General features: G+C 52.9%; 2 protein-coding genes and 1 pseudogene across 2 annotated transcripts; all 3 read left to right on the top strand.

Annotated features, from left to right (window-relative positions):
• Positions 1 to 23,281: 23,281 nt before the first annotated feature.
• Positions 23,282 to 25,159, top strand: LOC130018363 (cyclin-dependent kinase 4-like; annotated as a pseudogene).
• A 2,859-nt stretch (positions 25,160 to 28,018) lies between these two features.
• On the top strand, positions 28,019 to 89,563 carry MARCHF6 (membrane associated ring-CH-type finger 6). Its single transcript, XM_056109048.1, has 26 exons — positions 28,019 to 28,123; positions 42,062 to 42,158; positions 44,403 to 44,476; positions 45,900 to 46,043; positions 51,095 to 51,167; positions 53,460 to 53,628; positions 55,608 to 55,797; positions 58,128 to 58,189; positions 59,729 to 59,761; positions 62,248 to 62,299; positions 65,596 to 65,654; positions 67,621 to 67,701; positions 67,947 to 68,015; positions 68,201 to 68,275; positions 69,030 to 69,164; positions 71,875 to 71,994; positions 72,368 to 72,468; positions 73,246 to 73,383; positions 74,758 to 74,962; positions 76,849 to 76,918; positions 79,240 to 79,421; positions 82,236 to 82,370; positions 83,232 to 83,321; positions 86,302 to 86,434; positions 87,456 to 87,591; positions 89,180 to 89,563. The coding sequence occupies exons 1-26, from the start codon at positions 28,105 to 28,107 to the stop codon at positions 89,268 to 89,270; spliced, it is 2,733 nt and encodes a 910-aa protein (XP_055965023.1). The 5' UTR covers positions 28,019 to 28,104; the 3' UTR covers positions 89,271 to 89,563.
• A 9,524-nt stretch (positions 89,564 to 99,087) lies between these two features.
• Positions 99,088 to 108,875, top strand: ROPN1L (rhophilin associated tail protein 1 like). The gene is made up of 5 exons (XM_056109050.1): positions 99,088 to 99,236; positions 102,980 to 103,103; positions 104,379 to 104,540; positions 106,475 to 106,650; positions 108,809 to 108,875. The coding sequence occupies exons 1-5, from the start codon at positions 99,106 to 99,108 to the stop codon at positions 108,873 to 108,875; spliced, it is 660 nt and encodes a 219-aa protein (XP_055965025.1). The 5' UTR covers positions 99,088 to 99,105.
• Positions 108,876 to 140,652: the final 31,777 nt, after the last annotated feature.

Raw genomic sequence — 140,652 nt, 5'->3', positions numbered from 1 at the left:
ACCTCAGTTGTCATGTACCTATCTTGGTTTGGGGGCCACGTCCAGCGTTGTTTGGGGCTACTCCAAGCTCCGTGCTCGGGGGCCGCTGCCAGCCGTGGAATCAGGCCTGCATAGCCCATGCTCAGGGCCTTGAACGCTTCCCGCCCAACCCCCCCACCCCGCAGTTATTTTTCAATGGGTGACATTTTCTCTTTCGGCGTTCTCTCATCAAACTGAACTCACAGACTTCCTGGAACCTCTGTTTCCTTTCTTCCGAAGGTGAAAGCGCTTGCCGCTGTGGAAGGTGTGGAAGCGTCTCGTGTTCCAGGATGGATCTGTCTACGGTCTATATTTATAGAGCAGGACTCCCTGCTCTCAGCAGTATCCGTTAGCTACTCGTCTGTTCTCTCCTGTGGCATCACAGACATCGTTAAAGTTGGGCTCAGAGAGCCAGCCGGCAGGGGGGCACCTGCCTCAAGTCTGGCTGACTTGGCTGTGGCTGACCCCAGCATCGCATAAGGCACCCCAAGCACCACCAGGAGTGATTCCTGAGCACAGAGCCAGGGGTAAGCCCTGAGCATTGCCAGGTGTAGACTGAAAATAAAACAACAACAACAACAAAAAAAAACAAATAAACAAACTTCTCTCAAGTCTCAGGGCTGGGAGCAATAGTAGATATATATTTTTTAATTTAATTATTTTTTTTTATCGAATCACTATGAGACATAGTTACAAAGTTTTCGTGTTTGAGCTTTGGTCATACAATGATCAAACATCCATCCCTTCACCGGTGTACATTTTCCACCACCAAAGTTCCCAATATCCCCCCACCCCCATCCCAACCCTTCCCCTGCCTGTGCGGTAGACAATTTCCACAATATTCTCTCTGTCTACTTTGATTACATTCAATATTTCGATACCAGTCCCACCATTATTTGTTTTTTTTTTTATTTTAATGAATCATCGTGAGATACATTTACAGACTTACAGACTTTCATGATTTTGTTTCAGTCAAAAAATGTTCAAGTACCCACCCCTCCACCAGTGCTCATTCCCCAACCCCAATGTTCCCAGTATCCCTCCCCCCACCCCATCCCTTCCCACCTCCGCCTCTGTGGCGGGCACAGTTCCTCTTACTCTCTCCTTTTGGGTGTTACCCACCATTATTATTTGGAATTTTCCCGACACCACTCAAACCTGCCAAAAAGGCAATTTATTTTGTATTGCTTTCTATGAATAGCATAGAATGTCATGCAGCCATAATTGCTGCCACCGCTCCTGAAGTTCTGAAATTTTATTAATTAGGGTGTGGAGAGATCTCTGCAGCGAGCTGCTCGTTTCCGAGATTCTTTTGTGTGTCTCTGGATCATGGCCATTAAAGGGCTTAAGTAGTAGCTGGAAGCAGTTGGTGGGCATCATCTCAGAGTCCCATGGGGCAGGGGGAGGAGCGGGACTGACCCATCCCCCATCTCGTGAGGTCTGGCGTTTGCCGTTAGTGCTCCCACATCCCTGGGCTTCTCATTGGGTTCTGGAAGATGGCAGCTACCGGGATCCCTAGGGGGCAGGCGGAGGGACAGCACCTGTTCCCATCGCAACAGTATACTCTAATCTCAAATTCTCACCACTCTGCCAAAATCCTGCAGCGGGGAAAGTGCTCTGGCCTGAGGGGGGAGCAAGCACATTTCTGGGGTCACTGTCAGACTGGCCCCCTCTCTGCAGTGTCTGGTGCCCCAGAGGGTGAAACTGAACTCTCCATTTTTTGAGAGGTCTGCCCCCAAGGTGGTGCCATGTCAGGTGGGCTGGTGTAGGGAGAAGCGGCCAGCCACCTTTCAAAGGACACCGACCACGCTCTGTGGGCAAGAGGGATGAGGGCCACCAGCACCGGCCTCACTATTGTCACAATGGCCTTTGTTTACTGTGCTTAAGGGTTGCCTAAGGCCATGACACTGGTGGGGGGCGGGGGTGAAGCAGACGGCCCACCTGAACTATAACTATTAGTGATATTGCACTTTTGTTTGTTTGGTTTGGGTTTTTAGGGCACACCTGGCGGTGCTCAGGGCTTACTCCCGCTCTGCACTCAGGGATCAGTCCTGGCACCGTTCATGGGGCCAGACAGGGTGCCGGAGATTGAATCGGGCAGTCGCATGCAAGGTCAGTGCCCTACCTGATGGACATTCACTCTGGCCCCACAAGGAACGGTATTGCAACTCAGTGCCTAGATTAAGAAAAATAAAATCAAAAAGGAAAAACAGTCATTTAAGGCTCAGACAAACTTTCTCATTCAATGAGACACTGGTTCTTAACCTAAATGGGCTAAAATAAGGCTCCAAGTACATGTTGGACCAGACATTTCAATTCAGTCTCTGTTGTGGATCATTTTTGTTTTAAAATGATCTGAAGCCACTTATGGATGAGTCAGAGAAATCTGACCCTGCGGTTTTGATGGGGATTTTAACCAGCAGCTAAGAGAAGAGAACGAGCTCCATCAGCTATTTTTAAACGCGCTATAATTATCTAATTGTGTGTCAACTCCCGGAGGGTTCCTGGTGTCTAAACATTCACAGCGTTGTAGAATTATGAATGGAAGCCGCTCCCCGGGTACCAGGGGCAGACCTGCACGGGTCCTGAGTTGCTGTGCAAGACCGGGATGACCCGTGAGTGTCTCTCAGCCTTGCCCTGCATCCTCACCCACTGCGAAATGGTCACTGTGTCTCAGGAGTGATGCTCAGGGCCAAGCAGCTCTCTGACCAGCTCTGCACAATAAACTCACATGCCCTGGGGAGAAAGTGCCCCGCCAAAGGGTCAATTGCCACACGCCGGTGAGTCACCCTCACCCTTGCCACCTGCCCTTTCTCTGCTTCAAATCTTCACACTGGTCATCTTCCCTGACCTTGGACTTGCCCCCCAGGGACCCACCACTCGAGGTGTTGGGTGTTGAGTAGTAATGTGGTCCGCATGAAACAATACTTTTTATTTTCTTTTTGGGTCACACCCGACAATGCACAGAAGCTACTCCTGGTTCTGCTCCTGGCAGTGCTCAGGGGACCATATGGGATGTTGGGAATCGAACCCAGGTTGGCTGCGTGCAAGGCAAACGCCCTACCCACAGTGCTATCTCTCCAGCCCCATGAAACAACACTATTAACAATATCATCCATCACAGTGCTTATTTTTTTTTGAGTATTCATATTTTTTTAATTAATTAATTTATTTATTGAATCACCATGGGAAAGGTTACAAAGCTTTCAGGTTTAGGTCTCAGTCATGCAAATATCAAGCACATTTCCCTTTACCAAAACTTATTTTTTCCCATGAAGAACCCCAATAAAACCCCACCCCCCACCCCTCCCAGTCCCTGTGGGGCAGATGAATTCTAGTTAACACTCTATCTGCTTTGATTAGATTCATCGTTTCAATAAAAGATTCACCACTATTATTTAGAGTTTACCCCCCCCCACCCCACCCCCCCCGAATCAGACATGCTGACAAAGCATTGTGAAGTGACTTGCTTTCTACAGCTGGGTTCAAGAATTAAATGTTGGTTTTGGATTTCTGCTATTTTACTTATTGACCCTGGAAGTATTTCTACTGAAAGTCAGATAGTTAAGAAATTGGTTTCTGTGCTCTGGAGTCGTGGCTGTGCTGGAGAGCCGCTCGCGGGGGGCAACCGGTGGCCTCGGTAGGGCGTGAAGGGCGGACCGAAACGCCCCCCTTCCCATGAGGTTTTAGTCGCCCCCACATACCCGGCTCATACCTGCTGTCCACAAGGCTCCCATGCGGTCGCCATCTTTCTTTCCAGAGAGGAGAAGGCGACTGGGGCAACACCCTTTCCCCTCTGGACAGACCTGATGGCCTGGATTAACGCATAGTCCGTTCACTTTTCTGCTCCAAGCTGCCGGGTTCTGCATTAAGTCCTTGTGCTTCTGGGGCCGTGGCCGTGCTGGAGAGCCGCTCGCGGGGGGCAACTGGTGACCTCGGTAGGGCGTGAAGGACGGACCGGAACGCCCCCCTTCCCATGAGGTTTTAGTTTCCCCCACACCCCCGGCTCATACCTGCTGTCCACAAGGCTCCCATGCGGTCGCCATCTTTCTTTCCAGAGAGGAGAAGGCGACTGGGGCAACACCCTTTCCCCTCCGGACAGACCTGATGGCCTGGATTAACGCATAGTCCTTTCACTTTTCTGCTCCAAGCTGCTGGGTTCTGCATTAAGTCCTTGTGCTTCTGGGGCCCTGGCCGTGCTGGAGAGCCGCTCGCGGGGGGCAACTGACCTCGGTAGGGCGTGAAGGACGGAAGTGCTTATTTTTTTTTAATAGGAGGAAAAAAATGTCACCTGAAGCTCAGGAAAACTATTTGCATGAGGATATGGGCACGTAAAATCTGGCGACCCCACGCTACCCCCGCATGTGTTCAAACTCAGCCCTCCGATCACATGGTTTTTTCTTCCGGAAGGGAGCAATATGATGCCCACCTTAGCCATGACCATGACCGGATTCCGAGCCAGGCTGTTTCACTCGGGGTGCCCAGAGGGGGGCGGGTGAGAGCCCTCCCGGTTCCAAGGGACCCAGCCCCAAAGCAGAAAAACTCCAGAACCCAACCTCTGCCACACTCAGGGCGGGTCCCCACGCGCTCAGACCTACCCTCACGTATAAGTGGTGGGTCCCTGGGGGGTAAGTCCAAGGTCAGGGAAGATGACCAGTGTGAAGATTTGAAGCAGAGAAAGGGCAGGTGGCAATGACACGTAGTCGCGATGACACATCATAAGACACTCCCTACCCATCTTTCTCAAGTACCACACCACATTTGATAGGGTTCAAATAGTAAGCAACCAATCATAGAGGGAAATATATATATATATGCATATATACATATTTTCAGATATATATACAAAAAATCACATCACTCAACCTTTCTTTTTTCTTTTTGGGTCACACCCGGCGATGCTCAGGGGTTACTCCTGGCTCATGCACTCAGGAATTGCTCCTGGCGGTGCTCAGGGGACCATATGGGGTGCTGGGAATCAAACCTGTGTTGGCCATGTTGGCTGCATGCAAGGCAAACGCCCTACCCACGGTGCTATCGCTCCAGCCCCACACCTCTCAACCTTTAACAACATGTTAGTGATATCCTAATGAATGTTTTAATGGCCCCTGCCAAAATAGAACAATCTTCACACTGTTTCCTCTAGGGATACTTTTTTGTAACATTTTCAGAGTTTTTTTTATAAAAGACAATACAAGATATATTACTTTGGTTGTGTTTTGGGACAGGGATTGGGGCTTGGAATAGAAAATCCCAAATTTGGTGGCGAGAAGTTGTAATGGTGGTGGGATTGGTGTGTGAATATTAAATGTAATCAAATATTATGAACTGGCTGGAGCGATAGCATAACGGGTAGGGCATTTGTTTGCCTTGCACATGGCCGACCCGGGTTCAATTCCTCCGTCCCTCTCAGAGAGCCTGACAAGCTCCCTGTGGTGTATTCAATATGTCAAAAACAGTAACAAGTCTCACAATGGAGAAGTTACTGGTGCCTGCTCCAGCAAATCGATGAACAACAGGAGGACAGTGCTAGTGTTTTTTAATTTAAAAAAATTAAAAAATTAAAAAAAAAAACACCTCAGTCCTCGGCCCAAGTTTTCTGCTTCTTCCTGGTTTGGGGACTGTTTCCGGCTCTGGTCCGTGGGTCAGGGCAGTTCAGACCCCACCTAAGACAGAAAGCAGAGTATTGGTGCTAGAGAAGGGCTTGGTACACCTGGGGAGTGAAGCCGGCAGAGAGGCAGGCAGTTCTGGAAAGCTCCAGGTTCTTCCAGAACAGGGGAAGAGGGGGAGACAGAGGCAGGGGGAGAGAAGGAAGTGGGAGGGCGGGGCCTGGAGGTGAGAGAGTGACCCCCTGCAGCTCCATTGAAGGGCCTCAACTATCAGCCTGAGAAGGCCGGGCGCCTTGTGCAGGGTTTGGATGAATGGATAGGAGTGCGGAGTGACCACTGAAGAGGTCTGCTTCCAGAATAGGCAGCCCACCAGGGCAGCACACACAGAACAGAGGCTCCATCCCAGACCCCAAAACACACCTCTAGGAGCCCTGGGATTCCCGCTGGTGTCACCTTCTCACTGGGGCTTGTCCCGGGCGTCAGCCCAGGTGGGCGCTGGGTGTTGTATAGGTCACTGCTGCTCCTCTCCCTCCCTGGAGAAAATGACCAACACACCAGGGCAGGGGCTGGCGGGGCGCGGCTCCCTCTCTCTGTATCTCCCACCTTCTCCGGTGGAAACCCCTCCGCCCCCTCCTCCCTCTGCACCAGGGCCCACTCCTGTGCCCCTGCTCCATCCTGATGCTGGACTCCGGGGGTCCGGGCATGAACTGACCACCCTGCACAGCCCCAAGTCCCGGCACAGTGTCAGGACTCAAATTCAGGCTCCCTAGCATGGCTCTGAAGCTAGGCCTCAGTTTACCCTTCTAAGCCCCTCTCTCCCTGCCTCCCCTCTCTTCTCTGCAGCACTCACTCACCCGCCTTGCTCTGCTCTTCCTTCTGCCAAGTCTCGGGGAGGTGCAGGCAAATATTGTTTCAGCTGCGCTGACCCGCGTCTCGCTGACCCCCGTCCCGCCGGCGGATTCCTGCGAGAGTTGCTACAGCCGGCTGAGTTGTCAGGGGTAAGAGCTGGAGCAGGAATGTCAATGTCGGTCTCCTCTGTCACCAGAGGGGAGTCTCCTGAGACTAGTCCCCCCCCCCCCCCCAATATCAGGACCTTTCCGGGCTATTCTTTCAGCTCCGAAGGCTCAGCCAGCCCTGCCAGGCCTTTCATGCTCCTCAATGCCTTCGCTTTGTTTTCCTTGCTTGCTTTGGGGGTGCAGCCAGAGTAAATGCAGGACTTACTCCTGGGGTGCTCGGAGGACCAGCTGCAGAGGCCAAGATCAAACCAGAGCTTGTGATGTGCAAGGCAAGCACTCAACCCTACCTCTCAGCCCCTCCATTGATTTTTGAACTGCCTCCCCTCTTCTGAAGGGGAAAAAAAAGCTATCCTTGGTTATGTGAAGGTTCCTTGCAGTATTTCCTTGCACTCTGCACCACACAGCAACCAGTTCTGCTTGCGGGAACAGAGCCAAGAGAACTAGAGCCACAGGCCGGGACAGAAATGGGCACGCGTGAAGATTCATAGGGTGCGATAGCCCCCCAGGGCTGACACCCCAGCGTCCACCTGGGGATAGCAGGAACCAGGAAGGGAGCCGGCACGGCACCAGGGAAGGCAGTGGGTAGTCCCCAGGAGTGAAGGAAAGAGAGGATGGAGGATGGTCACCCGTCCACGCCGCGCTCCTGGGGACGCACCATCAGAGCTTCCGGCCGAAGATCATGTCTTGCTTTTGTTCGTGTGTCCTTTGCTTTGAGCTACTCCAGAGGTTTCCAGGGCTGCTCCCTCGCGTGGTGTTCAGGGTCACTCCCGGCACGCAGAGCAGGCACACCGACCCTCTTGTCCTCTGGCCCAGCAGATCACGGCCGACGGGGCTCCCCTGACCCGAATTGCCCAGACAGTCCCATGGGCAGAAAGGACCTTCCGTCCCGGGTTGTGGGGGCTGAGGGGGGCAGGTGGTGACAGGGACGGGACAGAGTGGCTTTGAGGGAGAGTACAGGGCTGTGAGATGGACCGTGGTGGAGGCAGTGGCCTCCCTGGGAATGTCCAAGTCCACAGAGAGTCAGCTAAGGTGTGTGTGTTGGGGGGGGGGGTGAGTTCCACTTAGGAAGGGGGACCCGAGGGGGCCACAGCCCCAGATGCCTGCAACAAGGACGCTGCCACCAGGACGCTGCCGCCCTGACCCACGCCCACACATGCCCAGAGCACTTCTGGTCTGAGGGTCAGAAAAGCACCTTGGAAGCAGCTTTGGGCCCCTGTCACCCAACTGGGCTTGGGGCTGACCCCCAGCTCTGTGCTCAGGGCTTGCTCCCGGCTCTGTGCTCAGGGCTCGCTCCCAGCTCTGTGCTCAGGTCTTGCTCCTGGCTCTGTGCTCAGGGTCACTCCCAGTTCTGTCCTCGGAGTTCACTCCAGGCTCTGTGCTCGAGGTTCATTCTCGGCTCTGTGCTCAGAGCTCACTCCCGGCTCCGTCCTTGGGACTCACTCCTGGCTCTGTGCTCAGGGCTCGCTCCCAGCTCTGTGCTCAGGTCTTGCTCCTGGCTCTGTGCTCAGGGTCACTCCCAGTTCTGTCCTCGGAGCTCACTCCAGGCTGTGTGCTCGAGGCTCATTCCTGGCTCTGTACTCAGAGCTCACTCCCGGCTCCGTCCTTGGGACTCACTTCCGGCTCTGTGCTCAGGGCTCGCTCTAGGCTCTGCTCAGGGATCAGTCTTGGATCTGTGCTCAGGACTAACTCCTGGCTCTGGGTTCAGGCTCACTTTTAGCTCTTTGCTCCGGGCTCCCTCCTGGTGGTGCTGGGTTGGGGTTGGGGGCCCACATGTGGTGTCGGGATAAAACTGAGTAGGGCCAGCACCCGCCCAGTGTGCCATCTCTCCAGCCCTTTCCCGTTCCCTTTTCTGAAGCCTCCGTTTCCCCGTTTCCTTTGCCCCATGTCCGGGTGGCCAGGAGGGAGGGCAAGCGGGCGCAAGTGAGCTGGGGATCCTGGGATCCGTTGCTGCCCAGGGCAGGGGTCGGGGTGTCCCAACACTGACCCTAGTGGTGTCTGCCCTGGGAGCATCCTCAATCTCCCGCACCTGGAGGTTGCTCCGTTCCCCTCCTGGGTCTGGTCCCTCGCAGGGAGCCGGGTGCCCGCCCAGCGCCATGGGGACCCAGAGGAGTGGGTGGACCCCAAGAGCTGCGAGCTCCAGGTGCCAAGGGAGGGGATGCCAGCACAGGGTGCCCACTCAACTGGGTTTGTCCTGACTTGTCAGCAAACCAAGGGGTGCGGTCCCCCAGGGTTGGCAGAAGCTTGCACTGAGCCAGGGCCCAGAGCCGACAGACGACAGGGCAGAGAGGAGGCAGGACCCCAAAAAGCACTGGGCTCCCGGGGCTGACCATGGAGGGGACACAGGGGTCTTATGGGAGGGCAGCAGTGAGATAGAGTCCGTCTCGGTAGAGCCAGAAGTGTGTGGAGAGACCCGGAAGCGTGTGGAGAGACCCGGAAGGCTGCAGTCTCTCTGCTTGGACAACACCGTGTCCCCAGCACCCGCCAGCTGGGCAGGGAAGGGGCATAGTTCTGCTGGGACCCTGGAGCCCTGCCTTTGGGGGTCTCCAGGGGTCACTCAGGCCTTGCTCCCTGTGGAGGGAGCTTCTGGGGCGGGTCAGAGAGGGACTCAGTCCTCTGAGTTTCTGATGACGGAAAAACTGGGCGCTGGCATTTATTAGTGCTGTAACAATATTGGGACAAACAGATACTGGTCACAGAATGCCCCTCCAAAGCCACCACCACCAATCCCCAGGCAAAAGTGAAATTAGGGGGAAAAAAACCCCCAAAAAATAAGCCACCATCCAGATTGCATGTCCTTCTCTTCCGGAAGGGAGCATAACATGACACTGGCCTTAGCCATGTCACTGGACCCCACACCAGGCTGTTTCACTCGGGGCGGGCGGTGAGGCACCTTCCTGCCACAAGGGCCCCAGCCCTGGCAGCTGGAAACCTCCAGAACTCAAACGCCGCCACGCTCACACCTGCTCTACACATGCTCGGGCTGAGCATCATCCCCCACAAGTGAATCTACCTCTGGACTCTTCATACCACACACCTTACTCCAAGAGTACTGCATCACACTTGATGGGGTTCAAAGTAGGAGGCAACCAACCTTCGAGGGAAATATTGTATTATTTCAGTTCTGCTATGGGGCAGGGATTGGGGTACAGGATGGAAACACCCGAAATACGGTGGTGGGAAGGTGTAACGGTGGTGGGGTTGGTGTTTGAATATTAAATGTGATCAAATATTGTGAACCACTTTATAAAATAAAAAAATTTTAAAAAAAGAAAAATACAAAAGTGTACCCTTGAGGCCCTCCCGTTGATCGTCCATTTGCTCGAGCAGGCCCAGTAACGTCTCCATTGGAGACTTTGTTGTTACTGTGTCTGGCATATCGAATACTCTCGGTAGCTTGCCCGGCTCTCCGAGAGGGGCGGAGGAATCGAACTCGGGTTGACCATGTTGGCCGCTTGTAAGGCAAACGCCCTACCACTGTGCTATCGCTCCAGCCCTTGAGGAAGGCAGCTAGGTGGAGGGAGGCTTTGGCTGGCAGCAACGCACCCTGGGGTCTCCTAGGGGCCACCAGCTGGGCGTCTGGGTGGGGCCCCCAAACCAACACCAATTGCAAATGAATGAGTGAATTGGGGATTGTGGGAGGAGGGGAGTCTCAGAAAGGGACCCCCGACCTGGTCTGCTAGCCAGGCTGCCCCTCCTAGAGGGACTGTCCCCACAGCCAAGTGTGGGACAGGACACAGCTCTGGCCTGCACACGAGGTCACAGCTAAGGCCTCCATGTGATGTGGCGATTTGGGGAGATGCTCACCTTGCATCCATCCAGGGCAAAGCCTCGGAGGTGAGACTCCCGTTCACTAAAACTGCTGCCCAAGGGGTAGGCAGGTGGGGGCCCAGCGCTGTCCCGTAGCCGGTACCATCCCCCCAGGGTGCGCCCCAACTTCCAGCCACGCACACAGTTACCTGGACATAGGAACATGGGAAATCGTTGCTGCCATCCGTGTCCCCCAGTTGAACATGCCAAGCCAGAGCCGGACTTGTATGTTTGGGGCCACATCAAGCAGGGAGGAGGACAAAAGAAACAGCTCCAAGGGCCCCCCTACACAAAATGTGGGGTGATTTGAATTATAACTTCTTGTTGTATCCTAAGCATAATCTAAAGTAGGATTCCAGGGGCTGGAGTTGATAGCACAGCGGGTAGAGCGTTTGCCTTGCACGTGGCCAGCCTGGGTTCGATCCGCAGCATCCCATATGGTTCCCCAAGCACCACCAAGAGTAATTCCTCAGTGCAGAACCAGGAGTAACCTCTGTGCATCGCCGGGTGTGACCCAAGAAGCAAAATAAATGAATAAATAAATAAATAAATAAAGTAGGATTCCAGGGGTTTGTACTCAAATTACGGAACTGAGAAAGTAAATCAATGGGGGGGCGGGGGGTGGGGGGGGAGGAAAAGCTCTTTCCCGTGGAAGATTATCAAGGGAATGAACAAACGCTGCTTGGAAGCCCGTAGTAGTCCCCCGTAGGTCTGGGGAAACTGTTGGTGATGCTAAGGCAGTGAGTGACGGCCGGGGAAGAGGCGCAGGGATAGGGCACGTGTCTTCCACATGTCAGACTCTGGATTTGGTCCCAAGCTCCTCTGACGCTTCCTGGAAGGGTCCCTGTGGTACAACCAGCACCCCTCCCCCCCCCCCCCACACACACCACAAAGATGGTGAGTTTGGAAAAAAAAAAACAGGAGGTGTCTGCTGTATCCATCTCTCTCCCCAAGGATGCTGAGAAGAGGGAAATAGTGACTTCACAGTGGAGAAAACCAGCAACTTTGTAACCCAGCTAGTATCAGGAACAGGCTGGGGTATGGGGCAGTGGGAGGCTGCGATGTTTTGTGACTATGAGCCCCAAGTTCAGTCCCCAGCACCAAAAGCAAACAAGACGTTCCCAGCTAAGTTTCTCAGACGGGCCCTATCTCTGACGGAGCTGAGAGAAGGCTCAGAGTCACTTCCACACGGCTCCTGCCCAAACATTTAAACTGACTCTTCAGTTGTAATAAATAATTGCTCCTTAAGAAGAGGAAGACGGAGAGGGATAGATATAGAAAGATTGCATTCATCTGGGGAACATAAAGTAACAAAATAGGAGACTAACACCCAAGAATGGCCAAGATAAGTACCAGGAGGTTTACTCCATGGCTTGGAGGCCAGCCACACATGCTAGGGGAAAAGGCAGCTCAGATAGAGAAGGGAGCACCAAATAAAGGGTATTGGGAGGATCCTCCCAGGATGGGAGAAGCATGCTGAAAGTAGACTATAGACCGAATATGATTGCCACTCAATGCCTCTTTTGCAAACCACAACACCCAAAAGGAGAGAGAGAACAAAAGGGTATGCCCTGCCACAGAGGCAGAGTGGGATGGGGGGTGGGGTGGGGGTGGGAGAGGGATACTGGGATCCGTGGTGGTGGGAAATGGGCACTGGTGAAGGGATGGGTACTTAATCATTGTATAATTGAAACCCAAGCACAAAATTTGTAAGTCTACAACTGTACCTCTTGGTTTGTCACTAATAAAAATTTAAAAAAAAAAACAAAGAAGAGGATGACGGGGCCTGGAGTGAGAGCACAGCGGGCAGGGTGGGCATTTGCCTTGAATGCGGCCAACCTGGGTTTGATTCCCTGCATTCCATGCTAGGGTCCCCCGAGCATCACCAGGAATAATTCCTGAGTGTATGAGCCAGAATAACTGCTGTGCAACGCTGGATGTGACCCAAAAGGAAAGGGAAGGGGAGGGGAGGGGAGTGTAGGAAAGGGAAAGGGGAAGGAAAGGGAGAAAGAGAGAAAGAGAGAGAGAGAGAAAGAAAGAAAGAAAGAAAGAAAGAAAGAAAGAAAGAAAGGGAGAAAGGGAGAGAAAAAAGAAGGTAGGAAAGAAAGAAAGGGAGAGAGAGGGGGAGGGAGGGAGGGAGGGAAGGAAAGAAAGAAAGAAAGAAAGAAAGAAAGAAAGAAAGAAAGAAAGAAAGAAAGAAGCAGGAGCGATAGCACAGTGGGTAGGGTGTCTGCCTTGCACACGGCCAACCTGGGTTCGATTCCCAGCATCCCATATGGTCCTCTGAGCACTGCCAGGAGTAATTCCTGAGTGCAGAGCTAGGAGTAACCCCTGTGCATCGCCGGGTGTAACCCAAAAAGCAAAAAAAAAAAAAAAAGATGACAGACACCTGACAACTGACTGCAGTGAGCGTGGACTGTGATGGATCAAGGTCCATGTGCTCCTTCACCATGAGGGACCTTAGTCACACTGTAACACGGCAGGACCTCGTGGGCATGATTTGAATGGAAAAAAAGGGGCCTCAGAAGGAGAGGTATTATGGGATTCACTTTGTTTCATTTTGTTTGGGTCACACGCAGAGGTGCTCAGGGCTTTCTCCTGGTTCTGCTCTCAGGAATTCCTGGTGGGGATGGGGGGACCATGTGAGGTGCCGAGGATCAACCCTGGGTTGACTGTGTGCCAGGCACTGTCCTTCCTGCTGTGCTACCACTCAGGCCCCTCTGATTTGTTTTTTGAGGAACCTATAAGGAGCAAACTCAGAAAGAGAAAGTATACAACAGCTTCAGGAACTGTGCGCGGGCAGGAGGAGTCATGATGACGGCTGCATCTGTGTCTGGTGCAGAGAGAGAGTGCAAAGCTCAGGCAGCTTACTCACCTGGGTTTGCTCTGAGCCCCAGCACTTTTTGGCTCCCCTAACCATGGAGCACCAAGCACTGAGCACCATGGGGGACTGGGCGCTCAAGCACAGAACTGCCAGAAGTGACCCCAAACCAAAACTAAGAAATGAAGACCAAGAAAACAATCTGAGGTGATAAAAATGTGCTGGAAATGGAGAGTGGCTACTATAGGCAAAATATTCGTGCGTCGACCCTCACCCCCAAATTCATCTGTTGAAATGTAATCCCCAGCATGATGGCATTGAGAGGTATTGGGAGGTGACTCGGTCTGGGGTGAAGCTCTTATTCATGGGGGGCATAGAAGCCCCTTAATGAAAAGATACCCCCATATATCTAGGCATAACTTTGTGCCCCTGAAATATATAATTAAGGTAAGGTAAGGTAAAAGCCCTCCCGTTGCTCGTCGATTTGCTCGAGCGGGCCCAGTAACGTCTCCATTGGAGACTTTGTTGTTACTGTGTCTGGCATATCCAATACTCTCGGTAGCTTGCCGGGCTCTCCGAGAGGGGCGGAGGAATCGAACTCGGGTCGGCCATGTTGGCCGCTTGTAAGGCGAACGCCCTACCCGCTGTGCTATCGCTCCATATATATATATATATATATATATGTATATATATATATATATATATATATGTGTGTGTGTAAAGGCCCTCCCGTTGATCATCAATTTGCTTGAGCGGGCCCAGTAACGTCTCCATTGGAGACTTTGTTGTTACTGTGTCTGACATATCCAGTACGTCACGGGGAGCTTGCCAGGCTCTGCCGTGCAGGCGAGATACTCTTGGTAGCTTGCCGGGCTCTCCGAGAGGGGCGGAGGAATCGAACTCGGGCCGGTCATGTTGGCCGCTTGTAAGGCGAACGCCCTACCACTGTGCTATCGCTCCAGCCCACCCAGGGACGGAGGTGCATATAAAGTAAAGCAGAAGTAAATCAGCAACATTTTAAGGAAAGAGAAAATAATGGTGTATCTAATAGAAAAAAAATTAGTGAAGCCAGGTAGTTTTCACTGAGTAAAAAGTTGCTTGGTCACATGCTTGCTGAGATCCTGGTCGAGGTAAACTAGCAAATAAACCGTGCGTTGGGCCAGGCCCAAAAAAAAAAAAAAGTTGCTTGGGGGAAAATATGTGTTGGAGAGAGAACACAGACAACTCCAGAGTGGAAATAAGCGAACAAGGTAACAGAGACAAGCGAGATCTGTGTTCAAAGGAGAACACGGGCCTTGGGAACAAGCCCTAACTAGGAAAGTTGAATATATTAAGCATCACAGAATCTCATAATGCTGCCTCACCCTTCTGCCTTGGGAGGGTGCATCAAGAATTCAGTTGTCCACCAGCCAGGAGGGGACCAGGCCAGGCACTGCCCCTGCAGGCTCCCTGAATTCAGACTTTGAGCCATGGCACCTGTGAGACTGCTTTTCTGTTAGAGGGCTCCCAAGGTCTTTTTGTTTTAGCAACCCAGGTGCCCCAAGACAGCAGTTTGGGTTACAAGGCATTGTCAACGGCTCATAAGCTTAAAAATGGTCAGCATGGGAGAGGCCAGAGTGATAGTATAATGGGTCGGGCATTTGCCTCACACTCGGCTGACCCCGGTTCAATCCCCGGCATTCCATGTGGTCCCCCAAGCACCACCAGGAGTGATTCGTGATTCCTGAGAGAGAGCCAGGAGGAATCCCTGAGTATCATCACTGGGTGTGACCCAAGAAAGCAAAAAAAAAAAAAAAAGGGTGAGCACAGGGGCCAGAGAGATAGTACAGTGGGTAGGGTGCTTGTGGACACTCATGTTTCCGTCCTGCATGCTAAGCACAGAGCCAAGAATAAGCCTTGAGCACCGCCAGGTGTGGCCCAAACTGCCCCCTCCATGTCCAAAATGATCAATCTAATGTAAACACATTGTACCACAAAAAAAAAAAATTGTTAACTTTGTATCCCAGTACCAAAGTGGTAAATGATCAACAACATTTGCATATGATCTGTGTTGGTGTGACCAAGTTCATTTCTTCATTTTGATGTGTGCACTGTGGCTATGTGACATAAGGAAGGTCTCATATTGTGAGTGTGTGTCCTTTCATTGTTTGTTTTTGGCTAGGGTTTTTTTTTTGGTTTGTGTGTTTTGGGGCCACACCCGGCGAGACTCAGGGGTTACTCTTGGCTCAGCACTCAGGAATTATTCTCAGCAGTGTTTGGGGGGGCCATACGGATGTCAGAGAGTACCCACTGTACTATCTCTCCAGCGTGTATGTTCTTTTTTTAAAAACAAGAAACATGAACCGGAGACAGAGTACAGGCATCACTTACCTCGCACATTTTCAGCCCGGGTTCCATCCCTAGCACCACGTACAGTACCTGAGTACCAAGCCAAGAATAAGCCCTGAGCACCACGGGATGTGCTCCAAAATCTAATGATGAGGATATGATGCTGATAAATACATATACAGAAAAGCGTTTAGGGGCAAAGAGGCATCATGTCTGCAGTGTATTCTCAGCCTAGGAAGATTTGTTAACTCAGGCAAGCCAGGAAGAACGGCAAAGGTCAGGCGAGAAGCCAGGAAGCAGATGACATTCAAAGTTCTGACCGTTCTGTTGCTGAGGTGGGAGGGGGCGGTGTGTGCCAGCCGCATCGCCTGCAGTGACCGCACAGGAAATGAATGAAACAAGTCCAAAGCAAGGGGTAGCGCTGTCAGATCCCATTCAAAGGCAGACTAAAGGGAGGGGATGAAAGTCCCACCCATGTCCCTGGGCAGGTGGCATTATTGATCAACTCGGAAGGTTAGCAGGGAATTCCCTGCGCTTCTGGAAATAGTTCTGGACCTGGATGCTAGTTACAATGATCAAGATGTACACCTGACCTTTGTGCCCTTTTGCTGTACATAGTGTTTCGGAAGATTCCCACCGCCCTCCAGCCCCCAGCGCTGGCTTCCTCTAGAGCTGTGAGATCCTGTCTTGGTAAACAAGATATTCAGGCAGTCAATGGAGATGCGATTTACGTCTCTGTTTCGTTGCTAAGCAGCACAACCTAAAACGAACATTCCAGTGACTGGCGCTGAGCCAAGGAGTCTGGGTACAGGGACAGTCCTTAGCCCAGTCCCTTCCTTTATTTCTCCCCGGGGAGGAGAGGTGTTGCGGGTTGGAGGGTGTGGGCGGGAGAAGGTGGGGTGGGCGCTGCGCTGCTCCATCCTGGCGTGGGCCGGCTGCTGCATCCGTTGCCATGGTAACCGCTTCTCAGTCCTGTGGGTGCCCGCGGAGAGAGTGGGGGCTCACCTGCGGATGAGTCACTGTAGAAAAAAAGGTTGAGGCTTGTCGCCCTGGGTCATCGCTGCGGAGATGGGGCAGATTTGACGCTGGATCGGGCCACCTTCTAATAGTAAGGCGGGGTTCGATGGGGCGGGGCGCCACCGGCAAGACCTAGACGGGCCAGTTATAACTGAAGCCTTTTTCCTTCTTTTTAATTTGATTTTTTTTTTTCACTTTAGAGGCCACATCCGTCGATGCTCAGGGCTTACTCCTGGCTCTGCACGACCCTCTGGGACGCGGGGACTGGACTCCGGTCGGCCGTGAGCGCGGCCAACACCCTCCCCGCTGCATTGTCGCTCGGACCCCGGTCACTGTGGCTGTTAAAGGGATTCCTTTTCCTTGCACGAGGCTGTGGGGACCACGGGCACCAAGCCGGAGCCCCCAAGCGAGCCGCGCCCCCTGCGCGCTCACCAACAAAAGGCGCCGCGCGCCCGGGTGATGGGCGACAGTGCAGAGTTGGCTGTGCCCGGTTGGTCGGGAATTGGGACTGACTGCGGCCGCGGGCGTGGCTTGGCTCTCGGCTCCCAGCCCGCGGCTACTGGGTCAGAGTTCTGTCCTCAGTCTGGCCTTGGTCCCGTCGCAGACGCAATTCTCTGCCTGGCACGCGGCGCACACCCAGAAGCTGGTGCGTGGGGACTGTGGTGTGCGTGTGGGCTCAGGCGGAGGTGGGGGCCCCGCCCGGTGCAGGCAGCTAGGTGAAAGGGCTGCGGTGCATGCGGACGCCCCTGGCGCCATCCCTAGACCCTCACAGCCCCCCAGCAACTGCTGGGCCAACTCAGCACTGGCCACATATCGCCTAAAAACGTCTTAGCCACACACACACACACACACACACACACACACACACACACACACTTGCAGTGAAGTAGCTGATACCCAGAAGTTTATTTCCTGGAGATGGACCCAGGGTTGACCATGGGCGGGAGCCTCTATCTACCTCATTGGATGAGTGATTGGAAAATGGAGGTCGCATTTATACCCTAAAACTACATTCCACAGTGTCAAGATCATGCAAGGTTAACTCCAGTTTTACTTCTGTTTACGACGAGGTATGGTTTACAGACATACATCAGGAAGGCTTAACTTTATCTCCAGCCGGACCTCAGACAGGAGCCAGTTGTCTCTTTCTGTCACTCAGGATCAGGGCATGCTTTCTGCAGTAAGGGACCCTGCGTTGTAGATCTCAGGGTGTGTGAGGGATTCCCCCAGGGTATGTTAGGGATTTACCCACCAGCACGGATGATTATTCTTATAGGGCCCGACTCTTACTAAGGCTTTAACCCTTCCTGGGACCAAGAGGATGTGGATGATGTTTTCTTTTCTTTTTCTTTTTTTTTTTTCTTCTTGGGTGGTCACACCTGATGATGCACAGGGGTTACTCTTGTCTCTTGTCTCTGCACTCAGGAATTACTCCTGGTGATACACAGGTGACCATATGGGATGCTGGGAATCGAACTCGGGTCGGCCACATGCAAGGCAAACAAACACCCTACCTTGCTGTGCTATCGCTTCTGCCCCAGATGATGTTTTCTTAAACTACATAGTATAATAGCAGATTGTAACAAATAACTTACATAACAGTGGGAATGTGGCACTCAGAAATAGGGGGTACAGGGCTTCCTGAGCACCACACAGAGACATCTGTCAGCCGGGATGTCCTGGTTACTACCTGCAACCCATAGACTCTCCAGGGTTGTTGAAAGTTTTGATTAGAGCTTCTGAAAGACTGATCAAACTTTTAAATAAAACCTATTGTTTACAGGGGCTGGAGAGATTGTCCAGCTGGTAGGGCTCTTGCTTTGCATGAAACCAACAGGCTATGACCCCAGCACTCTGGACGGTCCCCTGAGCCTGCAAGGAATGATCCCTGAGTGCAGAGTCAGAAGCCCTGAGCACTTCCAGATGTGGCCCCCAAACAAAACAAAACAAAAAATTATTTGGATCAGGGTCAATATTTGGTTGATGTACATAAGTGTTGGAAATCTGGACGCAGCATCCTCGGCTAAGGGCAGCGAGCAAACGGCATCGAACAAGAGCAGAAACAGCACAAACAAGCACCCACATAGCTTTTTGATCCATCCTCAGCACCTCGGGGCGGAGATGAGGATGGGCCATACTGGGAGGTGGAGGTCCTCTGCAGATTCTGTACCCTGCGTGAGAAAAGAGCGGTCCCCAGAAAGAAATGGGGGATCTGGCTCCAGGAGATGTGGGCTGGAGAATTTTCTCAACAAAAATAGTATTTGGGGCTGTGGTGATGGCTCAAAGGGCAGGTGCACATGCTTTGTATGCCAGAGTCCTAGGTTCAAAACCGGGCACTGCATTGATTCCCCACTCCCAAACCCAAGGGGTGTCCCCCCCCCCCCCCAGCACCACCAATGGCACAGGGCCCGCAAACAAGACAAATGTAACAAGTGTATGCTCATACACTTTAATGTCGGTGGTCCAAAGGAAGATTTTTTTTCTTGTGCCCCGCCTCCCTCAAAATAAAGATTTAAAGCTTAGACATCCAAGTTAGAGTTCAAAGTGAGAGCTAAGCAGTTAGAGCGGTAATCATCACCCCAGGAGCTTGTAAAACAAAGATCCCTTCCTTGTAAAACTAGGCTCTAACCCTGATTCCAGGCAACCTGCTTTGAGGACAGAACTAGGTCTCAGACCAGTCCAACCTGCTTATCGCGAGGGTGTAACAGCGTAATCCTCGGGATAGGAACGCCATCGTGTTAGAGAACAGAAGGAGAGAAATCCTGTCTCAGATGCACTGAGACAGGATATTTTTTATGGCATATTTTTTATTCCAAAAATAAAGGAGGGGGAGATGTCAGACAATCCCAACAGGGCCCTTTGGGTTCTGTGTGTCTAAAACAAAGTCTCTGAGGATGAGAATCCCTTTAGAGTAGCAGGACAATGCCAGGCTAGAAAAAAGAGCAGGTGGAAATTCTTATTTCCAGACCCCAGCCCCAGGAAGCTTTCCCTGTGCAGCACGGGGGATTTGTTGAGGTCACAGCCGAAGTCTCTGGGTCTAGTAAATCTCGCTTGTGCCCCAAGCAGTGGACAGTGGGTCTGTGTGAGTTTCCTTTAGCTGCTTAACAGAAAATGGTGTACTGCAGACATAACCTGATGGGTATGGCTTTGTGAGCAGTCTAAGACGAAGAGCAGACAGAACTATGAGGCTGGGGTAGTGACGCAGCAGGTGGGCACTTAGCTGGAACACAGCTGACCTAGAACCCCCTAATACCTTCCTCCGAGCCTGCCAGGAGCAATACATGATCCCTGAGTGCAGAGCCAGGAGTAAGCTCTAAGTACTGCTGGGTGTGGCCCCCTCCAAACAAGGTAAAGGTAAAAGGTAAAGGCCCTCCCGTTGATCGTCGATTTGCTCGAGCGGGTCCAGTAACGTCTCCATTGGAGACTTTGTTGTTACTGTGTCTGGCATATCGAATACTCTCGGTAGCTTGCCGGGCTCTCCGAGAGGGGCGGAGGAATCGAACTCGGGTCGGCCATGTTGGCCGCTTGTAAGGCGAATGCCCTACCTGCTGTGCTATCGCTCCAGCCCAAAAATCAAACAAAAAAGACTAGACAGGGCTAGATTTCCAACGTCCTGGGAGACTCCAGCTTCTGCTAGACCATGACTGTTGGCTGCTGGTAGACCATGACCATTGGTTCCATGGCTCCGGTCTCTGTTTCTGGTTTGTGTGGCCTCCTCCGTGGGTCTCAAATATTCTTCTGCCTCTCCTTCCTTCCTTCCTTCCTTCCTTCCTTCCTTCCTTCTTTCTCTCTCTCTCTCTCTTTCTTTCTTTCTTTCTTTCTTGTCATAGGCTGGATTAATAGCACACTGGGTAGGGCATTTGCCTTGCATGCGGCCAACCCGGGTTTGATTCTTCCATCCCTCTCGGAGAGCCCGACAAGCTATCGAGAGTATCCTGCCTGCACGGCAGAGCCTGGCAAGCTCCCCGTGGCATATTTGATAAGCCAAAAACAGTAACAACAAGTCTCACAATGGAGACGTTACTGGTACCCGCTTGAGCAAATCGATGAACAACGGAAAGACAGTGCAGTGCAGTGCAGATTTTTGGTCACACCCAGTGGTGCTCAGGGGTGGCTCCTGGCTCTGCACCAGGAATTACTCCTGGTGATGCACTGGTGGACCATATGGGATGCCGGGGGTTGAACCCAAGTTGGCTGTGTGTAAGGCAAATGCCCCACCCATTGTACTATCACTCCGGCCCCTCTGCCTCTCCTTCAGAAGGATCTCTGTCACTGGATTTACAGTATTTTTGCTAGTTTGGGAGCTATGTCTGGTGGTGCCAGACTTACTCCTGATTCTGCTCAGGGATCGCTCTTGGGTTTGCTTGGGTACCATATGGGATGCCGGGAATCAAAGCCACTGTCCTATGTTGGGACGGTGCTGGGGATTAAACAGAGGTTGGTCTCAGGACAGAGACTTAACCCCTGCACCTTCTCCCAGTCCTTCCACTTCACAATTCTTAACATAATTGTATTTGTAAAGGCCATTGTTCCAACCAGGAGACAGCCACAGGCTCTGGGTATAAGGAGACACACAGGGGCTGGAGCGATAGCACAATGGGTACACCATTTGCCTTGCACATGGCTGATCCGGATTCGATTCCCAGCATCTCATACGGTCCCCCAAGCACCACCAGGAGTAATTCTTGAGTGCAGAGCCAGGAGCAACCCCGGTGCATTGCCAGGTGTGACCCCAAAAGAAAAAGAAACAAGAACACACACAAATCGTGCACTCTTGAGACAAACTCATCCACCTTCCAAACAAGAGCATCGAGGACTTCCCTGTTCATTTCTGAAAAGGTGGATCAATGACCACAGAGTTGGTCTGGACCCGAACCTGGAGCTCACCTGGGCCAGCCTCATGTCTGTCCTCAGAGATGCCTGATCTGAGGGATGCAGCCTGGGGAACCCCAGAGAGCGGCAGGGAACCCTGGCCAGAGGACCTTCTGGAGACTGCAGGTTCCCCAGCTGACCTCAGAGCTTGCCAACTCTCCAGGTGACTTGCTAGTCCCAGGGCTTGGCTCAGGAGCTGGTATGGCATGGAATTTTGCAGATTGGTTGAGGGACCAGGAGCGGGAGAGAGAGCCTCTTGGAGAAGGACATGTGGACCTCACTGGATCAAATAACCTTGATTTCTTTTTTTCTGGTTTTGGTGCCATGAAAGCCAGGATCTATTCCTGGCTTCGCACTCACGAGTCCCTTCTGACTTCTGGCACTGCTCAGGGGTTCATCGGAGATGCCGGGGATGGATCAGTCAGGGGGAAACCAAGTGCCCCCCACACTGTACTATCTTCCTCTTATAGGTACTCCAGGCATCTGAGATTTTTTTTCTGGGTCACACCCGGCGATGCACAGGGGTTACTCCTGGCTCTGCACTCAGGAACTACTCCTGGTGGTGCTCAGGGACCATATGGGATGCTGGGAATCGAACCTGGGTCGACCACGTGCAAGGCAAACACCCTACCCACTGTGCTACAGCTCTAGTCCCTCTCCAGGCATTTGAATAGACGAAAAGCATCCCGAGATCCTGCCTGCTGTGCTCTACAGCTCCCAGGGCACCAGGCCTCACTTGGGAAAGCTAGCCTGCTGGAAAGGAGCGCTGGCGGGCACGCGTTGCCCCAGGCTCCCCAGGTTGGCAGGAAGAGTGAGTGTCAGATAGGGCCCTGGGTCTGACTTTATTTGCACTCCCACAGGGGGTGCCACTGGGTGCCAGGCCTGGGCACCTGGCGCTGCAGGGCATCTGCTTCCAGCCTCTGCTCTTCCTTCAACTCAGAAGCCAAGTGACCTTCACCACGGGACTATTTGACTTGCGAAACCGGCAGCAGAGAACACTGAGTTCTCCCCAGGCCCGCAGCAGGGAGCTCGACTCGCTCCCACAGGTACGTGTCTGCCCTGTGAGCCCCTGGAGAAAGGGAAGATTTAACAAGAATGTTTAGGTGGTGGCAAACGATGAATCAGGGAGTTTTGAAATTTGGAGACCTGACGTTGAACATATCTAGCTTTAAATCTGGTTCCTCTTTTACATGCAATGTCAAAGCTGGCTATCAGCTGTGAGTCAGCATCTCCGTCTGTGAAATGGGTATACTATTAACTTCCCAGGATTGCTCTGAGGCTCGCTGGAAATAAAAGGGAGTCTGGTTAACTATTATTATTGTTATTGTTTAAATATGAGACATGCATTCTCTCACATATCCTTTAACTCACTTTATTGCCTCTGGAAACCTAATATTACCTCAGCATTCTCACGGCATAGTGGACACACACATACACACACACATGTGCACACACATGCAACGTATGTATGGTCTCATGTTTCTTCAGATTAGTGGAATCTCTTTTTTTCTAGAGATAAATTCTGTACCAATTTTAACATTAGTTTGTTTCCTCGATTAAAAGTGTGGCATAGAGTTTCCGCGCACCTCTCTGGCAGCTGGTCACATGGTGAGGGTGGGGGCAAGGGGGGCCTCTCTAGCCTGCGGCCTGTGTGTCTATGGTCAGGCCCGCAGAGTCCAGCTGCCTCGGACACTGCCTGAGTATATGACATAGCGGCAACCTGGTCCTGGGCACTGATAACGGGAAGCCCCCGCAGCTCCAGACTCCGGGTGGGGATTTCTTCTGATCTGGGGATGGTTACCTCTCGATATGAACCAGTGGCTGAGATTGGTGTCGGTGCCTATGGGATGTATAAGGCCTGGGGTCCCCACAGTGGCCACTTTGTGGCTCTTAAAAGTGTGAGAGTACCCCACGGGATGGGGGTGGAGCCTGCTCTTTCCTTCCCATCCCAATGAGACTCCAAGTCGCCGCCCACGAATGACCTCTCTGGCTCCTGATCAAGCTGCTTAACGGCCATGATCCCAGAGACTCAGAAACAAATCTCGAAACCCAGTGGCTTTTGGCAGAAATGCATTCAGACCCCGCAGTATTACTGTCGCTGGGCCACCCAAGGGGGGAAAAGGGTGTTGTTTCTCTGCCTGCTCCCCCTACACGGCTTGGTGGCTGCCATCCTCCAGAGACCACTGGGCAGTCAGGTTTGGGCTCTCAGTGACGAGACACGCGGGGCCTCATGGGATGTGGTTGGTTCCTCCCTGTCCCAACCACACCCTGAGTTGCCACCCATGAACGGCCTTTCTGGCTCCTGATCAAGCTGCTTAACGGCCATGATCCCAGAGACTCAGGAACATATCTCGGAATCCAGCAGGTTTTGGCAGAAATCCCTCCAGATTTAATTGTTAGAATTTTGGAATTTCAAAATCACGCAGCCACTACTGCAGCCACGTAACACCATGTTATTCATAACCAGCATTAGAAAACAAATTGTCTAGTGTTGCCATTTCAGCAGATCTGAGTGTTGAGGTAAAATCCCAAATAATAATGGTGGGTCTGGTGTCAAAATATTGAATGTGATCAAAGTAGAGAGAAAGAGTAATGTGGAAATCATCTGCCCCACAGGTAGGGGGAGGGTGTGGGATTGGGGTATACTGGAGTTTTTGGTGGTGGAGAATGGGCACTGGTGAAGGTAGGGGTGTTTCATTGTATGACCGAGACTTAGACCCAAAAGCTTTGTAACTGCTCTCACAGTGACTCAATAAATAAAATTATAAAAAATGAAAAAAAAAAAGTAAGGTGGAGTTCCTGCCCAATTCAATCAGCTAAGCTAGTGGCTGAATAAATAGCAGTACTCCTACATTAAAAAAAAAAGTGTGAGGGTCCCCAATGGAGAAGGTGCTGGAGGGGGCCTGCCCATCAGCACCATCCGGGTGGTGGCACTGCTGAGGCGGCTGGAGGCTTTTGAGCATCCCAATGTTGTCCGGTGATGATGGATGTCTGTGCCACTGCCCGGACTGACCGGGAGACCAAAGTGACCCTGGTATTTGAGCATGTGGACCAAGACCAGAGAACTTATCTGGATAAGGCTCCCCGCCACCACCAGGTTTGCCAATGGAGACCATCAAGGATCTGATGTGCCAGTTTCTGAGAGGCCTGGATTTTCTTCATGCCAACTGCACCGTTCATCGAGACCTGAAGTCAGAGAACATTCTGGTGACAAGTAAAGGAACAGTCAAGCTGGCTGACTTTGGCCTGGCGAGAATCTGTCGCAACCGGACGGCATTCACTCCTGTGGTCGTTACACTCTGGTACCACACTCCAGAAGTTCTTCTGCAGTCTGCGTATGCAACACCCGTGGACATGTGGAGTGCTGGCTGTATCTTCGCCGAGATGTTTCGTCGATAGCCTCTCTTCTATGGCAACTCTGAAGCTGGCCAGTTAGGCAAAATCTTTGACCTGATAGCGCTGCCCCCAGAAGAAGACTGCCTCGAGATGTGTCTCTATCCCAAGGAGCCTTTTCTCCCAGAGGGCCCTGCCCAGTGCAGTCGGTGGTACCTGAGATGGAAGGTCTGGAGCACAGCTGCTGCTGGGATGCTTTTAACCCACACAAGCGGATCTCTGCCTTCCGAGCCCTGCAGCACTCTTACCTACAAAATGGAGACGGTAACCTAGAGTGAGCAGAGGAGAGACAGGACCAGAAGCTGTCATTCCCCTTCCTTTGGATCTGAGAGGAGAACCTCTCACTGCGGCCATCTGCCTAAGCTGAGGCTGTGGAATTCCATCACCAACTTTTTCACCAGCTTTTTTTACAGAGAATATTTTGCTGCCTTAATGACATTTCCCACCACTCTTCTTTTAGAGGTGTATCCTTCTGCCCTCTCTTTCCTTTAGATCAGGGGTTGTGCCTTGTTTTCCCTTTTCCTACCTGATATTGGGGTCCTGGGTCATTGGTTAAAAAAATAAAATAAAAAAAAATAAAAAAAGTATTGCATAGGTGGGGCTGGAGCAATAGCACAGCGGGGAGGGTGTTTGCCTTGTTCGCGGCCAATCCGGGTTCGATTCCCAGCATCCCGTATGGTCCCCTGAGCACCGCCAGGAGTAATTCCTGAGTGCATGAGCCAGAAGTAACCCCTGTGCACCGCCGGGTGTGACCCAAGAAGAAAAAAAAAAGTGACAAATTACTGGGCTGAGTGCAGGTGGGAAGAGTGGGTCCAATCCCCAGCACTACGTGTTCCACCAAGCACCATCAGGTGTGGTACTCAAGCAAAAAAGTGTGGCGAATGAAAATATTTCTGTGTGATACTGGTATCCATTCAGAAGTACCAGAAAATAATGGTAATTCTCATTGTAAAGGGCTTGCATCGCTTTGTGGAAATATTTTGTGGAGATGCTGACTTTTAACGCACACAAGCGAATTGTCACTTCACATGGAATTGTCCTCGTTCTTTCAGATTCTAGCTTTTTTTTTTTTTTGATACAATCATTTGAGTCAGGAACTGGTTAACTGGGAATTTTCACTTGAGACTGGAGATCAGCCTAACAGAATGCCAGAATGCCTAACAGAATGCCAGCATGCGTGGGAAGGTGTGACCTTGAGCACTATGGCACCTCACCTACAGGCAAGAGAGGAAGCTGCTCTGACAGCCTGAGGCCCATGCATAGAGAGGAGAGAGCTGAGGGTGGAGGCAGAGCGGGGACTTCAGTCTAGCAGTTCCCCAGGCTCGCGGCTCCATTAACAGCACGTACCTTGCTTTCCAACCAATTGGTTTCCTAAGCAGGGCCACTGAGAGGTCTGACTTAGGTCTCAAAAGAACAATGTGAAGATCATTCACGTTTCAGGGACTCAATAAAAGTTGGTTTATTACATCCAACTTCCAAAGGTAGAAAGAAAAAGGTTGGGGCAGTTCTAGAAGTCCCCTTAGAGCATCGAAAAGGTAGAAAGAAGCAGAAGGAACAAAGAGAGCCTGTGTCTGGTGCTGCTGAGAGGGGCTTGGGGGTGGGCTGGGGGAGCGGCAGCTCTTTTTTTTTTCCAATAAAAGATGCACCATTATTACTTAGAGTTTACCCCCCACCCTCAAATCAGACCTGCTGAAAAAGCATTGTGAAATGATTTGCTTTCAGTGGCAGCTCTTGGGGGGGGGGGGCAGGAAGGGGATGGAGAATGAACCTCCTTCAAATTCAATTTCTTGGGAGAGTATAACATCAACCTAATTAAGGGGTGGGCTAAATAAAGGCCATTCTCAAGGCCGGCCCTTGAAGTCAGCCAGTCTCCGGCCCAAGGATTTCAATTCTTTCAAGCCTTGGGTAACACTGACCAAACCTTACCTCCTGTGGCATCAGTCAAATCAGTGAGGTTTAGGCTCCTCGGCCACTTTCCTCGGGGGGCGTTTCATTCTCAGTTTTGATTGGTGAGGCTTTGGGGAGGGGTCTACCCCTAAGGTTCACCAACCCATTTTGGCAAGACTTTTACACGGGGACTTAAAAAAAAAATCCTTTTAATGGGATCAGAGCCATCTTGGCTGTTATTCAAGCACTTATTTCTAAGGTGCTGGGCATTCTAAAGTACAGAGAGCCAAGCCAAGGGTTATGTTGAGGACAGGCAGTGTCCAGAAGGGAAGAGCCGGCCAGTCCCCACGCTTAAGCAATTCAGCAACAAATTACAATGTGTCCATCACCTTCCAACGTGCCTTCTGACATGTCTCCGCTTGCTCTGGGTTTGTTTTGTTTTCTTGGTTGTAAGCAACACAGAATTATGACTCGGTTTATCAGGCGCATCTGAATCGACTTCCTTCGGGAGGAAGTTCCAACCCCCACCCCGGGCGTTTGGTGGAAGCGATCCGCAGTGCTCCCTTCCACCGCACTGTCGCCCCGGAGGAATCCTGGTGACGCGGTTGGTGTGCCTTGTGTCATTCGTTCAGCGCATCATTTTTTCCCCCCAATCCTTTCTCTGGATACCTGCGTGAGAACTGTCCGGAGAGGCGTCCAGAAGGCGCACTCCCGGGCGCAATCCGCGCTCCCACCCCATCCAGCCAATTTGCAGTTTCCAGCTCGCATCCGACGCCCGGAATACGAGGGCGGGGTCTGAGCGTGGCGGTCGGTCGGTCCCTCGGGGTCCCAGGAGGCGCAGCAGGACGAAGCCGAAGGGGGTCCCCGGGTGCCGCCCCCCTGCGCCCTCCCGCGGGGCGCAGCCCGCACGTCGTCCCCGCCGCGCTCCCGCTCCCCTGCGCGCGCTCGTTCCCAGCCGCGCTCCCGCCGCGCGCACCCGCTCCCCGCGCGCGCTCCCGTCCCGCCGCCGCTCGCGCTCGCCGCTCCCGCGCGCGCGCTCCCGCTCCCCGCCCCGCGGCCCCTCGCGCACGCCGCCGCCGCCGCGGCCCCGCCGGAAGTGCCGCCCTGTCGCCGCGGCCCCGCCCCTTCCGGCGCGCGCCCCGCCCAGGCCCCTCCCCCGCCGCCGCTCTGTCAGCCGCTCCCGCTCCCCGCCGCCGCCCGCCGCCCGCCCGCCCGCCCGCACCTGAGCTCACGCACCTGCCGCGGCCGCCGCCCGCCGCGCCCCCCCCCGGCCCGGCCCGCAGGCCCCGGCCCGGCCGCGGCCCCTCGCGGCTGCGTCACCGCCGCCCCCCCCAACATGGACACCGCCGAGGAAGGTGAGCGGCGCCCGCGCCCGGCCCGCGGCCTCGGCCCCTGCCCGCCGCCCGCCCGGGCCGCCGGCCGTTGGCCCCCGCGGGCCCGGCGCCGAAGGTCACCCGCCGCGCCCCCGCCCTGCCCGCCGTGCCCGCCGCGCGCGCCCGGAGCGGGGGCCGGGCGCGGGGTGCGGGGCGCGGGGTCCGGGTTCCGGGGAGCGGGGCCCAGGCGCGGGGCGCAGGGAGCGGGGCCTGGGGCCCACGGCTGGGCCCGGGCTGCGGGAGCAGGCCCCGGGGTGCGGGGCGCGGGGGTCCAGCTGCCTGCCCGCCCCCCATCCCCCCGCGCACCCCCGCGCCTCCCCCACCTCCCGCCCAAACTGCTTTCCCGACTTCAGGGCTTGGGCGGCGAGGGGACCTACGCGGGCGGCGGCGGCGGCCGGCCCGGTCCCCCCTCCCGGGCCCGGGCGGGAAGAGGGTCGCGCGACGCGGCCGCGGGGGACGGGGCGCTGGCGCCTTCTTTTGTTTGGGTGGCGGGCGGCGGCGTGTGGGGGCGCGCGCCCGCCTTTGGGGCTTCCCCCCGCCGCGCGGTGGGCCGGCGGTGTCTGCCGGGACCCCCGGGAAGGTGGCAGGTGGGCCGCGTGGTCTGGGTCCGGCGTCGGCCCTGGCAGGTCCCCGGGGAGGGGGTGGCGCGGGGTGGGCCCCCGCGGGGAGCACTTTGCTGCGGGGCCCGCCGAAGGGGCTCCACCTGCACCTTCGTGGACTCCATCCCGGCCTCTTTGGAGGAGGGGGCGGGCACCACCGGGGTTCTCGGGGGAACTCAGGTCTCTAACTCCCCCGAGCTGGGCCAAACCTGGCCCGGGGTCTCGGGAGCTGCAGAGGGCCGGGCAGCGCCCCCCTTGGAGTCCCGGGGGCTCGAGGAGGGGGTGGGGTGCTGTCGGAGCGGTTCCCAGGGATCCACACCCTGGTGGCAGCTTGGGCTGCGGGCGCCGTGGACCCGAGGCCCGCACCCCGCAGGCCCGTGCGCCCTGATTCCAGCCCACGCGGTGGTTTAGGGGAGCGTGCTGGTCGCGGCCTGTGGGGGACTGGGGCGCTGCCTGGCCCCGCCGAGCTGGACCCGGGAGAAACGTTCCCCGGTCTTCCAGCGCGTAACCCTTCTCCCTCGCAAAGTTACCGTCGGGGATAAAGGAAACATAGTTGCCAGTGCGAGCGGCCCCTGCTCCCGCGAGTAACGCGCACCCGGGGCTGGCGCGTGGCGGGGTCTGGCCCGGCAGCGCACCTGGCGCGTTCTAGGCGCGGCGTGCTGGAAGGGGCATCACTGCCCGCAGTCACGAGAAGCAGATGCTTCCCTGACCACAGGGCCCAGCCGCAGCAGGCAGCGAGGCACGGTTCGCCGAGGTCTGGCGGGCTCCGTGATGAGTGTAGATGGTTTACAGTAGACACCCAGTAGCCCTCGCTGAAGCAACTTAGCCCTGTCATGTCTTTTACTGGGTAATGATTGATTTGCCGAGACTTTGTTTTGCATCAGGTGTTTATGAAATGATTAGTCAGGAAATGAAAGTGAATTTTTAAGGCTTCTCATACTTTTTTTTTTTTGGTAAAATTCAGCGTTAGAAGTGGTCTGAAGTTTTCAAGATTGTCTTGGGAAAATCCTGGAAGGAAAGAGGTTTTCCTATAGAATGAAGATGCCAGAATTTTGGGGAACGTTTATGTACTCAGTTACTAACTGTATTTTGGAGCTACACCAGGCTGTGCTCAGGGATCACTCCTGGTTCTGTGCTCAGGGATCCCAGGAATGAGCCCTGCTTGGCCGAGCAAGCCCAAGATCCTCCCGGCTGCACTATGGCTGAGAGACCTCTTACTAAGACAGTTATTAAAGGCCCCACTCCCTTTCTCTCCCCTTCTTTCTTCCTCTCCCAGCTCATTGCTCGGGACTTGCTCTGAGGATCAAACCTGGAGTTTCTCCTTGCAAAGAATGTGCTCCAGGGGTTTGAGCTGCCTCCTGAGCCCCAAGTGCTGATTTATTGGGAAAAAAATGCGATTGGTGTTTCATCTGATTGCGAAAGAGATAGTTTTTATGTAGGATGCATGGAAAATATGGCTAAACAAAATTAAAACCAAACTTTAGTCATGTACTGTTGTTAAAAGCACAGTGATGGTTACTTTCCTATTTTTAAAAATATTTATCTGAATAGATTAAGAATGTCACTAAAATACCATCAGGCAAACTGAGTGTGTTTTAAAATAGCATGTTGCTATAAAGTACCTCTATTTTAAAAATAGCATCTTGCTTTTCTCTAATGGTACCATATATGATTTTTTAATACAGTTTTCAGTATTTTTAATTGATAGTAAACAGTACAGTAAACAGTTGCTGGAAAATTGCTTATCTGCCAGATGGATGTTGGCTTTTCATATTGTTTCTTATATTGTAAAGCTTTATGGGGTGGGGAGGAGTGATGGGGAAGGGACCTCTGTGAGAGAGCCCTCGTCACTGGAGGCGGATGAGCTGAGAGGCGGTAGAGGTACTGTGATGCGTATGGGTGACAGTATGGTAAACCACTGTGCCTGTCAGTGACGGTTTAGTAAACCACTGTGCTTCATAGGAAAAAGAAAAAAAGAAAAACCTGCCTGCTGTAGTGGTAGGCTGCCGGGGCAGAGACTGGGAACACTGGTGGGAGAAGTGGACATTGGTGAAGGGATCGGCGTCGGAACATTGAACACCTGAAACTCAGTCATGAATAGCTATGATTTATGGTGATCCAATTTTTTTTTTTAAATAAAGCTCTAAATTACTCAGTGCATTAACTGTGTGTGTATGTGTGTGTGTGTGTGTGTGTGTGTGTGTGTGTGTGTGTGTGTGAAATTAACAGATGTATAATCCATCCTCAATACAGAGGATGGATGAGTAATTTTGGTGAGGGGAGGGTCCACACTCAGCATTGCTTAGGAACTGCTGCCTTGCTCAGGGACTGTGTGGTGCCAGGGATTGCCCCCGCGGCCCCCACCTGCAGGGCACATGCTCCATCCCGAGAATCATTCTTTCTGGTTTTTTGTTTGTTTGGTGGTTTGTGTGGGTGCGCGTAAGTTTTATAAGCTGTGGGCCATCAGATTTTTAAACTCCAAAACTAGAGGAGACCTTAGATGTGCAGCGTCTTCATTTTAGAGTTTTGGAGTCTGCTCCTGCAGTGCAGTGTTCAGTTTCAGGAAGAAGAGTATTCCCTGCGCGAGGATATTATATGACATTAAAAAGGAAAGGCACTGCACTGTTGGGGCAGATGTGCAGACAAATATTGATGCAGGGAAGATGGATCATCAGGACACGGAACGCTCGCACAGTGCAGGGCCTTCAGGCCGCTGACGAGAGCTGGGCTTTCTCCTTTTCCCAGCTGACTCAGTGGCTGCTCAGACTAGCAGAGCCTAATGCAAAACCTTATTAGTTCTTTTTATGTAATGCTAAAGCAATTGTTCTTGATCTGAATATGAAACATTCGTTGAGAAAATATGACATTGAAGTATATTGCAATTGTTCATGGCAGAAACCCAAGGTGACATGAATTTGTCAGAACAAAACTCGTCCCTGTTTTTATAGACTCACATGGTCTTTCATCTGTGCTCCCAGACATGTCTGGCTCATTCTTCCTCAGATCAGCTTTCAGCGCTGGCAGCTCCTGGCCGGGCATCCATGCACTTACTTGACAAATGTTTATTGAGCACCTGTTACAAGCCAGATGCTATTTTATGCACTTGGGTGAGGCAGGACTAAAAAAGTAGACAAAAATCCTTTTCTTAGCGCTTACATTTTTTGTTTTTGGCTTGTGGAAAAGGGAGGGCAGAGAATAAACGTGGTGCATAAGTGTCACGCAGAAGTAGTAAATCAGGAGGGAATAAGGAGTGCCGGAGCCTGAGGACAGGGTGGGAGTTTTAAACGTGGCCGATAGGAGGCCTCCAGGGAAGGAGCGGGGCAGTGGGCTGGACTTGCAGGGCCCTGTGGGCAGAGGCAGGGCCAGTGCGGAGTCTCCTAAGAAGGCAGTATGCCAGGAAAGCTGAAGAAATTACCAGGAGGGTCGGGAAACGGTACAGCGGGTAAGGCACTTGCCTCCCCTGCGGCTGGCCGGGGTCGCTCCCTGGCATCCCACATGGACCCCTGAGTGCAGAGCCAGGACTAAATCCCGAGCCCCACTAGATGTGACCCCGAAAGAAAAAGCCAGAAATCCAGTAGGCCATTGATGCGACAGTAGAGCGGATGGGCTAGGCGAGGAGCAGGGACCGTGAGACAGACACGATCCTTTGGGCAGTCGGGAGTGTGGAGGCGCGTAGGTGTGGGGGCCTCGCTCTTGGGACCTGACTGGGACGAGGCTTTGGCAGAGTGCCATCAACAGTATTTTCTTGCCATGCTTTCGCCAGCTCACTCACGGAATATCTCTTTCCTGATCTAAAATTCAGCATTCTGGAAGCTGGAATCTGACAGCCCACCAGCCATTATCTGCTGGTGATCTAGGTCGGGTATCTGGGCAGGGGTAGGGACAATAGCGAGCGAATAAAGATGGCAAGGCTGGGGAGACAGCACCGAGGGCTGAAGCGTAGGCTCGGCCTGCACAGCCTCTGAGCTTGCTTCTCAGCCCTGCTGGGCGCCAGGAAGCCCGGCAGCACTGCAGGAGGGCTGGCGCACCCAGCCAGCAGCCCCCCAGGAGGGGCCCGGAATCCTTAAGCACTGTGACAGACGATCGTGCCAGAGGTACACAATTTGTGGTTACAAAACAGAACTAAGACCTGGGCTTGTAGCGTAGCGCGTACGGTTGAATGACATCGTATCATTCATTTGGGAGTGCTAAGATCTTTGACGTTCTCACCACAAGAATAAAAGTTGTGAACGGGAGAGATAATGTAGTCTTGGTGGTTTTATTTTGGGGCCACACCCAGTGGTGCCAAGGGGTTGCTGAGGTTAGTCGAGGCTCTGCTCTTAGGAATCACTCCTGGCCATTCTCAGGGGCTGGAAGTGGAACCTGGGTGGGCCGGGTGCAGGGCAGGCGGGAGATGGTACGATCTTAGGTGCCGGTCTTGTATGTGGGTCAGCCCAGTCTCGGTCCCCGGCATCGCTCAAGGTCCCTGAGCACTGCCAGGGATGACTCCTAGACACTCCCCCTCCCTCCACTCCCGGAAGAGATTGTAACTGTGTGGTGATGGGTTTCATCTGATTCACTGTGATCATTTCACTACGTACATAAATTGGTAGTAAATCATGGTAACTAGACTTGAGACTAATGTTACCTGTCAGTGTTTCCTTTAAAAGCGGCATGGCCGGCCTGTCCATGCATAGTGTCTGCTGTCTTGCCTGAGAGTCTGCCTGTAGGGGACACTGCCGGTGGGTGATGCTGTTTGAGTTCTACTCACTCAGTAATACTTGCAGTGTATTCCATGTAGGATGGAGAGAACATATCCTTCACATATAAAATGTATGTTGTATGTGCGGGGGCACAGACCCCTCCCTCTCCTGGCTGTTCTTGGCCTGGTCTGGTCCCTGAGCACTGCCAGGGAGCACTCCTGAGCTTGTGCCCAGTGGTACTCAGGCTGCCAGGTGCTTGTGGCGGGCCATGCCAGGGATTGACTCAGAGTCTCCCACATACACCATGCGTGCTCTCTCTTGAACTATTTCCCTGGTGCCTGGGAAGACCCCCAAGGAACAGCCTCACTCTGATAGTCCAGAATGTTGTTGCAGTGGGCTGGGCGGGATGTGTATATCGGAGTGGAAAATAGCGCGTGGGGATGGAAAGACCGAGGAAGAAGAAACAGGTCAGGGTCAGCTACTTAGTGACCAGGCAGGATGGGAAGCAAAGCTTCAGGATCTCTGTTGGTGTCTCATCAACAGTGAATGGGGGAAGATGAATTCAGTTTGGTACTCCTTGAGAGAGCACTGCAGACTGGGAGCTTAAGCAACAAAGCAGATGTTCTGTCAGGCCTCTGAGACCACGGTGTGGGCAGGACGTATTTCTGGGAGGTTCGCCTTCTCAGCCTGCGGGTTGTTGTTGTCTTGTCTTCACTTGCCGTTTTTCTCTGCGTGTCTGTGAGCGGATTGCCATGCTGAACCAGATTCCCACAGTCACCTCATTTTTAACTCAGTGACCTGTTTATTATTTGTTTTTTTGGGACATACCTGGCTGTGCTCAGGACTTATTCCTGGCCCTGTGTTTGGGAATCACTCCTGTAGGGCCCCGGGATCATACCTGGTGCCAGGTGGGCCCCCCGTGCAAGGCGAGTGCTTCCGTTCTCTGGCTCGTGTAGTTTGGCTACACCTGACATTGCTCAGGGCTTATTCCTGGCTTGGTGCTTGAGGGTTCCTGGGGGGAGAACCATGTGGTGCTGGGGATTGAACCCCAGTCCCTGCACACAAAGCATGTGTTCCAGTCCTTTGAGCATTCTCTCCATGAGCTTTGAAAAAATCTTATCTCCAAAGACCATGTTGTCATTTTGAGAACTTTAACGTTCGGGTTTGGGTGTGGCCAGAGTCCCTGAGTTCCATCTCTGTCACTGCATACCTCTCCTCACCTCACTCTGCCAAGTGTGGCCCCGGGGACCCCAGTATTCTCGGCCCCACAGCCTCCAGCAGCCCCCAGCAGTGGGGCTGGGCTGAGCATGAATCGCCAGCCCCGTATCAGTTTCTGGTATTTCAGGGCGGGCCCAGCCTCCCTCCTGCAGCTGCTGGGACTCCAGGGAGAGGCCCCAGCTACTGCTAGCGCTTCTAGACGTGGCTGCAAATAAAAATAGAAAAATAAACGTTAAGGACCAAAGTGACTTTTGTTATGTGTTTACTGTATTAAAAGTGAAAACAGCTTTAAACTCAGTACGTGGTAATAAAAATAATTTTATGACAAGTGTATTTTGGAAGACAAACTACGAAGAGTATTTCTGGGCATTTAGAAATTGAAGACTCATCTCTGCCTCAGTAGTTATTGTTTCCCTGTGTTTTGGTTAGAGTATATGAATATGGGCCTCCCAAAGTTTCAAAAGGGACTTGTCTTTTCCAAGAATTTTGTAGTTCTTTTTGTGCTTTTCCGAGAATTTTATCGTTCTTTTTGTTTGTTTTCGGGGGGTTGGCACAGCCAGATGTTCTCAGGACTGATTCTTGGCTCTGCGCTCAGGGATCACTCTGAGCATGGCTTGGCTGACCGTCTGGGGTGCTGGCATCGAATTTGGGCTGGCCACCTGCTGTACTGTTTTGGTCCCTACCCTTTTTAAGTATTTAAAATAGAAACCCATGTGGCCTCTGAACATATTCTTTCATTTATTTGGGACTGGGGGCCACATCTAGCGGTGCTCAGGGCTGTTCCTGGGTTTGTGCTCGAGTCACTCCTGGGGGTGCTGAGGGGACCACTAGTGGTCCTGGAGACTGAAGTGGGACCCGCTAGGAGCAGGCACTTTGCTCCCCCATATTTCTCTCGCTGTGATCTTCGCCCTTTCATCCATTAGGGTTCTTCAACAGAACTTACTATGCATGGCAAAAAGGCTTTTTGGGAAGAGGGGTACACCTAGATGCTCAGGGGTTACTCCTAGCTCTGTGCTCAGGAGTAGAATCCCATTTGGTCCCCTGGCAATTCTCTGGGACCCTGTGGGATGCTCAGGAATCACGCGTGGCAGTCCTCTGCGGACGAGATGGGAATGCCAGGGATCAGGCCTGGGTCGGCAGTGTGCAAGGCATATGCTTTGCCCGCTTGCTATATCTGCAGCCCCCGTGGTAAAAAAAAAGTTTTATATCACAAAACGCATCAATCTTTGCATATGTTTTGAAGTTCTATTTTATAAAATTTCAAGTATTCATAAACAAGAACAATATAGTCAACCAGAGTATGAATTCAGTAGGTAGAAGTGTGTGGCCAGTAACTCTTTTTTTCCATTGCTACCTTTGTTGTCTTGTTGCTTGACTCATATTTTCAGAGGGAACCTCTAAAAATACAACCACAGTGTGACTATCGTAGTATGTATTGGCTTTGTTCTCTGGTTTTTATAATGGCTGTCAGTAACTCTGCCTGTGAGTTTGATGATTTGCTCTTCGGTGTTTCTTTGTAGTTCCTTCTGCTTTAGGATATCGCCTACTAGATGTGTGATTATGTTAACCGTCTTAAAGTCCCTGAAACATTTCTGTGGCTATGCTTTATTAATAGGTTTGAGAGGTTTTTTTGATTTACAGGTTGCCTGTTTTCCACTTTGATACAGTTTTTGTTTTGTTTTATTCTTGTGCCAGATCACTGGTGCTCAGGACTTACTCCTGACTCTGCACAGGGATCATGGCTGGCAGTGCCTGGGGGACCCTACGGGGTGCGGGGGTGTTGAGCCTGCAGTGTGCAAGGCAAGTGCAGTCCCCAGAGTGTGCTGTCGCTTTGGCTCCATTTAAGTGCGACTTTAATAACCACGTAGGAAGGTTTCTTGGCAGGGGCGAGGACGCTGGCTCAGTGGTAGAGGCCTGGCATGACTGAAACCTGGAACCCCAAAACCAAAACCAACCCCCCCCCCCAGACAACAAGGGCTGGGGGCAGAGAGACTGTGCAGGTGGGTAAGGTACTTGCCTGGAGTGTGGCTCAGTCCTGGTTCCACCCCTGCTACTGCAGATGGTCTCCTGAGCACTGTCGGGATGACCTCTGAGCACGGAGGGTGTGACCCAGAGTCGCAGCGAGCAAACCAGAAATGGTGCAGGAAAGGTTTCCATGGTCTGCAAGGGATGAGAAGAGAGAAGTCTCTGCCAGTGGCAGGTCTGCAGGTGCAGGGAGCCACCGACCGCCCACTGTGCTGGGCCTGTGTGCAGGGCGGGCACCGTCTGCAGGCGTGGGAGGGCCGGACGGAGGACACTGCGTTCCCGAAGGAGTTGAATGTTCTTTTCCCATCGTCTTTTTTCTTTTTGTCTTTTGATGGGGGCAGGCGTGGGGCCTAGAGATTAGCAGTACGGACGCTGCAGGTGGCTCGCCCCAGGCCTCAGCACCCTCTCTGCTCACAGAGGAGCTGTGGGCGCCAGTGCAGTGACCTTCATCTCTTGTGGTCCTCCCTGGTCGGGCTTCAGGCACATTGTTCCCACACCAGCCTCACCACCAGGCCTTTTTCTTTTTGCATTGGACACACAGAGCGCGCGCGCACACACACGCACATCACACCACACACACACACACACGCACATTTTTTTTCCTGCCAGAAAGGTCAAGGTCAAGTATGCAGTCCTATGCGTGCTCTCTCTGTCTCTCCCTCTCTCTCTCTTTATACGTATAGATAGATAGATAAATAGATGTAGATATATGGGTTTCTTTGGGGGTGTTTTTTCTCTTGCTTTTTTGTCAGACCTGGTGGTAGTCAGGGCTCATTTGTGGCTCTGCATTCATGGATCTCTGCTGGCAGGCTTAGGGGGGACCATATGGCGTGTTGAAGATCGAACCTAGGTTGGCGACGTGCAAAGCAAACACCCTACCCTGTGCTATCACTCTGGCCCTAAGTGCTAAATTTTTTAAAATAAAAATCCCAAGCAACCAAAGGAGTTGCTCCTTTTGGAAGAAGGTTTGGCAGCAGTATCATACCATCCTACTGAAGATCTTATTTTAAAATACACATTATTGGAGAGAAACTGGAGACACTGGTGCTGGGAAGTGTACATTGGTGGAGGGATGGGTGTTGGGACACTGTCTGGTTGAAACTTAATCATGAACAGCTTTGTAAGGCTCTACCTCACAGTGATTCAATAATTCCACTGCCCACTGTCCTCCCATTGTTCATCGATTTGCTCGAGTGGACCCAGTAACGTCTCCATCGTGAGACTTGTTACTGTGTTTGGCATATCGAATACGTCATGGGTAGCTTGCCAGGCTTTGCCGTGCAGACGAGATAGTCTTGGAAGCTTGCTGGGTTCTCCGAGAGGGGCGGAGGAATTGAACCTGGCTCAGTCGGGTTGGCCGTGTGCAAGGCAGACACCCTACCGCTGTGCTATCGAAAATCTTAAAAAGTTCATAAAAATAGATTGTTTTAAAATAGTAGATGCTCTTGGGAGCCATGTGGACAGCAGGTATGAGCCGGGAGTGTGGGGGCGACTAAAACCTCATGGGAAGGGGGGCGTTCCGGTCCGTCCTTCACGCCCTACCGAGGTCACCAATTGCCCCCCATGAGCGGCTCTCCAGCACGGCCACAGCCCCAGAAGCACAAGGGCTTAATGCAGAACCCAGCAGCTTAGAGCAGAAAAGTGAAAGGACTATGCGTTAATCCAGGCAATCATTTCTGCCCAGAGGGGAAAGGGTGTTGCTCCCTTCCGCCCTCCTCCCTCTGGAAAGAAAGATGGCGGCCACATGGGAGCCTTGTGGACAGCAGGTATGAGCCGGGGGTGTGGGGGCGACTAAAACCTCATGGGAAGGGGGGCGTTCTGGTCCGTCCTTCACGCCCTACCGAGGTCACCAGTTGCCCCCCGCGAGCGGCTCTCCAGCACGGCCACGGCCCCAGAAGCACAAGGACTTAATGCAGAACCCAGCAGCTTGGAGCAGAAAAGTGAACGGACTATGCATTGATCCAGGCCATCAAGTCTGCCGGAGGGGAAAGGGTGTTGCCCCATTCGCCCTCTCCTCTCTGGAAAGAAAGATGGCGGCCACATGGGAGCCTTGTGGACAGCAGGTATGAGCCGGGAGTGTGGGGGCGACTAAAACCTCATGGGAAGGGGGGCGTTTCGGTCCGCCCTTCACGCCCTACCGAGGCCACCGGTTGCCCCCCGCGAGCGGCTCTCCAGCACGGCCAGGACTCCAGAACACAGAAACCAATTTCTTAACTATCTGACTTTCAGTAGAAATACTTCCAGGGTCAATAGGTAAAATAGCAGAAATCCAAAACCAACATTTAATTCTTGAACCCAGCCGTAGAAAGCAAATCACTTCACAATGCTTTTTCAGCATGTCTGATTGGGGGGGGGGGGGTAAACTCTAAATAATAGTGGTGAATCTTTTATTGAAACAATGAATCTAATCAAAGCAGATAGAGTGTTAACTAGAATTCATCTGCCTCACAGGGACGGGGAGGGGTGGGGGTGGGGTTTTATTGGGGTTCTTCATGGTAAAAAATAAGTATTGGTAAAGGGAAATGTGTTTGATATTTGCATGACTGAGACATAAACCTGAAAGCTTTGTAACCTTTCCCACAGTGATTCAATAAATAAATTAAAAAAAAAATAGTAGATGCTCTGTGAGAACTAAACACCTATAACTTATAGTTTAATAATAATTTAAAAAAGTTGGAAATTGATAGCATTCAGCTAAATGTTTATAGCACCCGTTTCCCTAGATTAGGAGAATTCCAGAAATTATGGTGTGTATGCGTTCTGCCTCCAAGGAAGGATTTTTTTTTCCTATCAGCGCTCATCATTTTTAAAAATTGCTTTTCACTATTTTTTTTAATTAAGGTGCCATGAGTTTAAAAGTTACTCTTAGTTGAGTTTTGGGTATTTTGCGTTCCAGCATCAGTCCCGCCACCAGTGTCACCTTTCCCCACCGAAGATGCTGTTTTAAACTTCTCCCTACTCAGTCTCAGAGCAGGGACTTCTTTTACATAATTTTTTTTGGGGTCCCACCTGGGCTGACACCTGGCTGTGCACAGGGATCACTCCTGGCGGGGCTCAGGGGACCATCAGCGCCCTGCTCTGTTTGTGTGCGCTTTGCTCGTGCCTTCTGTGGAGAGGGGTGCCCTTCCCGTTCCTCCACCAGCCTCCAGACCATCTGATGCCCGTGGAGAGAGATGGGAAGAAGTGATGCGGGGGGGGGGGGGGGGGGGGAGGGGGCGGCGGGAGGGGGGAGGTGCCCTCCAGCTAGTCACAGCTGCATCCAGACCCGGGTCCCGACCATTGTGCGTGCCTGGGTAACTTACCCAGTTGGTCCCCTGCCGCAGGCTGGCAATGTGTGCCCCCAGGCTCCCCTGCACCATGCGCCATCGCACCATCTTGGCGATGCAGTAATGTCCGTGGTATGGCCCCAGAGAGCAGCATCCTGCAGGTGACCGTTTCCTGGATGCAGCCCCCTGCTGTGTCCACGCATAGTCACTGCCACATAGACCCCCTCCCTGGGTGCGCCCATCGGTCCTTAAGGTCCTTAAGGCGCTTCCACCCTGGCTCCCACCAACCCGGGAAGCCCCACAGGGCGCTTCCCTCCTCACCCCCAGAACAGACGTCCCTAGGAGCCTGTGGACATCACAGCCGATGAGAGCCCCCGCCTGGCCCGGTCTCTGCCTGGGGTGTGTTTCTGGCTCTGTTGAGTGTCTCTGGGCTGGTGTGTGCGGTCAGAGAAAGTTGAGACTCACACCGGGCAGACGCTGCCAGGATACTGCTGCTGGGAGTCACGGAATGGAATCAGGGTTCTGTTTTGTTTGATCTGGAACTTTGCAGAGAGGTGATTAGACGGGTGGAGGGCGGGCCTGAACTCACCAGCTCTAGCTTTGCCAAGGATGTTTTCGTTCATCAAGGCTGAAGGTGAGGGCGGGTCTGAATTGGCCTACGAACCTGAGTTCATCCATCCAGATCACGCTGGAAGAGATTCAGTGTGTCTGTGACTGACCCTGGCGATGCTGCCCACAGTAACTTTCCCGGCCAGTGGCTGGCGAGGCTGGCCCTGTGCACAGCTGAGGATCTGCTGTGCTGTCGTGTCGTCCGCTCCCCCCGCCCCGCGCACAGGGTGGCACGTGGAGAGCTTGGCCGTGGGTGGATCGCTGTCGGTCCGCCCAGAGCCGGGGGACACCAGCAGTGTGTGCCGTCTGCCTGAGTGCAGGCTGTGTGCTCACTTTGCAGAGCTGGCCGCAGGCTGTTAGGCCCGGGGGGTGGCAGGGCCCAGTGGCGCTCGTTTCCCCATCAGGGGGCTCACAGAGGGAGCAGAAGCCCGGGTGAGGCCCTGCCCGTGTGCTGTGTGCTGCAGAGAAGCCGCCTCTCCAGGCTCCCTGGGGCAGGGCAGCCTTAGAGAAGGGCCAAGCGGGGAAGGAGCGCAGGAGTGGCCCCCACAGAGGCAGATCAGGGCCATGCCTGGTGGGAAGTGTGCGCCGCCGGAGGGACTGGTGATGGACATCGTGTGTCCAAACCCGGTCGGGAACAGCTTTGTATTGATTCCTAACTGCTAGCTCAGTGGTTTGATTTAAAAGGACAGAAAGGAACGCGTGATGGCTCGTTGTCATTCCTCTTGTTTGGTTGGTCCCTGGGCCGCGCCAGGGGCAGTGTCCAACCCCGCCTGGCCATGCTCTGGGCACGCTGCTGCCCCCTGGTGGCGGACCTCAGCGTGCTGGGCCCGGTCCTGCTGCTGCCGCTGGTCCTGGGGCCTGGGCTCTCTGCACCGCTGGCTCCTTCCTCTGGGCCCTCAGGGGTGTCTGTGCCCGCCCACTGTTACCTGCCCACCATTCCCGTGCTTGTCTCTACTTAGCATTTGTTACGGGAGAGCAGTTCTCAAGGACCGTTTCAGCTTTATTCACAGATCTCTCTATGGAGAACAATTGATCTCTTTTTTATATCAGCATTTAAAATTTTCAGATGTCAGTTCTCTGCCTTTTGGAGGTTTGGGCCATGCCATCGAGCTGCTCCCAGGCCCCACCCGCACCGCAGGCTTTGGGCTCCCCGGCCTCCTTCCAGCCCTCATGGTAGACTTCATTTATTTATTCATTTATACAGTTTTTCTTTTTGGGTCACAGCTGGCGACGCTCAGGGGTTACTCCTGCCTCTGCATTCACTCCTGGTGGTGCTCGGGGCACTGTATGGGACGCCGGGGATCGAACCTGGGTCAGCCACATGCAAGGCAAACACTCTCCCCGCTGTTCTATGGCCCCGGTATCTTCCAATAGATTTTAGCATCATCCAGATCATTTGTTTTAGTTCTCGGCCTTAATATTTATCAACGACATATTCTAATGTAACGTAGTATTTTACTTTTTGCTGGTCTGTATTTTTAAAAACAATCAAAAATAATTCCATTTATCTCTTGTTCACAGATATATGTAGGGTATGTCGGTCAGAAGGAACCCCCGAGAAACCTCTCTACCATCCATGTGTATGTACTGGCAGTATTAAGTTCATTCATCAAGAATGGTGAGTCACCTTTTAGAAGTTCTGTCTGCTTGGGGGCCATACCCCGGGGTGCTTGGGGTTTTGCTCCTGGCTCTGACCCAGGGATCACTGCTGGGGGAACAGGGGGACCACATGTGGTGCTGGGGATTGAACCTGGGTGGGCTGCGTGCGAGGCAGGAGAACCGCGTGCTGTATTATTGCTCTGACCCCCCCCCCCCCCCCCCCCCCCCGGTTATGTTTGGGCTTCAGTTCCACCATGTTATTGGAAAGGAGATTATGCCAACGAACTTTTTTCACAGTTTCTGCAAGTCTTTAATTGTAAAAATTTGGAAATTAAATTCCTCGTATCTGTCATTTGTCATGTTTGTGTGTTGTCTTCAGGGTGTGTGTCTGCACCCCATCCCAGGTGTTACTGTCATCAGGGAGGGCGTGTTCTGGTCATCCAGAGTGCTAGGCTTTCCCAGATTTGTCAATTTAGTTTCCGTAATGCTTTGTGCCGGGTACTGCTCGGGTCTTTTACTCATCTTTTGTGTATCTTTATTTTGGTGCTGCACCCACTGATGCCAGGGCTCACTTCTGTCAGTCAGTGTTGGGCACCAGATGGGGTGGTCAGGGCAAAGCCACACTCGGGCACATACCCTGCCTGCTGGGCTGGCCCTGGCCCCTGCTGTGTCCATCTTAACACACTTAGTCCTTGCTCCCTAACTGCGAGGTGGGTGCTGCTGCTGAGGGCCCGAAGCATAGGAAGGTCCAGTGACGTGTCCTAGGTGACCCAGCGGCCACTCTGACAGAGACAGCATTGAGACCTCGCCGCCACCTGGTAGGAATCTCAGACAAATAGTAGGAACTCTGCTGGTGTTTGGGAATTCTTTCAGATTGGAAAAGTTACAATTTATGTTAGATCTTTTTTTTTTATTTCTGCTTTTTGGGTCACACCCGGCGATGCACGGGAGTTACTCCTGGTTCATGCACTCAGGAATCACTCCTGGCGGTGCTTGGGGGACCATGTGGGATGCTGGGAATCGAACCTGGGTCCGCTGCATACAAGGCAAACGCCCTACCCGCTGTGCTATGGCTCCAGCCCTATGTTGGATCTTTTTATTTTTTTTTTTTTTATTTATTTTTTTTTTATAATTTATTTATTTATTGAATCACTGTGGGAAAAGTTACAGAGCTTTCGGGTTTAGGTCTCAGTCATGTAGATACCGAACACATTTCCCTTTACCAATACTCATTTTTAACCCCGAACCCCAATAGACCCCCACCTCCCACCCCTCCCAATTCTTATGAGGCAGATGAGTTCTAGTTAATACTCTATCTACTTTGACTAGATAGATTATTTCGATAGAAGATGCACAATTATTGTTTAGAGTTTACGACCCCCCCCCCCCAATCAGACATGCTGAAACAGCGTTGTGAAATGATTTGCTTTCTACAACTTGGTTTAAGAATAAAATGATGTCGCGCGGCCGCGACAGCGGCCGCGCGGTTTTGAATTTCTGCTATTTTACTTATTGACCCTGGAAGAATTTCTATTAAAAGTTAGCTAGTTAAGAGATTGATTTCTGTGCCCTGGAGTCGTGGCCGTGCCGGAGAGCCGCTCGTGGGGGGCAGCTGGCGACCTCGGTGGGGCGTGGGGGACGGCCCACAAAGCCCCCCTTCCCATGAGGTCCCCGCCGCTTCCCCGAGCCCGGCTCAAACCCGCTTTCCACAAGGCTCCCGTGCGGCCGCCATCTTTCTTTCCAGAGAGGAGCGGGCGGGCCGGTCAACGCCCTTCCCCCTCTGGGCAGGCTTGGTGGCGCGGATCAACACAAGTCCATTTGCTTTTCTGCTCCAAGCGGCTGGTTCTCTGTGCTAAGTCCTTGTGCCTCCGGGGCCGTGGCCGTGCCGGAGAGCCGCTCGTGGGGGGCAGCTGGCGACCTCGGTGGGGCGTGGGGGACGGCCCACAAAGCCCCCCTTCCCATGAGGTCCCCGCCGCTTCCCCGAGCCCGGCTCAAACCCGCTTTCCACAAGGCTCCCGTGCGGCCGCCATCTTTCTTTCCAGAGAGGAGCGGGCTGGATCTTTTTAATGGTAGATACATATTGTTTTTATTTTTATCTGTACGACAGATGAAGGAATCGGCTGTAAGAAAGTAAGAAGTTGAAATTGTTAAAATTGTGAATGCCCTATGACATAGATGGGCTTCATAAGAGCATTTGATGTTAGTGAAGCCTTACGGTTTTTTGTCATAAACAGTGTGTTTATTAATGTGTTTGTAATTGCAGCTTAGTTCAATGGCTGAAACATAGTCGAAAAGAATACTGTGAATTATGCAAGCACAGATTCGCTTTCACACCAAGTAAGTTCTTCAGAAGCCTTTTAGATTCTACTTTTGAATTCTAGCTGGTTGCATAAATTGCTTTAAAATAGCTATTTTCAACGTGATTTGACTTGGATGATAATAGAAAATACTGTCAAAACATTGAGAACATATTTGGGGAGTGGGGCTGCCATGCTGTGCTCAGGAAGTCCCGCCCCCTACCAGCCCCCAACCCCAGCCCTCAGTAGGTGATGTGCTGTTGGGTCATCGCTCCAGCCCGTGGTACCGGAGATGCTGGGACACCCGGGTGCTGGTGGCAGCCCCAGGAGTCGGCCTGCTGACTGGGGGTCAGCATGCCGCAGACAGGACCCTGTCCTTGGCACTCTCCCCGGGTCCTGCGAAACTTTTTTTTTTAACTGCACAGGTCAGCGTACCTGCATGTGTGCTCCAGAGGGGGAAAAAGCAATTTATGAGTTCCTTTTTTTTTTTTTGGTGTCACACCCTGTGGTGCTTGGGGACTTCTCTGACTTTCTGCCGAGGAGTCCCTGCAGGGGTGCCTGGGGTTCCCGGTGTATAAATAATAAACATTGGCCACGTTTGAGGCCGGGGCTTTCCCGAGGCGTGCGCTCCCCAGCCTGTGTTCCCGAGAGCCGGCCTCCCTGGGGAGGCCGCATTCTCCCTGCGCGCAGCTCCGTGGTGCTCACTTGGTTCACTTCAAAGGGAATAAACATGGTTTAAAATAGTATGGTCACAGCCCTTTTTGTTCACGTGTTTATGTATTTTTTAATTGAATCGCTGAGATAGCCCCCCCCAAAGCCGTTCATGGTCGGCCTTCAGTCACAGTGTCCCCGACCGGCCTTCCTTCTGAGTACTGGTCTCAGCACCAGGGTCACAACCCTTTTGAAAAGTTTATTGAACCATTACCTCTTGTAGAGGGATGGCGGTCTAGATTGGTTTTATGCTAAAATGACCAGAAGCGGGACAGCTGTTGAGCGTCAGGGCTGCCTGCTCCCTTCCGGAATGCTCTGCTGCAGGTGTCTGCCTTCCGAGTGCCACGGGAGATGCGTGTTTTGGGGAGATCAGTTCCCCGTAGCGTGCCGTCAGCCTCCCCTGGCGCTTCACCTGGTCCTTTCTATTAGGGGAATCAGAAAGTCAAGAGTAGTTCTCCATGAAATTCGTGGCTCTGAGTGAAGGGTGAATCTATTGAATCTAATGAGGATTGAAGCTTTTTCTGTTTAAAAGTCCTTTTTCTGGGTTGTCCACCTTTCATATGTGATTTGCTCTCAGATACTTTTGGGTAAACTGGACTCGGGTAAGGGATTTGTCCTCTTATAAGGAGAGTGTATTTTACGAACAGCACAAACATCGAAAATGAAGCTAGCAGTAAATGCCAATTTCTTATTCATGAACTAAGATAACGAAGAGTCTTAGGAAATGATCTGCACTTCTGTTTCTCTCCTAGTTTATTCCCCAGATATGCCTTCACGGCTTCCAATCCAAGACATATTTGCTGGACTGGTCACAAGTATTGGCACTGCCATCCGGTATTGGTTCCATTACACGCTTGTGGCCTTTGCGTGGTTGGGAGTTGTTCCTCTTACAGCATGTGAGTATCCTGTGTTCAGAGTCACACATTGCATGGTCACTCGGGCATACGGGTGGTGCTGCCTTAAAAATACCATCCCTGTTTTATTTGAACGATAATAGTTCATTATTTACTGGGGGTTGAACCTGTAAGTAAGCCCCATTTGTGCCTGTGTGGTACCACCGAGCCACACGCCCTGTCTTTGGGGCATTTAATCATCTGGGGCCGTACGGGATGTAGCGGGTGACAGCCTTGCTGAGAGAATCCACGTGAAGTCAGAACTTGTTTTCTTCTGGGGCCACACCTGGCAGTGAGTGCGGGGATCACACCTGGTGGGGCCCTGGGGGACGTTTATGGGCTTGGGGTCCTGCCTGGGCTGGCGACGTGTCAGGCGGTGCCCTGCCTGCCGCCCTCCCCCTCTGGCCCTTACGAGTTATTTTGAACAGTTTGAATGCGAGTGCAGGGGAAAAACAGTTCACAGAGGCTGCCAGTGAAAGTGGTGAAAAAATTGAAAAAGCAAAATCAAGCCGTAATTGGATGAAACTTTGATCTCATTTTGTTCGCTCTGTTAGAGCTGTCGGGGATTGCAGAAGACATACTCACTTGCTGGTGTAACTTCCCATCTTTCAGCTACCCTTGAAGAGAAGCGTGAAATGACTGGGGGGCGGGGCGGGGGAGGGGGGCTTTGGGCTTTAGAAGACACTCCGGCTCAATGACTTTTCCGTCAATCCTTGTGGGGGTGGGGGGGGGGGGCTTTGTTGTTACAGACATGGCCCGAGTAGGTAGTGCCAGAGTATACAGCTGGGATTTGGGGTTTTGTTTTTGTTTTGGTTTTAAGGTGGTAGATGGGAGTTGTCTTTTGGATCACACCTGGCAGTGCTTAGGGGCTATTCCCGGCACAGTGCTCCCAGCCGCCCTTGGTAGCACTTAGGCACCATGTGGTGCTGGGGATTAAACCTGCGGTTCCAGCCTGTAAACGTGCGTGTCAGCCTTTGGCGCGCTCTCCCTGGCCGAGGAGGATTTTTGTGTTCTCTTGGCGCATCTGGTGGTGCTGACTGCAGAGTGCTCGGGGATCACTCCTTTTGGTGCTCAGGGAACCGTCGGTGCTGCCGATGGTTGAATCTGGCGTTGGCCATGTGCAGGGCAAGCCTGGTGCCCGCTGTGCCCTCTTTCTGGTCCTCACACCCAGAGTTTGTCTCCTTAAAATGGAGTGAGGGCAGATGGGGCGACAGCCCACAGGCCTGACGCCTGTTTCCGTCCCGCCCTGTCATTGCCGCCTGCCATGGAGGGCCTTGGACCAAGCAGACGGAAAGAAAAATAGAACTCGATCTTTCATGATGATGACTGATTGAGAAGCGGCACATCACCGTGGAAGAGCTGTTGGAGAGGGAATCCCTCGAGCTAGAAGCTGGAACAGGGGATTCTCTCAGGGCACGGCTGAAGGGGTGGAGTGCAGGGCTGAGGGCTCAGGCAGGGGGAGGGGAGGAAGGACAGAGAGCGCTGGAGACCCTGCCCGGGTCCAGTCCCGGGTTCAGTCCCGGCACTTTAAGAAAACAAAGAGGAGAGAGAACGAGAATCAAGACTTAACTCTCCATTAACACTTAGCACTCTAGTTTTCCAGAGCTTAGTAGGCTGGTATATGGTTGTTAAAACTCCAGGTTCTAAAGAGATGAAAATCAGATTGGCATTAGACTGAAATCAGCCGTATTTTGAATGCTAGAAAAGATCAGAAATGTCAATATTGAACAGAATTTTTTGACTTTTACCAATATAAAACTTAATTTTCTATGATGTACAAAACTTTTCCTACATTGGGCAGGAGTGATAGTATAGCAGGTAGAGAGGGTGCTTGCCTGGCCCACGGCCAACCTGAGTTTAATCCCCAGCATCCCAGATGGTCCTCTTGGGACCACCAGATGTGACTCCAAAACGAAACCGAGAAAAAAAAATACTCGTGAACTAAATTCAGCAGTGTATTCAAGGAATCCTACATGCCCAAGTGGAACTTACATCAGATACTAATTGATACGAAAATCAGTTAACGAAATACACCACACCGACAAAAAAAAGGAAGCGTGAAAGATAAATGGGTCGATGTAGAGAAACCATTTGGTAAGATTGAACAGCCACTTACGATAAATGCAGTCATGCAATCAAGAAAACAGGGATAGAAGGAAATACCTCAGCCTGATAAGGGTTGTAGTACAAACTTACAGCTAATAAAATCAGTGGTGAAAATGGAAAGCTTTTCCTTTAAGGATTGGAAGAGACACAAAATGGATTTGAAGTGAATCATAAACCTTACTGTAAGCATTAAAGCAAAAAACTTCTAAAAGAAAATTTAGAGTAGCCATCCAGTACTGGTATCTTGAACTTAATTAAAATTAAGAACTTTGGTTCATTTTCAGATATCTATTTTTTTAATCAAAACTTTGTTTTTGTTACGACATGGAGTAACAAGGAAGGATTTTACCACCTTTTAAAAAAGTATACAGGAGCCACCCTCGGGTGGTGGCGGGGCCGTGCAGGGCTGGGCCTGGACTCTGGGCACCGCACCTTCAAGGCCCAGATTCTTGAGTTGCGTCTGGCACAGACTTGGCTTTTTGAAGGAGAAGCACCCGGGCACCACAGAGACAGGAGTGTGTGACTGCATCTGACAAGTGAAATTTCAGTTGTTCTGTGCTAGTCCAGACCAGCCAGCGGATTCCCTTCGTCAGAGATAAGAGCTGGAATGAGATTTGAGGGAGCTTTCCTGGGGGCTGGCAGTGTCGGTGTGTGTGACCGTTTGTATGTGTGTAATACACACGAAAGTTTCTCCCTGACAGTGAGGCTGGAGAGAGCATAACGTGTGGGGCCAGGCATGATTCCCAGCCTGCTCCCCCCCCCCCCCCCACCCCCTACTGCACCGAGGAACCCAGAGCGCAGAGCAGGAGGAAGCCCTGAGCACAGACAGGTGGGGCCCAAGAAAAGAGAAAAAGAATTTCAAAGCATGCAGTGAAACAGAATTGAAAAGTAACTGCTACGAGGACAGACAGAGAAAGGTCAGTTTCCCCCCTGCGGAATTGTAGTGGGAAGTAGCACGTGAAATTCAGAATGTCAAGAGAGGAAGAAAGAAAGGAAGGGAGGAGCGAGAGGAGAAAAGGAGAGGAAGGAATAAGAGGTCAGCGAGCGTCGGTGGCCTTAAGAGTTACGGTTTCTTGGTCAATGGGGCTGAGCTCTAGCACAGTGGGGAGGGCGCTGGCTGGCCTGGCACCCCATAGGGTCCCCTGAGCCCCCCAGGAGTGGTCCCTGAGCACAGACTAGGAGTACATTCAGACCACTACTGGGGTGGCCCAGGAAAACAACAAAAAATAAAAGAGATTTCTCACTTACCGGATATTCAGAGTTGTGTGTGTGTGAAAATGCTCACTGCGGAGAGATGGGCAGAGTTGCCCAGGTCACTGCTGGAGGGAAATACCAACAAAATTCAGGAATAGTGTATCAGCCAGATGGCGTTCTCGTGGAAAACTTGGAAGGGCGGAAAGCAGCATGCTTCACACCAGGAAAGGGCCAGGTCTACTAAGAAAGTAAAGCTTGTGAATTTCTGCTTTATAGAAAACAGCTTTTAATTTGTTGGTGTTGCTTTGGGGCGTTACCTGGCCATGCTCAGGTATTGCTTTTGGCTCTGCGTTCAGGAATCATTCCTAGTAGCGTCGGGGGCATCTGGGATGCCAGGGATAGAACCCGGGTTGGCTGCTGCAAGGCAAACTGTCTGTCCACTGTATCGTCACTCTAGCCCCAGGAATATGTAAAGCGTGCATTCCAGTCAAAGGGGAAGACTGTCTAACTCTATTTTTTCTGAAGTCAAATAATATAAAAAAAACTAAGGGCTTGAAGGATCTAACAATTGATAAGTTTGAGTATTTTTTCTAAATTGTTTATACATGCAATTGTAATCTAAATATCACACATTACATATTCTGTAACTTTCATTGTTATCAGTGTCCGGCTGACTTTCCATGTAGTATGTATTGTTTCCTTGTTTTTTTTTTTTTAATGGGTGTATGCATAGCATCCTGCAGTCAGGGCGTCTGTGACATGTGAATTCATTTTCATACTTACAGATGACTTGGATTGTGGTCAGTTTTTACTGTTACACATAACTTTTACAAGTATATGTACTTTAAATATTTTTTGCATACATGCAAGAAATTGGTACAGAAAGTGTTTTCACTTTTTGAAAATTAGCTATTGAAGTGACTGACAATTTTTAGTATAAGGTTACAGGAAATTCTCGAACTAATGAAATGCTAGTTTGAAAGAAAATCTCAGTTAATTTCTTCAGTGACCTCATTTCTGAATCACTGTATCACTGTCATCCTGTTGTTCATCGATTTCCTCAAGCAGGCGCCAGTAATGTCTCCTTCGTCCTAGCCCTGAGATTTTAGAAAGGGCCACATTCGAGGCTCATTCAGGGTCAGGGGAATGAGACCCATCATTGTTACTGAGGTTTGGCATATTGAATTCGTTTCTAAATCTACAGCTGTAATTTATATTCTTGCCTTTTCTCTTTTTTTTTGTTCTTTTTTTTTTTCTGGATTTTGGGCCAAACCTGGCAGTGCTAGAGGTTACTTCTGCTCTGTGCTCGGGGATCGCTCCTGGTGGGACTTGGGGGACAGTGTGGGCGCCAGGGATCAGATGGGATTGTGGCAGGCACGGCGAGCGGTAGCTCTCCAGCTCCAGGGCTGCTTATTTTATGCTTAAACTCACTCCATTTAAAAGCAGATACATCTGGAGAGAATCTGCACTTGAAACATTGTATACCTTTCATAGTTCTGTGCTTGGTCATTTCTCCATGTGGGAGTGTGTCTGGACACTGCACATTTGCAGCATGTCTGGGGGACTCACAGACTTCCTGGTGCGTGTCTGTACGCTGCACATTCACGGGGTGTCTGGGGACTCACAGGCTTCCCAGTGCGTGTTTGTACACTGCGCACTCAGGGCGTGCCTGGGGACGCCTGGCTTCCCAGAACCCGTGCTTGCCCGCAGTGCTTCCCTGGCAAGAGCTGACACCCTCCTGCTTCTCTCCACAGGCCGCATCTACAAGTGCTTGTTTACTGGCTCCGTGAGCTCACTCCTGACACTGCCTCTTGACATGCTGTCCACGTGAGTACTGGGCCCGGACTCGGACGCTCTGCTGTGCCTGGTCGTTTCAGGACAGTGACGACTGATGTGGTGAACCATGTTCTCAGGCCTCTCACCAAGCACTCTGGCTGGTGATGCAGCTCCCACAAGGTCCTACGCTTGGTGGTTCTAGTACTGAGTGTTTCGACACACGTGGCTTTGTTTGGGGGCCACACTGCGGGGCTCAGGGCGTGCTCCTGGCTCTGTGCTCAGAGTTCATTCCTGACCTGGGGATTGAACCCAGGTCAGCTGTGTGCAGAGCAAGCGCCCTGCTGGCTGTGCTGTCTCTCCAGTCCCCTGTGTTTAAGCATACTCCGGGACAGCATTGCATTTGAGTTAAAAATGTTATTTTTTATTTTTACTGTTTTTGGAGTTTGGGACCGTGTTGAGCAGGGGCTACTCCATACACCTTGCTGAGGCGACTCTGGCAGTGTGTGGGGGCTGAGTTTGGACCCAGGCGTGCAGAGCAGCATACTGGCCCCTGGAGACAGCTCCCCGACCCCAGATTTATTTTGTAGGTAAAGGTAAAGGCCCTCCCGTTGATCGTCGATTTGCTCGAGCGGGCCCAGTAACGTCTCCATTGGAGACTTTGTTGTTACTGTGTCTGGCATATCGAATACTCTCGGTAGCTTGCCGGGCTCTCCGAGAGGGGCGGAGGAATCGAACTCGGGTCGGCCGTGTTGGCCGCTTGTAAGGCGAACGCCCTACCCGTTGTGCTATCGCTCCAGCCCTATTTTGTAGATAATACTAAATTTTCTTGTGATTTTCTTGTGATTGTTTTGTAGATAATACTAAATTTTCTTGTGATTGTTTCTTGTGATTTTTTTTTTTTTAGAATATGCTGTCCCTGGAGTTAAGCTGCATCTTACTGTGACATTTAGCTTTGCAATTTAATTTCCTTGAGAAAGATAGGCATTTTATATTTTGCTGTCTTAATTAGAAAGGCTGTAAATGACGGGCATGTCAATCTAATGTGTTTACTAAGTGTGCAAAAAGTCACTTTTTTTTTACCCAGCTGATTATAGGTTTTATTGATTTACTTTTTGACTCCACCTGTCTGTGTTCAGGGCGTACTCCTGGCTCTGTGCTCAGGAATCACTCAGCAGGGCTCGGGGACCGTATGGGGGTGCTGGGAATTAGATCCAAGTCGAGGATTAAATGTGGTCTGGCCCCATGAGAGGCAAGCTCCCTGCCCACTGCACTATCTCTCTGGCCCCGTTACTTCTTTTTCAGTGGTTTGTTTTAAGTGGCTAAATACGTTAATGTTTGCTATAAAACTTTGGAAGACTTTGGATACGTGAACAGCAAGTGTTCACGGAAGCTCCGCCAATGGAAATTACAGGTAAAGGTGGTTGGTTGTGCTCCTTAAGTATCCGCCCACCACCTGTACTTGTTGTCGGTTTACCACAAAAACCGTTGACTCCTGGTTTAGGGCAAGTGTGATTACCTGGTTAACGCAGTGAGGTGACTGGTTCTAACATCAGGAACCTAGCTCATAATCAAGCTCCTGCTCAGGGCTCTCTCACTGCTCTGTGCTCAGGGAGTGCCCAGGGAGTGCCCAGTGCGTGGGGACCACATGTGGCGCTGGGAATCAACGCAGGCCGGCTGCTTGCAAGGCAGGTGCCTCAGCCACTGGACTCTCCCTCTGGCCGCAGCATCAGCGTTACTCTGTCTACTTGCTCCTTATTACTTGTTATGCTTATTATCATGTTCACTTTTCAGAGACAGATCTCTGCAGTGTATTGCAAGCTTGGCTGAAAGGCTCGGCCTCCCTGCTTTCCTGGGTCACGTGCCTTCATAGAGGGCTTTGGGGGCCTTTCTCGAGGGCGTTCCCCACCGTAGTCATGTGTGTGGATTCAGGAGTCAGCTAACTGGATTTGTCAAGTTGTGTGATGCAAAGAAATTCTTTGTAAGCGTTGGATGGACTTGTTTATCCTTTGTAAAATCCATTCCCTTAATATCGGGCATTTGACATGTGTTTGGCTGCTGGTGACGATTCGCTTCCTGCCTTCCCCTTTCGTAGCCCTGTCCACAGGGAGGCCGTAGATGGCCCGTTCCTGTGCACTCCCGATGGGTCGCTCTGCCTGCTCTCGTACACCTTTACAAAGAAATGCGTCCACATACTCGGTCAGCTTAGTTTGCCATGCCCAGTTAGTACTTTTCAGAGAACTGAAAACGATGACCTGCTCTTCCAGATAATGAGGTACTGCATTGGGTTTCTTAGTTTTAGGTATTCCGTGGAGTCATTCCGTGTTTTGCTTCTGTCGTCAACAGGGACAATTTACTGGCGGACTGTCTGCAGGGCTGCTTTGTGGTGACGTGCACTCTGTGTGCCTTCATCAGCCTGGTGTGGCTGCGGGAACAGATTGTGCACGGGGGCGCCCCCATCTGGTTGGAGCACGCCGCCCCGCCCTTCAACGCCGCCGGCCACCACCACAATGAGGTGATTGGTGCTCTCTGCCCACCCCCCCTTCCCCTCCCCCCTCCCATGGTACTCGCTGCAGAGGTGGCCAGCGAGAGACCTCAGAGAAGATGGAGGGCGAAAGATCCACAGAATGACCCTGACCGTTTTCTCCCTCCCAGGAAGGGGGAGGGACAAGGGCCCCGGGGCCGGAGTGCTCTCACGGAAGTTCACATGCAGACTCTGCCTGTGCCTCTGGCTGTGTTTGAGCGCCCTGGGGGCTCCCGACTCTCTTTGCCCCTCAGTTTTTCCTCCTTGAAGTACTGCCAAACAGAGGAAAGTTGGAACTTTGTTGCTGATACTCAGGGCAGTTTTGTCTCTCTGTGAGATATATACTTAGGTGCAAGAGGGTATGCTGGAAGCATTACGGAGAGGACCTGACTGTTAGTGTCTCGTTTCTCAACAAACGCTGGGGCTGAAAACTTGACAAATTTAGCTTCTTTTCAAAATAAGCCCGACGGAGGAGGGTAGGTATGGATGATCTCACACCTCTGTGACAGAAGAAAGAAAAGGAGGATAGAGACATTGTCAGTTGATTACAGTTGATTACAAACCCTGCACTCACCCGTCACCCCTGAGTGCAGAACCTGAGTGAGTCCTGAGCACAGCCAGCTGTGGCCCAAACAGACACATCAGGAAAGTGGAACCCGGAACACCGGTTAGGGGGTGTTGATGAGGTGGCTGGAGGGGACGGGCATTGATGAGGGGTCTTTGGCAGTCGTGAATTGAGGTGACTGTACCATAAATGTCAACACTGTCATGCGCACGTCACATTTGGTGAGGTCATCTTCATACATCAGACCTAAAGCGTTAGGACTGTTGCAACCTCAACTATTATAATAACAATGCAGAAATTTAAAAATTAGGCCGCTTTTATATAAAATGATCTGTACTTCACTGAATTTTATTATGAAACGTTGAAATACTCAAAACAGTCTTTCCATAACTTAATGTTTCCATCATGGACCTTCTGGTTTTGTCCATGTGTTGATTGAGTCCAAGCCTCACGCTCTTCTCTACGGGATTCAACTTGGGAGTGCTCCCTTGAGAAGGACGTACATCGAGAGCACTATGGAGGACTCTGGTCTTACCTAGTGTTAAATCTCATCACTGTACCTGCTTCGTGGAACATTTACTTGAGTTTTTCCTGTTAAAATTTTCATTAATTCATGACAGTTGAGTGCTCTAATGAATACAGCCAGGTCTCTGCAGCTGTAGGAAGCACATCTCAGGAAGAGACAGAGGGTGATACTTTGGGACACGCCCCTGACGGGGCCTGGTGTAGAACCTTTTTCTCAGATCCCCAGTTATTGAATGAAGGTATGAGTTTGTATGTAGGCAAACACACATCATCTGTACATGGGTGGCGCCTTGCAACGAAGGCGTGCAGAATGGTGGTGCTCTTAGCTCATTTTCTCTTTGTTTCTTTCCCTTTTTTTTTTTTTTGGCTTTTTGGGTCACACCTGGTGACACTCAGGGGACCATTTGGATGCCGGGGATCGAACCTGGGTCAGCTATGTGCAAGGCATATGCCCTCCCCGCTGTACTATTGCTCTAGCCCCTGTTAGTTCATTTTCTAGAACAGTTTGTGAATTTTGTTTTGGTTTGGGTTTTGGGTCAATTCACTGATGCTTAGGACTTACTCCTGGTTCTGTGCTCAGGGATCTCGCCTGCCTGGGCTTGGAGAGCCGTATGGGAACCAGTCACTCGGCCGTGTGCAACCCAGGAGCCCTCCCCGCTGTCCCACCGCCCCAGCCCCAATGAGTGTGTGTTCCTTTATACCCAACTGACCCAGAGTGGGACACATTTGTAAAAGATGCCTGGACGAGGTGTATTTTGGAATCGTAATAGAGCTATGTCTGTTTCATTTCTTTAGAAGGAAGAGTACGATTTGGAAATAGAGCCAAAAATAAAAAAAACCTGAACCCAAGCTCAGTTTCTGGGCTCTTGTGTAATTTTAGGCCCCAGCAGGAGGAAATGGTGCTGAGAACGTTGGCCCTGACCAGCCCGGAAACCCTCCAGCGGATAATGCAGTCGTGGGCGAAAACCCTGATGCCCAGGATGACCAGGGGGACGAGGATGAGGAGGACAATGAGGATGAAGACGATGCGGGCGGGGACGATGCCGCAGACGCCAACAACGGGGCGCAGGGTAACGGCCTTTTGTCTCTTCCCTCCCCTCGCTTTCTGCGGGACCGGGATCCCGCCTTGGGACCTGAGCTATGGCACGGGTGGGGAGGCATGTGTGGGGGTCTCTGTTTAAGACCAGGAGACCGCCAGGCAGGGCTGGAGAGAGAGGACGCGAGTGAAGGCACTTAGCTCAGTTCTAATCCCCAGAGCAGAATTTGGCCTTGTGAGCACTGCGTGGGGGGCCCCCTGAGCACTGGGCCAGGAGTAGCCCCAGAACACGGTCGAATATGGCCCACAACTCAGAGGCAGCAGCGACAGTGACAAAAACCTAAAGAGACTGTCCTTAAAGTTGACCCCAACCTGTACAACTCCGACAGGGAAGGAGAATTCCATGGGCTTGACCTGATCCTGCTATCTTATTTTGGCAAACTTGTGTTTTTTGATGCACTGTGTTTTTCCCCATGCAGCGGGGTGCATTTTGTGTTTGATGCTGGTTATCAAACGAAGTGAAGTGTGTACTCTACCACCGAGCGACATTTCCCAGCCCACCCCACATCTGATGTTTCAAATACCCTTTTTACTCGGGGCTTTCCTTCCTTTCAGGTGGAGGGGCTTACTCCTGGTGGCCAGGGCTCACTCCTTGGTGCTCGGAAGACTATCTGCAGCGCTGGGCTTTGAATCAGGGTCAGCAGGACACAGTGTAAAGGTCTTATTAACCCTGCGCTCTCTCGCTAAGGTCCCTTTAAGGGACCTTAAGAGATGAAAAGGAACTATTTGTAACTTGTTATATGTCGGGGTCCTGGCCAGTCGACCCCAACACATTGGAGTATAATCCCCCTAGTCACCGGACTTACTCCATATAGGAGAGGGAGTGGGAAGGGGGAAAGCTGGTGGTCAAGCAGCAGTCCGTTTCTTATCTCACCGGGGTTTTCATGCATCCACTTCAGGGGCAATCCACGTGTATCGCGTTTACCTTGGCAGGCTCAATATAGATGCTGATTTACATCTCCCGTTTTCGGGACCAGGTGTATTCGCTTAGGCAGGTGGTAGCTGTTACATCCCTCATCTTCAGCCGGAGTGCCTACGTGTGTGGAGTGGTGGAGCGAGCCCCTCGGCCCCTGTAAACAGGGCCAGCTCTTTCTTTCAGGGGCAGGGATTTAGTCAAAGTCTCAGGCTGGCTACTGAGACCCCAACAGATAGATCCTAATCTTGGTTGTAATGAATTTGAAAATTCATTGTACTTACTCCTTTGCCATTTTATTATCAGTGCATCTTAAAATTTCGAAGAAACATTCTTGATGTGTGGCCTGTACAAATCCTTGAAGGTTCGGTGCCATGGAAAGAAATTAAGTTCTCGTGGTGTAGTGGTTCAGCTCCAGAATCTCAAAGCAAGACCCGAGACAGCGCCATAGTCAGCTGACAGTGGGAGCCCGCCCCCCCCCCACCCTCCCTCGCCTCCAGAGTGCTCTTCAGGGCTGCACGGATCCTGGGTGAGCGGTTTCTGTTGTTGATGCCTGAGTGTCCCGTGTGTTTCGGCACTCAGGACACCAGGCCTCTGCATTCCTGGAGTTTCGGTCTAGTGCAGCAAGCAGATCACCCAGGAAGACAGACCTGTCGTTCAGCTTTGTGATGGAGGTTGTGCAGGTTGTTCCAAGGATGCTACTGGGGGGAAACCCATTTTAAGTCAGATTCCCCGGTAGCTTCGAGTAAGTGAGATGGAGCCGAGACCTGAAGGACGAGAAGCAGCGAGTGGCAGGACAGGCCCTAGGGCCCGTGCAGGCCTTGTGAGCGTCGGTAGGAGGCGCTGAGGAGGCTGCCTCCCCGGATGCCGTGGCCCCTCGCTGCCTGCCCTTCCCACCCCTGCGTCCTTCCTGCACAAGCATCCATGATGCTCGCGTGCCTTCCAGGCCTTTCTGTGGCTTTCCCCGTTTCAGTGAAGGACAAAGAAATTGCCTGTTTCTCTTGTATGGTCTTACCCAGCCTGTCTTTCTATACAGCGTTGTCTGCTGCCTTTCCTCCCCCGTGAGTCCTTGTTCTCGATGGCCTTTCCTCAGACGTGCAGTTCTTTCCAGTCTCGGAGCCCTGGAGCTCTTTCTCACGCAACCTACTACATTTCCTTCCTCGTGTACCACAGCCTAGAAACACCTCGCTCTTCACCCCAGATGTTGTAATTATTTATATGTATCCTTCCTTACTGCCTTACAAGGAAATATTCAGTATGGAGAAAATTCAGATGTGCTGTAGCTTCTCGACCACAGCTCACGGAACACCAGATTAAAGGAGTCTTGTCTTTATTATTTGTTTGTAGTTCAGATTCTGTTAGCGATACTTAAACTGTAATTCTATTTCTAGACGATATGAACTGGAATGCTTTAGAATGGGATCGAGCTGCAGAAGAACTTACGTGGGAGAGAGTGAGTAAGAATTCTACTAAGAACCCTGGTTTTTGTTTTTTATTCGTTTTTTTAAATTTTTTTTTAATTGCATGCAGCCAAACTGGGTTCGATTCCTCTGTCCCTCTCGGAGAGCCTGGCAAGCTACCAATACGGTGGTGATTGGTACTTAGTATCCCGCCTGCACGGCAGAGCCTGGCAAGCTCCCTGTGGTGTAGTCGATATGCCAAAAACAGTAGCAACAAGTCTCACAATGGAGACGTTACTGGTGCCCGCTCGAGCAAATCGATGAACAACGGGAGGACAGTGCTACAGTTCTAATTAGTGAAACACCATGCGGTACAGTTTAGACTTACAAATTTTTGTGCTTGGATTTCAGTTATACAATGATCAAGTACCCATCCCTTCACCAGCGCCCATCCTCCACCACCACAGGTCCCGGCATCCTCCCCCCCCCCATCCCCATCCCCCCCCCCCCCCCCCGCCTCTGTGGCAGGGCATTCGTTCCCTTTTGTTCTCTCTCTCTTCTTTTGGGTCCTGTGGTTTGCAAGAGAGGCATTGAGTGGCAATCATGTTTGGTGTATAGTCTTACTTTCAGCATGCTTCTCTCACCCTGGAAGGATCCTCCCCACACCCTTTATTTGGTGCTCCCTTCTCTGAGCTGCCTTTTCCCCTAGCACGTGTGGCTGGCCTCCAAGCCATGGAGCAAAATTCCTGGTACTAATCTGGGGCACTCCTGGGGTTTTAATCCTCACAGCTATTTATTTTTGGTGGTGATTGGGGGTTATTCCTGGCTCTGTGCTTAGGGGTCCCTCCCAGTGGTTCTCCGGGACCCTTTGGGGTGCTGGGAATGAACCCGGGTGCAGGGCAAGCTCCCTACCTATTGTGCTGTCTCAGTTTGCTCTGGAGTCTCACCCAACGGTGTTCAGGACTCACTCCCGGGTTTGCACTCTGGGATCACGCCTGGGGGATCGGGGACTCTGGGGGATGTCAGGGATGGGACCAGGGTTGGCTCCGCCCCAGGCAAGAGCCCCACGTGCAGTTTTCTCGCACTAGCCCCCTCATATACTATAAAGTTGATTTTGTATTTAGATGTATATACTTGCTTTGTTTTTATATTTTAAAACAGTTACCAGAACTTGTAGAGAAAGTAGTTATTATTTTATTGTATTTATTGTTTTTGGTGAAATACAACAGATCCATTGTTGATGCCTTTTGCCATAGATTTTGGTACAGACCGTATTCCTGGGAATGTTTAGCTTGAGATTATAGACTTTGAAAAATTGAAGTAATAATTTAAGTGTTGTTGTGATACTTCAGTTGACAGGATTATGCAATTCTAGCGTGAAATCTTGACTGACTTTTTACCTTATATGTAAGAATTATATCCATGATAGAAATTTTGTGTCTGTAATTGTATGATTCAGAATAAGAGAAGACCCAAAATAAGGGTAATATTTAAGATAATGAAATGAAAAATGAACCTTTGCAATGAATAGAGATTTTCTTCTATTTATTCCAGTTGTATATTGAATTAATGCATATTGTTATTTATTTTAGATGCTAGGACTTGATGGATCCCTAGTTTTTCTGGTAAGCATAGCTATTCTTTTATTTAATTTTGGTTTTCGGGTCCCACCCAGTGGTGCTCAGGGTTCTCTGTGTTCAGGGATCTTTCTTGGTAGGGCTCAGGAGACATACGCGATGCCGGGGATTGAACCAGGGTCAGCCGTGTGCAAGGCAAGCGCCCTTGTACATCCACTTTGGGCCCAACCTATTATTTTTTAACAGTAGAAGTGTGATTTAGTTATTTAGGTGATTGGAATAAGTTTCCTTTTTCATTGTGTGTTTGGGGAGTCATTTGCAAGGGTGCTCAGGGCTGTGCGGTGCTGGGGTTTAAACCAGGATCCCCCTGGCAAAGTATGTGATCTAGTCCTTTGGGTCATTTCCCTGGACCTGATGCAGTCGTTTCAAATTTGCAATATATGCTGACTTTTTATTCCTGAAGTTTAAAATGCCTGATGATTTTTTATTTACCTGTTCATTGGAGAAAATCTCTTTTGTGTATTGTTAGTGTTGGCAAAGCATAAAGGTAATAATATCTAAAGAGAAAATAGTAACTGATTTTTTTTTAAAAAAAAGCAAAATATACTATAGGGTTAACTGTGGCTAAGAAGAACTTGCTTCTCCCTTCCACCCTGCAGTGGCCTGTCCCTGAGCCTGTGCGGGTGGGGCCCCTCTATGGTGTGGGGTCAGCCCGGCTCTCGGAGGTCTCAGCCCGCCAAGCCCCCTGGAGCTTTACCTTGCAATGTAGCCTCAACAGAGAGCAGTTCTTGAAAAGCCTTGTTCTGTACAGGAGAATTGCCCTTTTTGGGATTCTGTAATGAAGATCACTTGCTGTTTGAGAATCTTTTTTTTCTTGTTTTGTTTTGCTTTTTGGGTCTCACCCGGCGATGCACAGGGGCTATTCCTGGCTCAGCACTTAGTAATTATCCATTGTGGTGCTCAGGGGACCATATGGAATGCTGGGAATCGAACCTGGGTTGGCCGCGTGCAAGGCAGACACCCTACCCGCTATGCTATTACTCCAGCCCTGCTGTTTGAGAATTTTTAAATAGTTTTGAGTATCAAGATGACTTTGGCTACAGGTATGAGAACTTTGTTGACAGAAGACATAACTGCACAGGAAGTGCGAAGAAAGATGGGCTGAAAGGGGTGTTTGATCCGGAAGCACCCAGATAGTTTCTGTCTACCTCTTGTGGGCCCTCAGTCGTGGTTCCTTAGCAGGTCGGCGCCCTATGGAGCTGGTTTAGGAAACTGGAGTGAAGTGTTAAGATTTTGAGGAACATACTATGGTAATTCGCAGGTTAGTGAGAATGAGATTATTATTGAGCCCCTGTTCTCAGCTAGATCACCGTGATTGTGGACGGGGGATACAGAGGGCTAGGTACTCATTTCTCTCAAGTTCTTGAAGCCTTGGGGATGACTCAAGCCTATTCTGTCAGAAGGAATCAAAATCAGGGTGACTTCGTTCCTTCAGTAAAGAAAATTTTAATATTTGTCATGTCAGTTGTTGTGATAGTTACAGGGAGATTGAGCTGAGTGAAATAGTGACCTGTTCTGAGATACGTTTTCTAGTTTAGCTGAGAGAAGTGAACATGTAAATAGAAACTTCCGAGGCACAGTGTGTTGAAAACTCGGTGACAACTGGTGTGCACTGGACACAAAGTACTGAATAGGGGCCGAGGGGAAGGGGTGTGGAGTTTGTCAGTGGGCAGGCGTCAGAAGACCGGCCGGGGGTTCAGGCGCCAGAAATCCTGGGGTGAGGACAGCTTGTAAGCAGAAGCTGAGACCGCTGAATGTGACTCGGAATGTAACAGTCCTCTTGAGACAGATGCACTGTGCGGATTTGTGGCGGATTAGAAAACCTTGATCAGAATGTTCTTTGGTCAAGAAAATCTAACCCGTGTGGGCCCCATTGGGGAGTTGTTTCACTCATGCTGGGCAGCAGGGGCACCCGAGCCAGCGGGCTTTGCAGCTCATGGTACCTGGAGCGTCCCTGAGACCCAGTGGGGCTGGGGGGGGGTGGGGTGGCGGTGGACGGATTCGTCAGACAGTGCTTCTGTCAGCTCCCTACGCACTCCAGGTGCAGCACGCTTTCCCTGGGGGCAGATACCCTGGTTTCGAAGGGGGTCTTCCCAGGGCGACTTCCCCGTTCATTGCTCTCTGGAGGTGCTCATCACTGCAATTTCCCCAAGTCTGAGGAGCTTGACTGTAATCTTTGGGGAGGGGGAACCGCGTTCCTGCTCCCCCTGAGAGTATGGGGGATGATGGTAGCAGTTTCCTTGGAGGGGATGAGATGAACATAATAGCTCTGTGGCCCTTGTCTCCATGACTTTGTCTACCATGAATTTTTCAGATTTATTTCTATGCACTGGCTACGGGAAAAAGAAAGGGAGGTTAAAATTGTGGAACAAAATAGCAAGACTAGATAAAATTGCAGTCAACTAAATAACTAGTCCAAATAAGTGTTATCAACTAGGAATGAAGTTGTTTGACTAACGCTGTTTTTCCTTTAGGAACATGTCTTCTGGGTGGTGTCTTTAAACACATTGTTCATTCTTGTTTTTGGTAAGTGATGCTTACGCTTTATTTAGGGTGCCATGGTATGGTTTAGTTTACCGGGGACCTTGCTGCAGGTTTTGTGTTTGTTCTGACATAGAGATCTATGAGGCAGCATTAGATTAGTGATTGTGTAGATTCCTCAGGCCTTGTCACAGCGCGCGTACACACACACACACACACACACACACACACTTTGTTTCCTCAACCACATTGATGCAGTCACTGCCATCACTGCTTCTGAGGGACTTTCCTGTCTCTGTAGAAGGTCTCACAGCGACTTGCAAGCATACACTGTCCCATCTCAGGAATCCGTTCTGTGCTGAGTGTCTGTGTGCTGTTTTCTGTGGCAGGAGAGCTTATTTCCGTCTGTCAAAAACTCCCCACCCAGACCTTGGCCAAGATGGGTTCCGGGCTTAGGGCTTTGACTGCAGGCGAGTGACTGTAGGCTTGAGGGAGGAAAAGGAAAGTTCCTCCAGTGCTAGTTCCCCTTGGAACCAGCCCAGTCGGTGCAGTCGCCTCAGACTGAGGCAGCAGGCAGGCAGAAGGAAACGCCGTGGTCGGGCTTCTCTGCTTTGGGGAAGTCGAGAGACATGAGTCAAGTGTCCGTACACCTGTTCTTCTGCCAGGGGAAGGTCGAGTCTGCCACCGTCGGGCTCTCATTGGCTGTGCCGGGCTGTGTCTCCTGACAGTGGGCTGGAGGGACAGGCATGCTCATAGTCGTCTGGCTGCCTGGGACCCCTCTGTCCCGAGGGAGCAGGAACACTTTCCCCAAGGCATGAATGACCGGCTGTGTGGGGCCCACACTCAGCAGGGGCTGCAGTGATCACACGGCACTAACACGCACACTGGGCGGGAAACGAAAAGTGAATTTCCTTTTTTTTTTTTCTTTTTGGGCCACACCCGGCGATTCTCAGGGGTTACTCCTGGCTCTTCTCTCAGGAATTACTCCTGGCGGTGCTTAGGGGGACCATATGGGGTGCCAGGGATCGAACCTGGATCAGCCAAGTGCAAGGCAAATGCCCTACCCACTCTCGCTCCGGCCCTGAAAAGTGAATTTCTGAATCTTGTTTGTGAAAGTGAAAGGAATTGTCAGGTCTCTTGTTGAATGTTTAGAAGAAAAGTGACTATTAAAATATGAATCATATTAAAAAACATGGAATTATAGAAGAACTCTCTATATATATGAACCAAATTTCACCTATGTAAACTTTTTTCTAACAACCTTGTAAGCTTATACCTTTTAACACATTTTGTCTTAGTAAGTGTACTTAAACTTATAATCTTTTGAAATATGTGAATGAGTTTTCTTCTGAGGGAAAGACTTTCCCTTTCCAGTGGGCAGTCAGTTGGGATTAAGCCACTTGATACTCGGACTCACATGGTCCTGTACCTGGCAGAAATACCTCCCGTAGTGCTCCCAGCAGAAGGGGCTGATCCTGACTTTAGTAACTTCTAGAAGTAGGTTTGTAATGGGATAGATGGGTGTTACAGTTGCTGTTTCGGTTACTGTTTACATTTGTAAGAGTGGGGAGTTGCCTCTGCAGGGACCCACACGCCATGGGTGTGACAGCAGAGCAGGAAGCAGTCTGCATCCCTTTTTTCTTACCCTTTACAAATTGCTTGTGTTTTACAATACTGTGGATTAGTTAAAAATGCATGCCCATAGCATGAAGATACTCAGGTGTACTGGGAACTTCTTTTCCAAAGCTTGTCTGCCCTGGGATGGTTGCCCAAGAGGTTCGGGTGCGTTCACTGCCGTTTCTCCTCAAGGACCGGCCCTTTCTCCTCCTTCCCTCATTGGCTGTACCGTTTGCCATTGCCAGGAAAGCTTGGGAAGGATTATGAAGTTATTATTTTGCTTTCCGGGCCACGCCTGGCTGTGCAGGGAGACTGCTCGATGCTCCAGGCTCACTCTTGATGGTGCTCAGGGGACTGTTCTGGGGCGCGGGCCCCCACCTCCACAGGCGTCCCCTCTTCCAGTAACCCCCGGCCCCTAAACGCTTCACATGAAAGATCCAGGTATTTTAAAAGAACCCTAATGTTACACGCTTCACAGAAGTCCCAGAGTGTATTATTTCTGATAGTCCATCATGATAAAAATTTCTGTGTTGTCTCAAATACAGTCCAGTGAATGCTGATCCACAGTTCGGTCTTCAGTTCCTTCAGCTCTAGGACGTTCTCCTGTTCCCTGTCTCTGCCCCAAGCAGAGGTGTCTGACGCACCGAGAGTCTGGGCAAGCTGTCCCGCAGTGCCCCGTGTCCTGCTGGTTGAACCTGGCAGGCGCCACTCCTTGCTTCTTGGTCCCCCTTAGAGCTGGAGGTTAGCTGGGAGGGCCGGATCCCCTCAGGACAGACCCCTCCCTGGCCGCGCTCTGTCGCTGTCTGAGGAAATGCTGTATTGTGCTTGGGTTTTCGCCCTCACCGTGGTTCGGGGGAGAACACCTCACTTGGCAAGTCAGGCCTCGTTTCCCGTAGCCTTCAGAAGGTGATCCGGGAGCAGGGCCTGGGCGCTGTGCAAGACTGGGAGTCAGGCTCAGTTTGGGCTCTCTCTGGCCCGAGAAGAACGTCTGTTTGTCTGTCTGTCTGTTTTTGAGCCGCACCTGGACTCTGCTCGGGCCTGATTCCTGGCTCGGTGCTCAGGGTCGCTCCTGGCGGCTGGGGGACCATCTGGGGTGCTGGGCCTCAGGTCGGCCTGGCCGTGGCGTGGCCGTGCCCTCCCCGCCAGACCCCAGCTCCCTTAGCCGACAGACGCAGGCGGGCGGCTCTCACCCGCCCGTTCCCGCAGGCTCCTGAGGGCCTGGCGCCCGTGTCTCCCGCGGCGCTGCTCGTTCTCCTTTGCCGGTTTTGGTTTTGGCCTTCTGTGGGAGTGTTTCGAGTGTCTGGGTTTTCTGTATTCGGTGTGTCACCATCAGTTTTGTGTTCTTTTCTCTGTTGTCACCAAGAATCTATTAGTCTGTAACCACCCCGCGTGCTCCCCGCTTCCTTCGCAGGTGTCTCCTCCTTGTTGTTCTCTGTGGTGCTTCTCCCATCTTCTCGTCCACCCACGAGACCCTTGTCACGACAGTGTTTGTGTCCATTTGCCGCGAGTTTGTGCTCGAGACCCCGCTCTCTGTGACACGCACCTTATCGACGCGATATGCAGGCAGTTTGGTTTAGACCCGAGACCTGGAGTCTCTCGTTTCTCTTAAGAAGCCCTAGGTCCTTGTGATGGGGGTTGGTGTTCGGAGTGTTCATTGCTTTGATTTCATTTCATTTCATTGAAATCAATGAAGTTTTCATTGAGTTTTTTTCCCTCCTTTTTAGCATTTTGCCCATACCACATTGGTCATTTCTCCCTTGTTGGTTTGGGATTTGAAGAACATGTGAGTATACACTTTTCAAACTTGCTTACCTTACCTTCAAGCTTGCTATTTGTCGAGTACGTGGTGATGTTGTGAAAAGTGCTTCATTCCTCAGTATCTCTTGTGCACGTGATCGCTGATTAGCCAGTATAGTCTCTTTCTGTAAAGCTGATAATGGCTCAAGACTCAGCAGGTCTTGTTGCCAGCTAAGAGACATGCATTCTGAGAAGTCCTCTGACACATGCTTGCTCGCTTAAGACCGACAGCCAACCTGTTCCATGAACTTACAAGCCCCTTTCCTCTTTATTCCAGGTGGCCCGTAACTATTTAGAAATGTCACAATGTATTTTTTGTTTTAATTGAATCACTGTGAAATACACATTTACAGAGTTGTTCATGATTGGGTTTCAGTCCTAGAATGTTCCATTCTACGACTGACACTTTTTCTCTCTTTTATATAATGTATTTATTTCTCTCTCTCGTAAAATGTATAATTTTTGAAAATGGTTACGTTTTCTTGGGATGGTGGACTGAAGTATTTTCTAAAATTTGCTCTATTTTTGACATTTATCACTTTTTTAGTGATTAGTATGTGGTATGTGGTAGATGACTATCATAGGAATAGAAATATTTAGTGGATTTTTTTTGTTTGGGTTCCCCCCCCCCTTTTTTGGGTAACACCCGGAGATGCACAGGGGTTACTCCTGGTTCACGCACTCAGGTATTACTCTTGGCGGGAGACCATATGGGATGCTGGGAATCGAACCTGGGTTGGCCACGTGCAAGGCAAACACCCTTCCTGCTGTGCTATCACTCCTTGTTTGTTTGTTTTTGTTTGTTTTATTTTGTTTTGGGGCCAAACCCATTGGTGCTCAGGGCTTACTCCTGGTTGGCACTCAGGGTCACTCTTGGCAGTACCCAGGGAACCATAGAAAATGCTGGGGTCAAGCCCAGGTTGGCTGCGTGCAAGGCCAGCTCTCTATCCACTGTGCGCTCTTACTGGCCCCAGAAATATTTAAGGAATAACTGATTTTCTGCAGTATTCTCTTCAGTATGTCTGTGATTTTTGAGAGATCACATTCTGAAGTGCTCCGAAGGGGCAGAGATAATCTTCCAGCATTTGTGGTCACTCTGAATTCTGACTAGCCAAAAACAGCTTGAAAGAGCAGAGCAATTATTTTTTTGTGTGTTTTGTTTTTTGGTTGTTTTTTTTTTTTCTTTTTGGGTCACACCCAGTGATGCTCAGGGGCAAGTTACTCCTGTCTCTGCACTCAGGAATTACTCCTGGTGGTGCTCGGGGGACCATATGGGGTGCTGGGAATCGAACCCCGGTCAGCCTTGTGCAAGGCAAATGCCCGACCTGCTGTGCTGTTGCTCCAGCTTCAGTTGTTTGAGTTTTGGGTTTTTGTTTTTGTTTTTAGTGGGCCACACCTGGCAGTTCTCAGGGGTTACTCCTGGCGGTGCTTGGGGGATTGAACCTGGGCCAGCCATGTGCCAGGCAAGCGCCCTGCCTACCGTCCTATCATCTCCCTAGCTCCCAATTCTTTGGTGATTCTGACTTCTCAGTTTCGCATGTCTTGCTGCATAAAGATCAGGAGCCGAAGGCGGGACACTCTCGAAACCCTTTTGGCACTCTCCAGACCCTTCTGTGCCTGGCTGGAGACTGGAGTGGCTGCCGAGAGCCAGGCTCACCTCAGTGGGCGCTGGAGTAGTGGGCATCGTGCTGCTGCCCCGCCAGGGTGCCCACACTTGGGGCGGGGCTTTTGGCTGAATCTGGTCGAGATTGTCTTGACTCTCGTCGGAGTAAAGCGATGGTTAATTTTTCTCGTTCTTTGGCAATGCGGAGCCTGTCACTGAGGAGGAAGCCCATCGCGGGGAGACCGTCTGGGCTCTGCCTCTCGCTGTGAGTCGCCCACGTGGAGACTCGAGACCTTGTGAAACTGGGCTGTAGGCATGTCTGCGATTAACTTTCTTTCCTTGTTTCTAGGTGCAAGCATCTCATTTTGAAGGCTTAATCACAACCATAGTTGGGTATATACTTCTAGCAATAACGCTGATCATCTGTCACGTATCCTTTAATGGTACTCGCTTGGGTTCAGTGACGTGACTCAGAGCCAGGAGGAGTCGTGCTGTTCATGACAAAAGTATTTCTCTCTGCGTTGTCCTTTGAGTGAAGAAGTTAACGCTGTTTATGGAAGGCGAAGCCTGACAAGCTTTGAATAAATTCGTTGTCAGGGAATATTAATGGTTGCCTAAATAGTTCGAGCTCCATCGTTCTTTCAGTGCCCTGTCTTCCTTAACTAGATGCTCTAGGGCCTGGCAACTCTAGTTAAGTTTCATCGGTCTCGTCGCTTGCTGGGAGTCTGCTATATAGTTGTTAAGGTAATTCCAGTTATCAGTCAACATTGGACCAGCGGGCTGGGATGTAGCTTGGAGCTAAATTGCTTGCCTTGCATGTGTAAGGCCCTGGGTTCGATCCTGTAGGGCTCAAAAACAAACTGATGAAAACCTTGGAAATGATTTCTCTCTATTTGGGTGATGCTGATGACATTTATTTTCACTCGAAGGTCTCTTTGTTAGTGGTAGTAGAAATTGGAGTCTTCCCTCTGATTTGTGGATGGTGGCTGGACATCTGTTCTCTGGTGAGTTTCGTATTTATTATCCTGTAATCCAAAAACTTTAGGAACTCAGGAAAGCAGTCCTCAGAGTGGATTATTTAAAAAGATTTGATATTTGGTAGTTTTCTCTCTCTCTCTCTCTTTTTTTTCTGAGAACATGTCATCATTGTTAATTTTTAAAAGCCTGTTTTGTTTTTCAGGCTTTGTGCAAATTTTTAATGTTAGGATATTTTGACTGAGATTTTCTTACTAACCAAGAGAATATTCCTATTTTGCTCTTATAAATTTTACGATAATGCCTGTACTATCTGCATAGAATTCAACTGATAACACTCTTTGTAGTAATATACCCCGCCCTCACAAGTAAGTCAAGTAATATGCTTTTAGGCTATAATTTCGTGGCTGTCAGTTACTAGCTGTTTCGATTTTTCTATATTTTATAGAGAGAAGTTGCCTTTTGTTCTGAGATAGCATTTTTCTCTCATCTCTTAAAGTGTGAATGAATGCAGAACTTTAACCAAGATAAGGAGGTATTATGGTAACCCAAATCATGTCTTTTACAGTATAGTAGGATTCATAAAGTTTTTGACCGGTTGTTTAGTGTCAGACACTTACAAACAATCCTCTCCAGTCTCTGGTTTCTGTTCCCGTGGCTCCACACCTGACCCCGAGCACACGCTCGCCTGAGCGCTCCCGTCACCCACGCGCACGCGGCCCATTCCCTCCCGGCGGCGGGAGACACGGGCTGCTCCTCTCTGACCTGTCCTGTTTGACCCAGGAAATGTTCGATGCCACCCTGAAGGACCGAGAGCTGAGCTTCCAGTCGGCGCCGGGCACGACCATGTTCCTGCACTGGCTGGTGGGGATGGTCTACGTGTTCTACTTCGCCTCCTTCATCCTGCTCCTCAGAGAGGTCAGTGCGGCCGCCCGTGCTGGGGGTGGCGTGCCAGGCTCAGGGGCGGGGGTGATTTCTTAACTAGACCGTTTTCTCTGTGGGTCTCTCTTGGGGGCACTCGGGGGACGCTATGGGATGCTGGGAATCGAACCGGGGCCGGCTGCGTGCAAGGCAAACGCCTTACCTGCTGTGCTGTCACTCCAGCCCCTAGACCGTTTCCTCTGTTATCATTTCGTAGCTGTTTGTTTCTGGTCCCACCTGGCGGTGCTCAGGGCTTACCCCTGGCTCTGTCCTCCGCGTAGCTCCCAGGAGGGCACGGGGACCGTGTGGGGTGCTCAGGATGGAGCCTGGCTTGGCTGCGGGCAGGACGAGCCTCCATCCCGCTGTGCTCTCATGCCAGTCCTTTGTAGCATTTTAACTGGTGATTGAGTTTGACTTAATCTGTCTCAAATTTCTGAGCATTGATGTTTCCTATTTCTGTCTCTGACCAGTTAAGTGTTTGAAAGAGGAGTAGACAGGGAAGAAACTCAACCCAAGCGCTGGTTTTGCCTAATTATGTTGTGGCCGTTTTCCTGTACAGAGCCCTGGTTCTGTGCACGAGACTGCTTGGCCTACGGTAAGGGCTGTGTAGTGCTGGGAGCACCTGGAGCGTGTGGCTGCGTGGCTCAGGTCTGCAACACGAACAGACACCTGAGCTCAGGGTCAGCGTCCCTTGGGGGTCCAGTTTGTTTCCGGGGAACCTTCACTAGTCCTGTTTTCAGGTACGGTTCTTAATGACCTGAAGACAGTGAAGGATCGGCACTTGCCGCGAGCACGTCTCATACTCCCTGGGCCGGGCATGGTGAGGAGGAGAAGCTGGCAGAGGCTGTGGTCTGTCTGCTGGCAGCCCGAGTGAGCGGAGCTACCAGGGCCGTGATTCAGTGGCTAATTTAAGGCGCTGGCCTGGGAAGGGCAGGGTTGTGAGTCGGAAACCTGGTGCTGCCCCCGCATGCTGAGGGTGTCCCGGCAACCCTGCAGGTGGGGACCCCAGGGGAGAAGGACCAGGTGGAGGCCTGGGGCGGGGAAGACACAAGGACAAGCGTGAGCGTCAGGCGCGTTCCCAGTGCTGTGCAAGTGCTGAGACGGGCCTCACCCCCACGTGGTCGAGGGTACCTAGGGGAGGCCAGGTACTTGTTTGTGGTGCGCGCTTGTGGTGACCTTGTTCAGTGCCAGGGATTGACCCAGGGCTGGTCACGTGCACGGCAAGTGTCGGGACCCTCATGCAACCTCTTGAGCCCCTGAGACGGCCCTGGGCCAGTCAGTTTGCTCCTGTGTAGAGTGGCGATGGAGATGGAAAGGTCTGGAAGGGTCAGGGTGGCTAATGCAAAGTGGATGGAGCGAAAACCGACAAAGGCTTCAAGTTTTCCTTTGCTTTTGAGAGATTTGAGTTATTGAGAGCCATAGAGTTTACGTTCAGTATATTTTATTTGCAAATAAAGTCTTGTATTTTTCCTTGAATACAAGTGATTGGGGGGCTGGAGCAATAGCACAGCAGGTAGGGCATTTACCTTGCACACGGCCAACCCGGGTTCGATTCCCAGCATCCCATATGGTCCCCTGAGCACCGCCAGGGGTAATTCCTGAGCACAGAGCCAGGAGTAACCATTGCCGGGTGTGACCCCCAAAAAAGCAAAAAAAAAAAAAAAAAGAACAAGTGATTGGAACACAAGCAGATGTGTTTGTAAAAGGTTTAATAGGGGTCGAGAGGTGAGTGGCCTTACCTGAGAGGTAAGGGAAGAAGGCAGTGGCCGAGGCACTTGCCTTCCGTGTGTCTCTCCTCGGTTTGATCCCTGCCACTCCCTCTGGGTCTCCTTGCCTTGTCAAAAGTGATCCATGAGCATCTCTGAGTGTGGCCCTTTTCCAAAATACTAATAATTATATAAAGGTAAAGGTAAAGGCCCTCCCGTTGATCGTCGATTTGCTCGAGCGGGCCCAGTAACGTCTCCATTGGAGACTTTGTTGTTACTGTGTCTGGCATATCGAATACTCTCGGTAGCTTGCCGGGCTCTCGAGAGGGGCGGAGGAATCGAACTCGGGTCGGCCATGTTGGCCGCTTGTAAGGCGAACGCCCTACCCGCTGTGCTATCGCTCCAAGGTCTCTAAATTATATTTTTAAGTGATAGGAGTGTTTAACATCAGATAGTTTATCCACATGATGTATCCTTGTATTTTGGACTTAGACTTTGATACTAGCTGTTGTGTAGTATTCAGTATATTGTGTGGTATAAAATAACCCTTTTTAGAGAGATCCTTGGGTGGTCCCCGGGTGCCTGGTACCTGAGATCAGGTACCTAATCAGGCTGGTACCCAGCATGAGCCCTGCTTTATTGCTTCTCAGGCTAGGGTTGTTTTCTTAAGAGTGTCTTTCCTAGCCACTGCTTTTCTGGGACCTATTTTATAAGATACCAAAATAATCTAGGCTTTTTTTTTTCTCCTCTCTTTTTGGGTCAGACCCGGTGATGTGCAGGGGTTGCTCCTAGGTCTGCACTCAGGAATTACTCCTGGCAGTGCTCAGGGGACCATATGGGATGCTGGGAATCGAACCTGGATCGGCCGTGTGCAAGATGAACGCCCTCCCCTCGGTGCTGCCGCTCCAGCCCTGGGTTTATTGTTTTTATAAATGTTTTAAGTTATATACAAGTCATGAAGATACTGGTGCATCTTTATAGTCTTCAAAATATATTTGCAGGTACTTCGGCCTGGTGTATTATGGTTTTTAAGGAATTTGAATGATCCAGATTTTAATCCAGTACAAGAAATGATCCACTTGCCCATTTATAGGCATCTTCGAAGATTTATTTTGTCAGTGGTAAGCGTTATTTTTGCGGGGGAGGGTGGTGTTTGGGCCCACACCTGGTGGAGCTCAGGGCTCAGTCCTGCCTCTGTGCTCAGGGAGCCATCTGGGGTGTTGGTATTGAGCCCAAGTCGGCCATGTGCGAGGCCAGTGCCTTCTCTCTGTCCCATCTCTCTGGCCCCCAGTATGCTTTTTAATGTTTGTGTCAGCGAGAGAGAAGACCACCCTTGTGGGATGCCTGCTTTATAGAGTGTCCCGAGTGTAATGTGTCGAGTGAAGCCCCCAGGGCCCATGGTGGGTGGCCTTGGTAGTGGCGGGCCGGAGTCTGCGCTGAGGCCCTCCTATCTCGAAGGGGGAGTCACCGTCTCGGCCTTTCTTCTTCCTGCAGATTGTTTTTGGCTCAATTGTCCTCCTGATGCTGTGGCTTCCTATTCGTATAATTAAGACCCTGCTGCCTCATTTTCTACCGTACAATGTCATGCTCTATAGGTGAGTTTTAAATTTGGAGTGTTATGAATTTACCTTTTTTTTTTAGGGATCTGATCTTCAGAAGACATACTTGATGGTTTCTTTAGATACTAGGGAGCACCTGACAGTTAAACGTTGTCATGGGCAGGATTTCCTTCCCACTCCCCGCCATTTTTCAGGTTCTAGAAGTTTCCCATGAATCCCTAACTCTTGTGTGTCTGGTATAACCTTCACTATGTTTGTCTGCAAACTTCTGCGGTATATCTGCAAAATCTACATTGAGATTTTAATTGTAAGAACTTCAGTAAATCACCACTCTTTCCTTCATGTATCTGTGCTTGTAATGATAACTGGGAGTTCTAAGTTTTGGCTTATATATCGTTGAGTGAGACCCATTTGGTTGCCTGTTTGTGATATAGCAAAAAGTTTAACAAAGATTTTGTGCTAGATAGTAATATTTAAGACCATTCTTATCAAAATTGGGGGTTGTTCGAACATTTTAAAGAACTACCAGGAGTCGAATGCGGTTTGGCCGGTGCGGCGGCATAGCAGGTGGGGCGCCTGCCTTGCATGCAGCCGAGCCAGGTTCGATTCCCTGAGTCCCCTGGGGTCCCCCAGCCCGCCAAGAGCGACCCATGAGCATTGGGTCAGGAGTAGGCCCCTTACACCGCTGGGTGTGGCCCCAGACCAGAGTCCCTGAAAGCCGGGACGGAGTCAGTCAGGCTCCCTGAGACGCCGCAGCTCAGCGTGGCAGCGTGCGTGCGGGCGGGTCAGCTCGGCTCTCTGCGACTGTTTCAGTGACGCGCCGGTCAGCGAGCTGTCCCTGGAGCTGCTCCTGCTGCAGGTCGTCTTGCCGGCGTTGCTGGAGCAGGGCCACACGCGGCAGTGGCTGAAGGGCCTGGTGCGGGCGTGGACGGTCACCGCTGGATACCTGCTGTGAGTGGGCGGCCTGCCGGTGACGCGCGATCTGTGTCTCAGAGTCTCTGCTCTGGCTCGGTTTATAAGGGTTCCTGTTGATTTCCTGGGCCTGTGTTAAGAATTGTACTTTGGGGGGCTGGAGCGATAGCAAAGCAGGTAAGGCGTTTGCCTTGCATGCGGCTGACCCGGGTTCGACTTCCAGCATCCCTTATGGTCCCCTGAGTACCACCAGGAGTGATTCCTGAGTGCAGAGCCAAGAGTAACCCCCTGTGCGTTGCTGGGTGTGACCCAAAAAGCTAAAAAAAAAAAAAAGACGTGTACTTTTTAGAATTAAAAACCTTCATAGCTGTTTGCTGCTCAGCCAGGTTCATTTCACATGGTAAAATATTAGTTTTTTAAAAAAGTTTACCCACTTCTAGAAGCCCTAAACTGATAAATGAGCTCTTAGATTTTGTCTTCTTGTATGCAGCATAGTAAGTCCTCACTGAACATCATCCGTCGGTTCCTAGGAACTTTAAGCAAGAAGGATGTGTAATGAAATCAGCTCTCCAAATAATTGGATGTGTAGTTTGGCCGGGATGGTTTCTCGATTAGCAGTTCACAGTAAGATAGCAGCCAGTAGAAGGACCTTATTTGAGGACCTTCTGTAGTTAAAAGTTGAACATTTGTTACATAAATTTTTCTACATTTAAAGAAATTTATCAGTATGAATGAAGGAGGGAGGGTGAGAGAGAGAGAAGAGAGGAGAGAGGGAGAGAGACTTTTAAAAGCGGTTGTACTTGGTCAGACATTCCTCTTTCTCTGGCCACCTGCACGATTTGCCCAGTTGCCTCCCGCCCCTCCCAAGGTCACTTCTCCCGACTCCTGGGTACAGCGCCGTGGGCGATTCTGGAGAAAAGTTCCCCCTAAGCGTTTCTCATGGAGTATCATATATCCTACTTTTTTAATGGTGGAGAAAACAAATTTTGTTTTTTTCTTAATCCGGGCAGCATAGCTTATAGTAGGGTACGGTCGTTACCTCACCCGCCCCCACCCCCAGTGGGTCCAGACCCCGCTGCCTTCCCTCATGGCTCGGCTCCTCGCCCTCCCCAGCCTGTTTCTAATTCTGTCCATTATGTCCCAGGATTTGTTTCCATGGGAGGTTGTTTTACATACAGTTTTTTTTTTCAGTTGCTCATTTCTTAGGTAACCGAGGAAAGCATAGGTAGACTGAATTTAACGCCGTTTTCTGCAGCTTGTGTAACATAAAATCGGTAGCGCGGAAGCCAGCGCTTAGGCTGGAGTGAGTGTTTGGTGCCGTGTACAGGCTCCGCGAGGAAGGAGAAGCGAGCCTTGTGTCTGCGGTCGCCGTCCTCGTCCGAGCCGAGAATTTCTCTTGGAATTTTTCCCCAGGGATCTTCATTCCTACTTGCTGGGAGACCAGGAGGAGAACGAGAACAGTGCCAACCAGCAGGCCAACAACAACCAGCACGCGCGGAACAACAACGCTGCCCCCGCGGTGGGCGAGGGCCTCCACGCAGCCCACCAAGCCATCCTCCAGCAGGGGGGCCCCGTCGGCTTCCAGCCTTACCGCCGGCCTTTAAACTTCCCACTCAGGGTAGGTACCTGCCAGAGTCCCCCAGAAGCTGGGGGTCTTCAAGGTTCCCTTGAGAAATGTCGGTGCTGCCGGCAGATGGGCCGCAGCGTCGGTGTGACTTACGGTGCCTGCACGGGGTCTGTGTTTCAGCCCCTCACGGTGCTTCAGAACGTGTGTCGGAAATAAACGTAGACTGGGCTGGGTCCCACTGCTGGTTCTGGGAAGGAACAAGACTAGCAAGGAAGTGGAACCATTGGTGCTCTCCAGCTGGGACGGGCTGGGATGGGCCCCGAACGCCCCTTGTGCCCCCGTCCTCATCCAGATGCTGCTGAGTCTGAGCTTGGGCTCGTGTGCCTGTCTGCGGAAACCCAAGTCCGCCTTGTCAACGCAGGGGCTTCTCCCCAGGCCCCCCCCAAACAGCTCTTGTCAGGGTGGCCTGTCCCCTTTGTATGTCAGTTATCACAGTCTGGTCTTTTTTTCTGTTTTTTTTTTTTTGTGGGGGGGGTCACACCCGGCAATGCATAGGTGTCACTCCTGGCTCTGCACTCAGGAATTACTCCTGGTGGTGCTTGGGGGACCCTGTGGGATGCTGGGAATTGAACCCGGGTCAGTCGCGTGCAAGGCAAACGCCTTACCCACTGTGCTATCACTCCGGCCCCCAGCGGTCCGGTCTTGGCACTCGGCTCAGCGCTACATTGGTAGACTGGGTACCTGATTGGCCACTTTTCCCCCCGTAAAACATATTTTGGGGAGATGTTGGGGAATCTTTGTAAAGGAGGTGACACTGGGACTAAGGCTTAAAAGGTAAGAGACCGAGTAGAGAATAAGGGCGGATGTTGCTGACTCGGGTCAGGCCAGGCGGCAGGTCCCACGGGAGGGTTGGAACCGCAGGGGCCTAAGCGTGGGGGCGGGGACAGATGGGGTGCTTATGAGGTGGAGGAGGGGAGGGGGTCGCTGAAAGTCCATCCTGGAGAAAGAGTGCCCCTCCTGTTTCTCGGCAGTAAGCTGTGGCCTCAGGCCTCCGTGGTGCCCTCCAGGCTGCCAGCACTCGGCCTCTGACGGGGAAGCCTGGCCAGTGGCAGGCTTGCCGCTCTTGGCTGCCCTTCCCTCAGTGGGCGGTGACTCCTCAGTCCAGGTGTCACACACAGCGTCTGTGGAAGCCCCGTTCGGTGTGTATCTGTCAATGCATATGTGACGAATGGAGTGTGTCCACGCTGGGACTCTCCTAGTGCGCACGTGTGTGTGTGTGTGTGTGTGTGTGTGTGTGTGTGTGTGTGTGAGAGAGAGAGAGAGAGAGAGAGAGAGAGAGAGAGAGAGAGAGCGCGCATTACGTTGTGTGTAGTGAGGTGTACAACATTTCTCGGCTGTCCCTCAGGAAAGCTGGATGAAGACGTGAGAGCACATGCACACACAAGATACACTGTGAAGTTCCATGGGCCCTCTACAGCCCATGGGCCCGGGGCTTAGGGCCCAGCATGCCAGAAGCCCTGGGTGGGCAGGGAGCCACGGTGCTTCCGCCCAAGTAGCGCTGTCCAAGCGGCCTTGCCTTTTGTGAAAAGATTGTGCATTTTTTTTTTGAAGAGTGTTGCTTAGTGTGTGAAAAGAAACTTAATTCCTGATTATGTTTTTGTGCTTGCTGATTAAAAATTCCATTAATTTCTTATTTGTTGATGGACCCGGTGGTATGAGAACGGACATGGGCCGGGGGGTTACGGGGTGGTACTGAAATATAGTCATCTTTTATCTAAAATAGAAATTTCTTCCTCTGGTTGTAATGGAGGGAAGCCCGGAACTGGAAGCACAGTCGGCTTCTTTTTTACTGGGAGATTGTGTTACTTCTTTGAGATCTTAAAATACGCCAGACGCATGTGAGCCATTGACACAGCCGTGCTGCTCTTGCCTTGCAGATATTTCTGTTGATCGTCTTCATGTGTATCACCTTACTGATCGCCAGCCTCATCTGCCTTACTTTGCCAGGTATGCGCCCATCCTCGCCCCTGCCCCTGGCATCGGGAAAGAAATAGGTTATTTCATAGGCAGTTTTGCAGAGATGTGATCTTCCACCAGCTAGTAATTTGAGGTAGTTCTTTCTCTTTGAATTTGGGAGCTTTGATATTATTGACTCATTTGTATTGAAACAGGGGGCAAAGTCAGGATGTAATTTCTGGGTCCTTCCTTCTTTTCCTCCCTCCCTCCCTCCCTTCCCTTCTTCCCTTTCTCCTTTTCTCCCTCCTGATAATGCATCGATATTCATGAACTGTTTCTGTATGAATCATCATTTTTTGAAAGTTTTTTATGTGACTGCGTTTGCCCTATGTAATTTTCTCCCTGCCTTTTTTTTTCTGTTGGGGGTAGTGTGGTTTTGGGGCCACACCCGGCAGTACTCAGAGGTTACTCCTAGCTCCTTTGCTACTTGTTCTTCGGGCAGGAATCACTCCCGGTGGGGCTTGCAACCTAATTGGGTGTGGGAGTTCAAACCCGGGTTGGCCTGATGTAAGGCACACACCCTACCCACTTGACTAGCTCTCCAGCCCTGACCCTCATGTGATTTTTCTTTCCAGTTCACTGCATGAAATTGTTGCGACCTTTAGCAAGCCAGTTTCCCTGGCTTGGTATTACTTGGTATCCACACACATTAAACTTCCGATTTCAGCTAAGTGATTCCTTGTCTGACAAGAAGCTGTGCATGAGGGTGTAGTCTCTCATCCCACACACTCCAGGGGTCGCTGATTGGCTCAGATATGTTCATAGCTGGGGGGTGGAGGGAATGCTAAATCCTATTCAGATGTCAGCCACTTTAGTAATCATTAAATGGGACATAATTTTTATCGCTCACGCTAGTTACAGCACTAACAGTATATCAAGTTTCCTCAGGAGGGTTGAGATTTTGTCGCTCCAAACTAAAAACTGACCCTTTTTTGCCAACCCCTGTTTGTCTATAAGAATGTAAAGTGTGGGATCAGAAAGTGACCAATAGATTTTGAAGACTTCCACACAGTCCTCGAGGAGAAATATGTATATAAACACACATCATTTTTACAGAATTATCAATGATGATTTTTTAATCTTCAAATGACACAGTTTATTTCTGTATCACTTACATGCATTTGTCATTTAAGATGAGATATCTTTACACACAGGCTATGTTGTGAAGTAACAAAGAAGTCTGATGATCTGCATTTTAGTTTGATGGGGGTCACCGTTGTCACCAGGTAGTAGGATAAACTTTGACAGGTGGACAAAAGTTCAGATTTAGCGTCCACCTTGTGTGACCTTGATTGGGTGTAATTCTGTTGTGTAGACTTGGTTTCTTGGTATTTCATTTCTTAAAGATAGTGCTGATCGCTGTCTTGGGATATCGTGGGGAGAATTAATGGGCTAATAATTGAGAAGTGCTTAGCTAGTCACTGTCATTTTAGGTACTTAAAAATAATATATAACTACTAGTTAAGAGAAATCATTCCATGGGAAAGTATACTGTAACTTTGGGTCTTTCTAGTTTTATTAAGGGGAACTCAAAGAAGTGACTAAATGATTTTGCCTGGGAGATTTTAGGTAGTACATTGTGTGATATATTTGCACAGCTCTCTGTGTAAAGCAGTCCCATAGACAACTCAAGTCTGTTTCCTGTGTTTCAGTGTATTTAGATCTTAAACTGTTTCCTAAGGAAGTTCCCTGGGGCGGGTGTGGTCCAGTAGGTACGGCCCTCGCTCTCCTGCAGCCCCTCAGACAGCCCTGGCCCACTCCCCAGCACTGCACATGAGTCCCTGGGGAGGGGGCGCCCACCCCGCTCTATCAGGATAAGCTTCCCCCCCCCCCCCACCCGGCGGATGAGGAGGTCCCTGCAAGGAAGTCGCTCTGAATCATGCGCCGTGTTCCAAAACAGTAAAGGTGTGAGGTCAGTGACCGTAGTTGACCCTCCAGTACAGGAAGAAAAAGTGTCCATATCCCAGGTAATAGGAGATGAATTTTCCTGCTCTTGTCCTGTTAGATGCATCCTGATTCCACTCAGTGATTTTCCAACGATGAGAACAGGAACCCCCTCAGGCAGTTTTAGTCCCAGCACAATGACGACACTGACAGTGACCGTGCGGTCACAGGAGAGCACGTCCCGGTGACCTCCACCACTGAGACTGTTGTTGACAGCGTTGCATTCTTTGGTGTTTGTGGGTTGAAAACAAAACAAGCAGGCACTCATCCCGGCAGGCGCACCTTCCTGCTGAGGGGAGCGGGAGTGTCAGCAGCCTGACGGTTCTCCCCGAACCTCGTGGCTCATCCATTGGCGTTTCTGCTTTCAGTGTTTGCCGGCCGTTGGCTCATGTCGTTCTGGACAGGGACTGCCAAAATCCACGAACTCTACACGGCTGCATGTGGTCTCTACGTTTGCTGGCTGACCATCAGGGCGGTGACTGTGCTGGTGGCCTGGATGCCTCAGGGACGCAGAGTGATCCTGCAGAAGGTCAAGGAGTGGTCTCTCATGGTAGGTGCCGACGCCTGACCCCACACATGTCCCTGAGCACCCCTGGGCGAGCTCTCAGTCCCAAAGGCTCATCTGGGGCTGGGGAGACAGCGCAGGGGCTAAGGCACGGGCCTTGCATCCCAATGACCCTGGGTTTGATTCTTTTTTTTTGGGGGGGGGGTCACACCCGGTGATGCTCAGGGGTTACTCCTGGCTCATGCACTCAGGAATTGCTCCTGGCGGTGCTCAGGGGACCATATGGGATGCTGGGAATCGAACCTGTGTCGGCCATGTTGGCTGCATGCAAGGCAAACGCCCTACCCACTGTGCTTTTGCTCCAGCCCCGTGGGTTCGATTCTTGACACTGCGTAGGGTCCCCTGAGCTCTGCCCAGAGTCACTCCCGAGCACAGATCCAGGACCTGACCTAGGGCTGCTGGGGATGGCCCCACCCCCTACAAACAAAAACCACTGCCCTCTGGTGGTCGTCAGTTCCAGGGACATTGTCAGTGAATTCTTTCAGTCTTCCCACTTCATCACAGTGATGGGTCACAAGAATCGACTTATTTCCAGCAGGAGGATTATTCCATTCCGATAACCCCTCTCTGGGTTCTTGTGAGGTTATTTGGTATGAAAACAGTAAAGTGAGGTTTGTTGAGGGTTAGAAGAAAGTTCCACGTGAAGTAGTAAGGCTCTTGGTAATACAGGAAGACAATTTAGTTTGGAGACTGTGCTTTTAGTGAAGGAGCTACTCTGGGATTTCAGGCCTGCCAGGCTGGAGCCCCTGGGTGTGAGCCGGCACTACGCCAGCAGCGTGCTTTGAGCATTGGAGGTTGGGGCAGTGCAAAAGCGAGATCCACTTGGTGCAGTTTCCCCTTAATGAGTTTCTTCATTTCGTGTTGGGGGGCTTGTCGGCAGGGGAGCAGGGCGTGGGCGATGGGGCGTGGGCCGACAGGTGTGCAGCGCTTGCTCTCGCCCCGTGCAGGCTCGCACCTGGGGTCCAAGTGGCTCGAGGAGGGGAGAGATTGTGTTCCTCAGTTATCTGGGTGTTTTCATTTGTTGACTTTTCTTCTGGGCTGTGACAGCGTGTTTAGGGCAGTGCGTATGCCTCTTTATTTGTATAATCTGCTCTGTCTCGGTTTTTTTATCTGAGAGTGTTTTGAATCGAAAATTTACTATCCATTTCATATTGGTGAAAAATGTAAGATTCATCGTATTTTACTAGTGATAAGGTATAATTGCTATTTAGTCCGTAACATGAGGCATTTGACTATTTAAAAAACACAGAAGCCAGCACTGGAAAAATTATTCAGTGGGCCTAGTGCAAGCTTTGTGTTAACGTCAGAGGAAGGGTTTGAGCCCCCAGTCCCGCACGGTCCTCCAAGCACTGCCAGGAGTGACCCCTGAGCACAGAGCTGGGAGTAGCAAAAAAAGGAAAGGAAAAAAAAAGCAAGAACCAAGGCAGAATTACACCTCAGAAGCCAGATAATTCCCAATTTCACTTGCTGTTCTTCCATAGAAGCATGAATTTCCATATAGAGAAGCAGTTGTACAGCATCTTCACACGCTTGTTGAGACAAACAGACTCTCCCGAGGGTGCCTTCAGGCAAAAGGTGGAGGGTAGGTGAGCTTCTTAGGGAAGATTTCTTTCAGGATTCTCCAACGGCCTTTTCTGACCTGCTGTCAGTTTTTCTTGTCGCTTTATTTCCATCTTGCCACTTTGTGTAGCATGTAGAGCTGGCTTCTTAAAGTGCGGGGTGTGACCCTGAATGGGCGTGTGGCTTAAATTTTTGTTTTGTTATTTGGGATTTGGGACCATACCCTGTGGGGCTCAGTGCTCGCTCCTGACACTGTTCAGGGGTCACTTCTGCGGTGCTCAGGGACCGTATGTGGTGCCAGGGGTCAAGCCTGTGTGGCCACATGCAAGGAAGTGCCTCACCCTGAACTAGCGCTCCAGCTCCTAAACTTTTTATTTCAATATAAATTCATGATTTATTGTCATTGTTGTTTGCTTGCTTATTTTTTGCTTTATGGGTCACACCCGGCGATACTAAGGGGTTCCTCCTGGCCCTGTACTCAGGAATTACTCCGGCGGTGCTCAGGGGACTCTGTGGGGTGCCGGGGATCGAACCCGGGTTGGCTTCATGCCAGACTATCGCTCTGGCTCTGAATATTTGTTTTGTAGTATACCTGGAGTCATGTAAAAATCTCATCGGAGAAAGTTGTCACAAGTAGAAAAAGTCGGAGAAGCCCCGATTGAGAGCAACGTTGATAACCCATGATGGACACCGTATGTAGAGAGCATTTTTGTAGCCATCTATGTTCTGTTGTACACACTCTTCTAGGAGGTGCCAATACTGTCAGTTTATTTACCGCCCCCCCCCCATTGTTATATTTACTGCTGGGACAGGCAGCAGGAGGAAGCACTGGTGACTTATTACTATAACCAGGCAGCTTACTGAGCCTGGGGTCATGGGGCGGCCTCCTTCCATTAGGAGCCTGACCGAGTCGTTTTTTGTGGGCAGACCAGAGCCCACTCCTGAGAATGAGGGAGAGAGTAGCGTTGCCACCTGTTAGTGCTGTGTGCAGTAGAGGGAATTCTCTCAGTGTCCTGACTGTCGTTTCAGGGTCTCATAGTTTGCGCTCTTAGGGTCCCACCTTCAATAGTCTCATGCCAACATAGATTGCAAAGTGCGTGTAACTCCTTTAAGGTAACAAGTTTACCCTGTCAGACATCATGTCAAAGAAGAAAAAGAAACTTCCCGTGGAATGGAGAGTTTTGCCCGAAGCCAGGAGAGTTACCTTCGTGACCCAGTTGACCTCTCTTTCCCTAACAGATCATGAAGACTTTGATAGTTGCGGTGTTGCTGGCTGGGGTTGTCCCTCTTCTTCTGGGTCTCCTGTTTGAGCTGGTTATTGTTGCTCCTCTGAGGGTGCCCTTGGACCAGACACCCCTTTTTTACCCATGGCAGGTAGGTGCATCTCTTTTGTTCATGATTATTTCATTACGGGTTTGGAATCAGAACAATCCTTAATGTTAGCATTGATTTTTAAGCAAATTATTTGCAAAGATAGCCTCAACTTTTTGAGTTGCAGACCCTTGTCAAAATGACTAAATGCTGTACCTTGGGTTGGAGAAGATAGTACAGTGGGTGGGTGCTTGCCAGGCTGCTGCCTGCGCTCCCTTGAGCATTGCAAGGCTAGGGACCAACGGAACCAAACAAAAGCCCGTAGATGGTGTTCTTTCATCTTTTTCTCTCAGAATACCCTGGTGCTATAGCTCCCTTTTAAAAGACCTCACTCTCGGGATCGTCACTCGAGAGCACGGGGTAAGGTACACACTGACAGGCACCAGCTGACCCCTGAGCACCGTAGGTGCAGCCCTCAAGGGCCCCTGGCACCTCTCGAGAGCCTTGGTGGGGTTGGGTCTCAAGCTCCCTGGCTGCGCAGAGGTGGGGGGCGGGGCGGGCCCGAGGCACGGTAGGGGCTGTGCCAATGACACATCACGGGCACACTGAGACTTTAAGCCCTGTTGGCTCCACGGCTTTGTTCTAACGTAATTCGCTCAGCCAAGATCAGTCGGCTCAGCGGACAGAGGGCACAGTGACGGAATGAAACCACAGCACGATGCTGCTGGCATGTCGAGAGCCCCTTGATGTCCTCTTGGGAAAAATTGTGAAAAGTTTTGAATACACAAGGGTGATCTTTTGAAAAATAAAAACAGAACTTGCACTGAATGGGGAAAAAACGTAAGCAAAATGATAGAGCTTCTAGGCTGGTGTACTGCTGAAAACAAGCAGGGACTCAGCGGGGGTTTGGTTATCCTCCTCTAGGACTGGGCGCTCGGAGTCCTGCACGCCAAGATCATCGCAGCTATCACCCTGATGGGGCCGCAGTGGTGGCTGAAGACCGTCATCGAGCAGGTGGGCGAGACGCCTCAGGGACCAGCCGCAGTGGCCGCTGTGTGCAGCTCCCGGGCACTTGGGTTCCCTGCTGTGCTGCCTTTCCTTTCACAGCGACATGTGGGAAATGTATTACTGCTTTCCTCTGTTTCCCTCGCTGGACCCCGGGCCTGCAGGGCTGTCCGAATTGTCTGGGTGCCTGGAGGACCACCGGGGTTTGAGCCTCGGCCTCCTGCTCCCCCAGCAAGTGCTTCAAGCTTCTGGGCCATGTTTGTGCCCAGGCAGTCGCTGTTGCGGTTCTGTGCTCAGGGATCATTCCTGGCGGGCTCAAGGTTCTGCGTAGGATGCCAGGGATCAAACCCGGCCTGGCCTTATGTAACAGTAACAGTACTCCTCTCTGCTTATTCTGCCCCAGTACCTGCGTCATTTTTCAGGATGGGAATTTTTTTTTCTTTTTTTTTTTTTTTTTGTTTTCTTTTTGAGTCACACCCGGCGGTCCACAGGGTTTACTCCTGGCTCTGCACTCAGGAATCATTCCTGGTAGTGCTCAGGGGACCATATGGGATGCTGGGGATTGAACCCGGGTCGGCCGCATGCAAAGCAAATGCCCTACCCGCGGTGCTATCGCTCCAGTCCCAGGACAGGAATTCTGATGAAAGCCCCACATTTAGATTTATAAATATGTGTATGGAAATACTAGTATTCAAGGAAATAGATAAATATCGGCAAAAAGATTTTTTAATTTATTTTTAAAATTTTTATTAGTGAGACACCATGAGGTACAGTTGTAGACTTACAAATTTTTGTGCTTGGGTTTCAGTTATACAGTGATCCAGTACTCGCCCCTCCACCAGTGCCCATTTCCCAACACCATGGATCCCAGTATCCCTCCCACCCCCCATACCCCCCATCCCACCCTGCCTCTGTGGCAGGGCATTCCCCTCTGTTCTCTCTTTCCTTTTAGGGTACTGTGTTTTGCAAAAGAGGCATTGAGTGGCAATCATGTTTGGTCTATAGTCTACTTTCAGCATGCTTCTCCCATCCTGGGAGGATCTTCCCAACACCCTTTATTTGGTGCTCCCTTCTCGATCTGAGCTGCCTTTTCCTCTAGCATGTGTGGCTGGCCTCCAAGCCATGGAGCAAAATTCCTGGTACTAATCTCGGCCAAAAAGAATAGATTTTAAAAAGCAGAGTTGTTTGTGAAGTTTTTTTAGATGTTTGTGAATTTTATAGATTTTTTCCCCCCTAAGACTAATATTGAATTGTGGAACCACCAGATAATATGCTTAATATACTGATAACCTTGGAAAAAAGATGTTTTAAATTCTGACAACATGGGCTGGAGCAGTAGCACAGCGGTAGGGCATTTGCCTTGCACGCAGCCAACATGGCCGACCCGAGTTCGATTCCTCCGCCCCTCTCGGAGAGCCCGGCAAGCTACCGAGAGTATTCGATATGCCAGACACAGTAACAACAAAGTCTCCAATGGAGACGTTACTGGGCCCGCTCGAGCAAATCGACGATCAGCGGGAGGGCCTTTACCTTACCTTTACCTAAATTCTGACAACATGGCGAGGACACATAACAATTCATGTTGGGAAAACAAAAGAATCCACAGAACAGATTTTGGTGCTCTAAAATTTCACTAAATTCAAAAGTGCTCGGCCAGCGTGCTTCTGGTCAGTACTAGTCCCCTTTGGTCAGCACCGAGAGGGTGGCCGGGTAGTGTTGCAGTGGAGGAACACCGCGGCTTCAGTCCCAGGTAGAACCTTCGGAGCGTGAGGTGGGCTGCGGGGCGCCCGGGGAGGTGGGTGAGACGGCCGGAGCGCCAGCCGGTACTGCTCTGCCTTTGCCGGCCAGAGCCGTGGGGAGGAGGCAGCATCACGGCAGGAGCCTGTGAACTCCTTTCGTATGTGCTCTCATTTGCTTTTCTTTGGTTCCGCCTTTTCGCATAGGCCTGAGTCCTGTAAGGCGGCGGGCTTGCTTGAGAAGCTCTGGGTGCCCGGCTTCGGTGATCTGAGTCCTCTGGGTTGGTCGGCCTCTGGGGGCTCAGAGGGGAGGCCCCACTGTTGCTTGTTACACTGGGTGCCCTGGGCTCTCCTGGGCAAACGTGGACAGCGCTTCTGCGTGGTCTGTTTCGGCCTCGGACTTCATTTTTCACAGTTTTCCAGGTTTTCCCATTCCTGTTTGATTGAGAGCTTTAGCGTCATCCAGTAAAACATTCTGGATGAAACTGTTCTAGGCCCTAAGTCTTTCACATAAGGTGCATTACCTTTTACTTGGGGCTGGCAAGCGCACAGAGGGTAATGCGCTTGCCTTGCAGGTGGCCAACCCGGGGTCATTCCCCAGCATCCCCTAGAGTCCCCTGAGCCCTGCTAGAGGGATTCCTGAGTGCAGAGCCAGGAGTAAGTCCTGAGCACCACTGGGTGTGGGCCAAACCATCCCCCAGATCCTTCTTAGCTATAATTTTATTTGCACAAGCTGTTCAGAAAACATAATTAAATTAATTAAAGGCCCTCCCGTTGATCATCGATTTGCTCGAGCGGGCCCAGTAACGTCTCCATTGGAGACTGTTGTTACTGTGTTTGGCATATCAAATACGTCAGAAAACATGTTTCGTACATATGTTGCTTTGTAGTATTCAGGCAAAATTCGTGCTATCTTGATCAGTCATTTTTCCGTGGCTGTGTGTGTGATTACTTCGAGTTCTTCAGCCGGGGTATGAGGCTGGTGCTGTTGGATGCCACGTGGTGTAGTGTGAGGCTGCTGTGATTCTCGTTCCACAGGAATGTCTCCTTCCGGCCCTCAGCAGAGCTTACGTGTTTAAGCGGTGAATGGGCTTCCCTAATAGGGCGCACCATGCTGATGTTTTCGCTCGGAGTTTACTCTCAAAAAACACAAATAAACAGAATCCTTTCAGACTCTAGAGTTCAGGGAAGACCGTTCTGTTCTTCTGCAGGGGTTTGCCTCGTTCCTTCTCTGATTCTCCCCCTCATCTCAGGTCTATGCAAACGGCATCCGGAACATCGACCTCCACTACATCATTCGCAGGCTGGCGGCCCCGGTCATCTCCGTGCTCCTGCTCTCCCTGTGTGTGCCCTACGTCATGGCGTCCGGCATCGTCCCCTTGCTGGGTAGGTCCCGCGCTCGGGGCCTTCCTCAGTGTCACTGCTCAAGGCCAGGCTCAGGGACTCAGCTTGAGGCAGCCACGAAACTCTCGACGTTTACATCTTCTTCCTACAGATGGGCAGGACCGCCTTCTCCTCGGTTGTCTGCTCCTGACCAGAAGGGCGATGTCCCATCAGCCAAGGAGTGTTGCTGTATATGATTGAAAGGAGAATTTGGGGCGAGGGAGATAGAGTCAGAGGCGCGTGCCTCGTGTAAGGGCATGTGTAAACCCTGAGCACTATTCAGAAACGAAAACAGCAGCAATCAGGGAAATCAGATTTCCTCGTGTAAAGGGGAATATGCTACTGACTAGCGACATGCCCGCAGCAGCAGGACTTTGGCAGATGGGTCCTGAAGCACCCACACAGAACCTCCGCCCAGCATGGGTTCGAGACTCTGGTTGTTTGGGGCTCCACCCGGCAGTGCTCAGGGTTTAACTTGTGGCTCTGTGTTCAGGGATCGCTCTGTCAGGGCTCGGGGGCCATGTGGGATTCCAGGGATGGAATTTGGGGTGGGCCACGTGCCAGGCCAGACCCCACCTGTTCGTTCGAGAGCTCCAAGGCCCTGGAACTCTCCAGTATCATTTTCTCCTCTTCGTCACTTTCTCCTGAGTTCTCTCTGTGGGTAACTCATGCTACCAGCCAATATGCCGCATGGGTCAGAATCTCGAGGGTTCTCCTTGTCTCCTGAAGGGCTCTGCTCTTCGTTCCGGTGTTGTCTGAGGCCGCCGCCCGAGAGCAGAGAGCTGGCCCGGCCCGGCGGCTCTCTGAGGCCTTTGCCAGCTGCTGAAGCCTCTGACTCCGATCAATATCCCGCTACGATAAATGCCCTTAGTACACAGCTCGCAAGCCACGCCTCTCCAGCTCACTGGCCAGGCACCCTTGGTTCCAGTCCAGCGACCGACTCTTGAGGCAGGGTTAGGTTCTCATTCCACAGTCTTCCCATTGCGCTCATCAGACTTTTCCTTTCTCGGCTTTTATGGTGCAGGCGTCACTGCAGAGATGCAAAACTTGGTCCACCGGCGGATTTACCCTTTCCTGCTGATGGTTGTGGTCCTGATGGCGATCCTGTCCTTCCAGGTCCGCCAGTTTAAGCGCCTTTATGAACATATCAAAAATGACAAGTAAGTCTGGGCTCCCACTCGGCCTGCTGCTTCTTGCTTCTCGCGTGGTCGGCTGTGGTCGGGGAGAGAGCTCCGATCCTGGGGTGGAAAGGGCGGGACCAGCCTCAGCCGGGCACAGGACCGAGAGCTGGGGTGGGCGGGTGGAGGCACGTACAGCGGAGGAGCATGGCTTCTGCCCTGCAGCCTGGCCCCGCCTCGGGCCGAGCCAGGGGCCTGTGGAAACGCAGCAGTGCCCACCATGGCCACTCTCTCAGCCGATCGGGGCTGGGCGGGAGGCACAGCTCAGCTGCTGCGCCATGTCGCTTGGGTGGGCCCAGGCCCCACTTGGGTTGAGGGGTCCTGCTTTGGGGACACTGTGCGGGTCAGGGCTAGCCGGTGGCCAGGAGGCAGGGCCTGGGCTTGACCCGAAGGGCCCGCACGATGGCTGCGGCCACCTTCCCATTATCTGCAGCACCATGGCCTGCCAGGGCACGAACTGCTGAGCAGCAGTGAAGGAAGTGGAATGTAGGGGCTGGAGGCCAGCCAAGGGGCCGGTGCCTCGTCTCGCACGGCCCACCTGCTGTGGGTTCCTCGCACCCCACCTGGTCCCCTGCGCCCTGAGTGCGGAGCCGGGAGGGAGCCCCGAGAGGCACTGGGCACGGCCCCCAAACAACAGAACAGAAACATTTTGTTGGTCAGAGAGTTCTCGGGAGCTTTTGCCGGCAGTAAATAGTGCAGGCCCCTTACCCAGAGTCCTGGGGGCACAGTCCACCCTCCAGAGTCGCTGGTGTTCCCAGCACTGTCCAGGCCCTCTCCCTGCCCTTCCCGGGCCCCCGTGTGCCTCGGGTCAGCTCCCGTATTGCTTTCCGCCCTGCCCCAGCCTCCTGCAGACGTGAGCAGCCCTCAGTGCAGACCCAAGGGGCGCCTGGTGTCGGCCGGTCCTGCTCTCTGCGGCCTTGGGCCTGGGTGTGTGGAGGCTGGTCTGGGGGCCAGCAGCAGGGGAGGGACCTGGGGGCTTCCTGCGCCTAAGGGGTCACTCTGCTGTCAACCTTTCCCTGCCTTTTTATTGCCCTATAGCTGACTCGGCTTAATTTGGGGGGGGGGGGGGAGGGAGGGAGATGATGGGGTGTTGTTTTGACGTGGGGCCTGGGGTACTCCGGGAGCGCTGGGGCCCACGGCCAGGTCAGGGGAATGCCCAGCAGGTGCCTCGCGCACTGTCCTGTCCCTGCCCCACGCCTTGTCTCAGGATTGCGTTAGGTAGCATTATGCGTCCATTGCTTAAGTGTCTTGTTCGAAACATTTCTCAAGAAGTCCCTGGCCTGGCTCCTCTCTCAGCCTGGAGCTGTGCCGCGCGAGCCACTCAGGACGCCCACCCGTGGTTTCCGAGCCTCCCTGAGTTCCCTGCGGCCCCACGGGCCTGTCTGCTGCTCCCGCCCTTGTCCACAGGGGGCCCCGGGACTCTGCCGCCTCCCTCGGCCCTGAGGGCTGGGAAGTGGTACGCGGGCTGGGGCTGGCGTTGCAGGTGGGTGCTGGGTCACTGGGTGTTCTGCTGGGCCGCGGCCGAGACAGTGACACCTGCAGTGACCCCTGCCCCGCTTGCATCCCCCAGGTACCTGGTGGGCCAGCGCCTCGTCAACTACGAGCGGAAGTCGGGAAAGCCGGGCGCATCTCCGCCGCCTCCGCCGTCGTCCCAGGAATAAAGCGGTTGTCTCAGCCACCGTGACCTCCCTTGCCTTTCCGTGTCCTTCGTGCGGACTCCTCTCTCCGGAGACCTTCCCGGCGATCTCGGCGCTGCCCTAAGTTCCACCGACCTGACTCGTGTTCTCGGCGTCTCGGGCGTTGCGGCCCTCCCCGCCCCCAACATCACCGCGGCCTGAGACCTGTACATGTGTAAATAGAAGCTCCCGGATACCCTGAACCTTGGATTAAACAATGTGCATTGTACATCTTTAAACAAATGTATATTAATTTATTAAATCTAGTTGTCACTTTATTGTGGACCTGCTGTGATCTTGACAGGAACGTGCCACCGAGCCGCAGTGCCCAGGCGAAACTTGCCGTCGGCTCCCGCGGGGTCTGGCCATGCTCGCTGAGCAGACCGGACGCCGTTCCTGAGCCAGTGGGAGCCGGCAGTGGACAGCCAGTGGTGAGGAACAGGAACTCGGGGCCTCACCGTCGGCACTGGGGGGTGTTGTCTGGTATAACACCAAAGCTGTTGTACTTTTTCTACTGCCTGATCACTTCCCCCGTGAGTCTGTGTTTGTAATATTGTATAGTAGCGTCTTGTGGTAGGAGAAGAAATCGTTTTTAATTTTGATAATTTAACATTTCTATTGCTTAGCACTGGGAGTCGGGTTTTGTGCTTGTCGGGGGCATGTTAGACTGAAAGGGGTCGAAGTCCCGAAAGGAGATTGTTATCAGCCCCCACCCCCTTGCCATTCTGACAGAGTGCGCGTGCTCTCTCCTCTCTCTCGCTCCCCCCCATAACTGCCGCCCCCCGCGCGCCTGGTTGGGCAACAGTGGCCAAAGGTCATGTAAGATCATAAATCAACTAGAATAACATCCCAGCATTACTGCACCGAGAGAAATTAGGACGGTCTGAGCTGTTTTAGGTGTGGCTGTGGCTTGTGGTCTCGGGCGACGGCGTGATAGAAGACTGGGTGTCTGCCGCTGCTTGGCGGATCTTCAGGGGAGTAGGGAACACGTTTCTCCTGGTTTTCCCCATGAGTGAATCCAAAAATTTCCGATTTTTTTTTGTTTACATACTTTAAACTACAGAAGAAAATATATATTTTTTTTCAGAAGAAAATATTTTTATTCTCTTTGTCCAGGAGGGAGCCAGCTTTTTAAGTTAGATGCAGAATGTACCTCATTGGAAACATGCTCTGAGGAACAGAGCGCCGAACAAGCGTCTTTTTCCTGTAGAAAAAAGGCTTCACGTTAGGGTCTTAGCGAGTCCTGAGGAAAGTTCGGCCCGTGGGCCGCATGTTTGATGGTGACGGCATGCTGTAAGGGTATTGTTTGGTTCTGTGGGAAAATTTCACACGTGCTCAGAAAAAATGGACTGCATAGGCCTTAAGAAACTACGGAAGAATATTCAAATGGTATTAAGATCCACTGGCTGAGGATTTGTAAAATATGAAAGTTACGCCCTGGGCAGCTCAGTGCTGGATTTCATGTTGCATATACACAGTGCTGGGTGTGCTCCCCCGCACAGCCACGGGAAAAGCCCACCAAGCCACCAGAATCCGACACAGCAGGCTTCTGTTTCACCGGCTTTTCCTGAAGTGTGGTAAGTGATTACTTTATTCTAAAATACATTTTGAAAATATCAGTATCGGAACGAAAGCTTGCCATAGGAACAGTGTTAGACTTGGTGGGACCTGGAGCCACCCTTCTCTTTGGACTTGAAGTGGGGTCTCTGCTTGCCCCGCCCTCCCTTGGGAATACAGTCCTGTAAAACATTATTTAAAAAAAAAAAATGCAATGCCGCCTGTCCTGGGGTATGTCTATAAAGTGTTTTCTTTGGGAGAAAAATGCTATTAAATTGGTCCTATAACTTGATTGCATGAACTTTGTTTTTTTTTTAGTATTTTGGACAATTTGTAGAGTTTGATTATTAAGTCACTAGAATGCAGTTACCCATTTGACCAGTATGAGAGCAAGGTACAGAAAAAGAGGAAAATTGTTACTCTACGAAGTTTTAAGTGAGCCTTCTCAGGTACTTTGTAAAAACCAAAAAGGTGAATTTATGGCTAGAAAGTCGCCCTCCGCCCCACCAGGCAGGTCACTTTATGCCTCAGTTACCAAAGGCTCGCACAGTGCTCCAGCAGCTCCTTCTTGCCGTTACCATTGCGGTGCGTATTTTCATAAGGAAAGTACTTGCTGGCACAATAACGACTTGGCAACCAAAGTTTTCATTGACACAGTAGTCTTGAAGATATTTAAAAGCACAGCTGGAGTGAGCAGAAGCGTCCGGACGATTGTGTTGTGTGCGGCCAGCCCCAGTTCCATCCCTGGCACTGAATCGGGTTCCCTGAGCACCGCCAGGGGTGCCCCAAACCGCGCACGCGCGCACACACGCACACACGCACACACGCACAGCTTCAAATTCAAAAAGTGTTAATGTTGCTGTCTGTCTTTAGGAAGAATTTTTTTTTTTATACTTCCAGTGTAGTTTTGCTTCATTTCACATCGGGCTACAACAGTGGTAAGGGGATTTTATTAGGAAAGAAGATTTTTTCCCTTTGTTTTTCTAAGTTGAAGACAAATCAACATATTTGTTTTACATCACCAGTTATCAAATATCCGTAGTATAAACTATGTAGTTCATTATTGGCAGATTAATCACTAAGTACTAATATTTGACATTAAAACAGAAGAAAAAGCCCAGTGTGAAGTTTGTGTATGGCTAGCCTTAAAAAAAAAAATTGGTGTGTTTTTAGCTGATTTATACTGTTTTCTGGAGAAATGGTAAAGGCTGGATATCTTAGTTCCGGATGGAAACAAAAAATTTTTATTTCAGCATTTAATATAATTGCAATTATGGATTTTTGTCTTGTATTTTTTCAAGTAAAAGAGAACAACGTTTTCTCAGATGATTCCATCTTAAATATTTCTGTCATGGCAAAAATGCTATTATTAAAGTGTAATTCTTCAATTTAGAGGAATTGATGCCTTTTAAACAAAACAAAAACAGCATTTCTGGCTTATGTTGTCTTTGAAAACAAACGCAAACCACATCTGAGTCCACGAGTAGCGCCCGTGGACACAGATCTGATTTGTTTTTATAGCACGTAAGCTAATTACCCATATTTTCACATTATTTTAAGCTTTCTACTTGCAATAAATTTTTCACACCATGAAATTAAATGGTTGTTTAAACTGCTTTAGAGTATTACCCAGACACTTGCCAGCAAGGAAAGACAGAATCAAGGTGACTCGCCCTCGTGTCTCTGGCCCCCGGGCCCTTGTCTGAGCTCCCTGCATCGCCGTACTTAGGTTTTGGCCCTAGCCCTGATACTTCCTTCCAGCACGGTCCTGTGTCGTTTTAAAAACAGCTCCTGTGAGTCAGGGCATCTGAATAATCCCCAGCTCTGATTCCGACATTGATAGCGTAGAGGAGACATGTTTTGATCCCCACCTGTTTTGTATGAGCGACTCGTTTTATAGTCCTGACAGTTATACAGAGTCTAAAATGAAGTGACATTAAAGCCTAGAAATGACTGTTGTGGAGGCAACTTGTACATTTTGTTTTTTTTGTACCTAGACCAATTTTATGTGTCGATAACCTGAAATGCTCCCCCCCCCCTTTTTTTTTGTGGTCGAGGCCAGAGTGATACGACAGCCAGCGGGGGTCGGGCATTTTACCTTGCATGGGGCCAACGGGGTTGAATCCCCGGCATCCCATGTGGTCCCCCGGGCACAGCAAGGAGTAGTTCCTGAAGTAACCCCTGAGTATCACCAGGTGTGACCCAAAAGGCAGAAATAAATAAATACCTTTTAAACAAAAGGTATATATTAAAGGTATATATTAAAATACATAAATGTGGTCATTTTGTTTCCTCCTGCGAATGAAATTGAATAAAGTGATATTTGAGGCCTACTTTTTTTGATCTGTTGTAAGAGGACTTCAAAATTGACAAAAACGTGCATTTGTCAGGTCGATAATCTGGGTATTTTAAGTAATTCTGTAAGAGAAGGGATTAACTGGGATAGGACCTTATATTTTAGAGGCGGGGTTGGGGGGGTGATCATACTAGCAGTGCTCAGGGGTTACTCCTGGCTCCACACTCAGGAATCGCTCCGGGCAGCGAGTGCTTGAGGGACATAGGGTTGCTGGGGACCAAGCCCGGGTCTGGTGCGTGCCAGGCAAGCCCCCTACCCAGTGCTATACTAGCTCCCCAGCCCCTCCTTTCGGTTTTAAGACACGTGTCTCCCTAAACCATCCTCAGGGAAGAGAGGAAGTTTCTCCACTTACATCTCCTACCCCTGCCCCGCAAGGGCAGCCCGTCCTAGCTTCAGTGACTGTGTCTTAGCTGAACCCTCAGGTGGAGAAAACTGGTCAGGCCCCACCTAATGGTAGGGTCAGCTCCCCCCAAATGACCCGTAGGACTGGAACAAACCACCATTGCCCGGAGCCTGTCCTCACTGCTGTGTGAGAAGCTCCTCTTTCTGTTTCTTTGTTTCTAGGTTCACAACTTGATAATTTCCCCCTTCGAGTATTTTTATCTTATTTACTTTATTTTTTGCTTTTAGGGTCACACCCAGCGATGCTCAGGGGTTACTCCTGGCTCTGCACTCGGGAATTACTCCTGGCGGTGTTGGGGGGACCACATGGGATGCTAGGGATCAAACCCAGGTCGGCCGCGTGCAAGGCAGGGCTAATGCCCTCCCCGCTGTACTATCACTCCGGCCCCGGATTTTTATTTTAGATACCATAACGGTGGTGACACAGCATTGGAATCTCAGAACATCTTCACCCGTGAGGAGGGAAACTAACCGGGGTGAATCTGGGGGAAGGTCCTGGCTTGGCTCCCCGGCCCATACTCGGTAGCTCCTCACTGAAACCAGAAGAGTGATCTTGCTAGATACGGGGGCTGTGTGTCGAAGCCCCACCAACGCTGAGTCTTGGTACTTTGTCTTGGTCCCAGTGTTGTCGAATGAGGTGTGGGATAGTTTGAAGGAAAAAGAACCGAAAACTGAGCAAAAGAGACGGTCTCCTGTAGGGAGGATTTAAGCTGTGAGGAAGCCGGACACAAGGGTCTGGAGGGTTGGTGAGGTGGCCCGGTCAGCGCAGACGGCCCGTGCCCTGCCCTTACAGGCTGTCCAGGCTCTGAGCTTCGGGACGCCTCTGCCCCGGTCACAGTTTCCTTTCCATGCTGCTTTGCCTCAGGGACTTGCTGGACCATCTTTTAAAAGTCCTTCATTACAACACAGCAGCAGCCGATAATGGCATGGCAAGTATGTCTTTGAGAAAGACCATGCATTCAGGATGTATGTAGCGGTCTCGAAGTGTGATTGTGTGTGCTCGTTTATAAAAGCAGGTAAGATGTTTGCCAGGACACTTTCCTAGAGAGGATAAACACAGGATGTCCAACACCTCATTCCTTCCTTGGATTTCCAACTGATCATTAGGAAAATGCAAATTAAAACCACTCACACGGATACACTGTTACATACGCATGGGCTGTAGCACTCTCCTCCCATTGTTCATCAATGTGCTCGAGTAGGCACCAGTAACGTCTCCATTGTGAGACTTGTTACTGTTTTTGGCATTCAAATATGCCACAGGGCCTTGCCAGGCTTTGCCATGGGGTGGGGGGGGATACTCGGTAACCACTTGCTGGGCTCTCGAAGAGGGATGATGAAATCGAATCCAGGTCAGCCGCATGCAAGGCAAATGCCCTGCCCGCTTGCTGTTGCTTCAGCCCACGCACTAGAATAGCTAAAATAAACACCATAGCATGTCTTCTGACTGCGTGAACGTGACATGCTAGAGCTGCTGTAAAAAATGTTCTCGTGGTCTCCAGGTAAAGCACAGTGCAGTGTTCATCAGTGCTCACAGCTCACTGAAAGCAAGAGCAATCCACGTGTCCATCTGTTGGTTGGTTACCCGTGCAATGAAGTGTACAAACTGGTTGTTGATATAACGCAGTGCTTCTCAGAAATAAAGGGGGCTGTGCGTGTAAGCTGCACAAAGCGGTCTCAGAATAACTCTGGAATGAAAAGAGGCGAAACGTACTGGATGCTCTCCTTATGGTCCAGTTCTTGGAAGTTCAAAATCACCCCCAGAAAAGCCATCTGTAGGGGGGTGAGGTTAGTCAGGAGACTCACACTCAAAGGAACACGAAGGAAGCACCGTTTTGGAGGGGCTCAGGCTTGGTCTGGCTGCAAACGTGTGCCCAGACTTTCAGGTCGTATGCTTCAACCTCATGCCAATGACTGCCTGTCGCCTCCCCCATGGTTTAAGAGAGACAAGCTCTGTTCTTCCTCTTCCACCGGGCCCCGCCTTTCTCTCTGCCTCTGCAAGTGTGGGAGTGATGGTAGCTGAACTCCTTCCCAGCTTTCTCTTTCTTGCACCAGCGCCAACGTGCCCTGGAGCTCTCGTGGCCTGGCAGAAGGGCCCCGGCCCTGCCACTCACATGCTCTGTGCCCCCTGCCCCAGCCCACTCTGCCTCCTGGCACCTCCTGAACACTAGGGTTTGCCACCAGCATTCGGCCATTGCTGGTGTGTTTTCCACCGCCAACGCCCAGACCCCACTTTCTCCTTCATTGTTCTCTTTCACTTTCCTTTTCAACAAATGCCTGCAGAGAACTGCCTGTGCCACTGTCCCCCAGGGTCCCCATGTCCCTCCCCTTTCCTCGCCCAGCTCCACTCAGCTCTGCTCCTGTCGCTGATGAGCATCGCAAGGTTCTGAGTTTCGCTCTCCGCCCTCCCCCCAGCACACAGATACACTCGCACAGGGAAAGCCCTGCCTGTGGCCGCCAGCCCTTGTTCCCTCCTCTGGACTCCTGCAGAGACTCCTGGGCTCCTAGCTGGTCCCGTGTCCTGGACTCCTTCGGGACCTCTGTCCTCCCGTGTTGGGTAAACTCAAGGCTTCTCTGAAGCCCATCCAGCTGTTGAGCCCCCAAGTCCAGATTCTCAGACCTACGCTGCCTCTGGGGGACGGGGGTGTCTCAGATACTCCCACGCCAGGTCCCAAAGACCTGCTGTCCCCTCGCCCTGATTCTATCTTCAATTGGTTCGGAATTGGCTGGCTTAAGGGTCGCTTCTGGTGGTGCCAGGGGTCTCACAGGGCTGGTCACATGCAGTAGGACAAGCTCCTGAACGCCTACATGTGAGTCTTTGGGAAGACCGTCGACACTTCTTTCCCCGACGCCGCATCCGGTCTGACAGCAAGGCTCATCCTGAAAAGGAACCAGGTATTCTGGTGCGCTGATGCCTCTCCTCTCACCTGCTCTCCTGCGAGCACTGCCTGCCTGGACCTCGCTGCCCTTCTCCCTTCTACTTATCCTGATGGACCAGGGCACTCCTCGGCTCAGAACTCTCCAGCGCTACCCACTGTGGAGTCATGCACTGTGACCTCAGCAGCCCCCTGCCCCCCACCCCTCCATGCTGAGTCTGCCCCAGGCACCTGTCCTGGACTGTCCCCCCGGGAACTCTGAGCTGGGCACTCCTCGCCCAGAGCAGGTCAGATCTCAGGGTCTTGCCCCTAGCTGTTGGACTTGCCTCAGTGTCCTTCACACCAACCTCTTGACTTACGCTGAAGTGGCACGTTGGTGATGTGGCTCAGAACTGTGGCCCCCCGAGGGTCCCCTGCTCTCTCCATCATATTCACAAGAGAGGCTCCGCCCACGGCTTATTCTCATGATTCCTGCGCTTGAGTGTCGGCCTAGTGACTCAGCTGTGCTCAGTCCTTCCCAGAGAGTGACTGGGACGTAGGGGCCCCTGTCTATGGAAGCAGTGACGCAGAACCAAATAATGGACTTACGGTGGAAGGATAACCTGGGTGCCCGGTGCTGTTCTCAGGGGCCACCAGTGTGAGTAGTTGATGGTCTGCTCCATGTCAGCGTGCATTGGCACGAGACACTTGACATCCCACAAGCAACTTTCCCTAGTTGGTCATGGGGCCCAGCAGAGCTTTGTGCCCGGGAGCGAGCCCTGGACCTGCTCTCCACTTCAGCCCCAGCCCCATCACGAAGGCCCTTTGGAGTGTCCCGGTTTAAAAATTCTGGCTGTGTTGTGTTTCATTGTGTCGAGGAGACCGAATGAAATGGAAACGAAAGGAGCGAGCACTTTTGTCCCTATTCCTAAACAGACACAGACCAGCATTTCTGGAGCCTAAGTTGCTAGCAGTAAGGCTGCAAAGACAGTATCCGAAGTGCCAGGTTGCCCCCATCAGACGTCCTAATTAACGGTCCTCTCTGATTGTCAGCGGTTTCAAGTAGTGTCTTCATTGTCTGCTAATGCTATTTGTTTAGTTTTAATTTTTTTAAACTCTATTTTTGGTTTGGGGGCCACACCCGGCAATGCTCAGGAGTTACTCCTAGCATTTAGGAATCACTCCTGGTGGTGCTCGGGGAACCATATGTGATGCCTGGGATTGAACCCTGGTCAGCTCTGTGCACGGGTGTGTGAATGCAAGCATTTCACTTTATTCGCTGTGCTCTCTCCCCGCTCTCTTATGCTATTGGTTTAGAGTGTGTGTGTGTGTGTGTGTGTGTGTGTGTGTGTGTGTGTGTGACCCCCCAGGTGTACATTCTGCACGCTCCCGTCCTCAGCAGCTTCCGAGAGCGTTTCTCCCGCCCCCGCCCTTCTAACCCAAAGCTGTACTGGGGGCTGGGGGCTCGAAAGAGGTTTCTTTACCCTCCTAGATTCAGTCAGGTTGGCTCAACTGCCTTGTCCTCAGGAGGACAAATTAAGAGCCTCTTCCCTTAGCTGGACGCAGCCCAGCGTCTGAACTCTGACTTTCCAGCAGCCGGAGGGCCCGTGGGGGTCCCGGGACCAGCTCGTGCGCGGGCCTGGAGGCTCGGGGGCAGCCAGCCTGAGCAGCACGGGGGAGGCCCCGGGGATCCCACCAACCGCTTCTTCCTTGGAGCCCCCCAAGGCGCCTGTAACCTGGTTTCCCGTGGCGGGCGCAGAGGGCATTGGGGCAGCGCCTTGGGGAAGTAGCAAAGGGAAATCGATCGCAAGGAAATCGATCGCAGCTTTCTAAATGAAACGCTGGGCTCGTGCCAGCTGCAAGCAACCAGCGAGCCGGGGAAGAGACCCCGGGCCAGACTATGCGGAGGGGACCAGAGACACCAGTTGCACAGCCTGGGAGCAAGGGAGTGCGCATGCGCGGAGTCAGTCTGTGGGCGGGGCCCGGGGTGGTGGGCGGGGCCTGGCACGTGGGGCCCAGGCAGGTGTGGGCGGGATGTGGTGTGGTGGGCGGGGCCTGATGGTGGGCGGAGACTGGCAGGTGGTACCCGATGGGTGTGGGCGGGGCCCGGCGGGTGTGGGCGGGGCCCGGCGGGTTTGAGCGGGGCCTGGAGGGCGAGCAGAGGCCCTGGCAGGTGGGGACCCGGCGGAGACGAGCGGGGCCTGGCGGTGTGGGGGTGGGCTTGCGGGTGAGCAGGTCGGGGGCCCGCTGGTGTGGGCGGGGTTCGGGTGTGGGCGGGGCCTGGCGTGGGCGGGGCCTGGCGTGGGCGGGGCCTGGCGTGGGCGGGGCCCGCGGCGTCCCGGTTGCCTGGAGACCGCCCGCAGCAGTCCGGGCGGTTGCTGGAAGGGGCGGTTGGCTCTCGTTTCCAGGCGCTCCCGGAGGAGCGGGGAAGGGGCCGGGCCCCGCGAAACCGGCCTCGGCCCGCCTGCGCCCACGAGACCCCAGCTCCGACCCGGATCGGGACCTCGGCCCCGCTGGGACCTGCCCCTCCGCCCGGGCTGGGCGGCCCCCGCGCCCTGCGCGCCGACGCCGACCGGCCCGCCCCGCCCGCCCCGCCCGCGCCCCGCCGCGCAGCCGGGTGCTTCCCGCGCCCCCCGGGCCCCCGAGGGCGATGCCGCTGCCCGACACCATGTTCTGCGCGCAGCAGATCCACATCCCGCCGGAGCTGCCCGACATCCTGAAGCAGTTCACCAAGGCCGCGATCCGCACCCAGCCCGCCGACGTGCTGCAGTGGTCCGCGGGGTGAGCGCGGCGCGGCCGGCCGAGGGCGGGGGTGGCCGGGGCCGGCCTGCAGCCCAGCCGCGCGTGTCCGCCGCCGGACCCAGCGCCCAGGGCAGCGGCCGTGGGGCCTGGTGTCTGCGCTGCTCTGGACACGCGCCTCGAGGCTGGAGCGGTTGCACAGCGAGGAGGGCGCTTGCCTTGCACGCTGTTGACCCGGGCTCCGTCCCCAGCATCCCATATGGTTCCCCGAGCACTGCCAGGAGTGACCCCTGTGCATCGCCGGGGGTGACCCAAAAAGCAAACAACAACAACAAAAACCCCCCAAACCGCTCCATGACAAGTCCCTTTGCAGGGAGGAATTGATTGACGGTCCAGCTGGGTTCCCTGGACCCCAGGCACCCGCGGTAGCGTGGAGGTGTGTGGCGAGGCTGACCACCTCAAGGCTGTAGGAAGGCCGAGCTGCCCTTGCTGAGTTCCCAGGAACAGATTTTCTGCTCATTTTGTCCTTTTTGTTGGTGGTGGAGGTGCGGTCGGGGGTGTGGACTGGGCGGCTGTTCCCAGGGCTTCCTCCCCGCCCTGTGCTCTAGGGTCACTTCTGACAGGGTCCCGGTGACCATATATGGTGTCAGGAATGGAACCCAGGGCAGCTGTATGCAAGGCAAGTGCACTACCTGCGCTACCATCGTTCCAGCCCCATTTTTCTTTTCTTTTTTTTAAATGAATCACTGTGAGATAGAGTTGCGAAGCTTCTATGTTTGAGTTTCAGTCCTACAATGATCAAACAAACACCCATCCCTCCATCCCTCCATCCACCACCAGTGTCCCCAGTATCCTGCCCCCGCCCCCTTCCAACCCTCCTCCTACTTCTGTGACAGTCAATTTCCCTCATACTTCTGTGCATTATGGTTTGCAATACAGACAGAGAGGCCATCACCTTTGGTCCTTTATCTACTGTCAGCAAGCATCTCCCATCCCGAGCGATCCCTCCAACCATCAGTGATCCCTTCTCTATTCCAGCTGCCGCCTTCCCCAGCTCATGAGGCAGGCTTCCAGCTATGGGCCAGCCCCATTTTCCAACTTAAAAACTGTATCTAGGGGCTGGAGCGATAGCACAGCGGGTAGGGCGTTTGCCTTGCACGCAGCCAACATGGACGACTCAGGTTCAATTCCCAGCATCCCACATGGTCCCTCAAGCACTGCCAGGAGTAATTCCTGAGTGCATGAGCCAGGAGTAACCCCTGAGCAATGCCGGGTGTGACCCAAAAAGCAAAAAAAAAAAAAAAAAACCTACATCTAAATTTATGGACGTTGTGTTTTGGGCCTCACCTGACAGTACATGGGGACTGTTTGTTCCTCATGGTATAGGAGTGACCCCTGGTGGTGCCCGGGACCATATGTGGAACTGGGATGCTGGGGATGGGAACCAGGGTCAGCAGAGGTGACAGTGGGCAAGGTAAGCACCTCAACTTTTGTCCAGTTAAAGAAGTCACCGGGGGGCCGGAGTGATAGCACAGCAGGTAGGACATTTACCTTGCACGTAGCTGACCCGGGTTCAATTCCCAGCATCCCATATGGTCCCCCGAGCACCACCAGGAGTAATTCCTGAGTGCAGAGCCAGGAATAACCCCTGAGCATCGCCAGGTGTGACCCTTAAAAAAAAAGTCACCGGAAGCCCACAGGAAAGGTGGATTTGGGGCTTTCAGTATTATGATCAAAAGACCATCTGTAGAAATTAAAATGTTTAGTAACATGCTTATCAGATCTCACCCACCTTCATGGGGCTGCATAACCAAGGAACACTCTTTTGCTGCTTCCACTGAAACAACCAGCGATAGACGTGGTGGCTTAGAATATCGTAAGGCCTGCGGGTACCACTGGTGTCACATCGAACACCAGATCAGTACCATCAGATCTGTACAATCATTTGTTAAATTGATTTGGCCAGGCGCCAGAGCAATAGTACAGCGGGTAGGGCACTTGCCTAGCACATGGCCAACCCTGGTTTGATTCCCCTGCGTCCCATTTGGTCCCCCAGACACTGCCAAGAGAAATTCCTGAGAGCCGACCCAGCAGTAAACCCTGAGCATCACCAGGTGTACTCCCCCAGAAACCCTACAAAAACATTGAGTGATAGCTCAGCGGGTAGGGTGTTTTGCATGCGGTCGACCCCGGTTTGATTCCTCCGTCCCTCTCGGAGAGCCCGGCAAGCTACCGAGAGTATCTCGCCCACACGGCAGAGCCTGGCAAGCTCCCCGTGGCATATTCGATATGCCAAAAACAATAACAACAAGTCTCACAATGGAGACGTTACTGGTGCCCGCTCGAGCAAATCATTGAACGAGAGGACAGTTCTATATAGTGCAGCACTACAAAAACAAAATTTATTTAAATTTAAATAAATAAATTTTTACTTAAATTTATATTTATTTAAATTTATTTTGCAAAGGGAGAAAAAATTGCAATGTAGTTGAAAATTAAATTACTTATTAAAAATTTCAGTCTTAATTGATCTCAATTGAAAGAAGGTTGAATTTACTTAAGGAAGCCAGTAGATGGCGAGAAACACAGGTTGCACTGCCGGCCCTGGGAGTGGGGAGCAGTCACCCACCTTTCTTGGCTTACTAGTTCCAGTCCCATTCGAGGCAGCCCCATATCCAGGTCAGGGGCAGTTTGCAGGCGAGATGTGCGGAGGACACTGGCCGGCCAGCAACTCCAGGGAAAACCTCCTGGGCTCTGCCCGCCCCTGGTTCTGAATTCCTGGATCTCCCATTTCCTGGCCTCTCGCTTCCGGGCTGCGGCCCTGGGCCTCACGGGGACGGGGAGGCGGGTCTAGGAGCCCTCGGAGACCAGGATGGTTGCTCTCCCCCAACCTCAGACTCCTCCACCGCCTCTCTGTGAACTCTCACCATGTCCAGTAAGAGGAAAAGTTTCTAGAATATTCCTGGGGCCCGGATGGGGCCCAAATACGAGGCCACGCTACCCCTGAGTCTGGCTTCCCGACAAGTGGGTTTGTCAGTGGCGCTCAGGTTCTTGTCGACCGGGGGGAAGAAAATCTGGCTCCTTCCTTAACCAAGGAGCTTGAAGGGAAGATCGGGTACAGGAGAGTTTATTCACGTGACCAGAAACTCCCAGATTTGCTCTTTCCTTGGGAAACACCTCAGCGACTGCTATTTTAAGCTTCATTGTCATGTTAAAGGCTTAATCAACAGCTTTCTGAAAGCCTGGTTGCCGCTAGCTTCTCTCAGTAACAGGGTCTGGAGAGATGGTGCAGGGCTCAGGGAGACCCCAATCCTGTTCTCCCCTCGGGGCCCTGAGCCCCAGCAGGACTGACCCCTGAGCACAGAGTCAGGAGTAAGCCCTGAGCACTGCCAGGTGTGGCCCCCACCCGAACAAGTAAATGTTGTGAAGGACGTTAGGAGTTGGGCTGAAGGAGAGGGTCAGGGCGGAGGGCAGGAGCCTGGTCAGAAACAGACATGCCTCTGGGGCACTTGGGGGCTAATCTCCAGGCCATGTTCAGGGGGAACACGTGGCCTTGGACTGGACGTGAGGGGAGGGGGCCCAGGGCCACCCCTGGTACTGCCAGTGGGCAGCGGGATGCTGGCCATGAGGTTCCTGGGATGGGACTTGGGGCCTTGAGCGCGCAGAGCGCATGTCCCGCCCTCACCCGCCCTGGCCATCGGGTGCCTGACTCTGAAGGAGCTGGGCCTCGGCCCACATCCGGCGGTGTCCAGGGTGGCCGGAACGCGCCTGTCCTGTCGTTGCAGGTACTTCGCCGCCTTGTCCAGAGGGGACCCGCTGCCCGTGAAGGAGAGGGTCGAGATGCCCGTGGCCACGCAGAAGACAGACACGGGGCTGACGCAAGGGCTCCTCAAGACCCTGCACAAGCAGGTGGCCGGGGCCGTGCGGGTGGCCGGCGGGATGGGGCGGGCTGCTCACCCTCGACCCCAGCTGTGCCCTCGCCGGACACTGGGGAACCGAGACCCCGGAGGCGGCTGGGATCGAGTCTGAAGGAGGAGACCCGTGTCCGCGCACGCTGCTGGGCTCTGCTCTCGGGGCTTGCGCACGGCCTGGCCCCAGAGCCCTCCACCCACCCTCTGGGCTTGTATTATTGGAGGAAGAGGAGACCCTCATGAGTGTGTGGATTGCTGAGCTTGCCGAGTGTGTGTGTGTGTGTGTGTGTGTGTGTGTGTGTGTGTGTGTGTGTGATTTCTTGTTCTGTTTTTGGGCCACCCCCAGCAGTGCTCAGGGCTTAGTCCTGGCTCAGGGCTTACTCCTGGTGGGGCTCAGAGCACCATGTAGGGTGCTGGGGATCGAACCCGGGTCAACTGGGTGCATACTTCCCGCTGAACGATCTCTCCAGCCTGTGTGTCCGACCTTTCTGGGGTTGTTCTGTTTGTTTTGTTCGGGGACCACACCCAGAGGTGCTCAGGGCTTTCTCCCGGCTCTGCAGTCAGGCACATGCCCGGTGGGCTGTGGGAACAAATGGGGCCGAAGGAAGGCAGCCCCCTCCCCCGCTATACTATTGTCCTGGCCTGTGTTTCTGACTTTGAAAACGCTTGTCCCCACGGGGCCTTTCTGAGCGCCAACCTTGTGTCCCCCGGGAACCAGTGCTATGCGGGAAGGGAGGCGTCCTGGGCTGAAAGGCCACTTGCAGGGCTCCAAGAGGTGGTCCGTGGGGAGGGCAGTTGGCCTTGTACACGGCCAACCCGGGTTCGATCCCCGGCATCCCATATGGTCCCCCGAGCACCACCAGGGTAATTCCTGAGTGCAGAGCCAGGAGTAACCCCTGAGCATTGCCAGCGTGGTCCCCGAATAAAAGACCAGTCAGTGGGGCCAGAGTGATAGCACAGCGGGGAGGGCGTTTGCCTTGCACATGGCCGACCCTGGTTTGATCCCCAGCATCCCATATGGTCCCCCGAGCACCACCAGGGTAATTCCTGAGTGCAGAGCCAGGAGTAAGCCCCGAGCATCGCTGGGTGTGATCCCCCAGAAAGGCAAAAATTAAACAAGTTAAAAAAAGAAAAGACCAACCAGTGAGCACAGGGCGGGGAGCGGGGTGGAGGGCACGGATCCTGCTGGGTGTGTCCCCTGGAACCCAGCCCGGCGCCATCTGCAGGCTCCCAACGTAGGCGACCGTGGTGGCTGTGTTGTTTCTCCGAACAGTGTGGCCACAAGCAGTTCGTGAACCTGGATGACCTGGAGAAGAAATGGAGAAACCTGTGCCTGCCCATGGAGAGCTTGAAGGCCATCCTGGACCTGGACCCCTGCAAGGAGAAGGTCGAGTGGGTCAAATTCTTGGCGCTGTGCTGCAGCTCGCTCAGTGGGGTACGTGCCGTCCCCAGTCTGGGGAGGAGGGGGCGACCCATGTGTGGCAATGCGGGGGGGGGGGGGCAGAGGAGCTGAGAATCAGTCTTGGTCCTTGTGGGGTCGGCCCAGGCTGGTGGGGGCTTTAGTTCCGATGGGTGTGCGTCTGCGCCCGTGTGTGCCGGGCTGGCATCAGCACGTCCCAGAGCGGTCTGATGGGTTTGGGAGGGGAATGTGCACCGTGATTCTTGATCAAACCGCGTGTGATGCCAGGTGGCCGCATAGCAGGGCAGGCGCTTGCCTGGACCGCGGCCAACCGGGTTCGATCCCCAGCACCATGGGTGCCCTGCCGAGCACTGCCAGGAGTGATCGCTGAGCGCAGAGCCAGGAGTCACCCCTGAGCACTGCCAGGACGAAACCAAACCAAGCAAAATTAAGTAAACCAGGCGCCACTCGGCAAAGAGGAAGCTGTGGGAGGAGGCAGATGACATCTTTAGGCGTTAGTTGAAATTTCTTCCAGCATCAGGCAGGGCCCTTGCGGTGTGCCAGTAGAGCCTGGACCACCCCTACCCCTGTCTCTGAGGACTGGGAGGGAGTGCGGGGGGCACTCAGGAAGAGGGGACGGGTGGCTTCCTCTCCTGCAGGCTGCTGGCCGTGCCTCCTGGGAAGTGCATCATTCATTCCCAGTGCTCGCTCGCTGTCTGTAGGCCCTCAGGCCCCTCCCAGATGCTCGTGTTGTAGGGTCTGTTGTGTTTGGGCCACACCCAGTGGCTCGGTGTGTGAACGGGGTTGCGTTCTGTGGGGGCTCAGGTGCGGAGGGCCAAACCTGGGCCTCCCGCGTGCCAAGCCTAGGCGCTGGTGTCTGCGGCCGTCTGCTGGCCCCACACAGCTGTGACTTCGAGAAAGGGCACGAATGCCCCCGGCAGTCACCCGCACCCCTCCCCGTGGGGTACTGTGGGCCAGGTCCAGGCGCCCTGCTGGCTGCTGCACCCGCCGGAGCCTGTCCCCCAGCAAGGGTCACTGAGCCGGTGCCTCCGGAGTCCTGGCCTCACTTCTGCCTCTGAGCCAGCCCAGCCCCTGCAGCTCATGAACCCCCTCCCGGGTCCCCTCTGAGGCAGCCGCGTGCCCAGCCCCCCTCCCCTCCCCCACCCCTGCTCAGAGGCAACGCTTCCTTCTGGTCAGCCTCGGGGGCACCCAGCCCAGGGGGGTGCTCCGCAGGGCCCCTGGGGGTGTCCACGGTCTCCTTCTCCCTTTCTCTTCCCTTCAAGCTGCTCTTGCAGTGGCTCCACAGGGTCCCTCAGTCCTGGGTGGTGCTGTGGGGTCTGCTTGGGGACCACTCCCTGGCCGCTGGCTGGCAGCCCAGTGCCAGGGACATGAGCCGCAGTGCCCCCCCCCAAGCTCGCTGCCCTGCCTCCCTGACATGGGGCTCACACACACACACTCACACACACACACACTCACACACACACATTCACACACACTCACACTCACTCGCGCACACACATACACTCACACACACTCACATACACACTCACACATTCACACTTACGCACACATACTAACACTCAAACACACACACACACACACACACACTCATACATACATACAAACCCCACCCGCCTGTGCCCCAGACAGCTGTGGTGTGGCGAGCCCAGACATGGGCAACCTGGGGGTCACACTAGGGCCGGGGGTGTATGCAAAAGCTCCCCGTCCCTCTGCACCTGCAGTTCCCAGCAACTCTGGGCTCACACCCCATCGAGGGCTCAAGGCCCAGGGTCCGTCCGCTCAACGGAACCGAGCCGGGCCTGAGCTGCACGGGGGCTCTGGCCTGCCTGCCCTCAGGGTGCCTGTCCTCAGGGTGACTGTCCTGGGGTGAGTGCCCTCAGAGTGCCTGCCCTCGGGGTGCCTGCCCTCAGAGAGACAGCCTCGGGGTGACGGCCCTCGCTGTGTTGCAGACGCTGAACTCGGCCATGCAGAACGTGTGTGAGATCCTCACCACTGACCCGGAGGGCGGCCCGGCCCGAATCCCCTTCGAGCTCTTCTCGGGCATCTACCAGTACCTGTGGCGGCTGGAGAGCCCGGGGCCCGAGTCGGACATGCAGGCCTACCTCGCCTCTCTCCGGACCACCATGTGCGTGCAGAGCAAGGGACAGGAGGGCTGCGTGGGGCGCGTGTGTGTCCAGTGGCACGCCGGGTTCCCGGGACCATTCTGGAAATCCGGAGAATTTCGGCCCAGGGGACTCTCATGGGCTCGGGCCTCTCTGGGGGTTTCCGACTGGGGGGCTGGGGGACACCTCAGCCCAGGGCACCCTAGGGATGAGTGTTGCAGCTTCGGGGTGGGGGCGGGCGGGTGCAGATGCCAGCAGCAGGTGGGCGGCCCCAGGCCCAGCCCCATCCTGCTGGCCCTGAGCTCCTCAGACTGGACCCTCTCCCCACCCTGAGCCCCCTCAGCCTCTGGACCCCCTCCCTGCTTTTGTCCACATCCCTTCCCGTTCCAGACAGCCCCAGATCCCCTCCCGTCCTTGCTGGTACCACCCCGTGTCCCTCCCTGCCCGCCCCTTCCGAGACAGGTACACGAGATGAGGGATGAGAATACCCACGGTATGACAAGACGCAGGTGTGGGAGCCCAGTGCCAGCGAGTCTTTCACTCTGAGCTTCACTAGGCCAATATTCATTTTGTTTTATGTTTTAGGGGCTATTTGGGGGGTATTATTTGGCCTTCTTACTTTCTGGCTTGCTTCTCCTCGAGTCCGTTTGGACGACTCCTTGAATCCTGTCCTCCACTCTATCCCCCGTGGAGCATCCTGCGGCTGATTCCCTCCACGGTGCTTTTTAGTTCAGTTGCTGTGTCGTTCAGTGTGGTGAATTCTGATTCAAGAATTCTCATCCTTTCTCTTGACCAGATTCTCCTATTCCTCAGTTCAGGGGACACTCTACCCAGTGTGGCTCCGGAGGCCTCACCGGGGCCGGGGGGGAGTGGAACGAGCTCTAGGGGGCTTCTGCTGTCCCCCCAGCATGCAGCCAACCCCGTTTCTTGCTTGCCTCTGACGCGAGGTGCCTGGTAGTGGCGAGAGTTCACATCTTTATTGATTGGCTTTTTGGGTCACATCCAGCGATGCACAGGGGTTACTCCTGGCTCTGCACTTGGGGATCACTCCTGGGGGGGTTGGGGGACCATATGGGATGCCGGGGGTTGAGCCAGGGCCAGCCGCATGCAAGGCAAAAACCCTCCCCACGCTCAGGCCCCAAGGGGTTCAAGCCTTGTGCAGGTCGTGACGGTGGTGCTAGTTAGTTCCCTACCACAGCAGGCAGAGACGGTCCCTAGTGTTGTCTCCCGGGTACCCGCCTGCAGCCTCAGCTTTGACCCTCCAGTTTGGGTGCAAAAGAGTGTCCAGATGCCCTGCACCCCCAAACAGACCTGGGATCCCCCAGGATGTCAGCGTTTGGCCCCTGCCAGCCGTGTGCTAGGTTCTCGCCAGCCTCTGGAGCACCAGCTCCCTGGTCCCGAGTTGCCCGGGCCTGCTCTTTGGCTCAGTGCTTGGACCTGGGGTCTGGCCCGGGTGTTGGTGCAGCTGTCAGGACTGTTCCGCTTCTCCCCCCCCACCCCCCCCCAGCTGGGGGTGCCAACGCCCCCTTCTGGCCTTGTCCCAGCCCCTTCTCTCTGTCCTTTGGACGGGCGCTTACGCTCAGCAGCCAGGAAGTGAGTCCACATGCCCGGGTGGGGCTCTCGCCTCCCCCGACTGGGCTTCTGCAGCTCCGGGGGTGACCAGTGGCCGTGGCAGCATGTGCTCCCCACCGGATGGAACCTTCCAATACAAGGGGTCGCCGTTGTTAGACCAGAGAGAATCCTGTCACCAGAGTATTATCTGGCACCAAGCAGCCCACGCCCCTTCTGTGCAGGAAAAGAGGGTGCTTTCTTTCTGAGGCTGGAAAACCGTTGGCCCCGGGGGGCTGGAGAGGCAGCACGGTGGGGAGGGCGCTTGCCTTGCACACAGCCAACCCGGGTTCTATCTGGGCATCCCATGTGATCCCCGACCACCGCCAGGAGTAACTGCTGAGTGTAGGGCCAGGAGTTACCCCTGAGCACCACTAGGTATGGCCCCGAAACCAAAACAACCACCCACCCACCCCCGAAGAAAAACCCAACCAAACCCCTACTGATCAGGGGCAGCCTGAGGCTGTCAGTGATTGGTTTTCAAAGGTAAAGCCCCTGCATTATAGTGCACCCCACACAAACTCTGCCGTGTGTGGTGAGAAGTGACTCCATATGATTCTGTTTCCGTTTCAGAGACTCAAAAAAGGGGGAAACTCTGATAGGACCCGCGGATTTCTTCTATCCGACAAAAAAGCTTTAGATGCCCTGAAGAGAAGGCTCAGCCGCCGTTGCCGTGAAGAACGCGTTTCAGGGTCCAGCAGCGGCACTGAATACAACTTGTCACCAAGCCACAGAGGCCTGTGTCCTTTCCTCAGAGACGAGCCGTGGGGCGGAGCAAGACCCTGCCACGAGGCTGGTCTTGGGGGGGCGGGTGAGGACTTGGGGGAACTTTCGGCTGAACTCGGTGGGGTTGGGGTTGGGCCTGGGGGTGCCGGGGCAGCTTGAAAACAGACTGTAGGGGTCCGGGAGACCACCCAGAGGGGGCCTGTAGCACCTGCAAAGCCTGCCGGGGAGCCGGGTTTGATCCCTGGCTCCACATGGACCCCCAAACACTTTTGGGTACCTCCCCTGCCCTGCGACCCCTATATACTGGCTGTCCTGTGCCTTTGGAAACCTCTGGCGGGCAGACACAGGACTTTGTTTCCTTACGGCCTCCCCACAGGTGCCTGCCTCTGGCCGGCAATGGGAGACTTAAAACAGTAAGGACGGAGGCTGAGAGACCAGGCCATGTGCCCTGCCCACGGCTGACCCAGGTGGGGGCCTTAGTGCCCCATAGGTCCCCTGAGCACCACCCCTAGGCTGCCTACTGTCCCATTCCTAGGTATGTAACACTGTAGCACTGTCCTCCCCTCGTTCATCTGTTTGCTCCAACGGGCCCAGTAACGTCTCCATTGTGAGACTTCTTGTTACTGTGTTTGGCATATCCAGTATGCCACGGGGAGCTTGCCAGGCTCTGCTGTGCGGGTGAGATACTCTGGGTAGCTTGCCTGGGCTCTCCAAGGGGGGCAGAGGAATTGAACCCGGCTCTGCAGCGTCGGCCTGGTGCAAGGCAAATGCCCTACCCGCTCTCCTAGGTATGTAACTCCCCGCCAAAAAAAAACAGGATGGTAGGAGTTTTGATACATTTTTTATCCCTTTTAACATTGTTGCAATTTGACTTCCCTGAGAAGTTGGACCCCGCCCTCCCCTCTAGGCCCCACAAAACATCCAGGCTGGGAGAGACCAGCCCAGTGCAACCCAGAGGCAGGTGGGGACTGCAGGGAAGCTCACCCCAGCCACTCTCTCGTGGGGAAGGTGAGGCAGAATCCCCCTCTGAGAGGGGGGTGCGCTGAGACCCAGCCAGACCATAGTCCGTCAGAAGCCCCCAGAATTCCTCCTCTGTTTCCCTGGGCAATTGCTCCCCGGTGCAGCCCCCGGACTGTAGTGAGGTGCCCTGGGGGGGCGAGCAGCCTGGGAGACGCCCCTAAGAGACAGACCCCCCTGGGTCCTTCCTCCTTCCTGCGTCGCCCGCCGCCCTCGTGAAGTCCGGACCAGGGCAGCGGGAGCCCCGGCCTCAGCCAACGCTGACCCCACACTGACAACTGAACTTGGCATGAGACTTGCTGGATGGCCGCTGAACTGGGAGGTCCACGGCGTCCCCCACTTCGTGCCTCTGCTGTTCACCCTAATCGGCCTGAGGAGCAGTTGGGACGCCCCCGGGCGCGTATCCTGGATGGCCCCGGTGACTGTTCCTTCACCCAGCCCCTAACCAGGCAGGGCACTGGCCTGGTCATGAGTGTGTGTGGGGTGGGGAGGGGCGGCCGAGTTTTTGCAGGCCGTCCTGTGTAGGCGCTGCGCATTAGGGCTTCCCCTGACATCGAGTGAGGGGGCTGGGGACGCTGTGCACCCGCACGGCCATGCTCCTGGACAGGCACCAGCCATGCAGGGAGGCATGTCCGCAGGACAGCCGCAGCCCCGCAGGGTAGTGTCCCCGGGGGTGGTGTTGGGTCCGTGGGTCTCTGCAGGGACACGCTCCTGCTGGCTGGGGTGAGGGCCCCCGGGGTTTGTCCCTGGACACACGATGCTGTCCCCATTGTCCCACAGTGTCCCCACACGTCCCCTCTCCCACCGGCCTGGGGACTGCAGCGCCCAGCTCCCTGCCCGCAGCAGGCGCCCGTCAGGGGACGGGAAGGGAGGGACCCGCTGGTGGCTCCCCGCACACGGGGCTAAGGCCAGGCAGACACACTAATGAGTCACAACAGATAGAACAACAGAAGGGGAGAGCTCGAGGCACCAGGACCTCCCTGCGGGGTCTGCAAGACCATTGCAAGTGCAGGGAAGGGGTGGCAGGGGGCGGGGGGAGGGCTGCTCCCACCCCGGCTGGCCCCGGCCAGCGAGGGTCCCAAACCAGCACGGAGCCGGACGAGGTAGGCTTTCTGAGGAGCCCCCAGGGCTGGACTGCAGGCAGGCTCACACCCGCCACCCTGTGGGCTCCAGACCCAGGGGCTCAGCCCCTCTGTCCATGGTCTCCCCTCCCTGCGGGGGCGGGTAGCTCCTGAGAGGCTGAACCCTGTCCAGGTGGAGATAAGAATGCCTCAGGTTCCCCTCCAGCTTAGCAGACCTCCTCCTGCATCTTTAAACGTCCCTGCAAGTCCCTGGTTTCCGGGGCTACCAGCTCTGCCTCGGCCGGGGGCTCATGGGAGAGGGACCTGGGCCGCCTGTCATGCAGAAGCCTCCGGGTCTGAAGTAAACAGTCTCCGGCAGCCTAAGTGGAGCGGAAGATGCTCATCTTAGCAGCACAGATGGGCCCTGCGTTAGCAGGAGAAACAACCGAGCCCCCTCTGACACCTGGATAAGAATCACAAATGCTGGTTGCCCTAGAAACAACCCCCAGTCTCCCCCTCCCCCATTCCCACCCCCTCAGTGGGCCACGATTGATTCAGTCCTAAAGTTCTTCCCAGCTAAGGAGTTTCTTGACTTTCAATAAACTTTCCAGCTCTGAGCACCTTGATTCCTCGGTCTGTCCAGCCTTTCCAGTATGGAAGGATCTGAGAAGTGTGAGTGAACACGGAGACCGCTTCGTCACGCCCGGATCAGGGCCACATCGGGTCCCCTGAGCCCTGCAGGAGTCATCCCTGAGTACTGCTGGGCGTGGCCCCAAACCAGAGAGAGAGACAGTTGGGGAAGGGAGGGGAAGGCGGGAAGGAGGGGTCTGAGGGAGGGAGGAAGGAACAAGGCAGGCGGCAGGCTGGGGCATGCTTGGCCTGGGTAAAGCTCGTGAGCACTGTGTAAAGGAGCCGAGCGGCAGCATGGGGTGTGATCGCACAGCCAGCCGGCTCCATCCAGATCGCCCCTAGGCCCGAAGCAGACGAAGCTAAGCCAAACGCCAAAGCAAGCAGCAGGTGGAGCGATGAGAACAAGACGCTTAATAACCACCCAGTTGTCTGCCTGCGCAGGAGAGAGCCAGGCGGGCAGGGGCCTCACCCAGGCGGCTTCAGCTCAGACCGGGCCACAGGAAGGCTGCCCCAGAGGGCCAGGAAGCAGCCCTCAGCCCTGCTCCTCCACAACCCCCAAAACATGCATGCGCACACGCGCGCACACAACACACGCACATGCACACATGCACACATGCACATGGAAACACATATGCACACACACGCACATGCACACATGCACATGGAAACACATATATGCGCGCACACACACACACACACACACATGAGATGAGGCTTTCCGAGGGAGACGCCCTTCGAAGTTTGCTTGTCATTGTCTTTCAGGCCTCTGAGCCGTCCCAGGAAACCAGCCTCGCGCCAGAGATTCTGAGGCTGACCGGATCTTTGCTTCCCGGGCAGGGAGACCCTCCTTGGCCCCATCTCTGTGTTGGTGGAGGACCCCAGTGTTTGCTCTCTAAACTTGATGAAGGGTCCCGCAGCGCTGCACAGCGGCCTCCCCCACGGAGACCGTCTTCCTGTTCCCCGCTTGCATCATCTTTATTCTTCATGCCCTGCAGTAATTTCCTTTTCAAACAACTGGAGGAAGTTTGGCTTTCTCTCTGGCCCTTGGTGGCCGGCAGGCTGGGGGCCCCAGCAAACGTCTAATAATGAATAACTACAAGCTTGCTGGAAAGGATCATTAGCTAATCGACCAGGCGGGTGAAGAGCTAGAACAAAGACAGCGCCCGCCTGGAGGCTGGAATGTTCCAGCACAAACACTGCTCCGGCTGGCTGTCAGCAGGTTGGGTGGGGTTGGAGGGAGTGTCAGGGCTCAGGACCGGGCCTCCAAGCCCTGCCCCCGGGGGGAAGCAGAGGATTAGCAGTGAGGCCTCAAGAGGCACAGAGGACTTCCACGAAAGGCGCTTAAGCCCCTACTATAGCAATCAGGGTAAAGGAGCACTAAAAAACAAAGAGTCCTTTGGCTGGAGATAGTACAGCGGGGAGGGTGCTTGTCTTGCATGTGGCTGGCCCGTATCTGATCCCCAGCATGCCACAGGGTTCCCCAAGCCCTGGCAGGAGTGATCCCTGAGTACAGAGCCAGGAGTAAGCCCCGAGCACTGCTGGCTGTGGCTCAAAAAAAAAAAAAAAAAAACAATTGCTGGCATTTGTGAAGTACAGGTATGGGTTTGGAAAACACCTGCTTTGCCTCGCTGGTGGGGGGTGGGAGGGGGTCGCAGGGTTGGGAAAGTCACAAGGTGCCCATCAGCCCAAAGTGGCTGTCCTGATCTCTGCAGCTTCGATCAGTGCACTTTTTACTTTTCACCTAATTCTATTCTTTTCATATTTGGGGGGGGGGGTTGGAGTAGGGGGGAGGTTTGGCCACACCTAGTGCTGCTCAGGGGCCTAATGTGGTTTGGGGGATTCAAACCTTGCAGCTACGTGCCCAGCAAGAGCTTTCCTGCCTTTTCAGTGATTCTGTTGTTGAGTCCTGGATTTTCCGTCTTTGAAAAAGCTGATTTTGTTTGGGTTCGTGTTAAAGAGGGGAAAGGATGAGACAAGGCGGGAGTGGAGGCATCCTGGGAAATAAGCAGTTGTTTGCACGAAGGCGTGTCTGAGCATCCGGCTCCTACGCTCACGTGGCCATGAGGTCACAGTCACAGTCACAGTCCTCCCGTTGATCATCGATTTGCTCGAGCGGGCCCAGTAACGTCTCCATTGGAGACTTTGTTGTTACTGTGTCTGGCATATCGAATACTCTCGGTAGCTTGCCGGGCTCTCCGAGAGGGGCGGAGGAATCGAACTCGGGTTGGCCATGTTGGCCGCTTGTAAGGCAAATGCCCTTCCGCTGTGCTTTTTCCGGCAACCTCTGGCATTCTAGTAAATTCTTGTAACATGAGAAAAATCTAGCTTACACATGGTTTTCAAACATAGTGAGATAGTTGGGGCTGGAGCGATAGCACAGTGGGTAAGGTGTTTTCCTTTCACGCAGCCAACCCAGGTTCGATTCCCGGCATCCCATATGGTCCCCCAACACTGCCAGGAGTAATTCCTGAGTGCAGAGCCAGGAGTAACTCCTGAGCATCACCGAGTGTGACCCCACCCCCCCAAAAAAAGTAGTGAGATATTTTATGTGTTCTCAATTTAATTGTTAATGAGAATCAAGTCCATCAATTAATCATCTGTTGAGCTGGAAGCTGTGGTTTTTGTCATTCGCAGCCCGTCCTTGGTGAGTGAGCAGGAAAACTTGTTTCTTGATATTCAGTGGGAGAGGAACAGTTTCACAGAGGCTGTTGAGGACAGTGGGGGAGAGAGTGGCCCTGCGGGAGGGCTCGGGGCCAGAAAGGAGAGAGCTGAGGGTCCCTGGGGAGGTTGCGGAGCGGGGGTCAGGCAGGGGCTGGGTTCACAGGCCGCAGACCTCCAGACCCGGGGAGGCAGCGAAAGGGATCAACATGCCCCTTCATTCGCCTCCTGCTCTGATCTTCTGCCAGGGTCCAGAGCTGGCCAAGCCCTGCTGGGAAGTGGGGAAGGCGAGCCCCCTGCCCCGGTCCCCAAAGCACGCCAGGGCAGCCGAAAGAGAGGGCACTCTGGTCAGAGGGGTGGAGTGACCCAAGCCTGTGTGATCAAGGAAGAGCAGGAAGTGAGGGTCCCCTTGCTATCTCGGCATAGTTCCATGAACACAAATTCGTGACTCCAGGAATGAGATACACACGCGGAAACAGAACAAAACAAAACAGGTAAAAACGCCTGAGAAACACCCACTCTCCTGGTGTCACCGGACTCTGAGGGGCTGGGTCCTCCCGCCTGGGTCTCAAGGCCCTGTGCATAGCCGCAGGGAGGGGACGGTTCCTCTTCTGAGTGCGGAGCCTCTGCCTCCCCTTGAATGCCACCCCCAGGTGCGGGGGAGACCCCAACAGGGTATAGAGAGAGGCATCTAGGTGGCCGGAACCCGATCCCTGGGGACCCCACCGTTGACCTCACCACGGGCCCCATCATGGAACTGGTTGGTGGGGAAGCCGAGCCCACAGGGGCCCCTGGGGTGGAGGGGCTGTGTGAGGGGTTCTCTGCCCAGCTCTGCCAGACTCCCCTACCGCACAGCACATCCCGACTGTGGGAGTTCTCGCCACCTCGTGCTGGCTTTGTTTTCAGAGTCCAGATTCCCAGCTCTTGCAAAAACATCTCTGAGCGCTGCAGAGTAGGGGTGGGGGTGGCTGCTATGAGTGAGCAGGCTGTTTCTGGCATCTGCCGGAAGTACAGACTTTCCCCGCTGGAATCAGGGAGAGCCCAGCTGGGGCTGGGGAAGCCAGAGTGAGGCTTCCTGGGTCTGTTTGCAGTGATGGAGAGGGAGGAAATGAAGGCCAGTGAAGAGAGCAGGAGGTTTCGAAAGTCTTCGTGGAACAGGTAGCACGAAGCCTTGGGAACAGCCATCAGCTTTTACTCTGGAATAGGAAGGCACCTACAGGTTCCCAGGTCGGCTGAGTGGCAGCCCCAGAATGTTCTAGAATATTCTAGAAACTCCCTTCTGGGCCTTCCAGGTCCCAGATCCTGGTGCCCCAGCGGTTGAGTCTGTTCGGGCCATCACAACAAATTGGCCCCGGCTTTGGGAGACGCAGAGGTGTCTAAGCACCAACTTCAAATCAAGGTAGCTGAGGCCTGAGCTCCCAGCCAGAACTGCAGGCGAGAGCTTCCCCTTCTTCCAGGGCCTGGGGGCCTCAGGCACCTCTGGGTGTCCCTCGGCCAGTGTTCTCATCACTGCGACTCAGCCTCCACCAGCCACAGCCATAGCTCCTACCTGCGTTTCTTTCCTCGTCCTTCTTGCGAGGACTTCAGTCCCTGGGTGCAGAGCCACCCTCCTCCAGGAGGACCTCATCTTAGCGAATGACCCTGCAGAGTATGTCCTGCCTTCAAGTCAGGCCAGGCGAGGGAGGGACTTCCATCTCCCGCCCACGTCTTTTTTGTTTGTCACGCCCCTAGGAAGAGTGCGCTGGGAAGAACAACACTGGTGCTTGGTCTTGTGTCAGGGGCTAGGGAAGTCCAGGACACTTTCATTAGCCTCACCTCAGGGCAGCGGGGGCTGGAGTGCTCTCACACCAGAGTGCTCCCACACAGCAGTGCTCCCACGCTTTAATGCTTTAATGCTCCTGTGCTTTAGTGCTCCCAGTGGAGTGCTCCCATGCTGGAGCGCTCCTACGTTTTAATGCTCCCATGCCCTAGTGCTCCCACGCTTTAATGCTGCCATGCTTTAGTGCTCCCAGTATAATGCTCCCACACAGGAGTGCTCTTACACTTTAAGACTCCTGTGCTCCAGTGCTCCCAGCGTAGTCCTCCCATGCTGAAGTGCTCCCATACAGGAGTGCTCCCACACCGCAATGCTGCCTTATTGCTGGCTACGGTGGCTTTGCATCTTTCGTTGTCCTTGTGTGGCCATATGAGACACCTGCCCTCGTGACAGGGTTAGGAAGGTGCTATTTGCCGTGTGCAGTTGCTCTCTGAGCTTTCTGGGCTGGGCCGGGCTTGCGGCGGGGGTGGGGGGGGGCAGGGGGGGTTGCCATATTCGTTCCCATCTCCATCATTGCAAGCTTTCCAAGCAAGTCAGCTTGTGAAGAGCCATTGGCCCCTCGAGGACGGTGTCTCAGTGCTCATGCAGGACGAGAACGAGGGGCACATGCCCGAGGCAGACAGTCCCCCTATTCTACAAGGGGTCAAGAGCCCAGATATCACCCAGACTCTCCACAACGGCAAAGAGAACAGGGTGAAGGTGGGACCCTCAGCCCAGTTCCCTGGAAGCCTCTGGGTAAGAGGGAGGGGCCGAGTTGGGGGACCCGGCTTTCGGGTCACAGCTGCAGTTTCCGGGGCAGCCCAGGGGTCTTCAGTTCTCCTTGGGGCCATCCTCCTGCCTGGTGGGCACTCTGGGGGCTGGGCGTCAGGGAGGACCCCCGCCCTGCCCCTCCTGTCGGGTACACCCATCTGCTGTACTTTACGGGCTGGGGGACGCCGCAGCTTAGGAGATCTGATGAGAAACAAATTCACGCTTTTAGGAGGTGCTAAAATGAGGGAGAAATGGGCTTGGAAGACGGCGGTTTCTGCCGGAACTTTCCCCCGTCCCCCTTCCCGCCCGCCTCAGACTCGCAGGATTCCGACCCACGCCTTGTTTTCATTTCATTCCCGGCCATGTCCGGGCCCCGCGGAGCTGTCAGGGGGTGATTCTGAGTTGATGGAGGAAAAGTCGAAGAGACTCCTCCAGGGTGTAGGGGGCTGGCGGGGGGCAACGGAGACTCAGGCGAAGCAGAGGGCCCCACATTTTCTAGAAACTTCCTCTGCCACCCTCAGTCCTGGCCTCCAATGTCCACCGAGTGGCTGAGTTGATCAGCCCCAGTGGACACTTGTATCCACGTCCAGCATCTAGTGGGGTGCGACCCACGGGGCCTCCTGGAACCTGAGTCCTGGCCTGAGATTCCTCCCCTGGGTGTCATGTGCCCATGAGGACCTAGAGGGACCTATTCTGAACGTTGGCCACCAGCCTCTGGCTGTTTCTGGGAAAAGTCGAGGACCCGGCACGTGGCCTGCCCCCAGTCTGTAGGACCAAGCTGGAGGGGGCGTGTTTGTGGCTCGAAGACCTTCCCGCCCTCCCTGGCTCCACCCCAAGGTCTGCATCTGACTTGATGCTGTACATTTTGGGCTCACACCCAGCAGTGCTCTGGGCTCCTCGTGGAGGACTCGGCCTTGCTCCCAGTGAGAGCCACGGGGGGCCTGAGGTGCCTCGTGCTCCAGCCGTGGTGCTCTTGCCCCCGGTCCCCCAGCTCTGTGCCTGCAGCAGCTCCTGCAGCGCCGTCCGAGGAATTCTGGGAATTGTGCACTTGAAACTTTCAGTGTTTTTTCCTTGTAAAGTCGGAAACAAAGGTTCCTCCACCTCCTCCCTGGCAAGCTCTGGGGAAGAAAGTTCCACGCAGATGGCCCACGAGCGCGACAATCTGCTCACCGTCTCCCGAGCAGGGTGTAACTGCAACTGGAGCAGAGAATCCTTACACCTGTGAGGTGGGCGCCCGGCCAAAGGCAAGAAACGCGTCGGTGAGACGTGCATGTGGGTCCGTGAACAGGTGCGGAGGGGGTGGGGAACGGTGTGGAGCGTTTCCAGGAAAGACGCCCCAGCGGGGGTACAGATGCCATGCACACAGACACCCCTCTCTGGACGCTTATGGGAGAGGATAGCAACACACACTCAGGGAGCACCTTCACGTTCTTGCAGCCACAACTCCCGCCAGCAGGAGCTGGGCTCAGGCTAGTTGCCGTTGGAGGGCGGGTGGAGAAAGATGCAGCCTTTAGATGCTGGAGCACTGAGCATCCGTTAGAAAGATGGGTACCACCACAGCACCAGCGTGGACGGGGGCGGGGCTTGGGAGAGGGAGAAAGACTGATTTCCCTCCTAGGTGGGACGGGAGGAGGAAAGCAGCATCTCCCCCACTTTCTTGTCTCTGTTCTCTCTCTAGAAGCAGGTGGTGGAAGAGCCACGTGGCCCTGCTTGGTATCTGTCCCGTGCAGCCATTTCCCCGCCACTGACCGCTGACCACTCAGAATACTCCCCGCAGGGGCTGGAAGCTGCGCCCTTGGGGAACACAGTTCCCTCTCAGAATCACGCGAAACACGACTCACATGTTGACATTTATTGAGTGAATCTGCTTCTGTGTGTGTGTGTGTGTGTGTGTGTGTGTGTGTGTGTGTGTGTGTGTGAGAGAGAGAGAGAGAGAGAGAGAGAGAGAGAGAGAGAGAAAGAGAGAGGAGGAAAAGAGGAGAGAAGAGGAAGAGGAGAAAGATGGAGAGGAGAGAGGACAGTGAGAGGAGAAGAAAAAGGAGAGAGGCGAGACAGGAAGAGAGGATCGGAGAGAGGGAGGCGTTGGGGGGGAGAATGAGAGGGGGTTTTGTGCAGAGAAAATCCATTCTTTGACCTTGCAGGGAGGGAAGGAGTTTCGCAGACACCGCGAGGAGACACAGCTGGGCAGCATCTTAGCACTGCTGAGCCCCAGGCTAAGCAGGATTATGCCCGAGGATTGGGGTCCCCTGCCCAAGGGCTCCTGGCTGGAAGTCGGCTCGGATTGGGGTCAGTGGGGTGCGGAGGGGGAGGAGAGAGGGGGTGTCTCGGGGATCTTCTCTGCTCTCCAGTACAGAGCCGAGCATCTCCCCCCAGCGCAGGCCGGCCCTTCTGCAGACAGGGAAGGGTGTGGTGAGGAAGGAAACTGTAGGGCAGGGAGGGGGGAGGAAAAGCAGGACCAGGGACATTCTTTGAAGGGCAGCACTTCGCATGCAGGAGCCCCAAACTTTTTTTTAATTGAATCATTGTGAGATACAGTTACAAAGCTTTCCTGTTTGAGTTTCAGTCATACAATGATGGAATAGCCATCCGTCCACCAGTGCACATTTCCCACCACCAATGTCCCCAGTATTCCCCACCTCCCCCCCTTTCCAACCCTCCCTCTGCCTCCATGGCAGACAATCTCCCCCATACTTTCTACTTCAGGGCGTTATGGTTTGCAATAGAGATACTGAGAGGTTATCGTCTTTATCTACTTTCAGCACACATACCCATCCCAATCGATTCCTCCAACCATGATTGACTTCTCTATCCCAGCTGCCTTCTCCCCCAGCTCATGAGGCAGCCTTCCAACTACGGGGCAATAGTCCTGGCCGTTATCTCTACTGTCCTTGGGTGTCAGTCTCATATTATGCTATTTTATATTCCACAGATGAGTGCAGTCCTTCGATGTCTGTCCCTCTCTTTCTGACTCATTTCACTTAGCACGATACTCTCCATCCATTTATAAGCAAATTTCATAACTTCATCTTTACTAACAGGTGCATAGTATTCCATTATGTAGATGTACCAAAGTTTCTTTAACCCGTCTTCTGTTCTCGGGCACTCGGGTTGTTTCCAGATTCTGGCTATTGTGAACAATGCTGCAATGAACATACAAGCGCAGATATCCCTACCAGGATACCCATGACATTTTTCAAAGAAATAGATGAAACACTCCCGAAACTCACATGGAACAATAAAACCCCATGAATAGCTAAAGCAATCCTTGGGAGCCCCAAATTTTCAGCCTGAAGTCCACCCTCGAAGGATCCCTGGGGTTCCTGGGAAGAGAACAAGTTCCTCTCTCGCCTCTGCGGGCCGGCCCTGAGGGCTTCCAGCCTGAGCAGAAGCTGTGATTCCAGGGGCAGCCCCTGTGACAGAGGTCCAGAGGGGATGGTCGTGAGTGGGCACTGAAATCTGCCCAAGGACACAGCGCAGCCCTCCTCATCTGCTGCTGCAGCTGCAGTGGTGGCTGAGCAGCTTCCTGGACTGAAGGCCAAGGCACCCCGGCGGGCAGGTGGGCGACAGGCCCTGGCCTGGTGCAGATGCCCATGGTCCAGCCGGGCCAACAAGCACATCTCGGGGCCAGCACTGGAAGGTTGGGGGGCTCCCCCACAGGTGCCTGCCACGCTGAAGAACTCCCCAGCAAGCGTCGAGGGCCCGAGCGCTGGGGTCGTGCAGGGAGGAGTCGGTGCTGCAGCCTCGCCCACTGAGAGGTTCCTGGGTGGGCTGTGCCTGGGCTCTGCAGTCGAGGCCAGAAACCAGACATGGGATTGTTCAGGCAGCGAGGAGGACGCGCCGGCTCTTCTGAGGCTCTGCCACCAGCAGGCACCTCCCCGCTTTCTCACCTCACAGATTTTCATGTTTTCCTCTTTGAGTCACACCTGCGGATTCTCAGGGGCTACTCCTAGCTCGGCACTCTGGGAATCACCCCTGGTGATGCTTGGGGGGACCGTATGGGATGCTGGAGATTCAACCCACGTCGGTCGTGTGCAAGGCAAACGCCCTTCCTGCCCTCCTATTGCTCTGGCTCCTCTCACATTTTTCAAAGCAAGTTTCACTCAATAAAAACTATCTCTTTTTTTTTTTTTGGCTTTTTGGGTCACACCTGGCGATGTGCAATGGTTACTCCTGGCTGTGCATTCAGGAATTCCTCCTGGCAGTGCTCAGCGGACCATATGGGATGCTGGGAATCGAACCCGGGTTGACTGCATGCAAGGCAAACGCCCTACCCGCTATGCTATTGCTCCAGCCCCAATAAAAACTATCTTGTTTCACAAAAGAAAGAATGAAAAGGAGACAGAGAAAGAAAGAAAGAAAGAAAGAAGAGAAGGAAGGAAGGAAAGAAGAGGAAGGAAGGAAGGAAGGAAGGAAGGAAGGAAGGAAGGAAGGAAGGAAGGGAGGGAGGGAGGGAGGTGATGGAAGGCACAGAGAAGACCATGAAGTAGTCACAGTCCTCGAGGGGCCCTACAGGGCCTTGGGGGTGGGGGTCGTGATGCCCTTAGTTATCAGTGGGCTTGTGCCTACAGTGATTTGCCCACTTCAGCAGGAAGTCTCTGGGAAGAACTTTGATCGGTCTAGTTCTAGTCACATGTCCAGACTGGACCAATCAGAGCGGCTGGGGATGCAAAGGCCGGTCCCTGGGTGGGCTGAGTCCTGTAACTCAGCGAGGTGACTTGGGCCAGGGTTTGGGATGGGGGCGCAGGACCCAACTGGGCTGAGCTGAGGATTTCCTGCCAGGTGCCCGAAGGTGGCTGTGGGCTTCAGGAGAAGCAGCCCAGCTTAGCTGGCCCCGCACACCTGTCCAAGCCCTCAGGGAGAATCACATTTTTAAAAACATGATTTGATATTCAAAACACATTCATCTCCGCAAGAGGCACCAACCCGATGAGCTCTGCTGGGCTTCCAAGCTCACAGCTGCCCCTGGCCTGGCCCAGATCCCAGGCAGCACCCAGTGCCCGGGCGAGGCCGGCCCAGGTGATGGGCATGATTTTTGGCCACGCCTTAAAGGTGCCTCTGCTCCCAGTGCCCGGTGGGTTCCTTCACTGTCCTCAGTGTCTCTGCAACTCAGACAGTGGTGGCGCCCGGTGGGGAGTGGTCCTGGGTGCGCTAAAGGCCGTGAACCCACCAAGGGCTGGCCAGGCTGCCAGAAGCTCTGACCGTTGATGTGTTCTGTCCCCTGCCACCAGCCTTGCAGCTGCAGCTGTCGCGTCTGATTGGCAGCTATGAGACCTACTGCCTCTCACTTCCTCCTGGGCTCCTCTGCCACCGTCCAGGGCCTGGGACCCTGGATCTGGGCTCTGGCCTCGTCCAGGGGAGCCCCGAATAGGAGCACTGTCCCAGCACACACTTTCGCAGTGGTGAGAATGGAACAGTGGGGGGCCTCCTGGGGTGGGGGACATTTTTATTGCTTCTAATCAAGCTCTAGGGGACAGGTGGGAAGCTTGTGTCCATGGTCGGGATGGGGGCAGGGGCGGGCGGTGTTTGTGGTCCTGAGAATGTCGGTTTGGCCAGATACAGGACTTGGTCCCTGCAGGCCTGGGGCACTGGCAGGGGCGGGGCGGGCAGGGTCAGGACATGGGCTCCCGCACTCCTGCTCTGTCCAGGCCCCTTCTGGGCTCACAGCGTCCTCCTTGTGGCCCCCAGTGCAGGACCAGGACAGCAGGCCTTGGTGGGCTCCTTGCATGGGGACCCGGAGGATGGAGTATCTTCACTGGGTGTCCCTGGTAGCCTGGCGGGGGGCCCCTTCCCTGCGCTGGGCTTTATTTCCAGCACTCTGAAAGAAGTGAGTCTGATGAGAGTGCTGAGGACCCTGGGGACAGCAGCTGTCCTTCCCCAGGGGCGGGGCATGGGCACTGACCGGACATGGGGTGTCAGTACTGGGCAGGAAGTTGTTAGCTGGCAGAGGCCAGGGCTGCTGCTAAACAAACCACAAGGAAGGGGGTGCCCAGCCCGCCCCCACAGGACTCAGCTAATGCCCTTCAGATCCCCCAAGGGTCAGCTAAGATGCCCTTCAGAGCCTGGTGAAATCTCCATCCCTGCAGTTGCTCTGCCTTCCCCACTGAGACAATGCTCCCAGGACGGCCGGCTCATGGGCGCCTGTGGAGGGAAGCCTTGGCGAGGCCTGGGTGACCAACTGCTCTTGCAGGAAGATGGTATCTTCGGGGGCGGGCTTACTCCAGGAACAGAAGGAAGATTCTAGAACGTCCTGTAGTCAGGGTTCCAGCAAGCTCTAGGTTCTCCATCACCCTGCCTGGCACTCACCCCTTCGTAGCCAAAGAAGGAGGCCGCTTGGTGTGGGCAGACGCTGAGGGACCCCCACCCTCACTCACCGGCCCACTCACACACACTCATGCTCACGCAGGAAGGGGCTGGGCAGTCGCCACGGTATACTGGGGACACAACTGGTGGCGAGCGCGGGGTGCCGTGTGCAGGGCGGGTGCCCAGTGGGTGCCCGGCCACTGACATTCGTCCAGTTAGTGTTTAGCAGACTCCCGGAAGGGACTTCCTGCTCCCGCCCAGATCCCGAGTCTTTGCAGAGAAGAAAATGTTGCAGACACGAGCAGGATGTGCCAACACCAAGGTCCGTCAGAGGACACCTGGGTCGGAACCGTGATGAAAACACAGGCGCCGTCGGCATGATTACCCACAATCCTGCAGCCCCAAACTCCCCCCCAGGGACAGGTTCTGCTAAGTTTAGAGAAAAAACCCAATTGGAGGCCAGAGAAGGGGACAGGCAGGGACTGTTTCTAGGCTGTCCCTGGGGCCCGTGGAGCCTCTGATGATCTGGGGCTGTGCCACCCAAGTCTGCTGACATCAGGATATGCCCAGCTGCCTCGGCGTCTCCCGAGCTTGAACGCAAAAATGACCAAACTGGACAGTACAGCGGTAGGATGCTCGCTCTGCACACAGATGATCCTGGCTCTATCTTCCGCCCTCATTGTTATCGGCTAGGCACCCCCAAAATACTCCACAAAGTCCAAATTTTGTCTCCAGTTTTGGTTTGTTGTTTTTTTTTTTTAAAGGGCCCCACCACTTCCTTGGAATTTCACAAAGCAAGCAAGCAAATTTATAGAAGCCAGAAAGCAGTTGACTAAGCACTCTGTTGATTAACAGGAACCAAAGACATAGCAATCAAACAAGAACCGAAATGTAACTAGCTAAAGAGCCAAGTGGCTGATGGTTAATAAGCAAAGAATTAAATGATTAAGTGGTTAAAGGAAGGGTTAAGAGTTAAGACAAGGAATGTGACCTCGAAGCAGCAATAAGATATGCAGACGGGCTGGAGCGATAGCACAGTGGGTAGGGTGTTTGCCTTGCACGAGACTGACCTGAGTTCGATTCCCAGCATCCCATATGGTCCCCCCAGGCACCCTCAGGAGTGATACCTGAGTGCATGAGCCAGGAGCAACCCCTGTGCAACGCCCGGTGTGACCCAAAAAGCAAAAAATATATATATATAATAATAATAATAGGCAAACAATCCACTGATTGGTGTGAGAGAAAATGGAGAAGAAAGTGGCTAGCTAGATTCTTCACCGTGCTTAGCTCCGTCCATTCTTTGACTTTCTTTACGGATTCCCCTTTGCATTTTGTCTTTCTGTCAAGTGAGGCATCTGTTCTGGAGGCCAAGGTCAGGTCAGTCTTCCAGACTCTCCCCAGGAGTGATCCCTGAGCCCAGGGCAGGAGGGAGCCCTGACCACAGCTGGGTGGGGCACCCCTACTCCCCACCCGCGCCTCAGAGTGACCAAGCCAGGAGGGACTGTGTAATGGTCACTGAGGGACCAGCAGGGATAGTCCCTAGTTCTCCAATTGCCAGAAGCTCAGAGAGGTCTGCAATGGGTCCTTGATTGTTTGTTTTGGACCCTTTGAACAAATGGACGTCTACTGAACCCCACTCCCCCAAAGCATACAGAGTATCCAACAGGAAGAAGACCTTCTCCCCCTCCAGACCCCGCCCCAGCACTAAGCCCTAAAGGGGTCCCTTAGGGCTTAGTCCTCCCATCTCCAAGGATGCATTCAGTCTCGTGAGAAAGTGCTGTTCTTCCTTGAGCAGCACACGGAGATGTGCCGGGACCTACACTTCCACTCAGAGATGGTGCTCTTATCATCCTGTTTTCTGAGCAAAACGAAGCCGGGACCTAGAGGTGTGACGTGACTGATGCTGCATCACCACTGCATTGGTCGCAGTTAGGGAACGGGCTGCCTTCTCCTGAAACGTTTGCCTACCATGCAGCAAAGCGCTCACAGTAGAAAGCTGTGCCGTGAGTAGCAACCAACCGAGTGCAGACTTGGGACCTGCACTGGCTGGGGGTTTGCAGGGGGAGAATCAGACCAACATCAGCCAGGGACAAGGTGCTCCCCCAAGCCTGGGACGGCGAAGATTGTGTGGGTGAACCCTCAGAAGCGGGAGGCACGGATGTCAATGCTGCACGAGACCCCTGCAGCCCTGCACCTCTCACTGCATGGGGGCAGGGCACAGAGCTAGTCGTTTGTGACCCATTTGCCAGGCTGCCTTGTTATCCTGTGGCCCCCATTGCCATGGGAGGTGGGATGGAGTCAGGCCGTTTCACAGACCCCGAATGGCCACCCATGATTCTGCAGGGCTGAGGCTGCAGCTACAGTCTAAAGGCACCTACCCTGGAAGGTTCTGGTTCTTTTTTTTTTCTCCTCTTGGATCTGAGTTGGCAGTCCAGACTTGTGGCAGTGGGTGGGAGGGAGTTACTTCCTGGAGCCCCAGGTCAGGAATTGGGTCTAAAAAACGGTGTGTGTGTGGGGGGGGGGGGGGCTGGAGCAATAGCACAGCGGAGAGGGCATTTGCCTTGCGCGGGGCTGACCTGGGTTCGATTCCCAGCATCCCATAAGGTCTCCAAAGCACTGCCAGGAGTAATTCCTGAGTGCAGAGCCACGAGTGACCCCTATGCATTGCCAGGTGTGACCCAAAAAGCAAATGAACAAATAAATACAAATAAATAAATTAAAAAACGGCGTGGGAACAAGAGCCAGAGCACATCAGGGAGTGGACTTCATTCCTGGCATCCTGTCAGGTCCTCCGAGCACTGCCAGGAGTGATATCCGAGCACAGAGTTAGGGGCAAGCCCCGAGCACTGCTGGGTGAGGCCCCCAAAGCCAATAAAATAAATAAATAATAGACCAGCGGTGTTTGAAGTCGCACCTAGCTGTGATCCAAGGATGTCAATTCTGTGGCTGCTGTCACTGAGTCCAGCATCTGCAGGGAGCTAAGACAGCACAGGGGATAGCACAGGGGGTAGGGGGTGGGGGCGTCCGCTCCCCCTGAACTACCCTCCAGCCCAGCCCAACCCCGGAGGCTCCTGTGCCGAGTTCAGCCGAGGGGCCCTCGCCTCTGTCTCTGTCAGAGAGCTTGCCTGCATGTCTGTGCCCGCATCTCTCTCCTCACACAGACACCAGGGGCCGAGGGTCATAGCCAAGGCCGTTGGATGCCACCGGTCTGTGTGGAATTGGGAAGCAGAGAACTGAATCTGCCATGGAGGAAACGACGTGGGGTGGAGAAGGGCTGTGAGCCAGGAGAGACGACCGATGTGGAGGACCCTGGGTTTGGTTTTGAGTCCCCGGAAGCACCTACGAGCATCACTTCCTGCCCCATTCTTCCTCTCTGTGACGGGGGCTGGACAGCCCCCGGTATGACCAGGAAGGTGGAGGCAAAACTCACTCCCGTTTTTGTCGGTGCTCCCCGCCTGGGCTGGCAGTGCTATGCCCGAGTTTCAGATTCCCAACTGGGAGAGACCAAGTCCACACACGATAACGCAAACGCAAAGGAACTTTATTACTAGCCTGAGCCAGCGCTAGCCCGAGCTTGGGTCCGAGTCTCATCCAGCGCAGTTGAGTGTTGACAAGGACCCCGACTCCAAATCACAAACGGTTCACATAGGGTTCAGAGTTAAGAGGCCATTTATATGCTGGTCTATTTTTACCATTGGCCCTATTAAAACGGTGGTCAGCAATTAGACAATGGTTAGTAACAGTTTCTTTTTTTTTCTTTTTTTATTAGTGAAAAACCATGAGGTACAGTTATAGGCTTATAAATTTTGTGCTTGGGTTTCAGTTATACAATGATCAAGTGCCCATCCCTCCACCAGTGCCCGTCATCCATCACCACGGGTCCCAGCATCCCCCCCACCCCCCATCCCCCCCGTCCCATCCTGCCTCTGTGGCAGGGTATTACCCCTTGTTCTCTCTCTCTCTTCTTTTGGGTACTGTGTTTTGCAAGAGAGGCTTTGAGTGGCAATCATGTTTGGTCTATCGACTACTTTTAGCATGCTTCTCCCACCCTGGGAGGGCCCTCACAACACCCTTCATTTGGTGCTCTCTTCTCTATCTGAGCTTCCTTTTCACCTAGAGCCTGTGGCTGGCCTTCCATTCATGGAGCAAAATTCCTGGTACTAATCTCAGCCATTCCTGGGTGTTACTCTCCCTTTTTGTTGCTTTATGTTCCCCAGATGAATGCAATCTTTCTGTGTCTATCCCACTCTTTCTGACTCATTTTGCTTAACATGATACTTTCCATGTAGTACCACTTGTATGTAAATTTCATAACTTCATCTTTTCTAACAGCTGCATAGTACTCCATTGTGTAAATGTACCAAAGTTTCTTTAACCAGTCATCTGTTCTTGGGCACTCAGGTTTTTTCCAGATTCTGGCTATTGTAAAGAGTGCTGCAATGAACAAACAATTGCAGATGTCACTTCGACTATACCTTTTTGCCTCTCTGGGATATATTCCCAGGAGTGCTATAGCTGGGTCAAATGGGAGATCAAATTCTAATTTTTTGAGAGTCGTCCATACTGTTTTCCAAAAGGGTTGGACCAGCCGACATTCCCACCAGCAGTGAAGGAGGGTCCCTTTCTCGCCACATTCGCGCCAGCACCTGTTGCTTTTGTTCTTGTGGATGTGGGCCAGTCTCTGTGGTGTGAAATGATATCTCATTGTGGTTTTGATCTGCATCTCTCTGATGATTAGTGATGTAGAGCATTTTCTCATGTGCCTTTTTGCCATTCGAATTTCTTCTTTACGAAAGTTTCTGTTCATTTCCTCACCCCATTTTTTGATGGGGTTGGGTGATTTCTTCTTGTGGAGTTTAACCAGTACCTTGTATATCCTTGATATCAACCCCTTGTCAGATGTGTACTTGGTGAATATCCTTTCCCATTCTGTAGGCTGTCTTTGTATTTTGGTGACTGTTTCTTTTGAGGTGCAGAAGCTTCTTAGTTTAAGATAGTCCCATTTGTCTATCTCTGTTTTCACTTGCTTGGCCCGTGGCATGACATCTTTGAAGATACCATTAGCTTCAATATCATGGAGAGTTTTGCCGACTTTGTCTTCAATAAACATTATGGATTCTGGTCTGATGTTGAGGTCATAAATCCATTTTGATCTTACTTTTGTGCATGATGTTAGGCAGAGATCTGAGCCCACTTTTTTGCATGTAGCCGTCCAATTTTGCCAGCACAGTTTATTGAAGAGGCTTTCCCTGCTCCATTTCACTTTTCTTGCCCCCTTATCAAAAATTAGATGATTATATGTTTGGGAGGAAATGTCAGTATATTCAACTCTGTTCCATTGGTCTGCAGCTCTGCTTTTGTTCCAGTGCCATGCTGTTTTAATTATTACTGCCTTGTAGTAGAGTTTGAAGTTAGGGAGGTTGATTCCTCCCATTTTCTTTTTCCCAAGAATTGCTTTAGCTATTCGTGGGGGCTTATTGTTCCATATAAATTTCAGGAGTGTTTGCTCCATTTCTTTGAAGAATGTCATGGGTATCCTTATAGGGATTGCATTGAATTTGTACAGTGCTTTGGGAAGTATTGCCATTTTGATGATGTTGATTCTCCCCATCCATGAACAGGGGATATTTTTCCATTTCCTCGTGTCCTCTTTTATTTCCTGAAGTAGCGTTTTGTAGTTTTCTTTGTACAGGTCCTTTACTTCCTTAGTTAAGCTGATTCCTAGATACTTGATTTTCTGGGGCACAATTGTGAATGGGATTGTTTTCTTGATGTCACTTGCTTCTCTTTCACTATTTGCGTATAGGAATGCCATGGATTTTTGGGTATTGATTTTATAGCCTGCCACTTTACTATACAAGCCTATTGTTTCTAGGAGTTTCTTGGTAGAGGTTTTAGGGTTCTCTAAGTATAGTATCATGTCATCTGCGAATAGTGAGAGCTTAATTTCTTCTTTCCCTATCTGGATGCCCTTAATATCTTTTTCTTTCCTAATCGCTATTGCAAGTACTTCCAGTACTATATTGAACAGTAGTGGAGAGAGTGGGCATCCTTGTCTCGTCCCTGACCTTAGGGGGAAGGGTCTCAGTTTTTCCCCATTGAGGATGATGTTTGCTGTAGGTTTAGTAACAGTTTCTGAGGAGGGCACAGTGACCCCTCATGACCGGCCAGGCCCAACTGCCCAATTCCTTATCTAGGCAAATTACTCAACTGGGAGTCTACCAGAAACTGCAAGTTCTGCTTCAGGGAAACAGAAACTGAGACATACCTGAGACTTAATGTTAGCTGTAGCCTGTCATGACTTCAGTTTCACCCTCACAGTAGGAGTCCTTGGATCTATACCTCAGGTTTTGTTTGGTTTCTGGGCCACTTCTGGTGGCTCTAGGGAGTTCGGGGGGAAACAGGTGGGTCCAGGAATCAAGCTCAGGGGCCCCACGTGTGAGGTGGAAGCTGCAGCCCTCTGAGCTTTCTCTACGGCATCTTTCTGATCAAGTACTGGAACGGTTAGTTTCTTGGTTCACACAGGGAAACTGAGGCACAGGGAACTGAACTAACTTTTGAAGAGATGCCTGAGAGGGCATTTGGGGATGCAGCAGTGACCACATTTCCTTTTGGGTTTGGTGGCTGCACCCTGTGCTGCCCAGGGCTGACTCGTGGCTCTGTGACCCTTCAGAAGTGACCCCTGGCAGAGTGATGGGGACCAAACGTTGTGCCTGAGATGGAACTGGGCTCATCCACATGCAAGGGAAGTGCCTTCAACAGCTCCGTGTTGGTCCATTTTTATTTGCTTCCTGGTGGTTTTCTTTCCAATGCGTTGGAGGCCCCTTACACTGGCAGATGGACAAATTCGTGGAAGGTTCCAGAAGAAGTAGACCTGGGTGTGTGAAATCAGGTTCCTTGGTGGTGGTGGTGAGGGGGCTTCTGGGGCAGGGGAGAGACTCCCTGATGCTGTGTAGGTGAGTCTGACCTTCCTGCAGTGGACAGGCCCTCTCCTCTGCCTGCAGAAGACTCGCAGAGGCTCTGAGCACGCCCACAGGGAGCTGCTTTGTTCCAGGTGTGTCCAGACCCGCCTGTAGGCGCCCCACACCCAGCATCCTAAACCAGCACCGCCTGCAAACAAAAGTACACACAGGAGTTCAAAGGCAGCTCCAGGGGCTGGAAAAGCAGCCGGGGGCCAAGGCGTGGTGCAGGGCTCCCTGGTACATCCAGGAGTGACCTACGAGCACAGACCTGGGAGTCAACTCAGAACTGCTGGGTGAGGCCACCAAGCCAAAACCCAAACACCAAATTCAGTTTCTGAGGCTGCCTCTCCCTGGCACCCCAGACAGTCTCGGCTTTGTCCCAGGAGCCTCCGAGCTCTAGCGAGACGACACGCTTCTCGCATGATCTTTCCTCTAATCCCATGAGTTGTCTTCTTGTTCTTCTTGTTCCTGTTCTTGTTCTTCTTGTTCTTCTTCTCCTCTCCTCCTCCTCCTCCTCCTCCTCATCTTCCTCCTCCTCCTCCTCCTTCTTCCTCCTCCTCCTCCTCCTCTTCTTCTTCTTCCTCCTCTTCCTTTTTCTCCTCCTCCTCCCCCTTCTTCTCCCCTTCCTCCTCCTCTTCCTCCTCCTCTTCCTCCTCCTCTCCCTCCTCCTCTTCCTCCTCCTCCTCCTCCTCCTTCCTTTTTTATTGAATCACTGTCAGATACAGTTACAAGCTTCCATGTTTGAGTTTCCACCATACATTGATCAAACACCCATCCCTCCACCAGGGCACATTCTCCACCACCAGTGTCTCCAACCACGAGTTTCTTTCGCGTGCAGTTTGAACCCTTCCTGAATAAAGAGATTGCATTCCATCCCTTCTGCACTTACAACAGGTGGCAAAAGAGCAGACGTACGCCCAGAAAATGCACCGGAAAGGACCGCCAGGCTGTGTGGTCATGCCTCCCACTTCTCTGCTCACGGTCCAGACAGAACTTGGGCACAGGGCCGGTGTCTCCTCTCGCACCTGTGGCTCCTTCCGAGCACCCGGACCACACTTCACAGGCAGCACCAAGGGACCGCCTAGGCAATGTGCAAAATCCACCTGCCAGCGGTTCTCATCACAGAAATGATGGTGGAAACCCGGGGTACACGGGGCAGGGGCTTCAAGATCGCTCAGCCCCACACAGTGACTGGGGAAGTCAGCCGCGGCCAGAAGAAAACAAAAAAGAGAAGAGGAAGAGAGGGGAAAATGAAGTCCAGATTCCGTTTCCCACAGTGCTCCTCTGGACAAGATAAATAACTCACAGCGGAATGTGTTGGCTGGACAACAACAGAATGTCCACGCACTGGCCACGGCCACCCAGGGAGCAAGGATAGGAAGAGGGTGTAGATGTTGGCAAAGTGGGAATCGATTGTTTGTTTATTGAAGCAATCCTTTTCTTTTTTTCTTCACGGATGATCAAACAGGCAGAGTCCATTTTGGGGAAAATGGCAAGAAATGGAAAACTACCAAGTGCCTCGGCTGAGGGGAAGAGGTGGGTGAGGAGGGTCAGGGCAGGGGGAAGGTGGCCAGCCGGGCAGTCTCGCTGGCGCTGACCTGTGCCCATCCTTCCTGTTGTCCTAGCAGCCAGGAGCAGGGGTTAGTGAGGCACCCCTCATGGGAGGAGTTGGGGGAGTGTTGTACTCCCCCAGAGTCAGTGGATCCGGAGCTAGAGGGGGTGGCCATGACTTGATCAACACATTAAGTATCTGGTCTATCTGGGTGCCAGTAGAAGCAGGTCTTGGTAGTTCTGGGCGAGGGATGGAGGGAGGGAGCCCGGCAGGGCGGCACTGCGGGGTCTCAGCCCCGCTCAGCCTTCCCCACGCCCGACTAACCCTCCTTCTGTGGCTCATCTAGTCTGTTCGAGATGTACCAAAGGATTTTCCCCGCTGCAGGCTAGGAGACTCCGTCCTTCCTGCGCTCCCAACGCTGGCGGCCAGGCCCCGCGTCAGCCATCTGTGGAGCTCCCGGCCTTGCTCGGAGTGCGTGCTCCAGACGGACTTGCTGAGCAATGATGATTCCTATGGCTGCAAAGGCTCTGTAAATATTTACTGGAAGGATGCCCCTGACCGTGAGCGAATCAGGGCTGCCAGTGCTTCGTGAGTAATAAGTGAGACCGACGGGACTCCTCAAGGAGGAACAAGAGACTCGTGCAGGTATTAGGTGTCGAGGAGGGAAAGATTAGTAGAACTGTGTCCTCCAGAGATGATGGGCGAGCGGCCCCAAAGAGATCATTGCTGGTTTCTTCAACGGTCTTCAGCAGAGATGATAGATTTCCAGATGTTCGCAGATACCAGATACTCAGATACCAGAAAAGACAGATGCTGGACAGAACGGACCATGAATAAGAGCAAGTTACTCCTTTTTGTAAATTTCTTTGCTAACACAGCACCCCTCCAATAGCCTCCGGACAGGGTGCCGAAGGCTCTGGACTGAAAGAGGCCAATTTTCTCCTTCCTTCCTTCCTTCCTTCCTTTCCTCCTTCCCCCCTCCCACCCTTCCTCCCTCCCTCCCTCGTTCTTCCTTCCTCCCTCCCTCCCTCCCTCCCTCCCTCCTTCCCTCCTTCCCTCCTTTCCTTCCTTCCTTCCTTCCTTCCTTCCTTCCTTCCTTCCTTCCTTCCTTCTTTCTTTACTCTCTTCCTTTCTTCTTTACTTCCTTCCTTCTTTCCATTCTTCCTTTCTTCCTCCTTTACTTCCTTTCTTCCTTCTTTTCTTCCTTCCTTCCTTCCTTCCATCCAGGTTGTATTGTTTTCTCCTTTTCTCAGCTAATAATCCATTGAAACAATCATAGTAAATTTACTTCTTATAATATTTCTAGTCCGAGACGCCTGCTCGAGCAAATTGATGAACAATGGGACAACAGTGATACAGTGATACGGTGATAGTCCTCAGGCCAGTTAGTCTTTCCTAACCCCAGCAGGGTCCTTATTCATTTACTTCTTTTTGGGTCATGACAGAGTTTGTTCCATGACGGTGCTCGTAACATTTTATATTTGTGGCGCTTAGCTTGACTCCTCTCGATGCCAGGGTAGCTTACAGCTTGCTGTGGGTCCATCCAGTCCCTTCCCCGGGACCCTGCTTTTGGGGGTGTTAGGAAGTAAGGCAAACTGAAGCTTGAATCAGGTAAATATGATGGATGCCCAGGAGTAACTATTATTTGGAGTCAATTGACTCCCATGTTACAAAGCATGGCATCAACTGTCTTCCTGTGTCTATACAAAAAGGACCCTGTTAAGTAAACCACACGCAAATGACATAAAGGAAAGAGGAAAGCAAGACAGGATTACTAGTGCCTGATGGAATTGGGTGTGCCTCAGGGGCACTGTTGTGGGAGTAACTCAATCAACCTGAGCTTCCTTCAGGAGGAGCAAGGACAACCCAATGTCATCCAACGGCCCTGGACTCCTCCTTGGCACAGGCCTGAGGGGCCACAGGAGCAGCATCATTTTTCGGACCCGGAGTCTTTGCAGTCGTTGCATTTGCAGGGTCCCACTCGGGGAAAGGAATCCCGGAGCTTGGGGGCACGTAAGGTCCTCTCCAAAGTGAGGAGGAGTGGGGGGACTTGCTGCGGGGGGGGGGGGGGAGGTCTGAGGCAACAATGCACTCGGCACTGGGAGGCCCGAAGTGGGCAGGAATTTTTTTAATGGAAAAAATGACTTAATTTAGGGCCTTGGGGCCATACTTGGTGGTGTTCAAGACTTACTCCTGTTGAGGCTGGAGTGCTAGCACAGTGGATAGGACGTTTGCCTTGCATATGGCTGGCCCGGGTTCGATTCCCAGCATCCCATATGGCCCCCCCGAGCACCGACAGGAGTAATTCCTGAGTGCAGAGCCAGGAATAATCCCTGTGCATCGCCAGGTGTGACCCAAAAAGCAACAAACAAACAAACAAACAAAAAAAACCCAACAACAACAACAAAACCCCACACAAATTAAATAAATTAAATAAACAAATTAAAAATAAAGAAAGAAAGAAAATGTGTCTCTGGGAACGATGGGCAGCAATTGGCTCTGCTGTGACTCCTGGAGTGGGTCAGTGCTGAAGAGGCAGCAAGCCAGGTTGGAGCCCGTGTCCTGGCTGACTGAGCAGGCGGGACCATATAATCAGCTCCCCCGAAGTGCCCTGGCCCCGCGACTCGCCCGCGTCTCCCAGGGCAGTGACCCCCGATTGTCCTCTGCCAGGTGGATGCAGAGGAGAAGGCCTGAGGAAGGACTCCACCATTTTCTGTCGTCCTGGCCATGGTGGTCCTGAGCCCGGTGGAGCCTAGTCAGTCTCCCACCAATGGAGGGGAACATGGGCTCTCCACACAGCAAAGGAAGAGGAATCTTCTGGAGGCTGCCCCCTCCCCAGCCCTGCCAGGCCAGCCCTACTCTCATTCCGTGCAGCCTTCCTGGGCTGGATAACGACCCTGAGAAACAAGGGCTAGAGAGCTTACAGGCCAACTGGGCACTCAACCCCCTGCCCGGATTCTCAGGGGGCTCCTGGCACTGCCCCCAGTGCAGGGAGGTGGCACGTATGCTTGGGCACAAGGGGAGCGGGCAGGCGGGCTCAGTTCTCAGCAGCAGGTTGGAGGGTCCATTGCCTTTTGGGACAGCAGGGATTTGTGGACTCAGTCCAGCTTGCATAAGCAGAATCTAAGCGTGGCGCTTCCCTAACTCCTGTTACTTATTCCTGTGAAGTCCCTGAATCTTTGTTACTTATCATCAGGAAAGAACTTGGGGTCAGAAGATTTCCCCCCTGATATAAAGTAACAAAGTATGAGATTAATACCCAAGAATAGCTGAGATCAGCACCAGGAGGATTACTCCATAACTTAGAGGCCAGCCCGGTATCCTAGAGGAAAGGGCTGTTCAGATAGAGAAGGGAGCACCAAATAAAGGGTGTCTGGAGGATCCTCCCAGGAGGGGAGATGCATGTTGAAAGTAGACTATGGACTGAACATGTTTGCCACTCAATGCCTCTTTTGCAGACCACAACACCTAAAAGGAGAGAGAGAACACAGGGGATTGCCCTGCCACAGAGACAGGGGGGATGGGGGGATGGGGGTGGGAGGGATATTATCCATGGTGGTGGAAAATGGGCACTGGTGGAGGGATGGGTATCTGATCATTGTATAATTGAAACCAAAGCACAAAAAATTGTAAATCTACAACTTTAAAAAAAATAAAATAAAGGGAAAAAAAAATGGGAAAAAAAAAAAAGAAGATTTCCCCCCTGTAAACCTCCCAGCAGAGAGCCCAGAGCAGTCCTGAGCCCTGCCAGGGGACCCAAAACTAAAAACAAAAACAAACCAAACCAGTGGTGGGTTCAGGGTTACTAACCCCTCTTGAAAAAGAAGATCAAAGTAGTAGACTCACACTCCCTGTTTTGCAAACAGACTCCCCAGCAATAGCAAGGAGAGAGTGGGCTGCGTCGGGTCAATGGGCAGGCAGAGAAATCAATCCGTGCTTTATAATCGACTGATGTTCAACAGGAAATAACCCTGTCTGCCAGGGATAGGCAAAGGGTGTTTCTTTTTTTTAAACATATGGTGTAGGAACAACATGCAAAACAATGAATTTTGACTTTACCTACACATCTATACAAAACCGAATCAAAGATCTAAATGGCAAAGCTAGAGCTGGAGCAGTGATACAGTAAGTAGGCGCTTGTGGTGCATGTGATCAGTCCGGGTTCGATCCCCAGCACCCATGTGGTCCCCTAACTTTGCCAAGAGTAAATCCTGAGTACGGAGCCAGGAGTAAGCCCTGAGCACTTCTGGGTGTGCCCCTCCCAGATCAAATCAAATTCAAAGGTAAAAGGTAAAGGCCCTCCGGTTGATCGTCGATTTGCTCGAGCGGGCCCAGTAACGTCTCCATTGGAGACTTTGTTGTTACTGTGTCTGGCACATCGAATACTCTCGGTAGCTTGCCGGGCTCTCCGAGAGGGGCGGAGGAATCGAACTCGGGTCGGCCATGTTGGCCGCTTGTAAGGCGAACACCCTACCGCTGTGCTATCGCTCCAGAAATCAAATTCAAAGATAAAATTATCTATCTATCTATCTATCTATCTATCTATCTATATATATATATCTTAGAAGACATGCGAGAAAGCCCCATTATTGGTTTTGGCAATGGTTTCAATGCATGACAGCAAAAGACAAGCGACAAAAGGGAAAAATAGGAGAATGACACTTAACCACAATGGGAACCAGGATGTCGGCAAGAAAATAAAAAATAACCCACAGGAGAGCAGACATATTTGCTGATGATGAATCTGAGTTGTTCTTCACAACGTGCAGAGAACCCTGGCAACCCAACAACAAGATGCACAGACTCAAACAGGAGAAGGGCTTCCAGAGGTCTCTTCCCACAGATTGAACCCAGAACTGTGGCTCAAACATCGAGCACACATCTTGAAGTCCTGGGTTCGATCCCCCCATACCTCTGCAATGACATCACTACGCCACCAGCAGCAATATCATCACCAGCAAAAGAAGACATACAGGGGCTGGAGAAATAACGCAGTACGTGGGCGCTTGTGTTGCATGTGCTCCTCCCAGGTTTAATGCCCAGCAGCACACATGGTTTCCTAGGAGCCCTAGGAGTCATCGCTGAGCACAGACAAAAGTCCCTCCCACATCACTAAAAATATAGCTTGTGTGCAAACGGCCAACAGGCTCATGAAGAGATGTGTCAACAGCATCAGTAAGCATATGGAATCTCATCAAATGCTTTCCTGCTTTTGAGATTGGTATATAGTTTTTAATCCTCATTTTGTTAATATTTATAACAGCGACGGGTTTGCATATGTTGAACTATCGTTGTATCCCTGGAATAAATTTCATTTGATCATAGTGTCTGATCATTTTAATGTAAAAAAAGAATCAAAATAATATCAGAAAGGGGCTGGAGCGACAGCACAGTGGGTAGGGCGTTTGCCTTGCACGTGGCCAACCCAGTTTCGATTCCCAGGACCCAACATGATCCCCTGAGCACAGCCAGGAGTAATTCCTGAGTGCAGAGCCAGCAGTAATCCCTGAAAATCTCTGGGTGTGACCCAAAAAGCAAAGAACAAAACAAAACAAAACAAAAAACCCAACACAGTATCAGTAAATGGTCAGGGTTGGCATCAGGCATTGTGGAGCTGGCTCGGTGTTTGTGACTCAGAACACCAGACCCGATTCCTACGAGGCTCCTCACACTTCAGATAGACCCACAGCCCTGGGCTCGGGAGAAGGGCCCTGGAGAGTTTTTTAATTCCATTTTCTCACAACGCTTTGGTACCAACTTCTCTGACTCCTTCAAAGCTGTCCCTGTCCCCAAATGCCAGTGACATCCAAAGGGACACGCAATGAGTAGATAATTGTGTTCTATTTACAAAACACTTTAGGGACAATGCTCTGGCAAGTCCTCTAAGATTACCCTGCCCTTGGGAGACAGATGCAGAACGTTTCAGGTGAAGAAGTGTGGCTGGCTTGCCTCTGGCCCCAGGAGAGGCCGCGTGCGCGTGATCTCCCACAGGGACAGGGTGGACTGTGGGGACTGGGGTGACCCGGCAGGCTTGGAAGGTGTCCCGCTGCTCTCCTCTCTCCTGGAAGCTGGCTGTTGTTTATTTTTCTTTGTTTCATTTGGACCACGGTAGGCAGTGCTCAGGGGACCATAGCAAACCAGGCTGGCCACATGAGAAGCAAATGCCCACTCCACTGCGCTGTCACCCCAGATCCAAGTTGTCTGTCATTTAAAGTTAAAATGTTAATTGTAAGCAATGTAATGAAAGCTAGAAAAGTAATGATAACGTAAAGTTAGATAAAAGAATCCCGGAAAAGCTGTAGGAGCCCACAGAAGGGTCCCAGGAGGGAAAGGCTCGTCCCTCGTGCACAGCTGGGCCTGCTTTGGTCCCTGTCACTGAGCACTGTCTCCTGAGGACTTGCCCGGGTCCCTCCTGAGCACGGAGCCAGGAACCGCCTCTGAGCACCCCCGAGGTGGCTCCAGCTTCCTCCATAGTCCCCAAAGAAACCAGCACAAACTGGAGGGGCAAAACGGACCCAGCCCTGGGAAGCAGCTGGAGGTAATGGGACAAATACCCTCCTGGCACCAGCAGCGGCCCTGGGCCCCTGAGGCTGCCGTGTGCCCAGGAGAGAGAGAGAGAGAGAGAGAGAGAGAGAGAGAGAGAGAGAGAGAGAGAGAGAGAGAGAGAGAGAGCACTGCTTCCTGGCCGAGGGGGAGAAAACCCCTTGGAGAAGAGCCCTGAAGTCCTGAGGCCCTGCCCGTGCCCTCGACACAGGCCAGCTCTGGCCGCTTCAGTTGTCCCTTTCTGCCCAGGGCCCCGAGCCCATTGTTTGCTGCATGCCAGCAACCACGGAGAGAGCTCCTGTGGGACTGAGGTGGGGATGTGGGAGGTGTGTGTGTGTGTGTGTGTGTGTGTGTATGTGTGTGTGTGTTTGTGTATACATATGAGCAGGTCTGAGGAGAGGATGTGGGAGGTGTGTATATGTGTGTGTGCGTGTGTGTGTGTGCGCACAGATGAGTGGGTCTGAGGTGAAGATGTGGGAGGTGTGTGTGTGTGTGTATGTGTGTGCATCTGAGTGGGTCTGAGGTGAGGAAGTGGAAGGTGTGGGTGTGTGCACTTGTGTGTGCACATATGAATGGGCCTGAGGGGAGGATGTGGGAGCTGTGTGTGTGTGTGTGTGTGTGAGTTGGCTGAGGTGAAGACTTGGAGAAGTGTGTTTGTGTCTGTGTGTGTGTCTGTGTCTTTGTCTGTGCCTGTGAGCAGGCCTGAGTGAGGACGTGAGAGGTGTGTGAGTGTGTACCTGTGGGCGGCCCGAGGTGTGTGGGTGCGGTCCGGTGCTGGCCGCAGTGCTCTGGGGGCGTGTGGTAGCTGAGCCCACCCTCACTGCCTTCCCAGTCCATACTGACGCTGCCCTTCAGGGAGTGGGAGATGGTCACCCTCCAAGGCCCACTCTGTCCAGGGACACAGTCACCTTCTCATGTGAGCTCTGCCCCCGAGGAGGTCCAGCACTGTCGTTTCCGTTTTCTTTCTTTCTTTCTTTCTTTCTTTCTTTCTTTCTTTCTCTCTTTCTTTTTACTTCACAGCCTTTGCTTTTATTTTGTTTTTGCTTTTTGGGTCACACCTGGCGATGCACAGGGGTTACTCCTGGCTCTGCACTCAGGAATTACTCCTGGCGGTACTCGGGGGACTATATTGGATGCAGGGAATCGAACCTGGGTCGGCCACGTGCAAGGCAAACGCCCTACCCACTCGGCTATCGCTCCAGCCCCCTCGTTTTCCTTTCTAAGGGAAACTGAGGCATCTGATGGTGAGGGGCAGTGAGGGCCACACCCAGCCTGGCCCAGCCTTGGGCGGAAGTGGGGAAAGCAGTCCTGCTTCCCGCCTGCTCGGGGGCTGCCACACAGAGTTTGGGGTCACTCCCGGCTCTGCACTCAGAAATTATTCCTGGGGGTGCTCAGGGGATCATACAGAATGCCGGGGATCGAACCTGGGTTGGCTACATGCAAGGCAAATGCCCTCCCCACTGTATTATCTCTCCAGCTTCTTCCCCCTCTCTCCCTCCCTCCCTCCCTCCCTCCCTCCCTCCCTTCCTTCCTTCCTTCCTTCCTTCCTTCCTTCCTTCCTTCCTCCCTTCCCTCCCTCCCTCCCTCCCTCCCTCCCTCCCTCCCTCCCTCCCTCTTTCCTTCCCTCCTTCCTTCCCTTCCTCCCTCCCTCCTTCCTTCCCTCCTTTCTTCTCTTCCTTCCTTCCCTCCCTTCCTCCCTCTCTCCTTCCTTCCTTCCCTCCCTCCCTCCCTCCCTCCCTCCCTCCCTCCGTCCCTTCCTTCCTTCCTTCCTTCCTTCCTTCCTTCCTTCCTTCCTTCCTTCCTGTCTTTTTTTCTGTCTGGTTTTGTTTTGGGCCATCCCTGACAGTGCTCAGAATTTACTCCTGGCAGTGCTCAGGGGACCCTATGTGGTGCCAGGGATTGGAACTGGGATTGGCCGCATGCCAGGCATGTGCACTCACCCCTGTACGTGCTTCCAGCTCTGGTGTAGAGACCCGGAAGCTTTGGTGTGGCTCTGGCGAAGTGCCCCTGAGGCGGAACCCCCAGGGTGCGAGCTGTGTGCCATCTGCCTTCCTCAGAGCATCAGAGGGTCACTCATGGGCAGCCCAGAGAGATGCGGGTTCGACTCCAGCTGCTGCCAGGGCTGGGACTCGCGGGTCCCGGCTCGATGCCCGACCGTGAGGCGCCTGAGTGGAACCCTCAGAGCCTGGGTTGGGGAAGGGAGGATGAGGATCAGAGCCAGGGGCACTGCACCCCAAGAACTTGGCCCCAGCCTCCTTTTCACCCTGTATTGCCAGCTGGCCCCTGACCCCAGCGCTGGTCCGGGAGCCCCAGAACCTGACTGCGGGATGACGGGAAACCTGGGCCCCAAACCAACATGCCAGGGGCAGACGTGGTTCTCGGGACACTCTGGTACCCCAGCA

This window comes from Sorex fumeus, unplaced genomic scaffold (genome assembly GCF_029834395.1).
Source record: "Sorex fumeus unplaced genomic scaffold, SorFum_2.1 ptg000264l, whole genome shotgun sequence".
Classification (NCBI taxonomy): Eukaryota; Metazoa; Chordata; class Mammalia; order Eulipotyphla; family Soricidae; genus Sorex; species Sorex fumeus.
This window is presented reverse-complemented; position numbering and strand designations above follow the sequence as displayed.

Bases quoted from the DNA above. Each gene is read 5' to 3' on its own strand.
- MARCHF6 (XM_056109048.1), top strand. The intron at 42,159-44,402 runs GTGAGTCACCTT...TTGTAATTGCAG, and splicing joins AAGTTCATTCATCAAGAATG to CTTAGTTCAATGGCTGAAAC. The intron at 53,629-55,607 runs GTGATTGGTGCT...GTGTAATTTTAG, and splicing joins CCGGCCACCACCACAATGAG to GCCCCAGCAGGAGGAAATGG.
- ROPN1L (XM_056109050.1), top strand. From the start codon at position 99,106: ATGCCGCTGCCCGACACCATGTTCTGCGCGCAGCAGATCCACATCCCG. The intron at 103,104-104,378 runs GTGGCCGGGGCC...TTCTCCGAACAG, and splicing joins TCAAGACCCTGCACAAGCAG to TGTGGCCACAAGCAGTTCGT. The intron at 104,541-106,474 runs GTACGTGCCGTC...GCTGTGTTGCAG, and splicing joins GCTGCAGCTCGCTCAGTGGG to ACGCTGAACTCGGCCATGCA.